Genomic DNA, 121,346 nt, shown 5'->3' with positions numbered 1-121,346 from the left:
TACGTTACTAAGATTATGTTATTATAATAATAGTAATGGTAATAATAATATATGGCCCTATTCATTAATGTGACATATTTTATATGTTTTACCACCTAATACGCTATGGAATACAATTTATACAACAAATTTGTGTATAAATATTTAACTAAATAAATAGGCATACAACGTTTTCAAAATGAGTCACTGTAACACATTGCATTGCTTCATATTCAAGTTAATTTGCTCTTGATTTTTTTTTTAAAAACTACTGTTCTTGTCATAGGATTAATAAGTATGAAATAAAATTCCCTGACACCTGCAGAAACCGTGTTGTTAAAATCTCACGTACTCTCTGAAGAGCATTCATGTACCCCCATTTGAGAACAACTGTTGTAACTGAACAGAATTCATAACTGATCAAAATTATTGCTTTTTTTAAAATATGGTCCAAACTGGTCATTGATAGAAGAGATAAAAAGTCGTCGATAGTTTGTATTTTTCTCGAAAACACTCGGAGACGGCTCATAGAACTCGAGCCGCGCAGTGCTGAGCGCGCCTTTGAAAGCGCTCTCTCTAAGCCTCGAGGTGCTGAAAACTGGTGAAGAGCCGCAATGAGACATGTGCAATCAGTTCCCCCTCTTCAAATCTCTTTTCGGGGCCTATCTACTTGAACAGGCTTCTCTTAATGACTTTCTCCATCACTTCTCGCCAGCATTTGCCGGGTACTCTCACAGAGACTTGGCTGCGTTTAAATACGTTCACTATTCTTTTCTGTCCCCGTTGTACCTTTTTTCCAGCAACCTCGCTTTCCAAATATCTCCAGGGTGTCAGTTGCGTCATGTGACTGGTGCGCTGGTGATTACAGTGCTCACTTGGCACTCAAATGAAGGCTAGAACCAAAAATATGTTACAAAAAAAATGCAGTGTAGGTCAAAATGTACCCAAATATCTGTTCCTCCCACCCCACGCTCACCCCACCACCATCCATCCCCTCCTCGCTACACTCTGTCCCTGTGTCCTTCTCCCCGTCGCTTTCTGTCCAGGCCTGGCGTCTGGTCCACGGGAGCTGCATTTAATTAGTTTCTGTTGGCTTAATTAGGGACTGAAGTGAGGGGGCAGGACCAGAACAAAAAGCGGGTCAGGCTGCATGGGTGGAAGGATGCAGGTGCACAACGTTGGTTGCCAGAAGAGACCCAAAACTGAGCGAACTGGCCTAGGCTACATTCGGGGAAGGGGGGCAATTTGATTGGGGCCCCTCCAAAGTCAACCTATGGCACTATGATGATACAAAAATGTTTGTATGTTATTTCACAAAATAGCTAGTTAATGAGCATACTGTGAATTATAATTCCTCACTGTTCAACACCTCTGTTCTGGGATGGCTCTGTTTTGTTTCAACAACAACAAAAACGAAAGAAAATGCTAAATACATGGTCTGTACATACTATTAAATGAATGAAATTTTAGATAAATTACTGCACCATGCTTACAGTGAATACACCCATTCAATTTATTGCACCTTTTGGCAAACTCGCCATTGCTAAAATAGTTTTACAACTTCTGCGACTCAGTAAGATTGTGGAACATTGCCATTTCTCTCAGAGGATAAAGAATACACGCCTCCAAATATTGTGCTATTGTCTTTCTACATGTGTTGCTCCACCTTTAGTCGTTAATTAAATGGCTGTAGCTATTGATGCAACTGCTGACAGCTCCTTGCTGTAAAAGCAATTAAAAAAATGTCCCTCTTCCCCTGCTTCCGACCCCTAGTGGGGCAATGAAAGACATTTCAAAAGCCATGCAGGCAGATGAAGCTTTCACATCTAGAGTGTGAGGATGACATCGTAAAGATCAGTGGTTGGGCGAGAGGAGGGATGACAAGACTGGATTTGACCTTTTCTGAAAGCAGAACGGGGGCCTCTCTGGCATGGCCGGAGGGCCCCTTGAGTGTGCGAGAGAGTCCCGGGGCCCTTTAGGCAGGCGCCAGCCCGACGACGGGAGCCCAGACAATCACACGCCTTCAGATCCAAACCGGAGGGGCGAAGGACAGAAGGGCTTAAGGTGGAGGACGAAGAAAACCGAGGGCTCGGGGGTCCAGGTGGGAACGGGAAGCCGGGGAGGAGAAGAGGAAGAAAGGGGGAACCGCGGAGAGATGGCATCCATTCTCCCTTGCATCCCCCCCACCCCACCTTTTTTACGGCGTTTATCGCCGTCGCGGATCGTGCCGTATGAACAGCGATCCAAGTCAACCATCTGCTGAGGCTCGATAAGCCTGGGAGAGGCAGCCATTGAGCTGTCACTCACAAAAAGAGAGAAACAGAGAAAAGGAGGGGGAAAACGGGAGGAATGGAAGGCAAAAAGATCGGCGAGGCATCTGTCTAGTGTGGGGAAAGACTTAACGTCAACGAGACGTCCGGCCACCCAATAATCCCACTTCTCTAATGAGAAGTCGTCTAGTGGCCGATTTATGCGTTTTGTCGTTTGCCTTTTTTTCGCTAATCATGCCATGCACACATTTTCTTTAAATGTCATCAGGAACACTCAGTGTGATTAAGCCGTTCCAAAACTACCAAGCATGAAGGAACAATTTGAAAAAGATTGGGGTGTCCCTGGGTGGGGAGTTGTCTACCCATTTCGAGACACCTCGGGATCCCCAATTTGAGAATTTCTTCTCGGTTAAGCTGGCACATAGTTGATTAAGTTAAATCCCACTTAAACATATGTGGCGCTAAAACCACTTAGCGCATAACTATGTTGTTTGCGTGTGCAGCAGAATTCAATTCAAGTGTAAAAGGAAGTAATGCGCCGCTTTGCAGAGCAGAAAATCAACTCGTAATATGCCAATACTTTCATGACGAGAAAATAACAATCATATAAAGCGTCGGGGAACAGATGAAATGGTCTTCAGACTCAAAATTGGTTGCACAAATCTAAAATTGATTCATGGCCTGAAATTTAATTGACGCCAGATTATTATAATTAATTTACTCACTGTAGCCGATGGCGAGAGATGTCCAAGATCCAGTGTTATTATGCTGGCAGTTAACTATTCAAAATACTTATCGATTAATCGTACATCATTGCACTTATACTTTAAAACATATACAGAAATAAACTAAACAAAGCATTTTCTAAACAATAAACTAAAACCATATTTTCCGGCCTATAAACCGCACCGTTATATAAGCTGCGACAGCAAAATTTGAGCGGAAAAATAAATTAAAAAATGTCACATATAAGCCGCACCAGACTATAAGCTGCAGGTCATAACATAAGATATTTCCGCAGAAAGATGGCATGTGGAAGTTTCATACATTTATACAAATTTGAGGATTTGTTATCGTTGCCTCTTAATTTGTTTTTGTTTATCTTCTCTCACTTTCTTATTCTCATACATTCATTTAAATCATAATGCCCCCATTTTTTTTGTCTTAAAAGCCACATTTGAGCATCATTCAGAGGGTAATATTGTGGCGGTAGTGCGTGGGCATGAATTGAGGCCGGGAGGGGGGTCAGGCCCAGGAGTGAGAGGGGGGGCGGGGGGGTTAGCGGGGGATTAGCCGGGGCCAGTTGGATCATTTTACAGCCGCAGGACCCCCTCTCACCCTCGGCAGTCTCCCGGACAATGAGGATTAAACTCCTCTTGTTCCTCAACTCGGAAAAAACGGCAGGGCGACAAAGGCGCTATTCCTCCTGGGTGCCTGGCTGGTAGCTGGGTAGCTGAGTCGGGGAGGGAAGCGAGGGGAGGGAGGCGAGGAGAAGGTAGGGGGTCCATCATAAAATTAATCCCGTCACAGTTTGCTCTGGTGCAAAGTGAGATATGAGGCAGACACGTCTAATGAAACGCTGCAGTCATCGAAGGGCACGGCGATAAAAGCACGTATCAAACTCGTCATTAGCGCCGCCGCTAAAAGCCCGTCGAGAGGTTGGCGCGCTCCCCGGGTGACTGGCACCAAAGATTAATTGCTCCGTGGAAAAAGACACTCCACCTACCACCCATATGTTTCCTCCTTTACGGAAACATCTTACACCAGCAATACTGCACAGACTGACTATTTTTTTCTCCAACTTGGATTAAATCACACCGAAATGCGCTTCTTTTTCTGGAAAGTATTTACTGGATTACTTTGCTGCTCAGAGGAGAAACTAGACAGTTGTTTTAGATTAGCCAAACCAAGATTGAGCAAACAAACTTCAACCCTTTCAACTGACTCCTGCTGCTTTAGTTCCCCAGACTACAAAATCTGTGAACATGGAAAGATGCAAAATGTTACCAATGGCAACGTTTGAGGATGTGGTCATGTAAATTTGAGTACAAGCTGTAGCTGGTTAACTCTTTCAGTGCCAAGCGTTATCGGAAAAGGCAAACTCAAGAGTGCCGGTATATTTAGCGTTATCACTCATCTTTCAAGGCCGACAGAATATTGCGTGCTATGTCAATGTAAACATGGGTGATATCATATGAAAGATTGATTTCCATTTCTTACTTAGAATTGCAAGTATGTAATATATGTCTTGTATGTATGACAATACTACCATCCAATGATCACAGTAATCACTAAAGTGCTGAATTGGCTTAATATTAGATAAGCACTAGTCAAGGGTGTCAGCTCCCCTCCATAAAATACTGCACACATTTGACAAGAATTTTACTATTTATTCTTTTATTATTATTTTAAACGATGAAAATTCTCATGCATTTCCTCAGCTTTTCGTGATTTGAATTCAAACAAAATTACAAGTGTTCACAAGGCTTTCAATGTGCTCCAAGCATCCATTTTGTACAGCCATGCATCCTCACTTGGGTCCCTTGCATGCCGGTGTCTATCCTAGCTTGTGTCAAAATTAAACAAAAATAGCCCTCTGCTTTTTTTTTTCTTTTATAAAACCCCAGTGAAACAAAAAGAACCTGGTAGCGCAACAGTAGAAGCAGGGGAGTGAATGGATTGGTGGGAAACTTCAGATAAAAAAAAAAAAAAAGCATTTTTTTTTTTAACTTTTTAGAAATTAAAAAAAAAAAAGTAAAAAGAGAAGCTTCTTTGCGCTGTCAAAGCAAATCAACGTCTGCCGCGGAAGCGCTGCCCATCTCCCGGGCAGCCTGTCACAAAGAAGGCCCGACACACCTCTCACTTCCAATCTGCGTCCTCCGCCGCGGGCCCCCGATTCAAACCCTCATTAAATCGTCACCGTTTTCATCATAGGGTAAAAAGCCGCAATAAGTTTTATTGACCAAATAGCATCCGATGCTCATTCATTCATTGGGCCGGGAGATTTCTCGCCTTTAAGCCAAATATAAACACGGCGATTACAACGGCAACAATCGCCTTGCGCTCTAATAAACGTGAGCGACAAGGCCTGATCCTCACAAACCTCAAATACAAAAAAAAAAAATCTTGAATGGAGAACCCCCCCACCCCATTCCAAATCGCATTGTCGCGCAAATCCCGTGATAAAAGGCCCAAGAGTAACTCTGCATTTAGACTCTTGAAGACTTTGGTTAAGCCAGTGCCTCCGCTACTTTCCAGCCCCGCCATAAATCTGCCCCTCAATGGCGATTGGCTCAAACCGAAGGGGCCATCTTTTTCACACGCCCCCCTCCCTCCCCATCCTGCCGTCGACGCCACTTGCATAGTGTGTAGCCGTCACCAGACAATGGCTGGTTACTGGCAATTAAACAGCATTTGCCGAGGAATCCGTGGCACCGGTCTAATGGCATTACCGTTGGATGATTCAATCCCTGAATAGTCAACAGGATTTTGCCTCTCTGCAGGAAAATACTGCTTCATCGAATTACCCGTATTACATAGATTTAGCCGAAGCTTATGATTCGGGGTTCACAGATTACGGCGTCCGTAAAATGCCGACAGGCCACAAGAGTAGATATGTACGAGTGAGGTTCATTTGACAAAGTATCAATAACTTTGAACGCTTTTATGCTAGTGAGGTACAAGAGATTATTGGTTTACAACCGTCCCGACATACAAGATTTCCATTCAACCGTTTTCTATAGGCGCTTCTTCTCACTTGGCTTGCGGTCTTTGGGCAGTTGGCGAGGGGCACCCTGAACTGGTTGCCAGCCAATAGCAGGGCACAGAGGGATGAACAACCGTTCACGCAGCCAATCACACCTAAGGACAATTTAGCTAATGTTGAACTTTGACATGTTGTTACCATTTGGGTGAAATTTCAGCTCCCTGGCGCCTTCTTTCAATGCTTCCTCTTTGATGTGAAATACCTTTGAGGTAAGTATGGATTGGACAAAATACTGCACAAGGGTTCAAGTGTCCAATAAATCTAACGTGCATGTTTTTGGAATTTGGGATGAAACCTGGGGAAAACCCACACCGGCATGGGGAGAACATGCAAACCCCACACAGAAAGACCGGAGCCGAAAGCGAATCTATAACCTCTGAACTGCGGATACACGTGAACCAATCTGCCACTATGTAACCTTAAAGGGTATTACTGTACATGTAAAGAATAATAAAGTTGCCAAATTATGAACTTTTTACAGCTGAAAATGGTTACGTTAAGTACCCATTTTCTGTAAGTGAGCAAAAGTAAATCTTCACTTCGTGTTGCGCATCGATACTGTACCGCTCGGGATAACGATCGCGATACGATAGCAAAATAGATATTTGACCCCAGCCCGTTTAATACCTATTGGTTTGAAAAGCGGGAAGGTCTCCTGTCAGATGCCAAGCGGCACATTTGCGGCCTTCAACCTCCTCGTGGGCCGAGTCGGGGGAAGCGGGAAGAGGGGCCAAGTCCATTATCTCACAATGACGAGGCTAATTACCAGGCCAGGCAAGCCGCAAATCACACGGCAGCAGACCGCCTCGTCTTGTGTCCTCCGCTCACCCGCCGTCTTAATTGCTCTTTTATTCTCGCTGCGTGTTTTGCGACTGCGCTGACGTTCCTCAGCCATTTTACCACATGAAAGCGAGATGCTAATTGCCTGCTATGGAAATATTGGTTGCTGTGATTAGCAAGCGTTTTGGTCTGAGGGAGCATTGAGCCAGCGCTCCTAATGTAAAAAAAACAAAACAAAAAGCGGTTCGTTATTGGTTTGTCTTCGTCCACGTTTTGGGCGGCAAGGTTGAAAGTGTCGGCGCGGCCATTGTGCGCGGCCATTGTCAGACAGCAATGCTTGCAAACTGTTGACAGATAATCAGCAAAATTACAGGAAAATTAGCTCAGGCGGACAATTGTTATCATTAGCATTCACGACCGCGAAACTCCATTTCGTCAGAATGTTGCACAAACATGAATGCGTTTATAAGGCGCGCAAACTGGACGACTGTCAAGATGTTGAAGAAAGAATCCTGGGTGGTGAAACGCACTAAACTTAATCTGGTGGCGATTTGCCATGGTTTGGATTAGTTGGTTCCACATGTAGCTAGAAAAATTGCTCTCAAATATGAGTATTGCTACTTTGAAACGGTTCTCAACCCATGGTGCTACGTGAAGACACCTGAGGGGGTAGGAAAAATTGTAAGAGTGTTTGCAGGTACCAGTAAATCTAATTGAATTCTTTTTAAAGCCATGATGGGAACAGTTAAGTTTTCTTTTCAAATTAAGAGCAAATTAAATGGAACAAAGCCACGTTTTGATCAATTGTGTTATAAGACTCCCTTTGCAAAACATGCTTTTATTTTGGTAAGGTTTCACGGATATGGACTCAGATGACCCCAGGGAAAAAGGCTTTGTTTTTGTTGCGTGTCATGTGAAGTTTAATTGCAATTAAATAATCATCTTCAATTCATCTTTTATTTATATATTTAGTTTCAAGCCCTTTGATGCACTTGGTTAATTTTTTTTCAGTTTTAGGCTAAGCTGTAATGCGTATAAACGCTGTAAAAAAGAATTAACAGTTGTTGAAAGTTGATTTGTATTGCTTTTTTTCTTTTATTAATGTTAAAAAGGATACGGGCTTTGGTATGTTTATAATTTTAATCGATAATAATCCTATTTCCAGTCAGCGTGTAGAGTGGGGGGGCGGGGCGCAAAAAGTTTCGATTACATCATTGAAAAAAGGTTGCGTACCACTGCTATAGTAAGTTAGTCCTTCAAAAATGACTTGAGCAAATACAGGGAGAACTTCAGGTGCTTCCTGTAAGCAAAATAGAAGTGAATATGGATTCACATGGAAAATTCCATTGCATGGAATGCACAAACTGATGATTGATCCCGAAATAAAATATAAAATGACTAAACTGCTGTTTTCATCACTGGTTAAAAAAAAAGAAAAGAAAAGGGCCGCAGATGCTTTATCCGGAAATTCGCTGGACACCTCATGCCTTCCCAATATTTGGCCGTAATATCTTGGGTGACTTCAGAGATGGGACCCGGAGCTTTAGCAGAACCCTGGTGCGCCCCTGAAATGCTCTTTCACGCACTTAATTGCATTGTGCGATACCTCAAAAGAGACGACGAAGGAAGGAGAAGCTACTTTTCCCGACGGTTGGTGCCGCGTTCCAGCAGCGCGGCGATTTGGTAAAGGGGGGTAAGCAGGTCGGCTGTTCAAAGGTTGGCTTTTTGCATTGTTGGTCAGTTGGGGATTAAAGTCCTTGGTTTGGTGGCCCAATAGGCCCCTCTAATTAAAAAGGATAAAAAGAAGGCAGACACGCACAAAAAAACAGCAAAGAGAGAGAGAGAGAGAGAGAGAGAGGGCAAATTTACTCAGAAAAGAAAGAAAACTGTTTTCAGTGTAACAACAGTGACCGTCAATTGAAAACGGATTAACTTCACACTCTAGTCCAGTGGTTCTCAAAACCGAGGCGGTGGGAGCCCCAGGGGTCTGTGAGCTATTGTTTCAGGGGCCGCCAAATCATTTACAACGTTCTCTGTCGTATCATGGAAAAAAATCAGAGTAAACAAACAATATTGGATTGGCTTTGAGCAAATTCAAAGCTCTGCAGGTAAATATGACATCTATTGATGGCCATTTTTTTTTTTTTAATAAAGAGACAAAGGAAAAGCCAAGAAAACACCGTCGTGTGAAAAATGTGCTCTTTGAAAAATAAAACACGACTTCTCATGACATTATGATTACTTCTCATCAGAATAGTTTACAAAAGGAAACTTTTTATATTGTATTGCGTTCAGTGAATATATTTTTTTTTCTCAATTAATGCTAGGATTACGAGGAAGTGAATGAAGAACAATATTTTCTATCAGTTTGAGGTAACTTAAGAGTTTTAAGTTTATATCATGGGCCGTATTGTGGTTATAGTTTCTGTCAGAGGGCTGTCAAACAAGTCAAACAAATTTGAAGTATGATCACAGCTTCCAATAAGCATTTCTCGGGCCACATAAAATGACGTGGCAGGCCAGATCTGGCCCCCGGGCCTTGAGTTTGACACCCGTGGTTTAAAGCGTTCCATAGGATTTTTCTCTTAAATTACACTAGGAGCGGGTTGTCGCAAAATGTTGTTGGGAGTATTCAAAGTAGTTTTAATTTCTACATCTTGAAGACATTCTAGTCTTTTTTTTTTTCATGCTCACCTATACAAACGCAATGTTTGGGCGCACTGTTTGCCGTCATCAGAATGTGAATGGACAAAACGGCGTGTGTGCTGCTGGCCCAGATGCCGGCCAGCAGTAGGTGGGCTGTTTACCGTGCGGATGGTTGCTTGCGTTTTTGTTTGGCCCGCCTCGCCTCCTCCCCGAGCCCAGAGGGGGTTCTCGGGCGCTCGCTGGGGGCCGGTCCCTGCTGACCGGCTCCCAGGTATGAGGCCCCCTGCAACCAGAGGGTGGGGGTTAACGAGCTACCAGCAGGGACAAGAAATGCAAACCCCCAATGGGTAAATTGCAAAGAAAAGCGGATGCGCAAAAATAAGCAACATATACTGCAGGTGCCACATTCTAAAGGCAGGGTCAAAAATAACCAAATTATGGGTTAAAAATGGACGTGCCTACGTGTATCAATTTGATACAATTTTTTGCATGGAAGAAAAAATTGGGTCAAATTGAACCAAATTGCAGTTTGTTTGTTAGTTTTTAGATTGCACGGAATGTTGTTTTACGAGGAAAAAAATAAACACAGAACGTAAACATATTTCACTTGGAGATACATTTCAAAATTGCATTAGTGAGTTTTATGATCTGAACTGGCACATCAGTTTGGTTTTTTGTTTGTTTTTTACAGTGTATTGCATCCACAAAAAAGCAATTCTGAATAGCTTATTTTTGGGCTTTGTTTTTGCTCAATTTTATTTGTTTGGTATTTCTATTTTTCAAAGTTTCGGTTTCTTTTTGTTGAATAATTATTTATTTACAAATATTCCGATTGTTTCTGTTGTTTTTAGTCATGAAAATATGTAAATGAATGAGCCCCCAAATTTTGTTTTATTCATTTTTATACAGAAGCATGTTTCAGTCAATTAAAAAAAAATGTTTTCAGGGTCTTTCTCTCTCTCTCTCTCTCTCTCTCTCTCTCTCTCTCTCTCTCTCTCTCTCTCTCTCTCTCTTTTTCTCTCTCTCTCTCTTTGTCTCTCTCTCTCTCCACAGAAAACTGTATTGTTTTGTACAAATACTCCAAAGTGAGCTGTTTTTCTGAAAATATCCTAAAAGACTGGGTTGTTCTTCTCAAAACATCTATTTAACCCAATTTTTTTGTATTAAATAACCCAAAAAGATATGTGTTTTTTTTTTTTTACCTATGTTGGGATATAGATGACCTATTTTAGAGTGTCCCAACAAATAAATCAGCACTTAGAAATAGTCAAATTAAGTTCACCTGAAACAATTTTAGTGGATTCAAGCTTATCCTGAAATTTCTCCCAAAAGCACAAATCTACATCCAATATTTTTTGTGTGAGTAGAGTAACTGGAAACTCACTTAAGTAGCGGTGTGTCCCATCTTAAGAGGTAGCAACAATTAGCATCCATCATCAAGCTCTCAGCATGAGATTATCCCCAACAGTTTGCTAGCATCTCTACCTGACCACCTCATTAGCGAGGTGTTAGCTTTCAGGGTACGTTTATACAAGTAATTCACTGTAAACAGTTAAACAATTGCGTGGTTTTGCATGAAAAGAAAAGTTTACCTGTTTTCTGAGTTTGGTCACGAGACTGGGCTGTGATTGGTCATTATGTGAGCACTGAACAACTGTGATGTCATATTTAAGATAAAAAAAAAAAAGGTCAAAATGTCTATATTTTCTAATATTTTCAGCCAAGTACCCTCTAATCAGTGCAATGCATTTCATGGTGAAAAAAAGACCTAAAATATGCCATCATTGTCTAATTTGGTGAATTTCAGAACGTTTCAAACATTTCTTGTGTTGGTCGACAAAACAATAATCAACAAAGTGTCCTCTTTTGGATTATAGATGAGCTCTCTATCTTATTGATCGACTGACGCATCCAGCCGCAAAGCCGTTTGCTCGTTACAATACTTCAATGGCAAAAACGATGTTTTTTTTCCAAACACCTGCTGCCTTCTCTGAGTTTTTCCAATAATTCATAATAAGTCAATATCCAAAAGGACGCTTCTTTTGCAGCATTATCAATACAAACATGACCCTGATGCCTATCAATAAATCCATCGGTGTCACATCTACTGTGCAGATGGCGCCGGAAAACTCATGTATCATACAGTTGTTTGTGTGAGTGGAACAGATGGAGATGACCGGATGGGCTGAGTCATTGATTTGACCTTGAGATGAAGACAACCTGGCCTCTTTATTAGGTACACTATCTGTCACTTGGAGTGACTGTGTCAATTGGGTGCAGACAAGAGAAGTGCATATAGCCTCACACATTAACAAGATCATTTGCTGTTTCTTTGACAAGCTGATAAATGCTCCCTCCAGGGCCTGAGAGATCTTGTCGCCTCCATGAATTATACAGTATATAATACAGCTGAAGATAAAAGCACTCAGTGGGGAGCTGACAAGATGGCTGATGGGAGCAGCTTTCGGAGCTGATTCTCAATAAATAATATTTCTACTCAGAAGATACCACTTATTCCCTGTCGGGAAAAAAATAAGGAGAACGTATATTGATTCATTTGACTGCCGAGCCCACGTTGTTAACCAAAACAGCAGCACTAGCCGACAATTGAAAACAGTCTCTCAGAATAGTTTGATCGGTGTGTGATATTTTGTCCAATTATCTTTCGTGAAAACAAATTCCAGATTATTTAAATTGTGTCGGTTTCTGGCATGGCAAACATATGCGGGGAAGATGGCAAAACACTCAAAAAACATTTCAAATATGCTACATAAAATAGTTTTGTATTATGCAATGATAAGGCATGTCCATTGTTTGTGTTGTTAAGGGAAATTTGCGCCCCCTTGTGGAGTAGAAAAGATAGGGTAAGGTGGATGTGTTTTGGAATGATAAGAAACATTATGTACACTCATCGCGAATATGAATTGGATGAGGTCTAAACCAGCAAAAGAAAACCATGCAGGATTTTTAGTCGTCTGTTGCAAGTCATCTGTTTCTTTTTTTTTTAGGCTGAAAACAGTTCAAAAAATAACATATATAAAATGTTTTGACGAAGCACAGCACAACGAGTCAGTGTCCTTTATCGAAATACAAATAATATCATACCTCTTAAACTTAAAGCTTATTGTTTTGAAGGTTTGTTGCACTTCAGGGTAAAATGCCAGGAAAAAGAACGAGGGAGCCTCTGGGCATCAAAATGCTGTTGAAAATAAAAATAAAAAGTTAGTTTAGTTTTAGTTTTTGATGTACGCTATATATATGGCTTTACATTATAAAAGTGCAGACATGTAAAGTGTCTTTATAGGAACTCAAAAGATCCATTTAAAATAAGTGTATTGTATTTTTGTTGCTATTATATTCAGATCACACATAAATGATGTGAATTTTGAGCAGAAAAATATATTGGCCTTGTTCTCTTATTTCTATTGGCTCTTAATTTCATTCTCTCTCTCTCTCTCTCTCTCTCTCTCGCTCTCTCTCTCTCTCTCTCTCTCTTCTCTCTGCCTGTCTCCCTGTCCCGTTTCTTTTTTTTTTTGTGAGCATAAATGCTCACCACCAAATGTCATATTCCCAAAACTGGAATTGAGCAGCCAGAGGGGAGACCCTTGAACGCATCACTATTGAGGTAAGTGCAAAAAGTTGATTTTGTCGTCAATGACTGTGGAGTTAACTCATCCGGATCGGATGAGCAGGGGAAGAGGAGGGAGGAGGGCGAGGAAGACGGGAGTCCGCGCAGGGAGTTAATTGGGGAGGCGTTCTTTTTTTTTTCTGAGGAAACTTTGCAGCGTTGACGCCCCTCCAGGCAAAAAGGCATTCAAGCATTTAATGGAGGACAAGTTGAGATAAAACCACTTGAATGCGTGCATTAGGATGTTGCCATGTATGTATACTGCTACTAATACTATAGTAACTCATAATTACATCGATAAAATCAGTAGGCCTACCGAGGGTGGAAAGGAATGCATGTAATACTTGCCTCAAAAAATATAAAGAACACAGGGGTAATTGAATTTTTCAAATGATTGTGAACAAAATATAAACGTTTAAATAATTCAAATTAAGTAATAAAATATAATAACTAACAAGGATAATACAAACAAGCATGGACATATTCTAACAATTAAAGCAATATGTAATTAAAAAGAGTCTCATTTGGAAACATAATGTTTGTAAAATATTTGAAATCACAATATATAACTCGGAACAAAAATTAAAATGAAGAAAAAAAAACATAAAAAAGAACGAGCTTCAAATTCATATTGATATTGTGTATCAAATTTAAAATAGACCATTGAGAATTGCCTCATCAAAGTGTGTTTCCTTTTTCATCAATGTGCTTGTATTATTTTTTTTATTTGACTTGGGTGCTGTTTTGAAATGTTCTATAATTCAAATCAAATATTGATCATTCATAGTAGGTAAAATATTATATGTTATAAAATGGAAAAAAAACACATTAAAAGAACCAGCTTCAAGTTCTATATTGCTATTTTTGTATCAAATGTAATATTGCCAATCAACAGTCTCTTTAAAGTGTGCTTTTTATTTATTCATCAATGTGCTTTTATGATTATTTTACTTGACTTGAATGTTAGTTTGAAATGTTCTCTGAAGCTGCTACTGCAAAATTCCCACATTTAGAACCCTTGACAAAAAAAAAAAAAGAATTAAAAAAAACACTAGTCGTATAAAATGGTGCATGTGTCAGTTGTGGTGCATATTGGGCTGTTTTAATTGGGGGGTGTTTGGGTGTGTGTGTGTTCATGTGTGTCTGGCAGTCAGCTGGTGTGACCTAAACAATGCCACTCTTTGTCTTGAGTGTGCTGATGCAAAAATGGGGGACTGTATTAATGAAGAAAAAAGTCTTTGGCAGCTTTCATTTATAAAAAAGACGAGACATTTCAAAACTTGATATTAGCCAAGCCTGCAGCTCAATCGAAAAAAGTGGAATATTTTAGATGAGGAAAATAAAATCAATGCTAAGATAATGTGGTTGCACAAGTGTACACACCCTCCCAAATATCAGCATGTTTCTTTCACAATTTAGTCATATTCAAACTCATTAAAAAGGAAGACTACACACACTTGTAATAACTTAAAATGCCTTTGAGTAACCCCAAATAAAATTGAGCTGTTCTACTTTTCCTAAACATTTTGTTGCATATATATATATATATATATATATATATATATATATATATATATATATATATATATATATATATATATATATATATATATATATATATATATATACATATATACTGTATATATTCGACAAAACACACAACCCAGCCCCCAAACTCTGCAGAGCGTCCCCCCTAATCAGGCCAACGCGTGCCATCCGGATTAACTCGTCAAAAATCATGTCTCCTAGCAAGCTACTAATAATTAAAGACTGGTATTTATGATTATTATTGAAGCAACCGGTGGTTTAAGGGGGACAGGAGAATGGGGGGGGGGGGGGGGGGGTTGCACTGTGGCTAGGGGCACACTCAAAAAGTGACAGATTGCAAGAGTCCGTTATTGGCTCTATTAAAAAAAAAGTGCTGACACAAAAAATATTTGTATTTTACTTGCAAAGCGCTGCATAAAACGTCAATGTTTTATTTGTATTCAAAAATGTTCTGTTCAGTACTGTATTAATAATAAGATAAATGTATACATACTGTTGTTGAACTTGTCTTCCTGCATATTTTGATTTGTGATATTTGATTGTTGCACTTACATTTGTTTTTTTGCATCCATGCAGTAAATCAAACTGCTTATTTATCTATTCATGGCTTTGTCCATGGCTCTGACCCTTTTAACAACTATAACTCGCAAGAGGGTGACAGTCTTCAATTAATGATTATTTAAGAGGAATGTGTCTTGTAAATAAGATGAAGAATAACCTTCACGTTGCATGTTGTGCCTTTAAAAAAAAAGTGTCACTCTCCCTGTTTGTTTAGATTAAGATTAAGCGCTGCCTCCTAATCAACACTTTGCGATAGTCTCACCTTCCAAATCTAATTACCGGGAGCAATTCATTAGCAAAGGACGAGGGTGTCTGGAGGGGGGTGGGGGGTGGGGGGTGCTTGCCTCAAGGAGTGTCGATATGATGTCAGAATTAGCCCAGCTTCTTTATTACTACCCCCCAAAGTTGTCCTTCGTATTGTAATCGGGCCACATTGACATGTACGGGGCTTTTAATGCAAACAAATAAAGAAATTGGAGGTAAAGTTGGGGCGCGCTGTGGAAGAGCACTTCGGGGGGGTCTTCATTGTGTCCGAATGGCGCAGCTCAGTTTGCAGCTTTTGTTTGCAACTTCTTATTGTTATCAGCGTTACTTATCGTCAACAGTGCGCTTTGTCCCTGCAAATGGCCCCCCAATCAGCTGCGGCCTAACCTGTGGGTATGTATGTTAATAAGATGAGGGGGGGCGGGAATGTGTGTGTGTGTGTGTTGGGGGGGGGGGGGGGCATTTTTCAACGACAATGTTTTGTTTTTAGGAGAGGAGTGTGTTTTTGGAGGGGGGGCAGACAGACTTGAGCGCAGGACAGCTGGGAGGGAGCGGAGGGGAGGAAAAAGCGGCAAGGGGAGGGGAACTACGATTTAAGAGCCCTTGCGCACGTTTAGGACCCTCACTTCGTTTGCTGCACTTCCCATCATCCGTTTTGGAACTAAGAGAGCAGGATTAAACTTTTTGTTGGGGGGTGGGGAATATTGATTGCATCTGTTGTGCGTTACCAGCCATCATCATGATGTCCTACTTGAAGCAGCCCCCTTATACGGTTAATGGGCTCAGTTTGTCAGCGCCTGGGGTGGATTTGCTGCATCCTTCCGTGGGATATCAAGGTGAGTTAAAAAAAAAAAAAACATTTCTCAAAAGAAAGAGAAAAGCTAAAGCGTATTTAATTACCTACCTTTGTGTCCATAGGTACACCTCGGAAGCAAAGACGGGAGAGGACCACTTTCACCAGGGCCCAACTGGACGTTCTGGAGAATTTGTTCACCAAGACCCGTTACCCAGATATCTTCATGAGGGAGGAGGTGGCCCTCAAAATCAACCTGCCCGAATCCAGAGTGCAGGTGAGGCCGCAAAAACGCATTCAGGAAAAAAAAAAACGGCGCAGTGTAAGTGTGCAGTACATTTAATTAAATTCAAACGTCACTTATAGGAAACAAGACAATGATTCTGAAGTCAATTCCCTCCCATCATTTTGTTTCTCGTGAAATGTGTTTAATCATGGAATGGTAAATTTGGGGGTCTTCAATGATTTAATAAATGTTACTCCAAGTTTGACTTTTTGATTCGAAGTACACTTAAATGATTAATTATTCCCGATGCACATTCTGCAATGCTTTAAATTGATTTAATCGTAGTCCAAATTGTTTAGATTTGCAGAAAAATGCATGCAACTTTTTTTTTAATTATCGTAATGTTATTATTTTAAGGTATCTATTGTTTAAATGATTTTCTCCTGCTGCTTGATTATTTGTCTTACATGGCGGTCCTTGGGCTCAAATGTTTGGAAAATATGCTACTAATATGAATACGCATGTGTATTATAATTTTCTTTGAGTTAAATTTTAATTTTTGCACGGCGATTAAGAAAAAATGCTGCATACTAAATCGGCAGTAGAATTTCTTGGTTTAATTTTAGTTTTCTGATTTGTATATGCCGTTTCTGCACATAAAGCAGATTAGTGTAATTGATGAAGAATTGATGAAAAATATTCCAACATATGTCACAATAATAATAAATATTCGGTGCGTTATTTTGTGAGATGGCTTCAGTTGCTTATCCGGATTTCATTTGAGATATAATTTGAGAGACAACAACAACGGGTAAAAAAAAAAAAAAAAAAAAAAAAAAAAAGAAATCCATGATTATGACTGACTTTGTTTTCCCAGGTATGGTTCAAAAACCGAAGGGCCAAGCACCGCCAACAGGCCCAGCAGAGCCAAAGCGGAGCACCGAGCAAAACGTCCAGCAGCAGGCCGGTGAAGAAGAAAGCTTCTCCGGTCCGGGAAGTCAGCTCTGACAGCGGGGCGAGCGGCCAGTTCACGCCGCCATCCAACGCCTCTCTCCCGGCCGCGAGCAGCGCAGCTGCGGCGCCGGTGTCCATCTGGAGCCCGGCTTCCATCTCGCCTCTGCCCGATCCCATGTCTGCTTCCTCGGCGTCCTCCTGCATGCAGCGCTCCTACCCGGTGACCTACACCCAGGCTACGTCCGCCTACAATCAGGGCTACACCGGCTCGTCGTCGTACTTCCCCGGCATGGACTGCGGCTCGTACCTCTCGCCGATGCACCACCACCAACTGAGCTCCATGAGCCCCATGAGCGGCGGAGGAGGCGGCGGGGTGTCCAACCATCTGAGCCCGGCGTCGTCGCTCTCCGCGTCGGCGTACGGCTACGGAGGCACCGCGGAATGCCTGGACTATAAGGAGCAGACGGCTTCGTCCACGTGGAAGCTCAACTTCAACGCGGATTGTTTGGATTATAAAGAGCAGCAGGCGGCGTGGAAGTTCCAGGTTTTGTGATCCGACTTCCAGGCCCGGAGGAGCGGGCCAGAGGCGGCCGGGGGACGCATCTTCTACCTCGGGCGCGGACAAAGCTCACCTGCAGCCTCTTCCCCCGCTCACCTCTTCTGCTCGTCTGAACATCCCCACTCGAACTTTGACATGGAACATTAAAAACAAAAATCAAAAGTGGAACTCTTATTTTTTGCAGGAGAAAGTTTGAAAGAGCTCCCCAAGAGTTTCCCGTCTGATCAAATGCGAGTGAGAGAACTCTGACATGGATGCACTACTTTTAATTTATGACAAATAGGTTTTAAAACACATAGACAATCAAACCTTCCCCCCTATTTTTGTCTTCATCCACATTTATGTATATGTTCGATTTTATTTTAGATGAATTTCATTTTCCTCTTTTTTATGTAAGCAGCTGTTTAATGCTAAATTATTCTATAGTTAAAAAGGGGACTATGCAGGTTAAGTTGTATTTAAAAAAAAAGACACACTCAGCAATGAACAAAATAAACATGAGCCAAGTTGCATGTGTACATATATCTGCTGTTTTGTACTGTTTTTGACCCTTTGCACGTTTATGAAAAACAAAATGGACAAACTAGTACTGGACAACACAATGTTGTGAGAAATGAGAATAATGGTAAGGTGAAATATAAGAAAAGTCTTAATATGAAAAGCAACAACTTTACAGGACTTTTACAAGACATATTGACTCCAGGGGACATATTTATACATTTTATACAGTCCTATAGTTACAAGTGTAACTTATAGCATTATATAAGTAATACATTTATGAGAGAAAAGCATGAGGAAAAGTCATCAAATTGAAAAGAAAGTTACAAAATAATGAGGTTCAAAAAACAAAACAAAGTTGTAAAATGGTGAAAAAGGCAAAAAAGCTATCAACTTGATCATATTGTCTAAATATTCATAATAGCTGGAATGTGAGGTACATCATATTCCAACTTTTTTTCCTCTAATTATTGTAGTTAAGGATGTTTGATACCACTTTTTTCCAGACCAATACCAACACTAGTACTCAACTTTTGAGTAGTCACTGATACTCAGAAATAAATCAAGATTCACTTTATAAAGTAATTGCTCACATAATAACACACTTAAAACACACAGGGATGCAAAGATGATAACTATTTATGATACTTCTATATCTCAGCCAAAATATCTTCCAAATCAATCCAAGGGCCAATTCATCGATAAAATCACTTCAATCTGCTGCAGGGATTTTTTTATTTTTTTTTGGGAGGGGGCCGTCTATGTGTGGATTACAGGCGAGGAGAGACATGGCGCTATCACTCTAATTAGGACAAGAGGACTGCTTTGTTGTCCGCTTGACCTCTAATTAGCAGCCAATGATACAGAAAAAACAGCCAGTCTTGAACGCAGCAACGTTTGGATCAAATCACTCTGCTGCAAATAGAGGAAGGAAAATATGATGCGTGTCAGATTCAGGGGCAGCCTAATAAGACAAAAAAGTCATAAGCATACGAAGATAAAACAAAATCACCGGACAAAGAGAAAGAGTCAAAATTGTTCTGAGAACAAAGTCATATCACTCGTAAAAGGGTTGTACATGTATGAGAAAATGACTGCAATGTTAAGTGAACAAAAGTTGGAAAACATCATTTTGAATTACACCTCCGACGATGAAGATGCGACGTGTGAAAAATGAGAATAAAGCGTCAAAGTGAACTAAATAAAGTCAAAATATGAGAAAAGTCAAAGCTATGAGAATGAAGTCGCAATGCTAACAACAAACTGTAAAAAAACAAACAAAAAAAGAGAACACTCCAAGAATTAAGTTATAAAGTGAAAAAAGTTATGACAAAATCCAGAGGTATGAAAATAGCCAAACCATTACAAGAACAACATTGAATTCTACAATAAAAGTGCTACAAATTTCATAACGTTCTGATCTTGCTGTTCAGTGGATTAAAAATAGAGACCAAGCATGACCAAGTATAGCTAAAATCTGCAAATAACTCAATCACTCATAGCTGCATGTCATGAAAAAAAAATCAGAAAGGAAATGTGTGTAAGCGGAGAGTGAGTATAAAACCAATATAAAAAATAAAGAAAATATAAAGTCAATTATGTGAATAATTTGGGAGATGATCCGTTAAAAGTGGCGTTAGCGGTTAAAATGGCTTGCAAGACATGAACAGCGCCGAAAGTAAGTAATCCCCCTTTCCGGTCCCTGAGCAAAGCCACGCCCCTCGCACCGCATTGTAACCTAGGCCTGAACCATGAATCGGCTAGCTGATTTAATCAGTCCATATTAGCGCTTCAAAATCAGAAAAAGGTTATAAACTTCTGCATCTGTTAAAAGCATTGCTAATTTCTCATCAATTTGTGCATTAATGTAAAATTGTTCAACATCTGCAGATTTTTGTGTGATTGTTTTGACGCTATAAATTAGGATAAAGGTAGTGACATTGAAAAAAAGAAATCACCACAAAAAAATTACCAAAATTTGGAAAGTCGGATGGTTTTGTTTCTAACTTCAAATTGTAGATTGCGCAACATGTTTTTTTATGTTTACGTCCGAGACATAGATTTGCTATAGTGAAAAGTCTCGTTGCGAAAAAATTCTGTCTGCAAATATGATTTCGTAGAGGAGGTCTACTGGAATCCAGCTCTGCAAGGAAAACCGTGTCGACAGGTACCACATTCAGAATCGAGTTCAACAGGTTGACAAAATGGCAACAAGAGAGCAGAAAGTCATGAGTGGTTCTAATGTAGTGGACCAAGGGATCCCCCCCCCCCCCCCCCCCCAATCCTATCCCACCCACAACCCTGGCCTTAGACCCTCGAGTAACCATTGGCTTTTAATTAAGCACAAGCGCCAGCAGAGGGGCCATATGGAGTCGCCAGACGCGCTTCATTAATCCCCCGCTCGCTTGTGGACAATAAAGTAGAAGAGCAAGCCTCGGAAGCTTCTTTTGGCGCCCGTGTTTTTTTTTTTGTTTTGTTTTGTTTTTGTTTTTTTTTCTTTGCTTTTGTCCTCTAGGCCAGGCTTTCCCACTTGACCGCCGGTCTGGGAATTGCACGCCGGAATCCGGACGGCCTTGATGGCCTCCCACAATCGACTGTCCGATTTATTGGCTCAAAATTTTGTTTGCCATTTTTATGAAGAAATGAGGTAGAATTCTTTTTTTTTTTTTTTTTTTTTAAACTTTGGTTGAAATGGAAAACAATATTTGTGCTTAAACTTTATAAACTACTTAAAAAAAACATTTATCTCATATATATATATATATATATATATATATATATATATATATATATATATATAAATAAAGAACAACAAGTAATGATTAAAAGTTAAATTTTATATACCTTTGGAATAACCTGACTTACTACGTATGGCCATATTTCCTAGTAGGGTAGCCTAGTCTTCTTTGTATTTGTTTATCATCCCTAGCTTCGTTTCCATAAGAATTATCTTCTTACCTCTCCCTTTAACATCACTAGCAATCTTGGGAGCCATGGCTAACCAATTCAACTTTGAATGAAATGCAAAATAAATACTATATTGTAAGCACTCACACTAGATCATGTCTTTAGCATGTTGGCATCTTAGCGACACCGTTACGCGGACCGATAGCAGACCTGCTTCTTAGTGGTGCGTTGCAGTGCAGGCAGTTTGATTATAAGAGCAATTCCCTAAAAAAACGCCTGAAGAGGGAGGCAAAACAACATAAATTATGCCAACCCCACAGGTCATGACACTTGTTGATGCTGTAAAGTGGGAAAAACACCATAAAGAGGGGACAAAAAAACTTCGTAGTTCACTTCGTAACGTGAAAAAACTTTAACCAGGGACTCTGTATCCCGGGGGTCCACTGTACATTCAAACCAGTTTTACTCCACATTGGTACCTCTATGCTTCCACAAGTTCACACACTCTTTCCACAGAATAAATTATGAATCCATAGGCCGCCCAGTTATTACGTCAGATCAATGAAAGGTCAATGGGTGTCTGGGAGCGAAAAAAGGCGCGACAACACACATCAAGAAACGTTTCAAACGGACAGTTCCTGATTAAAAATCCCATTGGGAGGGAGAAAATGAATGAGGGGGCGTGAAATAGACTGCTATTATTATGAGATCAGCTGTGCAGTGACAGACATATGAGTCATGACTTTGTTTTTGTGGCAGAAACAAAAGAAAGGAGTGAAAGTAGACCGGGGCAACCGAGCAACTGTCAAAGGGCAGAAGCAGCAGTTTTAAAAAGCGAAACGTGGGAGCTCGGTGGCCAGTTTTGCTGGTGAGAACACAACTGTAGACTATTGTTATGCATAAGCGTGTGTCCTACATTCTATCACATATCACCACGGCACCGCATACATAATTCATCTGCGACAACAACAACAACAACACTGCTGCTCTACTCATGGAATCTCATTTGAATGAGTGAGACAATGGCGTTTGTGTGACATAGTCTACGGGCCGTTGAGGAAGCACTCTCGTCCGAGACACAAAACGGTACCCAAGGAGATGTATTTGCATATATATATATATATATATATATATATATATATATATATATATATATATATATATATATATATGTATGTATGTATGTGTGTATGTATGTCCCCCACCTACTGCCCAAAGTCTGATGGGGATAGGAACCAGCAACCCCTTGAGGATAAGCAGCTTTAGAAAATGGATGTATATATACAGAGAGTGATAGAGACGGCAAGAAAGCACTCCTGTCCGTCCTACAAGTGACCATTAGTGGGTGCATATCGTAAATCTCTTTACTAAAAAGCAACAGGGAGATTGTGTAAAGAGAGATTACAATTTAATCCTCGAAGTCACATCCACGAGACGGGTGTGCCAAACAGATGTTAACTAAGTGACTTGCTATCGTAAGGCTCTGTGATTGGCTAGCTCCCAGTTCAGGAAGAATGATCAAACATCATGATTTTGATTTGCACAAAAATACTTCCTCTTAATGTTGAAATTTTAAAGGTTTTGTGTGTTTACTCGAAAAAATACAGTTAACCAAAGACGTTAAGTGAGTCAGAGTCACTCAAAGAGTTGGAAATGGGACCTACAAGGAGTCTTGCTAATTTGCTTCCTACTCGTTAAGCGAGTCTGGATGGGAGGCAGATGGAGACGTGGTACAGTAGACAGATGCTTCTCCGCCAACTCCCGGAGGCCAGCGTGTCTGTTTGAGATTGTGGCGTGCAGGGGGCGGGGCTTATGTCAAATGTGGAATCAAAGGCGAAGTGTAACTGCGATCATTTTGTAATATTTGCCCAACTTTTTGCTTTAAAATGCCCGTCGACCATTAATCGATGAATCTCTTGAATCTCTTATGTGGCCAATCCATAAACATCAGAATGTGGCAGCAGGTTGTAACAGAGAGACATGACACCTGTTATGAATTTTGCCGTTCAGCTTCTTGGTAGCGTACAACACAAGGAGCATTGTGGTGTCCTGGGTGTGATGCTGGAAGCGCGTGCCCTTGACGCAACCCCCGCAGCCGACACACGCAGGGCCACCTGCTCTGGGATTAGTGAGCATGTGGATTACACGCGTCACAATGGAGGTACACAAAACACAAATATGGACGCGCACATGCAGGCACACGCAGCCAAAGTGGACAGGCCTCGCCAGTCGCTAACAGCATCATCAATATTTGTCAATGTGCCCTGATAGGGGTTGCTAGCAGGGTTATTTTAAGTCAATGTGTTCACCTGATCTAGTGGTTCTCAAATAGTTCATAAAAGTAATTTTATGTTCAGTCGGTAATTCAATTTCAGAATTGTAAAAAGCTAGATTCGACCCAATTTGTCATGTGCCACCTCTCGTCACCTGTCGCGTTAATGATTTATTTTTGTCAATACATCTCTACTATGCTCCCAAAAGCTGAATATTTTTCTGTGGACAAATATTTATTTATAATTATTTCTTTTTGTGAACAGGTCTGACACTATATGTTGATTTCTTGTGGACAAATATTTATTAGTAATTAAGTTAATGGAACAGATCTCTAATGTAACCCTAAAACAGGAATCATTACAATATACAGTATATATATATATATATATATATATATATATATATATATATATATATATATATATATATATATATATATATATATATATATATATATATATATATATATATATATATATATATATATATATATATATATATTTTTTTTTTTTTTTTTTTTTGGGGGGGGGGGGGGGGGGCAGGTCTGACACTTTATACATGCACCTTGCAACCCAGCACAGTGCAGGAAAGCTGCTAATACTGTAATATTTGGACTACATGATCTTATTAGCACCATTTTCTGTTTTATTGCTATTTATTTATCTGCTCGGTTATGGAATGTAGTCGACTGGGGCAAGTGGACAGAAGAAGAATTTTCTTGTGTTGTATAATACTATACATTTGACAGTAAAACTTGAATCTTGAAAGGTCAAGATATGATTAAAAAATCATAAAATCAGAAAATCACTAAATTAATTAAATTTACAATAATAAAATCAAACATATTCAAAACCTGCTTGCATCTATGTGAACACAATTCGTTTTCATTTCAGTAATTTTACTGTTCAAATGCAGGCCAGTTTTAAAATACAGTTCAGTTATATTTAACTTTGCCCCAAGTGTGGATCTGCCAATGTGCAGATTTTTTTCAGTGTTTGTACCAGAATTTGTACTGTACCACCAGTACAGTACACACACCCCTCGATACCCCCGCCCGAATCCCTCCAAAACAACGGCCCGCCCCTTCCAAGGCCCCGCGGGGTTGCCGGGTTTGTTTTGCTAATGACCCCATCCCGTTATGACCTCATTCAAGTTGCGCTGGGTAATTGGTGGCACACTGACACACTGCGGTGGTTTGACAGGGGGTGGGACGGGGGTGGGCTACGTCCCATTGTAAACACTCCTCCCTGACAAATAAGGTATTGTTACTGATGATTAACGGCAATGCAGTGAGTGACGGCGTGTGAGGCAAAGAAAAGGGAAAATGAGGGCAATGATGGAGTGGATGGGATTAATAGTCCTGATTAATGTAGTTAAGATTAACCTCGATTGGTATTTTTTTAAATTATTATTAAAAAAAAATATATATTTTTCAGTTAAAATCTCACATACCCTCATGCATGTGACAGGCTCCTTCTCTAAATGAGCTCACAATTATATTTTTTTGTTTCATTGGTGGCAAGCGCAATAAAAGCCCCCCCCCCCAACCACACTTCTCCCAATCAAGCTCATCCCACTATCACAGCGGACAGGGTTTACTTCCAGAGACCAAGCGAGGGTATTACGGAAGGGGGGAGAGAAAAGGCAGGCAGACAGGGTATTATAAGCGAGCGGGATGAGAGCAGTGAAGGCATTTGGAGTCTTTATTCGCCTTCCTAAGCCACGGGCTGCGCTCCCAATCCGATTGGTCGATAGGGCCAGCCATGTAAATGAAATGCAAAGCAGAAGACAGACCCCTGACTTTGCCAATTTGCCGGGGCCCCGCCTTCTCTTTATCGCGCCGTCTCGCTCACCACGTGGCATCTTTTCTTCCTCGTCTGTATCACACTTTGCAGCCTCTGATTCTTACTCTCTGATAGATTTGCCTTTTTTTTTCCTCGCCCTTCTGTCTAGAAGATGAACTCTGCACTTCTCCAGTGTTCAGCTTCAAGGATTTAATCCACTCAAGCTTTTCCTGGGAAACTCCAGCGGTGATTAAGCAGATGCTCTTTCCGCCTCTGCAGGCACACTTGCTAAATGCTGCTGCGTTCAATGACCGCTCTGGCGGCTTTCTCAAGCAAGCGTCGTCATTTTCTTCAAAAGCTGCAGGAAAAACAGTCAAACTGCCATCCTGTATCAGTAGCAATAACTCTTTTATTTTTGTTTCTTTTCAAACAGATAACAGTATGTATAAATTTCAGGCACTTTGGTGCAATTTTTTCTGCTTTAGACCAAGCTGTAACCTGTATAAATGCTACAAAAAGGGGGGTTAATTAGTGAAAGTTGATGCATATAGCTTTTTCCCTTTCTTTTTCCTTGCAAAATGTTTTCTCTGTTCTAGGGGGCTTTGCAAAATATAATTGTGAAGCACTGTCGTCGACCAACATAAAATATTTGCCCAACTCTAGCAATTTTGTAAAATCTATAGTATTTAGATCCATAATTTAGTTTTCATAGATACATTTCTGAATAATTACTTGGACAAAGCTGATTTCTGCCAGCAAAAAATAACAATTACAATGAACTGTTCATTAATTTAAAAATGTGCAATGAATAAAACAGGATTCGTTTCATTCTAATGCATTTCAATACGTGTCACTTTCGTACTTTGGGTTGTGTGCTAAGTAATGATATCCAGGTCAATACTTGCACAACTTCCTTCCATTGCTCACCTAATTATTGCTTAGTTTTGAATGATGGCTCACCATTGTAGCAGAAGCCACGTTTACTGATGTTTTGCTTTTCTTTTTATCTAAGAGCAATTTTGTCCATGTATCACCGCAATCAACTCGATCATCATCACCTTGATCAACGTAAGATCTTAAACATAATGTTCAAACGCGTACAGATATGAATGAATAAAACATCGTTCCGAATATAAACAAAAATGTAAAATTAAATTGCATTAAAAACACACCTTTTGCCTCTTCGGGGGGAATTGCTTGTACTCGTGTGCAAACTCAAAACTCCGTGGCATAACCTTGAGTGAGATACTCTGCTGCATATGCGACTCACGAAACCGGAAGTGCAAGGCAAAAGATAAAAGCTTGTACCTCAAAACCGGAAATTACAATTTAGGATATCAAATCTAAAAAACTAAAAACGTCTGAAAATATGGTGATTAACAACCATAAAGACCCTACAAATTTCATTCAATAAATTTAAGGATAAAAGTTTGTGCTATAGCTTTACATGCAAAAAAATAATGACACCGGAGTTACTTACAAAAAAAAATGTAATTGTCTGATTTCATCGGACTTGCCCAAATAATCACTCAAAGTTCACTAACTCAACCCAAGGCGCGCGTGAGTGTCCTGATGGCTCACATCGCAGTACTGTAGGTTACACAACAGCTACATGACATCGAGGAAGGAGCCGGCATATATATATATATATTTATGCACACGCACTTTTAAGACACGTGCACACCTCTTCTTCATCTTCTCCTTGCGTGACCCCCCTCCTCTTTACGAAACACACACACACGCAAAACTGACAGCTCCAAGCTCCGTGGAGAATGAGTCTCGTTCGCATTACAATCGTGCTGTACAGATTCCATTAGCGCTATCTGAAATTGAGCACGGGGAGCAGAGAAGCGGCAGGCGGGCGAGAAGGCGAGAAGGCTTCGGTATTTGCGCTCTTATCACGTCGGCGAGGGTGAGCGTTGACGCCGACGTCACTAATCCGGCCGGCCCGGATTGAGCGCAAACGCGGGAGCATCACCGTCGCAGTGTTTTGCTTTCTTAGTCCTATAGTTGGGCTGCACTCGGAGTCCTGATGTCTTTTTGCAACATTTTCTATCACTTTCTGAACTACGACTGCTTTTAAGCAAAGTTTTAACCAAAATAAATGCACAGGTTATTGGCTGTATTAAGATGACATGTGCACAACACAATTGATGGTCCTAATACCATTTATAAATTAATTAACCCTGATAAAGTGAAATTGAAAAAAAAAAACGTTTTGGGTCATTGCCTCTTGAAGCTCATCGAGAGAATGCCAAGAACGTGCAAAGCAGCAATCGGATCAATGGAAAGGGTGTTTATTTTAACCAAACAAGAATACTGTATACAACATGTTTTCAGTCATTTCATCTTGTGAATTGCAGTGTTCATTGTGATGCCTCCAGCAACAATCTTAAATGTATAAAGTCAGGAAAATTAAGAAAACACTTTTGGCCGGTCCCCTGTAGGCTTAACTTTGTTATGTCTTCTTTGTCAGCATAGTTTAAAGTGATACAATATAGGCGAGAGCATGTTCTTCAATTAAACCAATAGCGCAAACTGGGCTGTTAGTTTAATGAAGCAACACTGCTCTCTTGTGGTTTTATAGGTCAAGTACACGTAAAAAAAACCGTGGAAAATGAAATCAGGAGAGTATATATTTTTAACCCTCATACCTTTGTCCCTTCTTTCATAAGAGGATGCATTTTATGTTTCCATACTGTTATCTAATCTATAAATTAAAATTTTGAATATCCTCTAACATTTATTTGAAATGTTTAACCATTATAGGTAAAATACGAATAGAAATACAATAGGTGTGAGCTTTTTGGTGTTATCCATTCACATTGTGTGGTTGGTTTTACTGGACAGCATAATGGCGTCCTGGTTTTTCATTATGGATTTTAAGGATATACCATAAATAATGTGCAAGTAAATATTCAAAATTAATGATTGCAACTTTTTGAGTCTCAAAGGGAGAGTTGACTTATTTCGCCCCTTTCAGCAGAAAAAAAGTTAATAGTACAATAGATAATAGTTAAATAGAGTACAATTTCATGTACTCAGCTGTCCTCAAGACTCGGTAACGACCAATCGCGGCTCGCTTGTTGGTCATGTGACACAAGCAATACAACGATGAAATTGAGTGATGCCTTTATTTCAAACATGACACAAAACAAGGTAAATATAACCCCAAAAGTCTACTTAAGTGCTGACAGGAAGTAACTGTAACTCACACAAACCCTAAAAACCACAACACACATGCATTAATGCTAGAAAAGAGCGAAAAGGTGCAAACAACTCACAGTCCGATCGTGAAACTTCTGAGTGTGCCTGTACGGCAAATACAGTAACAAAAACAGAAACAAAAACAGACATTATCAGTGTTTCTTGTAGGATCACCCATCCGATGCATTTTCAATGTTGCTTCTCCTCACCATGAGGAAAACAAACATACAAAAAGACTACGGATGAGCAACATTAGCGCCATAGATGGATATTTTCAAAAAGCATTTTCTCATCGTTGCCTCCATTTAAGGTGAATACAGCAACAATATAAGTGTGGACTTTTTGTGCAACAGTATAAAATAGAGTGAAACAGTATGTAGGCTGGAGATGCTCTCGCCTTTGATATATACGGTTACGTACTTTCAAACGTTATTATCAAAACTAGAAAATACAAAAATTCTATTTCTTAGCAAAGGTTTTCCAGCAAACAACAAAAAGGAGTCACAAGATGATCTGAGCGCGTGACAGTGAGGTACAAATTCAAGGTGTCATCTTTGTCCCTTGTTCACTCTTTTTTGGGCTGCTCGATGAGTTTTCCCCTATGGTACTTCTGCCCGATCCCGTAAGGGACGTGAGCGGAGATGGTGCCCAGTTCCTTGGCCCCCTCGATGTGGAACATCTGGTCGTCGAAGTAGATGTGCGGTTTTATCTTGAGCAGCAGGGGCCCTTTCGGGGCTCCGGCTAGGAAGAGAGCCTCGTCGATCTCCAGGCCCCAACTGCGAAGGGTCTTGAGCACCCGGGCCCCCGAGCTGGCGGCGCTCCGGGCCGTGACCAGGAAGGTTCTTATGGGGCATTCCAAACGCTCGTTTTTGGCGTAGAATTTTCTCTGGAGCTTTCCCAACGCCTCTAGGAAGCACTTCAAGGGTCCCTAAAATATCAAACGTGTTGACTTCATTGATATGACATCCATGTCACACCGGAGTTATAAATAGAATCATTTAAAATCATTTATGTTCTGCCCCTTTAACACAAACAAATATTAACTGCAGGCACAATATTTGGTTTTTGTCCAGTACTTTGTCCTTTGTAGAGTTTTATGGCCCTTTTTTGGAGGGGGTCGGGGGTCGGTCCTTATCTTTATCATATGTTGTAATGCATAGGTGTTGAACTCCAGTCCTCGAAGGCCGGTATCCTGCACGTTTTCCGCTTTTCCCTTCCCAATACACCTCTTTCAAATGATTAGCTTATTAGCAAGCTCTTGATCCTAATCCTTTGAATCAGGTGTGTTTGAGAGAGCGAGAGTTTGAAAAGATGCAGGATACCGGCCCTCAAGGACTGGAGTAAACTGGTCGGTAGTAAAAGTTATTATATATATCAAGCTTTTCCTTTAAAAGGCCATAAGCAGGTACCTGCGCAAGTGGTTTGTTCTCAAATTTCTTCTCGTGCTCAAAGAAGCTGTCCAGGCCACTTTGCTTAACGATGATCTCTGACTCATCCGAGAAGAGGACGGCGTCGCCATCAAAGGCCACTCTCAGCTGATTATCGCAGAGCTCATTCTCCTTGTCGGGCATGAACATAGTGGCTGCGGCAATGCCTGAAGAAAAAAAAAAAATCAAATGAGCATATACATAAAAGGCAGTGTATTCATTTCATTCAAAGTTAAACGTGGCATCACATGCCTTCATCGATGGCTTCTGTGACCTTTTCAGGATCCTTGGAGAGATACAGATTGGTCATGTAAGCTTTCAGGTAACCGATTGGACTTTTCCCTCCAGTCATACAAAATCTCTCAATGGTCAAATCTGAAAGAAAACACAATTTCAGAGTTGTTAGGGGATCAGGGCTGTTCTAGTGTACCTCATATGATTTTCATTTGTAGAGCTACCTATTGGCATATTTTATTCAGCGACTCCAGAAGATAGTGTGACAATGTGTACCCATAGCAAACCTTAGAAAATAAAGGCATGCAATGTTTTCCAAAAGTCACTAGAATTAAATTTCACAAATACATTGCTTAATGTTTCAATAAACATGCTCGTATTTGGAAAAATAAAAGTACTGTTCCTGAAACGCCATTAAATCAGTTTGCAGATACCTGCAGAATCCCTGTTAAAATTTAATGTTTAGAAATACCTTCAATTGTTTCGTATCTTAATTTGAGAACCGCTATTCTAGATCACGGCAAAAGACTGCTTACCGTAGTGATTGATGCTGTTGATAAGGCGCACTCCCACTTGGGCGTGGTTGTTAGTCATGAGGACAATATCGAACAACTCCTCGCTGTCGGGGTACAGCTCCCTCAGCCGGGAATTGACAGTCATCAGCGCCTGGTGAAAATTTGGATTTGGAGAAAAAGTTTACGTAAATGCTGTGTCACAATTGACATTTATTACAAAAAACAAACATACAAGAGAATTAAACACTGTCTATTCAGGATGTATGTGTAGCACTTTAAAACAAACATCGCTGCATACATAGTAAAACTGTACTGCGTTATGGGACTCAGTTTTGTCATTATGACTTATGAAATGAGCACAAAAGACACATTTGGTCTCTATCGCTTTATGAACAGCCACTTTGCATTAAAAACTGGTAAAGTGACAGGGACTAATCACCGTGGGTTAAGCTTGATTGCTATATTCGACACGCAACTTCCTGATATTATACAATCAACACGTTTCAAAAATGTGCTTTGGAAAGAGAACACCAAGCCACAGAAAAGTCACTAACCTATTGGGGATTTATCTTCTACGCTCGTACAGTGCTGACAGGATATAAACATTTTGTTTTGTGGTTGTTTTTCAAATGCATTACTACCTGAATTGTTGCATTTTGTAAATACCCATTCACATTTTTTACTAAAGCTTTTATGATGGTGACATCCGTCTCTGATCCTATTTATCCATTCACTACATTGCTTGTGCTCATTAGGGTCGCTTTTGATCTGAAGCTTAACCCAGGCGACTTTGGGACAGGATCCACCCCGGATTGGTCACCAATCAACAGCAGGGCGCATATGAACAAACAATCACTCCCAATCACGATTGAGTTTTCACTTAACTTGCCGTGCATGTTTTAAAATAGAGTCGTTTATCCCAGATGGAATTCTAAACTGAACCGGGTTCAAGTCTGGACATCCCAGTTGATTGCAGCCTTAAGTGTCACCAAGCTGCGAGATCAAGTCAAGCATTTCAAGCACCACACCTTGCAAGCAAGAACCCTGCAGAGGCTTGCTGTCAAATGCCTGCACGGTTACCTTAACGAATGGGAAGGCCGCTCCTGGCTTCAAAGGCTCATTCTCATGTTCCACCTGATATGCTACGTATTTCTCCACTCCTTCCTTTTCATAGATGTCCCTCTCAGCCACCATGTTGAAAAGAGTTCGGGAGGACACAGCGATGGTGACAGCATACCTGGGTTTGGGCTGGAGAAGGACGGACATCACTCAAAATATTACTGATGCTAGTACTAATATTACTAATAATACATTTAAAATAGTCAGTTACTTGTCTCACAGTATGATGCATGCACGATGTAAAGGAAACTCATATACTTACCGGTCTCGGTTTGTTAGTTTTAAGGTGTTCGAAAAACGCTTTGGCCGCCTCCCAGTCTTTCTCCTCCGCGTTGTCCTCCACTTGATTCGACTCGTTTATCTTTATATCGCTCATTTTCACAAAGTAAAGTAGATCAGCTTAGTTGGAGAGCGTTGGGGGAATAGTGCAACCGAGGAGGAGCAAGCAGGAGGAGAGCGAAAAAAAATGCAAAAGTTTGCGGAAGTGTGAGGAAAAAGTGTGGTGGGTGTGTCGCAGGGATGACGTAGGCAGCTGCGCATTCTTTTGTCAGTACCGGAAGTAAAGTGAACGCCCCTTTTTATGGACCAACGTACGAGAACTGTATATATACTTTATATATTTTTTTTATTTAAAAAAAAAAAAACTTAACAGAAGACCAACACGGTCTAACACTAACTCAAAATCTTTAAATTATTTCAATAAGTAATTGAATGGATGTGTCATTTTTTTCTTCATCACATTTCTACCGTACAGTATAGTTTTGACCGTACCGCCCCCTTCTACCTCTTGCTTTCTCTGGTAAATACTGCTTATTATATTGTTTGAATTGGTTTTAACGTGTATTTACTCCCATCTATGATCATTAGAGCAGTGAAGGCGAATTCCTTTGATGCTACTGAAACAACTTTTTTTCCAAACAAGTACGACTATCCAAACACTGAATATTTGTGATTTTGTCCTGTCGATCATTCGTTAAATCCACAAATCAGCAGTTTCAGCTTCCATTTTCTGCATTGACATTTCGACGTGAATTGCATTTTCTGCAGGAGTTTATGACTACAGTGGTCTACTGCAGTGCATTTGTCATATTGCACAATAACACCGTGTGTGTGCTTCTCCCGCATGAATGACCGTGTTTACGAGAAGACGAGCTCTCTCTCACACACTCTCCCTCCCCTCCCCTCCCCTCCCTCACATTTGGTAGAATCCGGGACGGAACATCATGGCGGTGGACGGTAAGCGATCGTTCTCAGGTGTTCTGCCGGGGGGTGGTGATGGGGGCGTGGTGCAAAGGACTCTCGCGAAACTTTGCCGCAGGGCACAGCCACGTACGTCCTCGTTTGGCGCAATATCAATGGCGTTTTGAAAACGGTATTAGGTGTTTGTGGGATAGATGGTGGTGTTCGTGGGGAGCTGCATGGTATCTGATGAACGTTACAATCCCATCACGGGATGCGCTCGTGCTGGTCAAGTCGAAGGGATGCTGCGTTCAAGTGGTCCCAGTCACGTTTTCCGCAAAGCCGGAGGAAGACGCACTTGAACGACGATTAATATTCATTCATTTTTATAGACTTGTGCCGCAGTTCACGCGGGTTCAGGCGTGCTCTACTGTAATGTCGCGTGCAGAACACTTTTGATTTGCTTGGGACTAGGATGAATGTTGCCATCATGTAAATTCTAGATGCTAAAGACGTGACCCACGTGTTAAATTCACGGACTCCTTCAAAAAAGAGGGAAATGACAACAAGGATGAGAGTGGCACGTGTCATTGTCCCGCTGTGGACATTGTGTCACGTGACGTGTGCAGCATGGATGTTTACAATTTGTATTTATATATATATATATATATATATATATATATATATATATATATATATATATATATATATATATATATATATATATATATATATATATATATATATATATATATATATATATACTACTGCTGTTTTGGTTAGCAACAAAGTTCAATTGGACTCTACCCTTAAATAAATAATAATGTTGTATGAACAATGATGCTATCCGAAGCAGTGACTCTTAGAACTTCAGTTTTTTATTTTTTGAGGCATATCCTTGGAGTGATAAATGCAATCGTTGACTTTTGAAGTATAGTCTACGTAATATGCTTTACATCCATACGTAATGTAAACATATTACATTACATTTAATAAGGAGCAAGGAAATCATTTACAACATGCAGCACGTCTCAGAGCTTTAATTCATCTGTTGACGTGCTTCAGTACTGCTGTTTTGGGTAGCAACAAATGGGGTCAGCAGTTAATTTCCGAGTGAGGGATAGTGCCAGTAACTACCCATAATCTTTTGATGGGAAAAGAGGCTTGTTTTGATGTTAAGTGTATCGATAAACATCAATGCCACCTGAACTACTAATCTTTATTAACTATAAAATACTTGCTTTGCTTGACTCCATATCCCAAATGCAAAATGCTGCTATATACTGTATATTAAATTAAGCAATATTCTACTCCCAGCTTTCATTGCAATAGCACATTGAAAATAGACATAAATTTAATAATTCTATCAAATTATAGTTGATTGAAGCAGAGTGGGTCCGCAGCGGTGTCAGTTTTCATCAGTGGCTAATCATCTTCACAAAATTTAATTTCAAATCCACTTTGTAATACTCACAAGCCTGCATAAAAATGCTTTCCCTCCTCTGTTAGTCCCTCGCATAAAACGTGCGACTTAAAAGCCGAGCTCTGCGTTTTGCTGATTGCGACACTTTTTTTGGCGGTGGCAAGATTTGGGCTCGGGGATGAATTGCCTGCAGAGAGTTTTAACTGATTGGGCTTGAGTGCATCTGTCAAGTGCGAAACAGAAAATAAATCAGCTTCTATTTGGGCCTCATTTGTTCTCATTCATCTTTTCACAACACTTCCACTGCATGTGAGGTTGTGAGCTGATGGTTCTGGTAGGGGTTTGGGGATGCTTTATCTCGTGTGAACACAAAGCGACCTTTTAAGCCCTCACAGCACTTTCCATGACCTAAACATTTTTAAAAGTGTTTAGAGTCTGATCACGACTCTTAAAAGCAGCAACCTTACCACTGTCAAGTGGGAATGCAGATAAAAATGTACCTCTTCTTGCGGCTAGAGGGGGCTATTGTGCCTGTGTGCTCATAGAGGTTCTTTACGCAGATTTTTGCATTCACATTTAGGGATGTTGTTAATAATGATTAGCAAGTAATTAAACGCAAGAGTGATATTCCTGCGACTGTAATTCTATTTTTCATCTTCTCTCACCAGGAAGTGGGAGGAACTGCGGTGTTCACGAGCTCATCTGCGCACGTCGAGGTAATGCCAAGTAAGCGTTGCTGTGTGTCTATGTTTCATTAGTGTTAGCACACTTTTGATTTTAGACTGTTCCCCTGACGTGTTGCTGAATTATGGATTAGTTCGTATCAAGTTTAAGTTCACTTCAGCAAAAGAAGGCGGCAACGTGTTCATGATTTATTTAGAGTGGAGGTTTTGTATCTGAGGGCCATGTGTAAGCAACCATGACCTTTCTTTTAAACATGCATGTCTTACTTTCCTGTGCACTTGAAGATGATAATGAAACGTTAGAAAATGCATGTTATCACATAAACACATTTTGCATAAAATGAGAAAAAGTCTACAAGGTTTACGAGAGTAAATTTCCGAGCACATGAATTCAAAACGCCTCCTTTATTGGCCTTAAGCCTTTTTCCATTCGTTACATATTTAACTCATTAATTTGCCTACAATTTCCAGACCCTACTTTATCCTTACATTTGAAATAAATAAATTAATAAATATCTCTGTAAAGACGTAGAAATACGTCTTTGGAATTGAATGAGTTAATTTCAAGGAAATGCTGTACTGGAACAGATTGATCTTTCTTAAAAATTATCTGATAATGTTTTATTGTAAAAGCTTGTGAATCAAAAATAAATGCCATTACCTGAAAATGGCAAATGTTTTGCAGATCTCACATGTGGGGAATTTTTACATTCAGTCATTAAAAATTATATCACTAATGACAATATGCACCTGTGTTAAACTTAACAAAATAAAAGCATTGCAAAGGAGTCACTACAAAACAACTGAGTAATAAATTGCTTCTTGTTTCAATTAATTTGCTCTTAATTTGAAAAGAAAATGTACTACTTAGGATAAGGCAATAAAAAGCATATATATATATCATGTGTTACTCCAGGGGTACTTCTGCCATTGTTTTTGAAAAATATTGTTGTTTATTTCAAAGGAAACGCTTAGTAGTTTCTAAGGTTAGCTTCCCGCATCTCCACTTTTCAGCAGTCGAGAGGTCAGCTTACTTCAGGGATTTAAATTATTCAGCCATTGTTGACATTTGCAGAGCGTTGCCATACACGATACGGCTACAAGCTCGCGACATGGTTACTTTATGTTTTCTTTTATAGATAGCAGCGAGTTCGAGCATTTCCAAATAGAACTTTTTTGTTTCTTTTACTATCTAGTGTAGCAGACTGAAGGCGTTTTTTTTTGTAAATTGTGACTTGAAAGAGGATATTCCGATGGTAAGACGACTGCATTAGAGGCTTCTTTTATCTTTTTAACCTTGCATCACGTGCGCTGTTCACACCTCTTGCCAGCCTCCTTTGTTCTCTACTTTTTGACTTGCAGATAAACAAATGTTCCATGCAGGGTTGAAAGAAGTTTTGTCAGTGTTGATATGGAACGACTTGCTTGTTGTGACTGGCTCCGAAATTGCATTGCTGAATAAACAGTTGGGCAAAATATTTCAAGAGAAATGACACTATGAAATGTGGATTCAATGATTGGTGATGCAGTTTGGCGAGCTAGTGCTATGGAAAATGGACGGACGTTAAAAAATACATTTTCTCCTCCTTGAATTGTATTCACCTCTGTCTGACTTTGGACTAAAAGTATAAGAGAAGCAGGCTGATTAACCAAGGCGTACTGTGGCGCTAGTGAGTGCAGTATTGCTCATAAAAATAGCACAGGCATGATTGCATGCACCATGACTGGCCTACATACAGAGCCGCTTGCGCCTTGAAAGTGCTGCGGCAGTCCCGACTAGCACGTTTCACTTTATTATTAACATCTTACTCATAAAGCCCTCAAATAAACTGTACCTTTTTTTCCTTCACATTTCTCCTTGTGCTTATCTCTCCCTCAGTGTCTCCTGAGCTCCTGGGTGTCCTGTCATCCATCGCTGCCTTCATGGCATTGATGGCTCTGTTTTTTCTTTACCTCAGCAACAAACTGTCAGTGGACACTCCGGACACAGTGCAGCATCTCAGTGCTTATCAGAACAACACAGGTAACACACAGCAATGTTTGTGCCACAAAGGCTGCGTTCGGAAATTCTAAGCACGGTTGTTTGATGGATTTTTACTGCGGTAGGACGGATGATGAATCGATATCCAGTTGCTGCTTTCCTCACTATCTCGTGTAGTTCATCCTAAAGGTCTTTTGAGGGAAAACCTCACGGCGAACAGAAAATTGGCATATTGTGAAGAATCCCTCGAAAAAAGAAGCAAAATGCCTGCTTCGTGCTTCGTGCTTTTCATTTTCACTTCACATTTTCACTAAAAAGACATGTTTTTTTTCTTCGTATTTAATCAGGCCTAATCACATCTTTTTCAAGGGATCAGATTCACAAATATCTTATTCAATACAAATTTTTTAGAAGCATCTTTATATAAAATCTGCCAGGATCCAACTACGTGTCTTGTAGGAGTGCCCGTCTCCCTCATGAAACTCAGACACGCAGGTCAGGTTGACATGAGGAGGAAATATATATATATATATATATATATATATATATATATATATATATATATATATGAATATATTACTACGTTTAGGGCTGCATCGAATTTTTTTCATTTGAATTACCTTTACTTAAGTGTACATGAGAGGTGGCTGTGGTGTGTTCCGTGTTACCGCCCCCACCACCTGCTAACAACCACTTGTCCATGTCAGTGCCCGTGATGAACTAACCTGGCAATCTCCTGGACCCTTGTGGCGAGATGGCCTTCTTCAAGAGTTTTCAGCAGAACCTCCCATCCGTCAACATTTCTTCCATCTTGGACTCGGTCAGCAGCAAAGTGGACAACTTGGCCAACGCCGTCAGCGACGTTACCTACGCCGTCAGCGACCAGCTGACCGAGCAGGTTAACACTATCATCAACAAGGTCCAGGAAGAGGAGGACGGAGACCAGGACTCGTCGCAGATGTCCACCAACGGGAATAGGAGCGTCTGGCTGGAGACGACAAGTTCAAGCTCAAAAAATAACCAAAGTAGCGACGGGCCCGAGGCGGATTATGGACAAGGCAAGCTGGAGTGGGAATGGAGAGACGGATGCTGGCGGGTGAAGAAGACAGAAGCGGAGTTAGCAGAGGAAGAGAGGAGGAGGAAGGAGGAGAAAGAATTGCTGGAGGAGAGGGAGCAGAGGAGGAAGGAAAGGAGGGAGAAGCGCTTGGAGAAGGCCGCCGCCGTTGCTGCGAGCAATCAGGAGCCTTCCCAAGAGGGACAAGAAGAGGACACAGAAGCTGATGAAATCCAAAACACAGGCAATGAAGCCCGTCAAGACAAAGACACAACTCAACCTTGTGGACACGAAGAATGCGATGAATCTCCTCCATCATCCGTTCCTGAAAGCGAGAGAAGGTTATCTGAACAGACGGAGGAAAACAACAAGCAAGATGAGGAGGACAGACGAAGCCATGACAGAGAAGGTGACGATGAGGCCATGCCGGATGTCTCCAGAACTAAAAGGAAAAAGAAAAAGTTGGATAAAAACAAGGAGAAAGCAGCTAAGAGCGCAGAGAAAGAGGCAAAAAAGAAAGAGAAAGACAAGAAGCGCAGGAAGAAAGAAAAAAGCAAACAAGGTTAGATGGTGTGCTGCTTGGATGATTTCACCCTTTGAATTCACTTTCTTCAACCGGACTTGGTCACACCACTTATTTTCTTGTTGCTGTTCTTTCTTTTTGAGGGACAACAAGGCTTTCTCTGCCGGCGTTAACTATTTTCATTGTGTTTCTCCTGGCTGTAATATTTTAAATGTGTTAGATTTTTTTTTTTTGTCCAAGCAGATTTCAGCTCTATAATGGGTTGCTGTGAATCTAGTCTGCTCAAGGCCTTCAGAATCAATAGTGCTGCTTGGTTTAACGCAGTCCTTCTCAAAGGGGGAATAGGCTTTGCGTTTGCTTTGTAAAGTGTAATTGCACATTTACGACACCAGGTGGTACAATGGCACGCTCATTTTCAAAGTCTAGAAAATGATGTGACCGGTCACATGATTGGTACCTGGATATCCCTAACGTGATCTAATGAATTTTATAACAGAATTATTTTTCATGGACGGTTAATACGTTTTAAAGCAAATTTTTCTTGCCTGTGTGTTCTATTAGAAGTGGTTTTGACAGACAGCGAGGAGGACAAAGACCCAGAGCCTATGATCCAGGCCAGTGTGACCACAATATGCAGCAGCGCATACAAGGAGCCAACAGAACAGGAAGGCTACAGCAGTGAGGCTTCCAGTGACCATGGTGAGTGCGCCTTTACATTTTTGCTGACTTTTGAGTGTTTTTGACAGCAAAACTTGAAAGGAAACCATTATATACTGTCGCTAGGCAAACTACAGTTGCACCCTCTTATTCTGTGGTTTTGCATTATTTAAAAATGTCCTGATTTGAAAACGAATTAAAAAAAAACATAAGAATAAGAAAAACCAATCTCACCTCACTTTGCCATCTGTCTGCGTTGGTCATGAAAGCAGCCAGCAGCATCCAAAAGATAAAAGAAGCGCCTTCGCTCACCGAGGGCCAGCCACCTCCCTATCAGGACCGGGTCTCGGCGGCCCGCATGTCGTCTTCCCGCCCCCAAGTCCGTCGGGGGTCGTCCCCTCAACGGTGCTCCAGTGAGGCTAGCGCGGACCAGGACACGGAGAGCTACCTCAACAAAGGCTGCGAGGAGGACATACCCAGCGACAGCACCGCCGTGGTGGGGCCCGAGGTGAAAAGGTCACTCATTCCCCTTTTAACTTTCACACTCGCTAATCGCTCGACTCCATCCTGAACGTACATTTTTAGGACAGCTCCGGTCCGTTGCTCCCTTCAGTCTACGAGCCGGAGCCCCTGGCAAAATACGGCACGCTGGATGTGGCCTTTGAGTACGACTCCAACGAGCAGTGGCTGGCCGTCACGGTCACGGCGGCCACGGACATCCCCGCCCTCAAACAGACGGGCAACATCTCGTGGCAGGTCCACCTCGTCCTGCTGCCCACCAAGAAGCAGCGTGCCAAGACGGGCGTCCAGAAGGGCCCGTGTCCCGTCTTCACCGAGACCTTTAAGTTCTCCAGAGTGGAACAGGAGGCGTTGAGTGACTGTGCCGTTCGATTTCGCCTGTACAGCATCAGAAGGATGAAAAAAGAAAAAGTCCTGGGTGAGAAGGTGTTCCACCTCACCAAGCTCAACCTGCAGGGGAAAATCGCTCTGCCGGTCACCCTGGAACCTGGCTCCGAACTTACAGTGAGAACTTTTCATCAGTTTTTAGATAGTATTCACGGACGGCGTGCGATCTCCCGTGTCGACGCCATGGCTTGAGGCTGGCGTAAGGGTTTTTCCAGCACTAATAGAGCCAGCCGATATTTTACAGTACATTTTACAGTACAGGTGTCAAACTCAAGGCCCAGGGGCAAAATCCGGCCCGCCAAATCATTTTATGTGGTACGCGATATGCTCATTATGACTAAAATATCAATCTTGCAAGTTGTCTTCAAATTTAAAACAGTTTTGGGGACAAAACGACAATCATTTTTTGTTACCAATCCCTCTTTGGAAGAGTTTTTACTGGCCTCTGATCTCATAACTACGTAAATCTGTGACGATGTTGAAAATTGATTTGACCTCACAGTGGCCCTCCGTCAGAAACTAGAGGTACAATTTGGCCCCTGATTAAATTGGGGTTGACACTTCTGAATTAAACTCTTCAGTTCTTAATCATGCCATTATATTGTTGAAGTTCTAAACTTAGCCTAAATAAAAAACAAAACAAAGTCATTAAGATCAAAGCACGACACTGAAACGGGATTTGAAAATACGTAATAAACTTTGTTCAAATAGTATTGAACGATACCGAAAATTGACATCATTGAAGCTATAGCATGGCATGCAATCAAATGTTTCCTGTGCACGTACACTAAAAAGGGATCGTGTGAGGGATCCACAAGAAACCCAAATGAATCCCATAAATATGTATAAATCTTTGAAACTAACTCACATTGACTTTAAAGAATCATCCTGTGGATACTTGGATCGATCTGCATAGCACTAAATCATAAAAATCATTTGTGCAGTGACATTAGAGACGAAGGGCTCTCAGGTTGTTTTCCACGACATCTGACGAGCTTCCATATTTTCCTCAGGGTTGCGGCTCGATGGTGAGCATGTCTCGCAGCGCGGGGGCTGTGTCCTATCGCTCCACCGAGGACTCTTCCTCGCCGGAGATTCTCCTGGGTCTCGTGTACAACTCAGCCACGGGACATCTGTCCGCCGAGGTGATCCAGGGAAGCCACTTTAAAAGTTCGGCCTCCGATAAACCCGTCAGTGAGTAAAGCGGCTTGCCCGTGCTTGGATCCTTGGCGTGATGTTCTTTGAAGCTACTTGCTTGCCTCTGTGATGTTTTTCCCCTCTGACTTTCCTCCTTTCCAATCTTGTGTGCTGTAGATGGTCTGTTTTGTTGTATAAAGCATTTCGTTGGGGGACAACTTTATATCATGAGAGGTAAGAACCTATGTGGAAAATTACATAAGTTTGATGTCAACTGAAAAGAAACACTTTACAAAAATATGTAATACAGCATAAAAAATAAGTAGCAGTCATTTTGGAAATGGTTTACTATTGAAATCATTCAGCTGATCTACTAGAACTGAACAATTAATATTAATAACGCTAATAATAAAAAAATAATAATATTCATTCAAATCCATGATGTGGTAAAAAGTAAGTTTGAAGTCGCAAAGGCAGCAATTAAAAACAATATTTCAGTCGGCCTTCATACTTGATATTTTTTAGACCGCTGGCATTAGGGCAAAACCTCATCAGTTTCACTCAAAATTTGGTGAATCTTTGTTCTTAATGTATGCTATTTGCCAGTTCACATTTGTGGGTGTTATTAATTTGTTTTACAAATTATTAATCAATCAGATTTTGAAAATTGCTTGCTAAGGTTCACAATGCTAATGCTTGTGCAAAGTTGCCATTTTTGGGGTCTCCCAAAAAGTGATTTGTTTTTATTGTCAAATAACTTCAATGCTGAAGCTGTAATTTCATTTTAGATATTCCATATAACATGAAAAGGAGTGATAAAGGCATAGATTTGTCCTCATTATGCGCCATTGAATAAACTGTTTCAGTGAAAGCACTTTGCTGCAGTGCGAAGCTCGCCGCCATACTCACTTTCCACCACATGGTGGCCCTCTCCCAACATCCTCCTTGCAGACACTTACGTGACGGTGACCATGCTGGACTCCAAGGGGAAGGAGATGTCCAAGTTCAAGACGGCGGTGTGCCGCGGGCAGCCTAGCCCCTCCTACAAGGAAACCTTCGTCTTCCAGGTGGCGCTCTTCCAGCTGTCCGACGTGTCGCTGGTGCTGTCCGTGTTCTGTCGCCGCAGCAGCATGAAGCCCCGGGAGCGCCTGGGCTGGGTCTCCTTGGGTCACAGCAGCACCGGCGAGGAGCAGCTGGCCCACTGGACCGAGATGAGGGAAGCTGAGGGTCAGCAGGTGTGTCACTGGCACACGCTCACCGACACGAAGGACCTGATTTACTGAAAGATTATACGAGTGGAAAGGCCGGGGCGCAAACCAGGTTGCTCACGCAAACAGATGTGGAAGCCCGGCTACTAATCCGAGGTGCCCGAGAATGGCATGCCAAATATGCAAAATGGCGGCACGTTCCATTTGGCGTCTTCTGGAATGAGTAGTCCTTTTTTTTTTTTCATTTACTCAATATGCGCAATGTCATTTACAGTATCAGACCTGAGACAGATTGCGTGTCTGAAAGTCTGGTCTAAATCTGCACAGCTGTGCGTGAGTGAAAAGCCAATCCAAATCCCACCCCCATACACAAATGAATGCCAAATAAGAAACAAGTCTTCATTTTGGGGTCAGTTTTTACATGGTTTCAACTTTTCATCCATGGCAACATTGAATTGCCAATGACAAACGTTATCATAACGTTTTGCCTTGGCAGCAATGGCACCAGTCACAAGAAGGAGTCATGCCATCCATTAACCATTGACCAAAATCATGTCAACTTTGCATTTCTCCTTTTCTATATTAAAAATCTCGAGTACCCCCTGAAGTTCCTTCAAGTAGCCGATTTTGAGGTGTAAATCATTCATTAAAATATCCACAAAAATCTGTTAGCGTGAGCATCCGAATTAGCGCCTGCTATTTGGGTAAATCAGGCTCGTATTGTCGAAATAGTTGTAGCACCCCATGGAAGAAACGATGTTGTCGGGTGACGCTTCCAGTTGAGACTTTTTAGGTGAAAGTCTTGAAATCCTGAAGCCGCCATGAGGAAGTGACTATTTTTTACAGCGAGTATAAAAATGGAACACACCCCTTGTTAAAAGACAGGATTCGAGAGAAGAACGCACTAATAGGTGTTACCGGGATTTTATGATTATTAATTTCCATTCACCCGCTTGAAAAGGGATTTGAACGATTCAGTGTAGAAACAAACTTGTATTTTAACAGGGCCGTATGTTCCTTTTCAATAATCCACCATCATGCCTGCAGTAATTTGCATGCAACCTGCAGCAACAGTTTACAATGTGAAGAGCCTCTCCACGCGGCATAAGACATTTTTTTTTCCCTGCCGGAACCTTTCGGACCAAAGTGCTCGGGGCGGGTGGGCTCCTCCTCTGTCAGCCACCAGCATAGCAGACACTTCACGGGTCAGCCATTGACAAGCAAAAACACATTAACTGTTTAAAAAAAAACGCCTATACGACATGCTGCAAAACTATGCTAACAAGCTGTGCTTTTTTGTACAGTTTTTTGACTGTACGTTATGCAAGATCACCCTTTTTTAACGTCAAGAAGTTTACTATGATAAAAAAAGGAGCATACCATGTTCCTGCAGTCTTCCTAAAGAATAGGGCGCAGCAGCGCGTCTTCTCGTGTCAAAAACACACTGAGCCTCTTTCATCAGTCAGCCTTCTGACAAGTGGGCTGAGTCCATTCATGCACAAAAGCTGCACTTTCTGCGGAAACGCATGCAAACTGCAACGTGGGCGGCTTCGTCTTCCTATTCCAAGATAACTGCGTTTCCATGGTGAGGAAGGACGCGGGAATAAAGTGGAACTTGCAAAGTCGGACTAAAATTCAGTTTCCGCTATAGCAGAAAAATCTTTTCTTAATTCCATTTATCAATTAGACCGAACGGAAACCAGATGACTCTTGTTTAAATGAAGACATTAGTCAAGATGTTGTTAGTTTTTTTTTTTTTTTTTTTTTAATATCCATTCACCTGTCTCCTGCTGGTTGATAACAATGAGCCTCTTTCAACGCACTCGAGGACGGAACTCACTCGGTGCACCTTGCAGAATCATTGCAACATTCCACAAAAAAATGTGCTCCCCCGAGCCATGGAAAACCAGCTGTGCCACAAACCCCCACCCAGCGTGGGCGTGTTAAAAAATACCAGCTGAACCGTTTAGTGCCTCAAATGGGGTTATAGAGTTTGTAAGGTCTTCAGTTAAACGGGCAGAGAGGCGGAGCAAGCATTCAGAACGGAATATTATGCTTGGAACAGTTAAGGAAAAACTGCCTCCTTAATTTATTATTACATTTACGATTAAATCGTTTGGATACAAGAACGCAAGAGGAAAATGGCACAAGCTAGTTTTCCTTGGCCCTCCATTTTTGCAATCAAACTCCAATATCTGTCAATTTATTGCATGTCATTAAAAAAAAAAAGTCCATGATGTATTCAATAAATATACAGGAACCATAGACTCGAGCATGTGTTTTTTTTTTCTTTTTTTTTTAAAAGCGCCCCGAAATAATGACGTGAGCTAGTCTGTTTTCTTACTTTGGAAACATAAACATGATGCTCAGAAGGATCACGTCGCTTGCGGGCGTACCGGACTGCATCGTTCGTACCTGTTTGGCAAAGAAAACATTCATGGAGCAATTACTTGTTTAAAAAATAAAAGTGAAACCAATATGGCGACACTGTAAAGTGACATTTACACATTTGTGTCTGGGAGAGTTCTGTACAAGTGGGACATATCGAAAAGCGGTAAAGCCAGGACACTACAGCATACGGTACTGTAGTGCACCTACGTTACTTAACCTTAATCCTAATAATTTTACGTCACCAAGATAATTAAAAAAAAAGGGGGGTTGCATTTGGCAGCTGATCTTGTGCTTGTCACAAAAAAAGACAATGCAACTAGACATAGTTCCAAATTACAAAAGAGCATTAGGGCTACACTGAGGACAAACTATTAAAGATAGTTTTTTTGCGTACGGAAAATGTATCACAAAGTTGGAGTTGGTCTAAAGGGTTCAATACTAGTTTATACTGATTGCAACTTGGTGATCGAAAACTAGGTCGTAAACTCGCGTCCGGTGGACTGGTGGATATATGATTGGGATGGAGACTAAAGTCTCCAATTAGGACACAAAAAGTCATCACGTTTTTCATTTAAATAATATTGTCTTTTCATGTTACAAATTTACATGTAATAGTTTGACAATTCTCTTTTCTTTCCAGTGTGGCACCCATTAAGACTCAATCAAAAGGAAATATTCCGGTAAACTGGACAAAAATGGCGCTAGTTTACCTTTCACCCCTGCGCCACGAGAAAAAGTTTGTAGATTGGTTTATCATTTATTTTTACTGTAAAAAATTATAACTTTTGAAAATATCTTCCGTGAAGCAGTTTTGAGTTCCCAATAACAAAAAGTTGCTGTTTTTTTTTTTTTTTTAAAGAGACTTCCAATTTTAAATGACTAAAACTGTTCACAACTTTTTTTTTAATATTTCGACTTTTTAAAATTCTTGTACCTTTTGTCTTTTCAGTGTGGCCCTAATACTCATTTATGTGGGAAAAAAAGTACTTTAAAAAGCAGGCCACGACTGCGGTACCTGGACACACACACACACACACGAACACACATATACACGTATACACACCCACACACGACAAAACGGTTGTCAGCTGGTTTCCATGACAAAATTGAGGCATTATGGTGACTTGCTGAACTCAATGTGATGGAGCCCAAACTTTCTGTCAAGGTCCTAAGTCCGATCTCTATGTGACGGAAACAATGTCCATTTGCGCATTATTGAAAGACATTTAAAAAAACAAGCTCAATAAAATACTTTTGACAATCAGTGCTTCTGTCATGTACATGTACTAGAAGTACAGTTCATTACTGTGAAACGAAACCAACCAGAGGCAACGAAGCTGCCTGTAGGTCAACTCCAGTGACCAAGTCGTTTCCATAGCGATGGAGGGTTTCTCCTCATTTCTGTACAACCGCTTTCAGGAGTAAAAAAAAAAAAAATCTGTAGTGGTTCACGATGAAGTATGATGAGAAGGATACGAAAAGAGCTAAATTGAGCCACTCAAAGGGCTTTTTCTCGAGCTTGGCAGTAGGGCCCCTTTTTTCGGCATCCCCTCAACTTGGTCATCGTTTCCTTTCGGCTCCTGGGGCCTCCGCTAAATGAATTTGAAGCATTTGGTCTTGTCGTGCGGCAGCCGCGTTTTAAAAAGTACCGAATCCACGCGGAACTGCGTGTACAGCAGCGGCATGTAGCCGTACACTTTGACAAAGAAGTTGATGCATTTGTGACGCTCGTGGAAATGCGAGTCATCGTGCGACAGCGCCTGAGGGCAACCGGGGCAGCGGAAGGTCCAGCGAGATGTTACCTGCATGGGGTGAAACAGAAGAGCTTAAGATTTAAGATGGCTGCAAGTCGCTGTCAAATGTTGAGAGGAACCTTGACCTCATTACCAGTCCCATCACCAAACCCGGAGCTAAATGGACTTTTATTATTTATATATCAATTGTCCCCAAGCAAATGAATTTAAATAACAAGAATCCTCCTAAATCCCCTTTTTAATTTCAACAATTGTTCAGGATTATTTTGAGCATGTAAATTGACTTAAATTTAACTTGGGATCATGCGAAGTGCTTCTTGTGTGATATCATTGTTTAAGTGCTAACAACGCTAACGTCAGATGTGACAGCCCCAAGTGCTGTATTACATATGTGTTTTTTTGTGAATGTCAATACGAGTTTTATAATACTGGAAACACTTAAGATGCCAACCAGAATGGATTGTGTTTGACGTTGGAACTATATCTAAAGACGCAGGGCCTTTGGGATTCTTGCGCACTACCACTGACCTTGATCGGCGGTTTGCGGGTGATATGCGAGACCAGGAAGTTCATGGCGATGTCCTCACAGTTGATGTACTCATCCACCATGTCCCTGATGGCCTGGGGCATCACGTAAGAGTACAAGTAGGCATAGTACTATAAAGAAATACGGTAAGAGATACTGTGAGATAAATCCTGTGAAATGGGGTGACATTTTTCCTCCGGGTGTGGTCAAACCTTGTGGAAGAACGCCGCTCCGGTCAGGACCATGGAGAGCTCACAGGAGTAGTTGGAGTTGTAGAGCCAGGACTGATGGTTGATATCCCAGGCGTGATATCTCCCAGGGAAACCCACGATACGATCTCTGGCCTCTCGCCACACTCTGAGATAAGGAAAACAAAGTGAACTGAAAAAAAAAAACGCCGCAGGAAGACGGTGAAAGTCGGGTTGTTGAGACTTTGGCTAATGGTCGCTTTAAATCCAACCAACTTCACAGCAAGGAAGCAGAGCCCCGTATAGACATTTAAGGATCGCGGTACACAATGTTCACTGTGCTCAATTTTTAACACCTTCAGCGATCCTCTGCAAGATCCCTTGGCAGGCAGACGCTACAAATCGTTTCTTCTCCCAAGCTCGCGTATTGCTGGGGGCACATTCCAGAGTAATTCTGGAGCTCTCATTTTCCCCACAAATGACACCGTATACGCACACACCTACACATGTGTGTACGCGCAAGTCTGAACAAGCAATTACTGCAGTCAGTTGGAGATATCTTCAAGTCATAACATTCTTTCTGTATTTATCAGCATCGTCATGTTGAGCTTGAATTACAGAACTTGCAAACGCTATTAAGGAAAAAAAAACAAAACAGGAATTTGACAGTTTGAACTGAATGAAGATAACAGACCTGAACCCAAACATGATCTCATCGTGGCGCAGGTGGGCGTCGTCATCAATAGAAAGGATGGCCTCGGTCTCCACAACATCCCAGGGAAGGAAACGATTGTTGAGGCTGTTCTTCTCTGTGCGCACGACCTGCAGGGGAAAATAGCTTTCATGTTGAAAAGTCATCAACAAAGGGGGTCCTATTCACAATATTTATTTAGGCTAAAATTCTGAGGATTTGATTTTAGTGTCCAAATGCTAAATTAATTGACAACAAAAAAATTCTCAATTTATTATCATGACGTGCGGAGCTGCTAAAATGGACTAAACATTTTTGACCGGCAAACTAAGTCATATATAGTTATGTATTGTCTTTGCGAGTGGATTTAAACATATTTACAAATAAACTCTAATGTACTAGTGGGCTGAATGCTAAAAAAGAAAAGGGACTGTTTCTGATAATCCCACAGGGTAAAGCTTTACTCCAGTTTACTCCACTTGGGCAGCTCCACGCTTCCGTAATCATCGAGTAGTTGTCAATTAATTGTTGCATCTCTAATGAATTGTTGAGAGTGGCTCGACAAATTACGACGACTGGTTCGGTTGCTGGACGGCAACTCACCACAATGGGTAGCCCAATGTCAGGCCACAGCAGGTCATCGGAAGGAGGCTTGGGTGAATTCCACACAACCACAACCTTGTTGAGATACGGCAGTCCATTTAGCCTCTCCAAGGAGTTCATCAGCACTTCCTCCCTCTCGTATGTCAGCATGACCACAGTAAACTGTTCCCTGGGAACATTTCCGCCTAGAGACGCCTGGAACTCCTTCCCGGATCCTCCGGTGCCTCCGCCGATGGGCCTGAAACCTGTCCCTGAACCCAGGAATTTGGCTTCGGAGGGCAGAACCGGGTCCAGCGGAGTATGGGGAAATAGATGAAAAGGGCCGGGAGCACGGTTCCATGTTTGGTATATGTCCACAGCCGTGTACGTGAAATTACGGAGGAAGCGCGGGGAGGCATACGGCGGCTCCGTCTCTACAGGACCCAAATCGAGATCACCGTTGTCTGCCAAGTTAGCATCAGTCCCTGCTAGTTTACCAGCTTTATGGGGGATTTCTTGCGCAGGTTCTTCATTAATGGGAGCGGCGGGAACTTGAATCCTGGTGCGAATGTTGGCAAGTATAGTATTAAGAATGCTCTCTGACGTTGAAAAGTAGGTCTCCCATAGAAAGCGACCCTGCCGTCTCATAGCTAACATGTCATTATCTGATAGGCTGCGCAGCAGGAAATGGAGTTCCGTCACACGAGGCTTGGGGACCATAATGGCAGCTTCGCTCCATCGAATGAACTGGTGGTAGGGTAGCTTGAGGTGGTCCCCGAGCACCACGGGGATGGCCCCGACCTCAAGAGCCTCAAAAAGTCGCATTCCGCAGCCCGCTGAAGCAACCAACTGCCCGTCTCCCGGCGCGATCACCAGGGCGAAGGTGGACGCCTTAAGTACCTCCAGCCGGTCCTCTCGCTCTCCGCAAAGGGACCACTCGGTGGGCAAACTCGATTTGGGGTTTTTACAGGTGAACTCTATGAGCACGTGATCCAACTGACTATCCTGCACCGCTTTTAACGTGCCAATGATGCGATCGTCGTAGTCGGCCGGCGGATCGCCGTCCATCTCTTCCTCAAACGACTGAGGCGGAATCTCTCGCAGGCTGCTCCTCAGCGACTCAACCCTCTCCCCCTGGAAGGTGAAGAGGTATTTTCTTTTCACGGGTACCTGATGAGGCACTTGCAAAAAGTTGGGTTCCGAAAGGGCGTGAACCAGCGGCGATGCGACCACGTCAAATCCGTCTCGATACTGTTGCTCCGTGTAAGTGGACTGAACGATCGCCGCTCGCCCTGTGCTTACGTTATACAGGAAATTCTGCGTCATGGACTTTCTCGAAAGATGTACCAGCACGTGATTGTGTCCGTCCGATCTCCAGTAAGGAAGGGCCTTGAGTTGCTTCTCCAAATCCGAGGGATTCGGCGGGGGAGCGGCGGGAGACTCCACCAGCTCCCCGACCAATACCAGATACACGCAAGCAATGCTGGGGTTATTAGTGATATAAATATTATTTTTAACGGACATAGCGAAAGCCTGCTTAACCAGTGGATCAATATAATCCGCCCACGGATAGGAGCCCGTGTCATAAACGTAAACTGGAAATCCCGAAGTGAGGGGGCAACGGGCGTAGTCAAAGCAGGTGTGTAGGCGGCAAGATCGAGAAGATTTAGGCGGGGGTAGGCCCGGGTCTTCCTTGTCGGGAAGCAATCTGACAGGTAAGGACAGCTTGGGCTGATTTTGGGCCATGAGTTCTTTATAGGAATGCTCCGTCTGACTGATGACATTCTTGAGTTGCAGAAGGTCCTGCTTGGCACTGTCGATGCTCCGCTTACAGGCCTCGATGCGCAGGTTGAGCCTGGCGATCTCCCCGTTGAGCTCCTGCCTCTTGGCCTCCAGCTGCAGCAGCTCTTCGCTGACCGACTCGCGGATGCGGCACAGGTCTTGCACGTGTTTGGCCTCGCACATTTCGCCGCCGGGCCGGGGCCCGAAGATCCGCTTGTCGGGGCTCCCGGCTTCGTCGATGGTGGTGAGGTAGTAGTGGGCAATGAGCGGGAAGAAAACCAAAATGAAGAAAAGCATGAAGCTGAGCCACGTGAGACGCACGCGTCTCAACACCCATGTCTGACCGCCGCCCCCGAGTCCGCCACCGATGCGCTGCATTTTCAACTCAGTCTGCCCCTTTTCTCACCAAGAAATCACTGGAACGGGGTTCTGGAGCAGCCATTATTCGACCTTGTCGGGCAGAGTGGGCGGGAATTAGATCATCTCGGCTCAAGTCTTGTGATTGAAAAAAAAAAACAATAAAGTAACGTGCAGTCGCTCGTCGCCCGGGTCCCGGAGATATCGACTAAGAACCCAGCTTCCCCTGTAAAGTAATATGTGTGATAGCCTAAACAGGCTTAGGCCATTTTTACTTCCACTTCTTCCGAATCAAGTCAGGAAACAGTACCACTTCTGAGGAGGGGCACCCCTCAATGGGTGATGAGGGGTGAGCATGGTGGCTCAAAGAGAGGTAAAACCTGATGGCCAGGTTGCTTCCACAATGGGTCGAACCATTTTGACCCCTGGAACGTTTTCTTCTCACTCGGGGAATCTGAGGAACAACAGAAAAAAACAAATGAGTAGCAGCTTGGGTTATCTTTCTTGGGTACAAAGTTTATTTCTGGAGGGCTATAATTCTAATGTTCAAAATTCTGATGACTTTAGCGGGTTTGTTTTGATGAACCAAACATTGGTTTAAGGGCGCAACTAAAGATTTTGATAATTGAATAGTCTGTTGATTAGATAGTTGATAATCAATGAATTAGGTTTTCTTTCTTCTGTACCCCATCAGAAAATTTCATTGAGGTCTAAATAAATCTGAGAATAATTCCTGTCAAGGAGCTAAAATACTGAATGAACATTTAGACAATTATAGATTTCGCTTCTCAAATGAGGGTATGAGGGGGAAATTAGTGTTTGATTAAGTGTTGAACTGCTACACTGTTTTCTATTAAGGTTAGTTTTCAAATGCAGCATCTCAAGATAATTGGCACTGCTGTATTTACACTTTCAGCTCCAACACTAACTCGATGACTACAAAAATACCATTCATTGGACTGTATCAACAAACATTCAATCTGAAAAAAAAGTGAATATAGATCTTTTCCACCAGATCAAAATGGCATAAGGAAGGTAAAAGAAGCTAGCTGCTCATGCTAGCACTGCCCTCCAGCTCGCGGTTTCATATCATGTTGTTGACTCTGTTAGCTGGAAAATCTTCATGTTGCAATACTCTATTAGCAACAGCAGAGGAGTGACCTAGCTGTTACGACTGCTGGTTTTTTTTTATGGTTGGCTCACCAGAGGAACCGGTTGCTTTTGTTTGGAACTAGCAAGTGTGGCCATCTCAGCCCCAATTGATGAGCCATGCAGTCTCTTATCTTGCCATCATGTTCAGTGCATGCAGCATGTCTCTGTGGGTGTATTGTTTTTGCAACTTTCTTATCGGAACATATCCTCAAAAGAAGGAACTTTTTAAAAGAAACATCAAAAATCGATCATACGTTTCTTCTAATTGCCAAAAAGAAACGACTTCCGAGATGTTCAGCACCAAATATGTATGAGAATACAACAATAACATCTGTTTTACTTGCTCAGCGAATTGGTTTTGTTGCAGCTCGGTTCTGTTCTTCTCACGCATAGTTAACAAAAAATAAATAAATCACCAAAATAGTACCAACATTTAGTTCAGTATTGTAAGTGGAACTACTTATGCACAAGATATATAGTAGTCAATAATAAAGAATTCAAATAAAGTTCCATTCAATCAAAATGAACTAAATCACTGCTGTTGACGGCGATAGACGTCAAAGATCTATTTAAACTGAGCTGGCTGTGAAGGCGTTAAGAGTGCTAGTGAGAAACCAATCCCTTAAGTGAGATTTTAACAACTGATTGCAAATCTTAGGTTTCTGGTGTAGTTATTCCAAAAAGATGCTGACACGTGACGGTAAAAATGTTGCTTGCAATCCTGCTGCTCAGTCATGAGTGTGTGTCAAACAGAGACATGGTGATTACTTGTCGCATGAGTACAGTGACCCAAGGGTAATGGCAGGCAGATGCGGGCAAATGTTTCTGCTGCTCAGCCTAATCTGTGGCCTAAAACCATCTGCGAAACAGAAGAAAAATTCAAATCCCAATCCCTCTGGTTGTCGCATGCCCTACAGCAAAAATATCTTCTTACCTATTGGTTGGCTTGGACTTGTGCGGATCAATATTAATGCAACATTACCTACTGTACCAATGAGCTGTGAGGCAAATAATGATTTAACAAACTTGTGTTGTAGCAAATGACATTCACTTTCACCTTAAAGAGGAAGTCAACCCATACATGTTCTTTACATAATATGCTCTATTCGCCCCAATAAGACTAAACCATAAAACTATAAATACGGTTTTGTAACCACGCACGATGGGACAAAGCTTTACCATCCCGCCATTTTGAAACGAGTGAGGCCGACCTAGCACATCCTCGTGAGGAGACGCCGACCAATAGCAGACGAGCATTGTAGTGACGCGTTGCATGGAGGCAAGTTTGAGGGCAACAGAAAATAAGTGTAATTACCTAAAACGCCTGCAGAAGGAGACAAAACAACACAAAAACAGCCAACCCCCTAGGGTCATGACAGTTGTTTTTGTCGCAAAGCAACCCACAGCGACACACCCTGATGAAACAAGCTGAGGGATTCATAACTATATAAAACAAATATCATTGGCGGTTCAAGGAGAAGCTTAAGAAAAATCTGATTCTGATTAGTATAGTAATATGTTATGAATATAAAACAGAAATCCACCCTGAAAAAAATGCCTGACTGCATTTCATGCACAAAGCTGCAGCTCACGTTAGGCAAAAGTGGTGGAAGCATTTGAGTTACGCAAAGTATGAGTCAGTCAGCAATCTCAAAAGACAAACACTGCTTCCACTTTATCTGATAAACAAATGACAGAACTTTCAGTCACTACTCAAAAAATTCCTCTCATGACAGAAACGCAAGAGCAGGAATGTCACGTTTGAACTTTTTTTCCATGGTGTTTCATTACAATCATGAGCAAACTAACCCCATGTAAGGACAGCAGAGGAAGTAGCAGGTGAAAATGAGTGTGTGGCCTCTTGAGATGACAAGTTGAGAATATATATTTTTTTCCTTTCCTTGGAGCACTGTGTGAAAGAAATTGAGAGCAGAGTACGATTTGAGTTCTGAACGGAAAAATCTCAAAACTTGTATTTTTAACGAAACCTAGGAGATCGAGTTTGTGACTACAGCTTCAATGATTAATCGCCAACGCATTCGTTACCAAATTAACTGATAAGTATTTTTTGATAATTGTATTTTTAAGGAGACCTAGGAGATCGAGTTTGTGACTACATTGACATTGTTTTCCATCTCAGGTAGCGGCCATTTTGCCAATGAGTGGCGACTGAAAATAACATCATAGTTGCTTGAGTAAGAACCAATCATGGCTCACTGTTTTTTATTTTTATAGTTTAGGTGTGATATTCGCAAGCTGAGCCTTGATTAGTCATTACCCGAGCCCTGACCAACTGTGATTACTCTCAGTTGACTTCACTTGGCAAAATGGCTGCCCGTTAGGTGGATAAAAACAGTTGGATTTTTCTCCTTAATTCATATTCCAATCACATTATTTCAACATTATTTAGATTAGTGAGATTCCTGTTTCGCAAATGATGAGGCAACCATCCGGAAGCATACAGAGGTGACGTGGAGATGATTTTGTCTCTTTTTCGCGCTTCTTCAGTGAGGTAAAAATATTTTATGGCTCAGGAGTGATCCACAGACTGATTTAATGCCTCACCAAAAAAATAATACAACATGATAGATGGGCTATGGAGGTGACCTGCCTAAACAAGAAAATGTCATCTGCTGGTACTCCAAACGACCCTCGTGAATTTCTGTCCTTGCTGGCTCATTGCTCTTGCAGAATACCCTTGTCGTCATTAACTGTGATAGAGGATATGGAGACGGCCCGCTCACTCAGGAGAAAATATGGTGGCAGCTGCTGGAGAAGGGCGGAGTTACGAAGGACACCAGCGAAGGGGAGCAGCTGTCGAAGCCATGACTCAACACTTCAGATTTTGTCCCAACAGCCTTTAACAAATTATTCACAATCTTTGGGGGGTGCGAAGATTAGGAATAATAATTGTTTTTACGTCATATCTCAAGTGAAACAACTTGCTTTAAAAAAAAAAAAAATCACAGTGGTTGCCATGGAGATATTACAGTAATGGCCATTCAGCAGATTCTAGATTTGTTTTGACGGAAAACATTTGTCTTTTATCATTGTACAGTATTTCTTTTCTTTGTTAATAAGACTTCTCAGGCCATATGTTCGCAAGTAATGATTTTAAGACTTGATTAATCAGTCGATTATTTTGCTGATAAATCAATGAATCCAATTTTTGAATAACTAATTGGTTAATTTAGTGCTTAATTTGTGTAGTATCAGCCATTTTTAGACACCCCTTTATCTCAACACCTGAAAAAGAAGTAATATTAAGAATAAGTACCGAGGATTGATTGATTGTATACACACAAAAAAAATATAATACATATGTCTGTGGGAATCTATGAGTTAAATATGAGTGAGAGTGCTTGAACACTTAAGGGTGAATTTTCCTTCTGTAAATCCTTAAAAACTCGTTTGGAAACTATGCACTGTTACATATCGTCATAGCAATATCATACTGTTTCAATAAACAGTTTTGGTGATATTGTTTGTGCTTATAGTACCTATTTCTTTACCAAGCATTCTTTGGCCTTCTTTATATTATAACTTGAGTTTGAATCAATGGCTTAGTCCCAATCATATTTTCAGACAACACGCGTCAAGGGTAATAAGCATCACATGGTGGTTATTAAAACGGCTTGCTAATCGCGAGTAGGAGCAAATGCCACTGTTGTATTTCGGCTCTCACTAAATCATTCTACTCTTCATTGGTCTCGGTTAGCTTTTGCCCAAGGCTATTTCTGAAAAAATAAATGGTGTTATCTTGTCTCGGCAGTGGCGGTTTGTTGGGGAATCCTCTAGAGAGGCCGTGCCCGCCAATGAAACCAGACTAGAACGGATTGACTAAAGGACCGAAAACAGCTGCCAGAACCCCCGGAAGCCTCATCTTCCACGACACTGATGGATAGCGGGAGGGGAGCCAAGGTGATTAGTTCTTGACATGACAAGAGTGATGAACTGAATAGTTGTCGACTGGCTCTAACTTCACTTTGTTTCTCTGCCCGTTCTTTGGGTGCATGCGATTAGAGGGGAAAAAAAAAAAAGACGGCGATTGTTCTGAGCTGGTTCATCTGCTTCGAACTTTTTTGATCAGTGACTGATGGACTCACAGATCCTAAAGCACAGCTGGTTTTATGAATGCCATATTGACTCACTTATTATTTTTTTTAGTACTCCTTATGCGCAATTTCCTGAATCAATTACAGTGGACCCCCAGGGTTATTTTCCTTTTGCCATTTGCTGTGGACTGAAAACGACATCACACGCGCTAAAGAATTGCGATCATCAATGACCAAAGGCAGAAAACAGATGAGCCGTGATCATGTCGCCGAAGCCCTGAGCACGTGATCTCATTTTCAGTTCACAGCACCTGGGAAAAGGGGTTTTAAAGGTATAAATTGCAAGTGAAACAGAATTTGTTTTATCAAATTAATTATAGACAAAATATGACCTTTTTACTGCTGAAAACAACTTTGTTTGGCTTTTGATCTAGTTTACATGTGACTATGCTGTTAAAAGCATCCCTAAAGAAAAAAAATGACCTCACATTAAAAGGTATCAGCTGTCATGTTGTGCTTCTTGACCAACCGGCACAATGTCAAAGGTCAAACAAGCCACGCCGTTTTTCCTTTGGTTGTTTCAGCTCACGCACTATATGAAGTTACAACGGTTGACAACAGAAATAATCATAACAAAACAAACGGTTGCTGTTCTGACACAGAACAAGCTACCCAGAGAATCTCTGAAAACAGATGTTTGCTTAAACAGGAAGTGAGTTTCGCTACAATTGTGTGGTTTCTAGGGACAAGGCCATGCACAAAAGCGGCGGCTGCATTTGATGAATCAGTCAGAGTCGATGGCAGATGGCATCTCAAAAATCATTTCCCACCTTCCTGGGTGCAGCTCTTCTTTCTGCTAGAGCAGCTCACATTCTGGTTCTAAAATGCAGTGCCTGATGATGGAAAACCTGTGCAATATGACTTTTCGTTTTCCCCCCGACAATAACTGTGACTGCCGTGTTCTCATTCAGCTGTCGGTATTTTTCAACAGGCACAGACTTTTTTTTTTTTGCATGTTGAGGAAAGGATGGATCAAACTATATGCATAGAAATAACATTACAAATGTAGTTTTCAATGTTTTATAAATCACATGTGGATGGCACAGACAAGTCAAGTTTTTTTTGTCTTCATTCTAAATGCTTTGTGCTTGCTATTGGCTAATTCACCACAGGTACATGAATGAGAAAGGTTGAAAACCCTTGTTCTATGGAATTTGTAATATTCTTTTGAAACCAAATCTAATCATCGCTTGTAACTATAATGGAAGATAAAGACTGGATCGCTGAGGCCGGATGTTGCCATTGTTTTTCACTGTGAAGAGAGGGAGATCGATTTTGAACAAGCAATGTCAATCGTGACTTTGTGAAAAATCCATAGCACGTTTTACAGAGTCCGGTCTGAAATATTGAGTTTATAGCACTGAGTGAATTGAGCAGTTCAGGGAGTTCTTCACGAGAAAACTATTGCAGACATTTGATTGTTTACTTTCTTTCTTTTTTTTTTAAACTTGAGTGTTTACTTTGTTCGTGAATGTGACATTACATCAGAGTTCAGCAAAGTTTGAATAGAGACAAGAGGTCTGTTGTCGTTTCAGGTTCACCTTTACTCTTGAAAACTTCTTCATTTCAATTTCAACAGAAAAACAGTCAATCGACGTGCCGGGTGTCGCTACCTGGCTGACTGAGAATTGGCGCAGACACATTGCATCAGTATGAAAACACTCTCTGAGTCAAACAGGATCAGCAATTAGCAGAAGAGACACAAAAGCATGCAAATTCACAAGAACAGCAATTATCCTCAATAAATGATTTTAAAGTAATATGCAATCACTTAAACATTACACAAGCGGTGAGTTTTTCCAACTGAATGTGCAAGCACATGGTTTTTTAGCAAGCCAAGTTTTGGGGAACGTACCATATGGCTGAAGTTCCTGAACATGGCTTCTGTTGGTTTTACGTAAGTGTTCAGCTCCTGCGGAGGCTTGCTTTTTTTTTTTATTTTTTTTTTACAGACAGTAAAAACCCTTTCAAAAAGGCTACACCTCTCGACTTTTTTCATTCTGCCAAGGTCACGTTCACTCAATAGAGCCCAGTCACAATAGTGCCAAATGTGATCTCTGGAGATGCAGCAAAGCATACAAATGGAACATTATCATTGAGAAATGTAGTTCTATGACCATTCTCTTATTAATTGTGAGCATAAATCACTCCTCCAGAATCTTTGCCTCTAAGACGCGTCTTCTGGTGTCACAAAGCAAACTGAACATTTTTCAGCTCTACGGCACACAATGTCATACACCATGACATTCCATTCTTGAGCCCTTGTAGCACATATGAATGGGTTGATCAATGGTGCGCTGTGCGTTGCTAAGAGCAATGTGAAAAGGCCTTGAGACGCCTTGAGAAAGGGTGAACAAACTCGTGTTGCGAAAACATCTGAGACAGTTTGTGAGCACTTTCACTGGTTCACACAAGTGGTTGTGATACCACATTCTTTTAATAGTATTTAGTTGGGTATTTGTTTTTAAATCCCTTTTCACTGATTTCTACGTATAATGTATGTTAATATAAACATTGGTTAGCATATATATATATATATATATATATATATATATATATATATATATATATATATATATATATATATATATATATATGTGTGTGTGTGTGTGTGTGTATGGATGGACGGATGGATGGAGATAGATAGATAGATAGATAGATAGATAGATAGATAGATAGATAGATAGATAGATAGATAGATAGATAGATAGATAGATAGATAAATGGACTAGTATAACGTAATCGCAATACAGCAATCTTTCAAATATCTTAAATTGGTTCTTATGTTCGCCAGCGAAGAAATGCAAGTACTGCATTTTTTTCTTTAATGGAAATTTGTTGTGACTTAGTGGACTAAAGTAAGCATGCAAAAAGACGTAAAAATACTTAGTGTGCATCAGCACACCGATTCGGTTCTGTTGACGTATTCCTTTGGTCGAAACACTCACACGACTTTGCTGCATAATTCGAGCAGCCTTCCGTTGACCGAAATGTAACAGTACGCACAGGGGAATCTATAGACATTCAATATGCAGGGATAGGCATATAGTGGGATGCAAAGCATCAAGTCTTATCTAGCCACTGCAGCCCGCATGTTATAGCCAGCAACGGTCACAGACAGAATGTATGTTCTATCATTTTTGCTGGCCCAACAATGTTAGCTTCAATTGCTACTCACCCCTGTAAAATCCTCCGGGTTCAACGTAATTTCCAACAGAATGAACGACAGCCTTATGAATGTTTCCCAAAACGTAAATCCTCCCGTTGTGGTAATAAATTACGAACGAACGCAGATGACGGGGGTATGTGACGAGATCACGGCACCATAATTAAAATCTGCATCATTGGTGCTACCACCGCACAAACAGCGGCGATACTGTGCCGCTAAGCATTGTGGGAAATCAGTAATGTAGCACCACGTACAATACAAAAACAGTGAAAAGCTGGCATCTACTGGTTATCTACAGTACTGCATAACGTCAAACACGTCTTAAATCCTAATTTGAAAAACGGAGATGTTGGTTTTCGATTTTGATTAAAATCTAAAACCTACACAAAATATGATCCTAGATTCATATTTACATAGTTAAAAAAAAGTTATACTATGCGTGAAAACTATCGCCCGGCTAGCTCAGTCGGTAGAGCATGAGACTCTTAATCTCAGGGTCGTGGGTTCGAGCCCCACGTTGGGCACTGCCTTTTCTTCCCTCAACCTTCCATTCCGTTGCTCTTCCGGCGTGTCCGTTACTTTTGCTACAATAACTCGGTATGCTAAAACAAATTGTCGTCGCATCGAGGAATAGCCAACTACGAATGCTCGCTCATTAATGGTCTTTACTGAGATGCGCAAAATGATAAGTTGTAAGTTACAACAGTCAACTTCGCTCGTCATTCGCATTAATATTTCATGATTGGCGTTAAAACCATGACGATGGCGATGTGCCTGAAAAAAAACACTCAAGCTGGACCTTCCTTAAATTGAAACATGCTGCTGTCATGGTAACTGTGTGTCATTCAGACATGTTCAATATGCACTGAACAATGACAATAAATATCCGTACTTTAAGAAATTATGTTCTTTATTAACGTGAGTCGCTGTTTAGTATTTATAATGCCGATAGAGGCACTAGTGAGTCTGTCAAAGTGCAAATTTACATAATATCAGGCGAAGAAGACACAAAGCGAGTCGCTGTTTGATGACGTATGTATTCATTGTGCGAAAATGGAGAGAAAACACATGTCAGCTTTTGCCATGTATCAAACACTGCCTCCTGAATCAAAATCTGCTGCTAAGAAGCGTTCATTGCAGGTAAAAATCATTAAAAACACCTTTAGGCTGTTAAAGTTTTTATGTGTGAATCTCACATTGCACACATCGCCTGCATGCACAGTACAACATATTTCTGAACGTCTAAAGACATTCAATGTTGCCAATGGCATCTTTTTTTGTGGAAAATGTGTGCAGCCCATTGTTGTTTACTCTTGCATCCGAAAGAAAACCACATTACTGACATGCGCCTTAGCATCTACATGACTTATTATGTTGCATTACTCTTTTTAAACCTATTGTATTTTCTAGGTGGCTTCCAAGAAAAAGAAAAGAGAAAATGACATTACCAAAGTTAATTCTGTTAATACTCCAACACAAAGGAAAAGGAAAAAAATGAAAACCAAGAATCATCTAGCAGAGGATGCAATACAAGAAATGGCTGAAGTAAGTTTGTATTGTTAAATGATTCCGACTTAAATTGATCCAAACTTTTACGATGGTCTCTGTAATATATTTTGAAGTTTTGAAGACTTGTTATGTTTCAAACACAGTCGGAGTGTGTCAGCGCAGGAGAGCAGGCACTAAAAGCGTTACTGGCTGAATTGGCGCAAATGAACAACAGCAAGGAGCGTGCAAGTACGCTTTTCCAGTGGCTGATCAACCCCATTCCCTCAAAGGCATTTTACAGGTATACAGATAAAATAATTTTTGATAAAATGTAACCAATTGTTCTGTGGCTAGTTGATATTGCATAAAACACACACACACACACACACAATTGTACCTAAATGCACTTACAGAAAAATCTAATGACAGCAACATATTTCTGACCCTTATTTATGACTTCAGTGGATTTTAGGATTTCAGTGTAAACTTCCTTACAAATAAACCTGATCAAATAATTAGTGATTCTACTCATTTTAATCTCCAAGAGAAACATGGGAGAAGAAACCTGTCCTTGTTCAGCGAAAAAATCCAGATTACTACAAAGGATTATTCTCCACAGAAGAGTTTGATCGCATTCTTCGACAGGTAAGAAACAAAAACATTCACATATGCTTCAGTGTTAAATTTTGATTCTCAAACCTAACCTTGAACCACGTGCGTTCTATTTCAACAAAGGAGGATGTTCAGTATGGCGTTAATTTAGATGTCACAAGCTACACACATGGCAAGAGGGAAACACACAACCCGCCTGGTAGAGCTCTGCCATACACAGTTTGGGATTTCTATGAGGTATGGTAATAAATGCCTTTAACATTGAATTATGTACAACATGTTTCATTCAGATTTCTAATGCGAAATAATTTTCCCAGAATGGCTGCTCTCTCCGTATGCTGAATCCTCAGGCGTTCTCCTCCACTGTGTGGAATGTTCTGTCCATCCTGCAGGAGCATTTTGGGAGCATGGCGGGCGCCAATGTGTGAGTAGGACATCTACTCGGGGACGCCACAAGGTTTTAATTCTTGTCATGTTTTATCAACTCAGCTACCTGACGCCGCCCGGGACGCAAGGATTCGCCCCACATTATGATGACATTGAGGCATTTGTGGTTCAGTTGGAGGGGAAGAAACACTGGAGGGTCTACAATCCAAGGTGAAATGACAAGAACATTCACAGACACTATATTGTGCAATATTCGTCCAGAAGTTGATGGATTTTAAATAATATAAAATGATAATATTGCCCTCTAAAAATATTCAGCATAAAATGTGATTGCATGTACATGAGCACCTCTGGTTCACAATTCTTAAATCCTGGCTTTCAATCTCAGCTTTCTCTCCAAGGCAGAGATGAGTTGAGACTTTTTTTCAAGGTTGTGTTGTGATGTTTCTTCAGGTCAGATGATGAAGTCCTGCCTGTTGTTTCAAGCCGTAAGTACAATAGTAAAAAACAAAACAAAAAAGCATGACAGTAGAAGCAACTGGTCTTAGTGGTTTTACTTCTAAAACTCACGTTTTGCATTTTCAGCCAACTTTAACCAGGCAGACATCGGAAAACCCATTTTGGAAGTGGTGCTCGAGGCTGGAGATCTGCTTTATTTTCCCCGAGGTTTCATCCACCAGGGCGACTGTCTGCCAGATGCACACTCTCTACATATCACCATCTCCTCCTACCAGAAGAACAGCTGGGGAGATTTGCTGCAAAAGGTGATGCCGTCGCATCTCTATGGAGAGTTACAAAACTATAGTTGAAGGGGAAATCAATTAAAAAAAAACTATATATATATCTTTTACATTTTACCGTATTCTTTCCAGATGGTTCCCACTGCTCTGGAAATCGCAATGGAGGAGGACGTGGAGTTTAGACAGGGCTTACCTCTGGACTACCTCTGCTACATGGGCGTTCAAAACTCTGACAAGGTGTGCCTCTTCTTCTGACAAATCTTATTTTCCCCGCTAACCTTTGTTTGCTGACATGTAGGATGATCCAAGGAGGACAAAATTCTTCTCCAAAATCGATTACTTAATGAACAAGCTTCGGAACTTTGTCGCTGTTGATGCAGCTGTGGATGTTAAAGCCAGAGACTTCCTTCACGACTGCTTGCCTCCGAAGCTCACGGCAGGTGAGAACTTTTTATGCAGTTCTCAGGTAAAATGTACATTTATTCCGGCATTGACAAATGTATGTTTTAATTAGTGCAGTTTCTGAGCAGGAACTGATGTACGTTTTTACTCACGTCTTGGTAGAGGAAGCCGCTGGCAGTATACACGGAGCACCTGCGCGGTGGGAGGATGGAAACGTAAAGGATACAGGTGCATCCATCACAAGCCAGACTCGAGTCAGACTCCTCCGAGAAGGATGCGCCAGGTCATTTGACTTAGGGAATATCGCAAGTTCAAATGAGTGGATTTGACCTCACTATTTAAATGTCTTATTTTCTCAGGCTATGCAGCGACGGAGAGGCAGTCCGTCTTTACTACACCACCGACAACTCCAGAGTTTATCACAAAGAGGAGCCGAAAAGCTTTGAAATAAAACCTGAGGTAGACATGGGAAGGTTTTTTAGTGTTGACTTGAGTCTAAAACCATTTCCTCCAGTCCACAGATGCAGTTGAGTTTCTGATCCACTCATATCCGAAATTTGTGACAGTAGGAAGCTTCCCGTGTAATTCTGTTCAAGAGAAGGTTTGTGTTTTCCTCTCATTTTTTGTGTAGACTTCTTGTATCACAGTACAGAAAATAGATGGATGTATGTTGCTCATGTACAAATGCTTCTTTTCCTCACCAGATTACTTTGGCCAAGCTACTTTTTACGCAGGGGGTCATCCAGAAGGAGTTACTTCAGTAGTGGCAGCGACTGCTTCGGAATACTTAATTTGCATACATTAAATACATAAACGGATGTGACCAGCAGCTGTACACCTCTACAAACCTCACATATATTCATCATGTAAAATCAACTTTTTGTGCATAGGTTAGTACAGATGGGTGCCCAAAAAATGGATTATTGATCGAATGCTCATTAGTTTCAACTACTATAAACAAAGTGAAATATGTAAGCCTTAGTTTTGGTTTTAATGATCATGGCAAGAAGATAAACAAATCTGAATGACAAGTGGTGAACTAGTTGTTTTTTTTTTAAACGAAGTTTCATCCGTGTGATACAAATATCACAAATGTACTGAAAATGAGAGAATGATTTCAGATCATATATAAATCTTAAATGTGATTCTCCCCATTCTGTGACTCGACATCTGAAGTTCTACTTAAATGTTGAAAATGAACAACTGTCTTCTACAGTATTTTTTCAAGAAATAAAGAACTAAGTTTGATGGTAAAGTACATTTATTGTTGGTTGATACAACTCAAAAATAAAGACATGGCAGTCTTTTTAAATATTCTTATTTGAGTGCCACCCATCAGCCTTTCACACAAACAGACACAGCTTGGAAGTTTACTTCCAAGTCACCTCCTCGCCCGGTTTCAGCTCTCTGCAGACAAGGGACCACATATTTACCTTGAGTGTAGACGTCAAAATATTTGGCAAAAGATTTCTAACCTTCGATATAAAAGACTTTTGTTCCTGAAAGCTGTCAGCTTCTGGTCCTGTTGCTTGTCGAGGTACCATCCGATCACAAAACCCATGGGCACCAGCAAGTTCATCCAGTGCTCACGGGCCAAAGTTGCAAAGTTGACCATGCTTGCTGTAAGTAAATAGAAGTAGTCAGGCTTTAAAAGAGATTTTTTTTTTGTCTTACAATTTAAAATGTGAACGTTTTTCTGTTAAATTACATCAGTTATACAGCAAATAAGTTCAATCGCACCATTTGGGCCATGTCCAATTAAATAAAGATATACAATCTTTTACACTTACAAGAAAAAAGGCATTTTTCAAAGGCAACAATATCAAAGCATTTCAAAATGTTTGTTAAGCTATCTACCACTTTACCGAAAACACCACACGAGCTAATCACCTAGCCTAGCTATCGTACGTTAGCAATAAAATGAATACGTAAAAAAAAACGTTTATTCTAAGAGTAAATAAAGCAAGGTTATGACAAAAACAATTTCAGGAAATTAATGGTCGCAGAGCAAACATATATTTTTAGAAAGGTTACCTTTTGTTTACAAAAAGCTTCGTATGGTCTTCGGCTAGCCACTCACCCGACAGAGGACATTGGAATATACCATTTGTGCTGAAAAGTGGGTGGTGATTAAAATATATGGGCATTCAAATATGACATTGTATATATTATTTAGCAAATGTGGTGTTTTAAATTATGATTTTGATTCTTAAAGTTACTTGAACTCTTTAATTTGTTAAAAACAGTTAGTTATTGGTTACGATATTAGTCTTTACTTCATACAGAATTGGTATGCGCTCGTGCACTTTGACACATGATGCAGCGGCAAACATGGCTGCTCGTGTTGACGCTACGGTGCTAGCAAAAATGTCTTAAAGCGAAATCAACCGAGACTAACTTTGATATCTGTGTGTTGAATCGCCACCATTAAATTTTTATAGGTTACCCGAATGAATGATACGTGTAGAATGCTAAGGTTACACTTGTTAGCGAACGCGAATGCGTAAATGTAGCTAGCTAGTGGATTCACCGGTTAGCTGTCGAAACGTGACCCGCCATTGATTGTGTGAGTATGTATGTATCACAATTTGCTTACAATTTTGTGGTTAAAGTTGCACGACTTGCAATTATAGCACGGACTGGTACATTTCAAATATCTACAGCTGCTTTTTGCATCTCTTCAGACACACGCTAGGTCAGTGTAACTCAATTTTGAGGTTGTATGTAATTGAAATTTTCTTCCAGCGAAAAGACAAGTAAATGAGCCAGGATGACGTCCATTATCAAACTGACAGCTTTGTCAGGAGTGCAGGAGGAGTCTGCGCTCTGCTACCTTCTCCAGGTGGACGAGTTCCGCTTCCTTTTGGACTGTGGCTGGGATGAGAATTTCTCAATGGACATCATCGATGCCATAAAGCGGTAATTGTGGATTAGAGGGACAGCACAGTATGGGAAGATGTAGAGGAATGATTGAGATGGTTTGGACATGCAAGCGAGTGACACTGTATATTTCTAGCAAGGTCTTTCCATAAGATGTTAAGAGTCTAATGTGTTATTTTGTGCAATTATTCTTACAGGCATGTTCATCAGGTTGATGCTGTGCTTCTCTCCCATCCTGATCCTATACACCTTGGAGCTTTGCCCTATGCTGTGGGGAAATTGGGTCTGAATTGTACCATATATGCAACAATACCCGTCTACAAGATGGGTCAAATGTTCATGTATGATCTTTATCAGGTGAGAAAAATTCACTGGATACACACAAAGTTTTGAATCAAGTATTAATTCACTTCTCGTCTATTTCCCCTTTAGTCCCGAAACAACAGTGAAGATTTCACTCTATTCACTCTTGATGATGTGGACAGCGCATTTGATAAAATTCAGCAATTAAAGTATTCACAAATAGTCGATCTGAAAGGTGAGTTATATTGTTTATTAGTATGTTGAACTTGCTAGAGTGAATCTAGCTGTTCAAATGCCATGGTTTTATAATAATCTCGAAACGTTTTCCACCATTAATATGTGTTTTTCTTAATTTAAATATCCACTGCTTATAACGCAATCCTCATTTAATCCTTTGTGACAGGAAAAGGACATGGTCTTTCAATCACACCACTTCCTGCTGGACATATGATTGGTGGGACCATTTGGAAGATTGTGAAAGATGGGGAGGAGGAGATTGTTTATGCTGTGGACTTCAACCACAAAAGAGAAATGTAAGAATGGATGAACACTGTACATTTTTTATTGTCATGGAAGCATATGCGTTTTCCCCCCAGTTTCCTTCCATAGTTATTCTTTTTCTGTACTAATTTTGGTTGTTTTTCTGTTTTAGCCACTTGAACGGCTGCACCATGGAGAGTATCAGCAGACCTTCCTTGCTTATTACTGACTCTTTCAATGCAGCATATGTACAACCACGCCGCAAACAAAGAGATGAACAGCTACTTAGTAAGTAATCGTTACGGGTAACTTCATCTGCCTATGACATTGTCATACTATATAGAGATGGGCAAGTACACAACATAATTGGGTTAACTTTGATCCAATTGTTTTTTAAATGTATCAATATTGGCCTGAAACAGGCCTGATTTTAAAGGAGAACTAAACTTATTTTATCATCTTCATGTTTTGTATATACTAATTTGATAAGTAGATTTTATGTACAATTAACACCTTTAATTCTTAGTATTTTGACCATTTCTGTGTCTTTTTCTTCCACATCATTCTTGCTGTGTTTTAGTCAAGGAATGACTCACTACACTCATTTGGTGCTTTACTGCAGCAGTCTTCACATAAGGAAATAATCATCCGCATCTGAAAGAATTGTCTTTAGGTCACATTTTTTCCTATTAAATGAGTTCATATACAGTGTTCCCTCGTTTTTCACAGTTAATGGGAAGCAGAATAACCTTGCAAAAAATGATTTCCGCATAATATAGCTCCTCATATCGCGATTCGAAGAGTGACAATTTAAAAATTAGTAATTTCTTGCAACCAGGCAAATTGAATGAAATTTTGCGTCGCGTTCCATTTCACCTTGGTCCATATGCGTCCTTTGCGTCGCCCGATGTGTTTTTGCGCCATGTTGCACAAACTACATTGACACTAATTCAAAAGGTTTTTTCGACTTTTAAATAACCTACCACATTTCAAACCGGAGTACATAAATAAATACATACATTTTACACTGTTAACCAAAAATACTCAATTACACGACACGAACTAGAGTAAATTTGCATTTGTATCGATAGAATTGGCAGACTAAGTGAAAAAAATACTTCCAAGCTGCTAAATATGGTTTTCTCATCCCTGTCCTTTTTCTTACCTCCGTGCGAAGCCAATGTAATGGAGACCCTCCGCGGGGATGGTAATGTGCTTATCGCTGTGGATACAGCCGGGCGGGTCTTGGAGCTGGCTCAGCTCCTGGACCAGATTTGGAGGACAAAAGATGCCGGGCTTGGAGCTTACCCGCTCGCCCTACTTAACAATGTTAGCTACAACGTTGTGGAGTTCTCAAAGTCCCAGGTATCAGGCTCGCCTCCGCTTTCCCGCATGCCAGTTTAAATGCGGCGAATCCATTTTATGCACAATTTTCTCCCAGGTGGAATGGATGAGCGATAAGCTCATGAGGTGTTTCGAAGACAGGAGGAATAACCCCTTCCAGTTCCGCCATTTGACCCTCTGCCACAGTTTGGCCGACTTGGCTCGGGTTCCCAACCCGAAAGTGGTGCTGTGCAGCCAGCCCGACCTAGAGTCCGGCTTTTCTCGGGAACTCTTTATCAAGTGGTGTCAAGACAGCAAACACTCTGTCATTCTGACTTATCGCACCACACCTGGAACACTGGCACGCTACCTCATTGATCACCCGGAAGAGAAGATGCTCGATCTAGAGGTGATAAAGAACATGGCAAATGTTTTTTTTAGTTGAGATTTCCATTTGACCCTTGGGGTTTTACTGCTACATTCAAATACAGGATATTGCAGTGGCTCGGTTCAGCTCTAAATCGGTCTCCGTTGTTTGTTCTGACAGGTGAGGAAAAGAGTCAAGCTCGAAGGTAAGGAGCTTGACGAATACCTCGAAAATGACAAAATAAAGAAAGAAGCGGCGAAGAAACTGGAACAAGCAAAAGAGTAAGTCTGAGTGACAGTAAAGTGAGTTTATAATTGGAAAAACTTGACACTTTTCAAAAAAGATCATTTTCAAACTTTTTATTTCAAAAAATCACTTAATCTATGTCAAATTTACAAGGTGGAAAATCATGATTTAAGATTTAATTACCGGTTTGTCAAATAAGATTAGAAATAAAGCAAACATTTTTATTATTGTAAAGCAAATACCTAGCCAATCGATTAGTCATTGATTAATCATCGCATCTCAACAGTCTTCACACACACAATTTGACTTTTATAGTATTGGTAAATGGGGAAACAAAAAATGTGAACTTGCAAAGTTAACATTTTTCGGCGGCACTCATGCAGAGTGGACGTGGACTCCAGCGACGAGAGTGACTTGGACGATGACTTGGATCAGCCTGCCGTGGTAAAAACCAAACACCACGACTTGATGATGAAGGGTGAGGGAAACCGGAAAGGCAGTTTCTTCAAGCAAGCCAAGAAGTCCTACCCAATGTTCCCAGCACACGAGGAAAGGATCAAATGGGACGAGTATGGAGAGATCATCAGGTATACGTTGAGGAGATTTCTGTGCTGTAACAACTGGAGAGTAAAGGAGAGCTGGTATGTGTCTACATGTACTTTAAAAATTCTTTCTGATTGCAGGATTGAAGATTTTCTGGTTCCTGAGCTTCAAACTGCGGAGGAGGAGAAAGGCAAACTGGAATCCGGCCTGACCAATGGTGATGAGCCTATGGACCAGGACCTCTCTGTTGTTCCCACCAAATGTGTTTTTAGCATTGAGAATCTTGAAATTAGGTGAGCATTCACTATCTCGACACATCATAACGACACAAATTGAATCAAAATAAAACCTGCAACACGTTTCGCCGCCTCCCACTTGTAGAGCCAGGATAACATACATCGACTATGAAGGTCGCTCCGACGGGGACTCCATTAAGAAGATCATCAACCAGATGAAGCCCAGACAGCTGGTGATTGTCCACGGGCCTCCGGAAGCTAGTCTGGACTTGGCTGAGTCTTGCAAAGCTTTCAGCAAGGATGTGAAAGTTTACACACCCAAACTGCAGGAGACGGTGGACGCCACCAGCGAGACACACATCTACCAGGTCAGCTGGTTGGCACAGACACCGTTTTTTCTATTTATTTTTCATCAATACAAATTATGGCAGTCACCTCTTCCCCCCCACCCACTTTCGGGCCGCTCTGGTTATGTTGCATAATGACATTTATCTGCGACGTAATGGATTCACTCTTAGGAACCAGCAGAGGGCACTATTATTTAAACTGATAGTTACACTGCACTGGGGATCCTCCTGGAGGTGCTGGATGAAGTTGCCGGGTAGAAGGAAGTCTGGGCTTCCCTGTTCAAGCTGATGCCCCTGCGATAACGCGCTAGCTAATTGTTAGATGGATGGATGGATCATGTTCAAATAGGGCAAAGTGTTTGAATTTCTGAGCATGATATTTTATATAATGTAGAAACCACAAAATTAGATGGCGTTTCCAGGACTACAGACATCAGAATATTTTATGTTTGAGAGGCTAAAATGAGATGATTTAGACTATGCAATGACTAAGCAATTAATCCATCTTTATTATCATCAAAGTAGGCGTGAAACTATTTGACGATTTTGCTTTATCCTCTAATTGTGGGTATGAGGGTCGTTGGGGATACATGACAGGGTTTTGGGGATATCAGCAAATTTAATTGAACACTTTTTAATCCTATGACAAAGGCAGTACGGTTTACTTTTCAAAGTAATTCCAAATTGGAACCTGAAGCAACTGAATTGTACTAGTAACCCCTGTGCAAAATATTTTATAGCTTTATTTTCTTAGATTTGATTAGGTATGCACATTGATATTAACGACACAATTTCATGGCAGTTTATTTTATTTTAGGTAATGATTTGAGTGTTTATTATTTTAATCTACATTGAAGGTGTGGTTGAAAGACTTCCTGGTGAGCTCCCTGCAGTTCTGCAAGGCCAAAGACACCGAGTTGGCGTGGATCGACGGCGTGCTGGACATGCGCGTGGTCAAGGTAGACACAGGCGTAATGCCCGAAGAGGGCGCCAAGGAGGAGATCGAGGACGGCGAGATACCCATGGACACCGCCCCAACCCCCGACCTCGGTATCGATCACAGTGCCGCGATGGCAGCGGCTCAGCGGGCCATGAAGAACCTATTTGGAGAGGATGAGAAGGAGCTTTCTGAGGAGAGTGATGTCATCCCCACATTGGAGCCGCTGCCTGCACATGAGGTAAGAGCCGTGACCCCCCCAAGCAGGTTTCTTAGTTTTATTTTTTTGCAGATCCTCTATTTAATTTTTATTTTAGTATTAGATCTTTTGAATATATGTAATATACATGATTCTGTTGTACAATTCTAAAGTAAAGTCTGATTTTTAAGGTTAATCCCTCTTGTCAATGTATGTCAGTCTTTATTCATTTTCAAGGTATTTCAATAATCATTGTGGTTTTTCTTTCACTAGCAGAGCAGTATCTCTTACATTTTTTCCGCGGGTGTACATTTTTTCTCATTTACTGTGCATCCCTCTGACGGTCTGACCTCATTTTAATGCATGTTGCTTTTCATGCAAATTAACCTCGACCCGAGGAGAAACTCCAAGCAGCAGATGACTTTTTGCTCCGGCCTGCAAAAAGGTCTTCTATTAATGACTTCAAATTCCTCTTTAACAATGCTCTCCTGTGTGCTTAACTGCAGTGGGAGATTTTGTCCTAGTCACACACTCATTTTCGTTATGAAAGCTTCAGTATTATACATACAAAGTTACATAGTTCGGTTATGTCAATTGGTTACATGACAGTCAAAAAAAATTCACAACAGCTATCGCTATGATGCATAACAGCTAACGAAAACCAAATACAGATTGTTTTGAGTGAATTTTATGAAACAGAACAATATCATTTCTACAAAGGGAGGCTATTTGCGCCTATATAAGTTCTAGGTACCATCCATTTTTCTAAATGACTTGAGATGGGTTTTATTAGTAATAAGGTAATGAATTCACAAGGTCATAAAACCAATCCAGCCCGTCCTTGGAGTTAGCGTCCAACCCTTATACGTGTCTGTTTGCTCCATCCAGGCACCCGGACATCAATCGGTGTTTATCAACGAGCCCCGCCTGTCCGACTTTAAACAGGTCCTCCTCAGGGAGGGCATCCAGGCTGAATTTGTCGGAGGAGTGCTGGTGTGCAACAACCTGGTGGCTGTTCGCAGAGTGAGTCTTTTTTTTTTTTTTTTTTTTTACCTTACCATTTTATTGCATTGAATTGATTTGAGACATAATGTTTAGCGGTCAACAAAAAAGCAGTAAATAATGTTATCGGTATTTGATTATAAAAAATAATCAGTCCAGAAACTCTGTAAAGAAAAAAAAAATATTGGAACACAACCTAACACAGTACCTAAACAAAAAGCTTTCCAAAGTAGGGCAGAAAACCCAGAGGCTTATGAAGTCTTGCCTCAGCAAATTGGGGGGGGGACTACAAGTGAAGCTTAACAAGTCAAATAAAAAGAAAAGCAGGAGCAAACCAGGACATCAACATGAAAATGTATAATTGACAAGAACTTAAAATAGACGACACTCAGAACATGAACTCAAAGAGACACTCGGCGCAGTCTGCGTCAGTGCAATGAAAGTGTGGAAAACTTGAAGCGTCTCGTGCTTTGATGTCAAACCGGTGAACATTTCTCCAGTTTCTCCGCCGCGTCAGATTGCGTGTGCGTAAAAGGTGAAACGGAGGGCTCACGTCTTTGTGTTCTCGGTCCAGACGGAGGCGGGACGCATCGGCCTGGAAGGCTGCCTGTGCGACGACTACTATAAAATCCGGGAGCTGCTGTATCAGCAGTACGCTATAGTATAACAGCAGACACCAAACAGGACTTCACCCAGAGGAGATGACCGTCCCCACACCCTTGGGTACCTCCAGCTGTGTCCCCATTACATCCATTGTACAGTACAGTTTCACTTTTTTTTTTTTTTTTTTTTAATAGAATTGTCTACTGTTAGGTGACCTTGGGAGGATGCTGTTTTTCTTCTTTTTTTTACAAAAAGACTGATCTCTGTATGTAACAAGAGGTACCTCTCCAATTCATTTTGACATTAAATATACAAACATTTTCCTAATCTGTATTAGCGTAGTGGTGTTAAACGCACAAACAATAATTTGTAAACTCTACATTACAAGTACAGCTCTTTACATTTACCACATGAAGGTGAACTTAGGAACGCGAGGGTCACAATTTACAATGCGCAGAAGGCAAGCGGTCTTGTGTAGATGTGCTAAAAAACTGTTTTAAAGTAGCTGGGGGAATATGTCTTGATATTTTTAATTAAAATAAACGAATACTTATTATTTGGTTTACCGCACACAATGACAACACAAGACAATCTTCTGTAGTACTACCACCGCCAACATCACATGACCAAACTCAGGAAACACTGAGCAGCGATTACATGAGTTCTGAGCATCTGTGATATTTTCATCAGACAGCAAGTGGCAAAATGGCCGATGGTTCATTTTGCTATTCATAGTATATCAATGCAATATTAATACGAAAGCTGCGTTTGGACCAGTGGGGGTGCACAGAACATAATGTACATAGAAAGAATTACAGTAAAAGGCTGCTACAGAACAATAGCATCAGTTTTAGAGTAACATTCAAGACTTTAACAAAGCACATTCCAGTAACAGCAGATGGAGACATTTCTGTCTTTTTTTTTTTTTTTTTTTTTTTTGCAATCCCAGTCCAAGTGTCAAGCCTGCTCATGCAGCAGGTCCATATAAAACACAGTGGCGATATGACATTGTCCCCTGCAGTGATGTGGGCTGGAAAAAGACCCCGCGGCCGCCGTGGCGCCATGAGCTCGGATTAGCCCTCTCGGTTATCATTTTGGGATTGCTGCAACCAAACAGATTTCGGCTCGCTTTTCCTTATCTATTTTTGGACGCAGCGGTGTATTAAAAAGATGGGCGATAAGAGGGATTGTCGGCGGTGTGAAGATGGGAACGCTGACGCGTCGGCTGGCAGTGGTAGTTGCGCGTTGACTCTCTTGATTAGATCCGTGGCGCCGTGCGCATCCTCGGCGTAGGTCTGTAACGCGAGGCAGCTGTGATTGGAGTTTTTAGACATTCGGTGATTGAATTCAGAGTTGGAGTTACAATAAACTATCAGTATTGTGGATTCTTGGTGGCTCGCACTTCTACTGAGAACAACCTAGTACACATTATCAGGGCTGTGCGGGATACCGAAAAATGCATTAGATCAACCACGGTAAACTACGAGCGTTGATTTGCGTTTGTCACAACATTGTGTGAGGATTAGGGACAGTGTGACGATCTAGCCCGAATTGCTACATTCACAGCTTGTCCTGCACAAATCACCACTCAGCGGTGGCCCTGATTTTCTTTACTGGGAAGATTGGAAGGCTCACTCGTGATGTGTGGAATGGAACAATCAAAGCCGCCGTCAGAAGGACGTCAAAAACGAGAGTAATGCTGTCCTCTGCTTGCCTATAATAGTGGTGGGAATGTTCTTCTCACGATTCGATTAGATGTGGATTTTGATGTGCTAGGAATTATGCTACTTCTGGCTGTTTTTGTGTGTGTGTGTTTTTTTTTTTTCCCCAGCAAGTTTAACCACTTTAAGTCTATTGTAAGGAACATTTCTTTTTCAACAGAAACAATGTGGAGCACACAAGCTAGCGATTAATTTCATAGCCTTTTTAGTATAAAATGAGATAAAAAAAATTTTTGCAGCATATATATTAATATATATATATTAATATATATATATATATATATATATATATATATATATATATATATATCTATATATATATCTCGCTCCCTCTCTCTCAGTGATTCTTAACCTTTCTTCAATTTGTTGTGAAATATTTCTTCAGCCACTCTTGGAAGAAGAAAAACAAAACAAAACAAAGAGGGCTGTCCCATCCGTGTCTTGATTTATTCACTTTTGGAACTGCATTTTTAATGGTCTTTCTAAGCGTATTTCATTGAACAACTTCACAAGATAAAAAAAGGTTGCTTCGTGTTCCAATCAATTTTCTCTTAATTTGACAAGAAAACTGCTGTTCTTGCCATGGCATAAAAAGCAACATTATATTCAGCTGATACATGCCAAAACCTTGTTAAAATGTCTTATATGTACCCCTGAAATGCCTACACATTCTTTCCCATTAGAGAATCTATGCTGTGGAGAAACCCAACTAAGTAACACACCAACACCTTGCTATCTTGATGTTTTGCCAAGCATGGCGCCAATTTTATTGGCGCCATCAGCTCCCCTACTACCCCACACCCCCAAAACGAGGGAGCGATCTTGCTTGTCGCATTCCAAATGACAGATGTTCAACGTCTTTCCATTCGTGATTGTCTGGTTACACAAACATCACATGGTTGTTCTGTTTTATCACGTTTTATTTTACAGATGTGAAACTAACGAAGCGCCGTTTAAAAGGTGTTCAGTCTTTTCCAAACCGTCCCTGCTCCGCTCCTTTTAATCACCGCCAATTCTCACTAGCTTGCATGCGCCTAGAACGTGACGGCAAGGGAGACACTCAAACAGGACAAACGAAAGCGAGTCGGGTCAGGGAGCCGGGGAAGGAGAGAAAGTGTGTATGTGAGATCATGCACATGGTTGGAGGAGTTAGACTCCAGCACGGATGACTGGCTGCCGTGCAAGCGTGTTTTTACACAGTTGCATAACATACAGTTTTGCACTTTAGACACATTAAAATTTAAATGCTCTGTTTTAATCCGTGGCTCACTCAAACACACATACAAAAAAAAAACCTCACGCAGAAATGCACCAATTATTCCTTTTAGTTATTTATTTAAGAAGAGGCCAATGCGGGACTGGAGGGGGGAAAAAAAAATAAAAGAGCATCTCTTCATTGTCACAGAGCATGCCAACCCCTTGCCAATGCCGTCACTGCTTTTCATTTCGATAATTGACCATCCACGCCAGAAATGTCCATCAGCTAATCCTCTTAGCTTTCATAATGCTGACTCTGTCACAGAAGTTCCCTGTTTTAATGTAACGAGCGGCTAAACCCAGCGTGCAGGCCTCAGAGGCCCCGGGGCTCACTCTGCCCCCTAGAGTCCATTTTTAAACTACACAACCTGTCAGACCAATCGCAAATCCATACCGGTGCTCCGTACTGACTCATCCTTGGCTGAAATCGCAGTCTTGAATAAAAATAAAAGTAGCCATCTCGTTGGAGTATCTCCATAAGTGAATAGTGATTCCTTTTGTGTGGAGGATAAATGGAATATAATCCCTTTTCTCTTCACTAAGCAGACCACTTTCTGCCGCTGACATAATCATGTCAAAGTGAATGCGTTTCGATGAAGTCACAAAACATTCAAACGTAACATAAGGCACAAAAATCCTGCTCTAATAATAGGAGAGAAGCTTGTAAATCTGCCCAAATGTTAATCGTGTGGAAGGTTCTCATGTTTGCTTATTCCTTTTCTACGCTTCAGCACCCTAATCAAAACAAAAGCAAAAAATGATATACAGTAGTTTACGCATACATTGTAATATAATTGTAATGAAATTGTCATACCAAAATACAAGTTTGAAGAATTTCTACTTTATTGTCACCATTTTCCTCAGTCCCTTGGCTCGATAGTACGTTTTTTTTTTTTAATGTTAATGCTAGGTAAACAAATAACGTGTTTTTTTCTGCAAAACAAAAGCTGATCATCTTGAGTGTGAGAGAGTGGTAGTTAGTTTATTTTTCCAAGGCCAGATCATGTGAAACCGTTTTACTCGGCTTCGGAACATTCTTGTCGTTCTCGAAACAAAACAAACCTGAGCTGCTCCTTGTTCCAAAAACTCAATGTGACTTTAAACGTAAATTTGAACCATCCATAATTAGTAGTCTTGCTTGTTTATATTCTCAAAATTGTGTATCAAGATCCAATACACAATTCCCAAGACAGTTAATGTCACAGGTTAGCTCACGCCGCAGTTTATTTAGTCAAAAATGATCCAAATGGATAAAGGCCACAAATGTAGTTTTCAAATTCTGAAGAGTTCTGTGAATGTACCTTAGAAATTTGAGTGGTTTGATACCTCCAACAAGGTTAAGAACCACAAGATACGGCGAACGATCTCAAATCCAGAGTATGAAGTGGCTTGAAGATGGACATTCATGTCAAATACACACTCACACACATACACTTGGGACCAATCGTCAGAACGCAACCTGTCCCGGGCCCCCCGCTTTTTTGCACTCAGCGCATCAGAAGGACCCTACCGTATGCGATGTGACACGACTGACACAACCTTGAGAGATGCGAGGAGACCCTGCCGATGATTAATTCAGAGCCGGAGAGCGCAACGAGGATTAGCTGTGTGTGTGTGTGTGTGTTTACGCCCGCAGACCACTGTTGCATGACACAAGGCCGTGTTGGAGGGCTGAATCACTGCCGCTGAATGATGTCCGTGTGAGAATGACAGGAGCCCAAACTGAGAAGCTTTAATCCATACCGGCTAGTCAGCAGTTGTCTGCATGTGTGCGCTGGTCTGCAGGCCTGAATCACATTTGCACGATACATACTGTGTGTGTGTATGTATATATATATATATATATATATATATATATATATATATATATATATATATATATATATATATATATATATATATATATATATATATATATGACACAGATATACACCTACTTCCCCTCCCATCCGTATCTAGCGCTAATAAAAATATTACTGCAGGCTTGATGCCTTGAAAAACATTATTTCACCACGTTAGAGAGTGGACATCTGAGAAATCTCGTTTTACATAAAGACGTGAGCTCCCTCATAAATAGATTGGGATCAATACATAGAAGGGTTAATGCACTCTTAGCACTTATAGCAGCTGAGCCGGTTCATTGTTAGGTTTTGTAGCTGCCGTGGTATATGGCATGCAATGCAATGCTTTTTTTCTTGCTTGTTTTCTGGCATTGCTGTGTATTTATGGTATATTAAATGTACAGTCACATGCACACAGATATTGAGATGTAATAGAAATGAGCATCTTTTTTTCCATTCTGGTTTTGATATAGTCCTTGGAGTATTAGGTCATTAGCCTCAGATCATATTTATTTTTTTCTCCTAATGTTTTTACTATATTGCTGGGTGCACTTTTCCCCCAGGACGTGATAAAATCTTGTCTTATGGTAATTTTGTTGCTCATAATACTGTATTAAGGCTTTATTTACCTGTATATTGGAGTGTCCATGAAAAATGCGGGTTTTAGTTTTCTGTATGATATTGCAATTTTAGATGATATATTTTTAGGCACTAATTAGTATTAAAAGTAAAAAAAAATTGGTACGTAATGTGTGGGTTAACAACTTAAAGTAGCAAAGTAACAACAAAAGGGAATCAAAGTACTACATAAAGAGACTAATTTACTAGTAGCTTATTATGACTGCCTTATTGCTCTATTACTGTTCTTTTTTTATTTTTTGTTTTGTTTTATTGCCTACTCTCATATTTACTCCATTGTGGAATGTAATCTGCTCGGGGAAGTGAACAGAGTAAGAATTTCGTTGCGTAATACTACTACGCGGATGACAGGAAAACTCTTGAATCTTGAAACATGGCTAGCGATGATCCAAAATTCTTCCGTGGAATCCTCATCTACAAACTTGGTGCAGAGGCTGCTTTTTGGACAGCTGGTTCTAAAAACAAAGACACCAGTCCAGAAGACAAGTCCAAAATAGCTAAATGGCTTGTTTCTGTGCCCGCTTTACCTGTCATACCTGAACAGGCATACAAATAAAGCCGCAGTACAGCCACAGAAGGCTCAACACTCACAATTAATATTTCATTTTTTTCGCCCTGCCTTTAACTGAGAAATCTTTCCACGGAGCAAAATCCTCAGTTCTCCGGAGAATGCCAAGCTTGCACTGTTCTTTCACCACCAGCCGTTGGCCAGAGAGGGGCTTGATAAAAAGTAGACAGGTTGTGTGGGGAGAAAAAAAAAAAAGAGATCGTCCTGCCTCCATCTGTCTACTCGATTCATTATTAAAGCATTGAATGCAATGCCAGCACTGCATAACTGAAGGTGTTATACTTTTCTTTTTTTTTTTTTTTTGGCCATGTGTCATTTGGTCAGCTATCCATATCCGGCACACGCCCAAGCAGAATCAGCTTATATATGGGATAGCCCGGCATAATATGGCTATCATGCAACACGGTTCGAGGACATATTATATTTCAGCTGACCTTTTTGTCGCTTTGCATAATCTAAACATGGAGCAAAGACACTCTGAAGTCACGTCAAGGATAGAATGTATTGACGTTATCAAGTGGCTACTTTCATTGCTTTTAAAGGGTTGATGACCCGATAGATTTGTATTTTTTTACGATGAGTAGTTTACTCAAGTGGCTACTTTCATTGCTTTTAAAGGGTTGATGACCCGATAGATTTGTATTTTTTTACGATGAGTAGTTTACAGACATCCGAAAGGACAGTCTATTCACAAAAGTGAAAAAAGTGGACTTGTATTTTGTGTCTGTTTGTCCACGTGTTCCCTTTGAGAGAGAATGACTGCCATTTTGATTTGGCGTTGTGGACGAATGAATCCGTTGATGCCAGCGCGATGGAAATGGTATATGAATTGGAGCGAGGCTGGGCTGACCATCTGGCATATAGAGCAGGTTCGGTGACATTATATTTACATTGGCGTGAAAAATTATTTGGACCGTTTGGATTTCTCACATTTCTGCAATAAAATCACAATTAACCCCTGTGGGAAATTTTGACCCAACTCGGGCTTTTAGATGTTTTTCAAAAAAAACACACCAGAAGGCTAAAATATTGCATAGATTCTCAAAACATGTCAGCTTTCAATATGTCGTCCTGCTGGCCCTTCTAAATGCTTCCAAATGGGAGCTCGAGAGGGACACCCTATAGGTGTCAAATGTAGCCAATGTTGGACTCATTTACTGCCATTAAAAGTTGGAAAAACTTGAAGGCTTCAAAACTAGGAATAAGAAAAGGTGAAATAGCTGAAAAAATGTTTTATATTCTAGTTTCTTCAACATAACCCATTTTGTCATAGGCCTTATAAGGATTATTGATTTATCCTTAAGTTGTGTTGTGCAGAAAACGTTAATAGCCAGCTGACAGCCCGATTGGGCCCCTTTTAAAATTGATATAATGTCAAGAATATTAGCTAACCAAATAAAAACGAGTGGCCTTCATGACTTTAAACCAAAGTGTGCATCTCTCAACAAAGATGATGCGAAACTCTTTTTGATTATTGTTGTGCGTGAAACCTTCAAGTGGAACGATTCAAGGCGGTTTGATGTGAAAGGGCTCTATTTGAAAGGGCAATTCCTTTTTTGTTGTCTGCTTGCATACGTTTCAATGAACTGGTCAATCCGTGTATCTACTTGTATCTTACGTATCTTGATAAATAATCAAAGTTTAATGATTTGCTCTGGTTCGATTTGCACTTTTTATCTCATCAGCAACCATTTTCTCCAATCTGTCCGTTAAATCGAGCTTCCGCTGATCGATCGCAGCATCTAAGTGGCGAATTATCAAAGTTGAAATCTGAAATGCGCAACTTGGAGCCCGGTGGCATTTGTTGTGCCCGACTCACGGCTTCCCGTTAACACCCTTGACATCAAGCCCATTATTTGACGCGCGGTGCGAAGATGTGACTCATACTTGGCATTTAAACCAAACAACACATTTACACCAACTTACTACTCCTTTCCTAAACCATCCCACGTCGAAAACACCTCCAGCAAAGCAAAGCGGCAAACGGCGTTGTTTGACCAAAAGTCGTGGCTAAATCTCTGTAAGCAGGCCCTGGCATTGGTCCCCAATTGCCTGCCTGCTGTGTGGGCAAGGGCCCGGAAGGGACTTAATCCCCTGGCATGGATGGAGTCACACATGTTGATGGGCATACAGTACGTGCATGCAGAAGCTAAAGGATCAAGGCAAAACCTGCTGACGCGTCCAAAAAAAGCCCAGATGCCAAGTCCTGCCTAATAGAAAGCTTCACAGAATGTCTTGCGTGCATCTTGGAGATCTGTGCTGTGTGTGCGTGTTTTTTTTTTTTTTTTTTGGTGAGGTCTGCCTGATAGCATCCTGACAGGGCTGGTCTCGAGCTTATGTAACCTTTTTGTCTGCAGGAGATTGCGCTGCACAGCCTTTTTACCTTTCCCGCTGCTCCGTTTTGAAGTGGGCAGCAGCGGAGGTGGCAGTGTTGACATGTTAGTTCAGCCTTGACAAGCTCTCAGTGGCAGATCTCCCGCTTCTCATCTTGGCAGTTAAGGTGACCTTCGTTTCCGCTGCCAAGACCTCCAAAATGTCTTTTTTTTTTATTGCAAGAGGGTATACATAGCTGAAACCTAAAACAGGCCCTGTTCGTTCGTTCATTCATTGCCTCCACTTTCGGTGCTTGTAAATTACAGTTAATGCCTTCCTGCATGGGTTTATGGGAAAGATGATACTCTTTAATGTGTGCGCTCTTCAGTGAGCAAGCTATTAGCTTAGGGAGCTATGAGAATATTTCATCTATCTATTACATTAAATCAAACTAGGTGCCCTGTAGCTGCTCCGTTGAAGATTAAAATTCACACAGGGGACTTATAAGACACACATGTTGTACCTAACATGAAATCTTTGAAGTTACAAACGTTCACTTACAAAATACTTTTATCATTAGTTTGCAATGGTGATGAAATGTTTAGCGTCAAACTGCAACACATAAACTCAAATTAATTCAGGGAAGCTAAATATCAGAAAGAGATCTTTGGCTGGTAGTACATGACCGCACTTTAGTAAAATACCACAATCAATCAAAACCAAACAGTATATCTGTAAAGTCAAGATTTTTGTTCAGCTCCTCTCTGTACTGGCGTTCCACAGGGCTCAATACTCTAGAACCCTCTAGTCATAAGTAATTTCATTTGCTTTGGTTATCCAAATACTATCCAAACGAAATACTTTTATCATTAGTTTGCAATGGTAATGAATTATTTAGCGTCAATCTGCAACACATATCGAATTAGGGAAGCTAAATCAGAAAGAGATCTTTGGCTGGTAGTACACGACCGCACTGTAGTAAAATACCACAATCAATCAAAACCAAACAGTCTAGCTTTGCAAAGTCAAGATTTTTTTCAGCTCTTCTCGAGTTTAGCTCGCTACGATAACATCATTACCTGTGGCTGCAGTCACAGATGGGCGCTTTGTATTTATGCGGTAGGCTGAACTTGATCTGCTTCTGTGGTAAAAGCAAACTCCTTACAAAGAATGCATATCTCTCTTCTGATATTTTCATAGTCCATGCCCTTGTACACTTTGCAGTCTGTCCATCTTGCGAATCCCCACCTTTTAGAATTCTGTGCCTGTTACCATCTTCAATGCAATAAATATATTTTTACTCTGTAGACCATAAAATAAATAAAACACCGGCTGTTTACTAAAACAGTCTCATTTACTTCTTTTCTTTACTGTTTCTTCCGAACGATTGTAAAGTGTCTTTAGGCGTCGGTCAGAAGCGATTTATGGAGGGATCGTTCATAGATTGAGGAGGGGGGTGTAATATTTTCCCTGCCCGGGGCACTGGCAACTCGTGCTATGCCACTGGAGGAAGAAATTACCGTCTGGTGGTTGGCTGAGGATCTCTGACCTCACTTATTGAGCCTGATATCAAAAATGCGGATGGCAGGTGACTTGAAGGACATTTATTAGTTATAGGTAGATGAACTTAGGACCTTTGAATTATTGGCTTCGGTTTCATAACACAGTATTGAACACTTTTATAGTCGCGTGCAGTGGCGACTGCGTATTAGGGGCAGGCGGGTGACAGTAGATTCAGAAGTTTATGCTGTGTATTTACTAAACGAATATTGCAAATTGCTCGCTTCCTCATCACAAAAACAGACTGCTGCCAAATATTTAGTGACTAAATAATCCAGCTCTTTGATGACGACGAGGATTACGTTAGTCTATTTGACAACTTTCAAAATTATTATATTTTTAAAAAGATATTAAACTGGTTGAATTGATTGCTTTATTGAAGAGTCATGAATGCAGTCACAGTTTAATAAGAAATAAAATTAAATGAACACAAATATATATATTTTTATTAATAACCCACCTTTTTTACAGTCCCCCTGCAACCAGGTCGCGGACTCAAAACCCAGTTTAACAGGAATTTTCTGGACCAAATGTTGTCCAAATTGAATGGGCTAAACGCAAGCCAGGGGGTGCACGTGACTCTCGATATGTCACAAAAATCCATGAACTGTTGAGTGTTGCTCCGCCGATTGGCTTTGCACCGATTTGCAGCTTGCACGGATGCCTCAAAATCTTTGCTTCGACCACTGGGTGCAAAATAACGTGACAGCTGATTGACGAGCCGCTGTCAATAGTGAACGCTGGAGGAGACCACTTTCTCATTGAGAGGGAGGGGGGGGGGGGGGTGAAGGTCGGCGGGGAGAAGGAGGAGGGCAGTGCAATGGGGAGGAGGAGTTTTACTCTGCTGCACGAGCACGACTGCTGCCTGAATGTGACAATTAACCTCCACGCACGCACGCTCACGAGCAGGTGCGTGGACACGCTCCCCACGCAGCTGAGCGAGCTTCCGTTGATGACGGGACGTTGGCACCTTTGGAGGCAAAACTACAGCAGGGGAAAGAAAACAGCGGTTTTTTTTTGGTCTTTAATCTTACCCCTCGCCTCTCCACGGGACAACATGCACGCCGGAGTGGGAGCCTGCTCTCTTCTCTCATCCCTTCTCCGAATTGCATCGAGGACCTCATCTCAGCTGGGTTCGTTGTGAGGAGAAAACCGAGGCGCTTTCGGCTAATTTCAAGGACGGCGACCACAAGGGTAAAAAAAAATCCGAATAAATTTGGGAAATAAAAGTGGCCGAAGGGAGGAAGAAGCAACCATGGAGCGGGACGACACCGTGAAGGCGCCTAAGAAGAAGAAGAGCATCATGGCGAAGATGTTTAAAGTTCGCAAAAGGAGGGAGATGCTGTTTGTACAGGTGTGCTTCATCTGCAGTGCCCTCTTAGTGGCGTGGACCATGTCGGCGCTGTTGACCAAAACAGGTGAGTGCGTGGACGGTTGCACACACGTCGACACGCACCATTTCTGCATTATAATCACGCACCTCAACAATGTGATCTAACGGCGCTACCAAGGGCACGTGAATGCAACATCGGCGCATTCCCCTTCGCAGCCTTGACGCTCTTCCTTCCCAAATCACCCAACTAGAATTATTTACCACTCCAATGATGTAGCCTTTCACAATGTTGTTGCGATATTGCCGCAGTGTGCGCGCCGTGGCAGCTGCACATTTTAATTTGGAGAGGAGGCACAAGCGCGTAATCACGGCGCACGCACGCCCGCTTTACATGCACACACACAACGGGGACCGGGGATCTGTTTGATTTGTCGCTTTTTGAAGCATGATACGCTATAGCTGTGCACCATGGTCACCCCCCCCCCCCCCCCTCTCTGTCACATACATATGCAGCATGCATGGTGATGGAGTCTTTTTTTTTTTGTGAGTGTGTTTTATGCAGTGATTCTACACAGTGTAATTGAGATGAGCAGTCATGTGTGGTGCGTGTGATGTCCCACGCATCCCTCACTCTCCAAACATGACCCACCCCCTCCTCATGTCAAAAGTCTTCCCTTTAGGCCTGTGCAAACACTGACATGCAGAGCCTCCCGAAACGCAGCATCACTGCCGTTATGTAATCCAACCACCAACCTTGGAATTTTGCTTGACTATCCCACAAAAATGACAGCGACTCGAGGTCAACTAATGCAGCGGTTCCCAAATAGGGGTACGTGGAGGTACGTGTGGGTGCACATATTTGAACAGGGTCCCTGCATGTGCAAGCAAATTTAATGCCGTCACAGGAGCAATACATTTTTTCTTTTCGCATTAAGAGCTAATGAATTGGAACCTGAAGCAACTCATTGTTGAAATTTGGCTATAATGACTCATTGGCAAGCTGTGTGCCTTTTATTCTGTTAACTTTGTCATTAGTGATGCAAATTTTCAACATATGAGCCAGAAATCAAACGAATCACGTCATTATTGAATTAAATAAACCTAGAGAGATACACCACTACAAAAGTTCAATGTTTTTGTTTGAAATAGTAATGCCACATGAATCCCATTTTCTTTTTGGGGGTCACACTTGGCACGGGGACAAGATAAGCAAAAGATATTCTCTCATTGCAGGATTTCACTCTAAAGTGGATCCCTGCCATACGAAATTAATACGTTCCCGAGTTTGGACCGCGAGGTGACATCGTCTTAAGGGAGGCGATAAAAACTGATGCTAACTAGCTAATGCGTGCAAAAACCCAGGTAAAAACATCAAACCTTTAGCATACATATTAAAAATTTGTTACAAAATAGTATAAGCACTACTGTACTTAATATACTGTATACAGTATGATCTATGTGAATATAATCAAATAACATCATGAACACAAAATATATAATGAAAAAATTAAATTTTATTTACCTTTGGAGTGACGTGACTTGAGCTAGCCATGGCCATATTCCCTAGCGAGGCTAACGATGCGCGTGACTTAGTATTCCACTTTGTAACGTGAATAAAACATAATCATGGGATTCCAGAGGTCCACTGGAATTAACCCCCCCCCCCAAAAAAAAAAAAACAAAAAAAAACAAAAATCACAAATCATGAGAGAGTATTGGTGATTATTTTGTGAGAGCACAATTGTTTCTTGAGCATAGGTCAAGGGTCTCCAAACCTGATCCTGGAGGACCGGTATACTGCGTGTTTTCCAGGTTTCTTTACCCTCCATAGCTGATTCAAACTATCAGAATTGTTATCAGGCTTCTGCGATATTGTTAAAAAAAAAAAAAAAAAAAAGGGAATATCCATAATTTTTAATATAATGCCACAAGGGTTTATGTATACATATAAATTCTTTGGTTTTCTGAGCATGAGCTTTGTTGCAAGAGGAACATATGGCAACAGTCAAGTTAATGGACATCTTGTAACAACGGCAATGCATCTGCTTCTGAACCTGTCAAATAACAGTTGGTGAAATAAATGTATTGCTACGCATTTTATTTTTAATAGCTTAAGACGCCCCAGCCCAAAAATGACACATGGGTGTCATTTGACACCATCTCAAACGTATCGAATTGTTGTCAGTGTTTCCCTCATGTAGTCCACAGAGTGCTTCTCGCATTAAGCTCCTTTTTGACCCTGTCGTGGAATCTGTCCATCTGCACCCACTTAGCTTCCGATGGAGGCTGCTGATACCATCAGCGAATTTGCCTCCTGTACAGTAGATATCAGAGATACACTGGGAGTCTCATTAATTACATTAAAACAACAAGAGGCTTAAATGATTATTCTGGAATGATATCATACACGCAAAGCCCTCCTCTCCAAAGACAGGGCCCCTTTTTATTTTTGGGGGTTCATCCTAATTTATATTATATGTACTATATATGAACATGTATGTGTGGTTATATATATACACACTGTATATAGTTTGTGTGTGTGTGTGTGTGTGTGTGTGTGTGTATGTATATATATATATATATATATATATATATATATACATGTGTGTATGGTGAAGCCTTGTAAATTGTGTATCCGCTGCAGTTACCTGGCAGCTATGTATACAAGAACTGCAGATATCTCCTCTGAACCCATGAGACCTGCCATAATCAAATTCGGTGGTTCTTAACACAGATTCGATCAAACCCCTTGGGTTGGGTGAGCCAGTGTGAGCAGTTAGACAAGGCAGGCCAAAGGAATTGTGCGTTTGTGTCCATCGAAGCCTTGAGCCATAGAAGCCCGTTAAGAATTGTGAAAAAAAAAAAAGTTTTCCAATTACAAAGGGTTCATTAAATGTGCAAAGAAATTTACTGGGTTGAATGCCTCCAATGATGTTAAAAACCACCGATCTAATCGAATCGATCTTTCACAGGAGGGAGCAGGAACCATAGGGGGGTATACAAGAATGTGCCAGGAAAAAACCTTTTTGCACCCGTCTGATTTACAGCGACGTGTTGGTTTTTCAAAATGATCCAGATGGATGGGATTTGATGCACCTCTCTTGGGTCATCTCTCACCATAAAGTGGGCAGAGGCGTGACATGCTGCCATGCATGCTGATCCTGAAGTGAATGTGTGTGTAATAGTGAGCAACAGGGTTTTTGAAAAGAGCTCCTTCACATTGAGCGTTTGTATTCAACTTCAACTTTTTTTTTTTTTTTTTTTTTTTTTGCCGTGTCAGGCTACCGAAGCCGAACGCGTTCACGGCCCCGTAAAATTGATGGACGAATGTTTGTCCTTGGTCCATCCCCTTCCTTGCTTGATTTGAGCAGAGCCGGATAATGTCCTCGCCGCTCGGCCTCCCTCTTGACAGAGTTGCGCTTCGTGTGTAGGCGATGGCCGCCGCGGTTCCTTTCGTCCTCAAAGCGTTGCTCCTTTTACCAGCAGCTAAAGACGACTGGAACCGAATGCACTCTTGTATCACATCTCTGACTGTGCTATCAGGAAATTATTTTTCTTAGTAGGCTTTAATAAAAGGGAGAAAATAAAACCAAAACCACCATATAAAATTGGATCAACACAAAATTTCAGAGCAATTTAATCCAATTTTAAGTCAGCCTGATTCACCCGGTTTAGGTTGAAAGTGATAAATGACTATTTCAAGTAGTGGTATGTCTTTTAAAAGTTTTCTTAGGCTCTACTCCCCTTCCCAAAGAAAAGTTCCAAAGATATCTTTTTTTTTTTTTTTTTTTTTTTTTTATAGTTTTTTGCTACTCTGGATGGAATTTTCGCTTTCAAGGGACCAAAATGAGTCAGAGAATCCTGGTGCAGCCTGGTACCAATTGATCCACGGATCGGTATCGGACCGTACTCAGCGTAAGGGGGGGAGTTGAAGGGTGGAAGTTAATGTAATCGGTTGAGTGTTAGCATCCAGAGGCGTTGCTTACAGCAGCTTTTGTTAACCAAGGCTGTACCAGATTATTTTCATTAAAAGAAGCAAGCAGACCGAACCAACGTCTGAATCCATCCGCTTCAATTTGTATCATTTACTTACCTGTGTTGTTTTGGTTTCAAGAAAAAACTAGCAGACTGACCCAACGTTTGCATCCATCTTTTGCATTGCCATAAAGATGTCATTTATTTTGTGTTAAGAATTCTTCAAGCGCTTTATTTTCGAATGTTCAGAGTTGCTAAAAGATACGCATACGTTGTTTTTTACAGTTTAGTAGAATGGAATCAATCTGCATGATCTGTTTACCCATGTTGAACAATTCAGAAAAAGTTGTTTGAACTAACCCCTGCACACATTAAAAGCAGTTATGCGATTGAGCTCTTTGAAGAAACAACATTCTCTTTATAGAGGAAGACTGTTATGCATACCCTGCATAACCGGCAGGAAAAATGACATTTCCAAGAAGTGTCATGCATCATTTTCTCAAACAGATACCCTCTAAATTCAGAGCATTTTTTTTTCTTCTTTGTTCTGTCCTGCATCGTGAGACAGATGGAGGGAACAAAGCGGACCGAAAAACCTAGCAGTACAAATCCATAAAGTATAAGACTACTATGACATTGTAGTCCATATACGGTTGTATTTATAAGATGCCGCTTGCTTCAAGTTCAGCTAACGTCTTTTTAGTAATAGCTCGAGGATAGGTTGAGAATGTTTGCTTGGGCTGTCAATTGCCTTGAAATCAGAGCAGACGCAGATTTGGAGATAGGGGAAACCTGCAGTTTATCAAAGAGGCGCTTGTGCGTAACTAACGACCAAAAGTGCAGAACGGGACTAGCCAAAAGGCATCAATAGGTGTCTCATGTTGAAGCCAATATACAGCGTGTCAAATTGCGGAAAGCCCATTTTGCAGTTATTTGCGCTCCATGTCAGTCATCCTCACCCTTTTTTCAACTGCGAATTATAATCATTATTATTTTTTAGCAAACTAATCCCCGCGTAAAGCATTTTTTAGACGGAAAAAATTATGTCCACTCGTTTAAGCTGTGTTGTCGCTGTCCAAGGAAAAAGAATTAAGATCCAAATGATGATAGTTTTGCTGTTTCGGTGGATGATGGTCTCAAGAAACTTGGTAGTGCCGATGACATTCGTCAAGGACATTTCAGCTAGGAAGTACACTAATGATAAAGTTATGTAATTCATTAATCAAAGATGTCTGACACATTGTGAGCGCGGTGTGGTTTATGGCCACATCGTCATATTTGGTAGCTGACATTGAGCCACTTTGCATGCTAATCCAGTTCAGGTATGAAAAAGATAATTCACAACACGGTGGTATGCTGAAAGTTACAGACGCATGTAGCTGCCATTTTTGACTGGCAAACTTGTTTGAACACATTTAGTATGTTTGAATGAATTTGTATCCTAAACAATAACTATGTTAAAAAAAAAAAAAAATTCACATATGCTACTGGGCTATATTCAACACCCTGTGGCATTATGGCAGTGCTTTTCAATTATATATTGCAAAGCCCCAACTAGAAAAGAGAAAACATTTTGCGTCCCGTTAATTTGCTACACATACCATAAATAAGATTATTATTTATAAAAACTGTATAAATATACCTAAAACTCTATCCTTTTTAATATTGACCAAAGGTAAAAGTAATATAAACCGATTTTAAACTTTTTTTTTTTGTAGTTGTTGCAATTTTTACCCACGTTACAGCCTAGTATAAAGCAAAAAAACAAAACAAAACAAAAAACAAATGCCTGGGGTGCCATGGCAAGAACAGCAGTTTTCTTGTCAAATTAAGAGAAAATTGATTGGAACACGAAGCAACCTTTTTTTTATCTTGTGAAGTTGTTGAATGAAATACGCTTAGAAAGACCATTAAAAATGCAGTTCCAAAAGTGAATAAATCAAAACACGGATGGCACAGCCCTCTTTGTTTTGTTTTGTTTTTGTTCTTCCAAGAGTGGCTGAAGAAATATTTTGCAGTTTTCACAACACATTGAAGAAAGGTTAAGAATCACTGAGAGAGAGGGAGCAATACATATATATATATATGTATGTATGTATGTATATATATATATATATATATATATATATATATATGTGTGTGTATCCATATATATGTATCGCTCCCTCTCTCTCAGTGATACATATATATATATATATATATATATATATATATATATATATGTATATGTGTATATGTGTGTGTGTGTGTGTACAAATACACTTCACATGGCAAAACAAACCCTTTTCCCTGGGGTCATCCGCGCCCCCCCGGCATAGGGGCCCGCTCCACTATTTGAGAAGCACTGCATTATGGGAAAAAATGCTATGTTTTTATCACATATCCAAATGCACGTGTTATCAAGTGTCAATCAAAAATGTTTACTTCGCATTGCTCCACATTCTGTAGAAAATCATTTGAAATTCAAATGTTACCGTCTGAAGATTTTGTAACAGCATGTACTTGTTCCCAGTATTGGACTCTTCAATTTTGATTTCTTCCAAAAAAATGCCCTTTCAAGACCAGATGTCAACCATACCGTTGTTTGTTTGTGCGTGACTTGTGGCTAGAAGGGGAAGTTGCCTGCGCAGGCGTCACGGCGTCCTTCACATGGTTCAAACCACGATTATAACCGTGTCATGTGAGTGGACTTTCACGACCATAATCTGCGTGACCTTACGAGCAGACGTCGGGCCAAGCGCTTGGCCGTTTCGCATGCTCTTGCGCAGCAATAATTAGGCCCTTGTGTCAGCCTGATCGACTCATCGTTTTGCTCACAAACAGTTTGCTCATCTTGCCCGAGGTGCTGTGTCATTTGTGCTGCGGCAAATGATTTAAAAAAAAAAAAAAAAAGTTCGAAACACATCTGGGCTGGCTGGTATGATTTTACATAAGATATTTAGGACTGCAGCGCTTGTCCTCATTACAGAGGCTTAAGAGCGGAGAAAAAGTGTGCAGCAGCTTTATTTTTGATGCACTATTGTAGAGGGGGAAAAACGTTAAGATGTCCGCGCAGGACATCTTTGGGGGATTAAGAACAAACATCCATGTCAATTAGTGAGACTTCCCAAAACACAAGCCATTCGCATGTTCTCTCTTACCTCTTAGGGAAGCGCTTCAGGGTTTGTAATCAGTGTTTGCTCTACAGGCCACGGCATGATAATGGAGGACGGTCCCGACCAGGAGCGCTGGGGGAGGCGGCTAATGGCCTCGGCGGCCGATAATGAAACGGAGCCCAAGAACTGCTCGGCACCAGGTACGCCCACCAACGCGCCGCTTTCAGCCTGAGCGGGCTCACCGTTCTTCAAAAGAAAACTAATGGCGCCGCATGATCACCGGCTGCCTCACGAGAGCCAAATAGGGCCCTAATGCATGTTTACAGCTCATTATGTCACCTGGAAATTGCTAGAAAGCATCATTCCTGAGCAAGCTGAGCCGAGATGTGAACGGGAATAAAACGCCGTCGGTAATTGCGCTCTCAAAGTTCAAGAAAATTGGATGAATGTAGAAATGATGGCAGTAATCCAGAGAGTATACAGCAGCTGGGCAATGTTACGGCAAGAAAACAATTTAGGATCGTTCACATTTTGCTTATGTAACCTGTGGAGCTCTTTCGTCACTTTGCGAGCATATATGCAGCTGACGATGTATGAAAGAACGTTTGATTGTTCTTCCTCTAAGTAGCCGACGACATGAACCAAGATGTATTTGTGATTTTGAAATGGTCATTTTAAGAAAAAGTGAGTAAAATTGGGATCATTTCCCGCTGCATTCCTGATCTCGTGCTCTCGCTGGAATAAAATTGACACAGAAAAAGTTGCTGTTAGACTTCAATAAGAGCAAAAAATTGTATTTTGTCTATTTATTTTTATTTGGTATTATTGCTTCTCATGGTAGCTTTAAAATACTCTGAAGAATACAATGACTAAATACATTTAGTCATGCAAAACCTCAATGTTTGAATTACTTTGATTGTGTGTTATTATAGTATACAATATTCTATGTATACACACACTATACTATATATGGTCATATAGTATATGTCATATACTATAGATACATATACTGTATAGTGTATGACGTCATAGTACCTGAATACCATAGATTCTGAGTTTGGTAAACATCAATGGATTATCTGTTGGGCTAATTTCATTGATATGTTTGTCTGTTCGTTCATTCATTGTGTTTTTTGCGGCTGGTTTCATTTGTCGCAACACTGATTTCAAAAGCTCAATGAGCTTTTCAGTAATTAATTTCAGAGTTATTTGACGTCGGGAGAGTGACCAAAAATTGGAGTCGTTCTCTTTTGGAGGCAGACGTTGCACATGGCATGCTGTAGTCATTTCTTTTCTAGTTCCGCCATCCATCCCTTTGTGACCCGGATCCAATCTGTAATTTCTATTTCTGAAGATAATGCCATATTTCAAAAATTGATTTTTATCGAACTATCCGCTCAGTTTTGCCTTTTCCACACAAATCACAAACTACAGTATGTTCTATTTTGGAAGCCATGGCAGTGAATCATCGGGGCCGGTGGCGTTTCTTCCAGACTTAATCATCTAAAGAGTCTTTTCAAGCAACGGCAAGTAATTATCTAACCAAATGGCGTTCTTGTCAATTTCGGGATTCGTTTTGTTTGCGCATCATACAGTACGGAGGACAGCGGGGCGCAGACAATTTGGATGTCATTTAAAGTGTCACAAGCTGCCCAGCGGGGCCCAACGGGCTATTACTTCATTTCTGCTGCCACTCTAGAATTATTCAAATCAGCGGTGTTCTAACCGACTATTAAATACAACAGAGCCTGTTTTTACAACTCCAATTAAACTATTCACCATAGTGAATAGACTATCGCTCTTGCGAAGTAAAAGCAGGGGCTACCTAAATGAAGGAGCGGATTAAAATCCTGGAAATTTTCTTCAAGAGAAGCGTAATCCTTATGGGTGACCGTTTCTTGCTTCTCCGTCTTTGACAAAAAGGTCCCCTGGTGCACCAGACTGAACTCCACATTCCGCATCCCCTCATTAACTTGAAAACCTTTTGAACTCGGCCCCCCAGCCCTCGCGCCGCTCTGCTTTGTCAGCGTGAGTCAGTCATATGACTCGTATCGTCTCGGAAATAATCCCGTCACGGACGCACGCGTTGCTTTGTTGCAAAAGCGATTTGGTTTGTTGGGACCGGTTGAGGAGAGCGCATGATTCGCTCTGATTGTTCCTGCAATTTCTCATTCCGCCTAACACAATTTGAGCAAGTCATGCTGCCTCATATTCCTTGTGGCCCATGTATCCTCCTTATTTCTGTTGTTGTTGTTTGTTTTTTTGTCTCCCTTGCAGGTGACTCTGCCATTTTAACCATTCACTACTGTTTAAAAAAAAAAAAAAAAAAAGTTTATGGCTTATATTACTTGTTTATAAGTTTAAAATACTTGAAAAAATTAGTTGAATCTCCACTTCCATCGATTAGGTTACAGGCCGTGGGATTTTTTTGGTCCCATTGGGATTTTATAATAATAATCCATAGTGAACAGTGTGATCTATAGTAACACACGTATATAGCACGATCAAGATATTTCCGCAGTCCTAGATTGTTAATTCATTTAGAAATTATACAACGCAAGCTACCTTGTTGACAGCGGCTTTTTGTGTATGAAAAACTTGCTAAATGCCGCTAAAATCTAAAGGTAGATGTATAATGAACCGCTGGGATGCCATTTGATCTTATTACTACAATTCCTGTATCGACCGCCATTTTGTTTTGAAAAGCTGCAGAATGCATTGTCCCAACGGGAGTGAAAGGATTAGAAAAAAATGAAAAAGATAAAAGGTTTCACAATTTCTGTTTTTGGCATATACATGGGTTCACGAATTGATATGTATAGTATGCTATTTGCTAGCAGTAAAGGTATATGTAGATTTAGCTTTAGTTAAGGGCTAATTCATGCTAGGCGTAGCTATAATGGAACTCAAGCCACCCCTGGAAAGTCAATGTCAGTGCAATTAGGTAATTTGTCAGCGTCCTGAATTAGTGATTGAACATGATTTTGGAAAAAAAAAGACGTGTTTGTATGGGGGGTCGAGAGCAACGGTTGCGGTAAAAAGACAAGTAAAATTGTCACGTTGCGGCACCCTGCTGGGACGATCTTCAAAATAAAAGCATAGCAAGGCAGTTGTGTCCAGAAAGGATTTCGTCAATTATGGTGTGTATTTTTAAGTGGGCCTTCTCACTGTGTTTTACTATCATGCAACATTTTAATAATCGTTGCTGCGATTGGCATCTTAAATTATTGGTACTTAAATTACTCTGACCGCTCATTTGTTCATTTTTATATTGCTTGCCTGCAGTCATATTAGCATATACGTGATGGCAGTGTTGAGTTTATACCATAAAAGCTACGACATTCCTTTAGTGTTGGTAGCTCATGATCTACTTAATGGGCACCCGTTCTATCGTGGCATGAGAGCATCCACTTTGCTGGATACTTATATAATATCACGAGAAACTGCAGCAGCAGCGCGATCCACCATTTTCTGAAGGATTCAAACATCTACAATTTGTGAAAACTAAAACATGAACGATAGCTGAATGGAAAGGAAACTCAAGTATCTTTCTAAAAGTTTAGAACCTTGCTTTGCTTCATGATGGAGAGCCATTTTGTCCTGTACTTTGGTTCACCGTTTATAATCTCTTAGGTTTTGTGTGTTTTACCGAGGGGGAAATCCACAGCAGCCTAACACTAAATCCAATTTATCCCGACGGAATACAAATAAACACGTAATCACCTGTGTTGACTCCACAATGGAGCCGGTCTGACAAAGTGGGCTTCCCCTTGGGAGGGAAACGCTAGGTGTAAATGGACGGAGGTGAGATAGGATGAGAAGGATCACCGTGGCCGTGTGTTTATATGCTGAGCGGGCGCAACTGCCAGGGCTCCGTTTAACTGCAGCGCATAGATAACACTCGGCTTCCTTTTCTTTATCGTTATTGGTGGAGGCCCGGCGAGGTGCTGCCTGCTGCTGATTTGACATTCATCTTAAGTGCCTTTTTATTGATGCTCTCGCCAAAGTGCAATACCTGCTTGTAGTGTGAGACGGGAGAGTAAAGTCCAGTCAATTCTTAGGAGGGCGTAATTGCTGAGTTGTCCTGCATTTTCTTTGTGGTTCTCCAAGGCTGGACGGCGCCAGCACGGTTCAATTTCACCACCGAATCGCGTCGTGTTTTCAAGTTCAAATTCTCTCGCGCCAAACTTTAAACATTGTTAAAAAGGATGGGTTCATTTTAAACTGGGGTTTAACTCTCGCTGGGACAATGCGTCCCAAAACTTTAAAAAAAAAAAATGCCAGTGGGCTCATGAATGGTAGCAATTCTAGTAGCGTTTAGCAACTTTTCCATACACGTCAATCCAGTGCTGGGCAAGGTAGGTTGCAACGTACAATTTCTTGTGAATTAACCATCTAGTACTGCAGAAATATGTTATGTGCTATATATGTGTGTTACTATAGATTACGCTGATTACTATGAATTGTAGGCGTTTGGTGATCATTTTCACTTCTCTTTATATTATTGTAAAATACCAACGAGACAAAAAAATCCCAGGGTCTGTCTGTAACCTAATCTATGGAAATGGGAATTTTATAATAAATTTTCCAACTATTCTAGACGTATAATCAAGTAATACGCCATAAGTTTTATTTTGGGGGGGAGGGGCGGGGGTCGTTAGTGAAAGGGGGCCACACCCTCAACCAAAACTTTCTTTTAAGGTCAGAAAGTGAAGATGGAAGTCTTTCTGGAGCTCGACAATGACGAAGCATAACCGTCATTACAAAGTGATTGTTTGTTTATTTACGATTCCGAACAATTGAAACATTTCTACATTTCTCCTAAAACAATTGAGATGGCTTAAATGACCTGCTGGTGTCGTCAGGGGTTGACAACTTTCAGGGACATTTCTCCATCTCTGCCAGGCACTCAACAAAGAACGCCTTTGTGGAGTAAAACGAGTTATGCGAAACTATTTTGAGAAATACCAACATGAAGCATCATATTATGCATTAGCTACATAATGTGCGTGCGTGTTTTTTTTTTTTTTTTCTTCCCCGTGATCAATGTTAGTGCAGCGCGTCTTTCCCTTGTTTATCCAACACCCCATTTGAACATGTCATTTCACAACAGTGAGCCTTCCGGTCCAACAATTCACTTATCCTCCACGAAGGCCACCTAACGGGACTTCATGCTTAACTGTGTGCATGTGTGTGTGTGTTCTTGCGGAATAGCGTGCCTTTTAGTGCTTAGATGGACATGTGAGCGCCGCTCCACATGTGACACGAGCATGTGGACGTATTGACCCGCCAAGAGAAGAGGATAATGGTGTGCATGTTTTGCAGACCACGTAGATGGCATTTTGCTACACACTAGCTAATTATCTAATTGGCCGATAATGACCCAGAAGAATCAACGTTATTCAGCTCTTATATCCTCTTGGGTTTAACGCCATACCGAGCGGCGTTTGATGTGTTCTGGCGTGCTTATCCATGTTATGGATGCGCTGCAGATTTAAGGCTTGATTGCAGTTTTCAAGTCTCGTAGAAAAGACATCACGAGAGGGCAAGCTCTCGATGATGTAACGCCGCCTTTGTCTGCTGCGTGAAAAGATTTTGAAGAAACGAGTGGCAGTTGCCGGTGTGCTTTGTCTTTAATACAGGATCATCACACTGGGAGCTGTTTTTAGTCGTGTTGTGCAATCGTTTGGAAGGAATATGGAAGGATGAAAAATGGACATTTTGATGAGGATTTGGACATTGTGGCGATGTTTTACCACATGAATCCCAGATTAACTTCAAGAGACTAAATATGAACCAAATCTTAACCTTTTTAAGGGACTTAAATACGTGAGGAGTGGGTTAATGTTCTTGTATGCTACGGTGCTATTTCATAAAATCCTCAATTCTTCCGAACACTGTGTGGTCTTCTAATGAGCTGATAAAATGAGAAAATGGAAGTTGTGTGTGTGTGTGTGTTTGGGGTGAAGGGTAGATTGCGCTGAGTTTTTTCTTGCATAAGCAGCCCAGAAAGATGTCCAAACAGAGAATGCGAGAGTTATTTTTAGATTTGTAGCTTAGCTGCTCACGAGGAGTATTTTTTTATTTATTTTTTGTAATAGTTTTGGGCCTTCTGGCCTCATGTTGGTCTTTTATTTCTTCGCCCTCCTTTCTTTGACCAAGTCATTCATTTCCCACCACGTTAAAATGGAGCTTTGGCTTCTAGCTCAGTAAAAATGGATCGTTGATGTCAGTTGCACCCAATGTACATTTTGGGTGTTGGTTCTCATTTACACTTACATGTTCATATTGTCATTCTTACGTTCCTTTTTGATCATGTGCAGTAACTTGAATTATTTGGTAATATTAAATTACATATAATATTAAATAACACTTGATTTTAATGAACATACTTTAAATGGCCATGAATATTTTTTGCAACATTTTATAGATGTTAATCTGTACCTAAGTATTACGTAAAAAGGTAAAGGTGTACTTTAATTCCAACGTGGAACTCACAATAATTTGTACCTAACTACATAACCTGGATTTAAAGGCATTTTAATGACATATTATGAATCTCTATGAATTCCGACTATTCCCTTCTTATATGTGAAACAATACTGTACATCTGTCCTAAATTCAGTCCTATCAACAGATGTCTGCCCGCTGTTCAGTTCTAAACTTTGCAGGTTGACTTTGAAAATTCACATTCTGTCAATGAATTTATTTTTCTCCGCAAAGTGCCTTTCGCTGTCCAAACGCTAATGTCGGGCCGGGCCTATTTAAAGGCGTCATTTGAGACACATCGCCGAGGTTGTCCCCGTCCTCTCGTGTTCGTCCGTCCTTGAGCGAGAATGAGCGGTGGCGTGTTTGTGTCCGAGCGAGACGCGCACGCTTGTCTGGTCGGGTGTCATTGAGGACCGGGAGATGACCGCCGCTGACCTTAAAACACCTTTGTGGTCGCACACTGTAGACAGCAGCTCACCTCGTGCTATTTGTATACGGATGAAGGGGACGGACATTTAAGAAAATAACATACTGCGTGCATAATGCCTGTACTGTTGCATTATTGATTGCTCCGCTTTCTTTTCGTGAAAGTACTTGTTTGCAGGAAAAAAAAGGTGAAATGCTAACAGCCTGATGATAAAGTCTCAGTGCAAATTTGTTTTGCCTTTGTTTTCAGCATCGAGGTCACTGCGTCAGATTGTGTAATTGATAGTGTTGGGATTTCCCCTTCATTTAGCGGCTAAACCTGCCTGGAATGAATTGAGCTAAGACCTGAATATATGTCAACTGCATTGTCAAGGCCGCAAGGCTTCAAAACGCCATTCATTCTTGTGTCCAACTCCTTAGAGCCCTGAATTGCAGTTATTTTTCGCAGAAATAGTTTGAGGAAGTTCCAGCAGGGGCATAAAATACCTTCAGCCGTTTTATGAAATTAAAAACATTTACATGCACAGATACAGTATATTCTCCCGAGACACAGCCTATTCATTTGTGTCCACTCTAGTGGACATTGGGTTTTGTTCTACAGTATATCTTTTGGCACAGTCGAGCTATTCTAAGTCCTATGGTGCCCAGAAGAGGCCATCCTGGTCTTTTCAGTGTCTTGTGTACTTAGATAGGCTGCAAATAACTTCGTTGGACACAACAGTCAACACAACTGGAGGGAATATATACGGTACACACGCTCATAAATTCTTATAAAAACAAAAACAAGATTCAAGACAGAAGCGCCGCTACAGTACATCAAAGTAAGAAACTAGTAACAGTCATAAGGGATGTCAGTTTTCTGAAATTCTGATGTTAGATAATGATTGGAATGTGAAGTAACAGTTTATCTAACAAGATGTTTTACAATGCTTGAAATGTATTTTGGTCTTTGCAGTGGACATGTGAGCTTGCGTAAATCTTCCATCTGATGTTTTACACAACTTTAAAATCTATGTACTAGTCTTAGATAATATTGGGTGTAAATATTTGCTCGGTAATTTACACAACTTTAAGGCAATTTTTAAGTGCTGCATTCAAGTCTTACATTAGAATGGAAGAGATGCTTGTTAATAGCATATCTTTATTTCACAAATGTTAATGTAATACTCTCAAAAATGTATCTGAAAAAAATGGGGGTATTGTTGTAGCTGTGTGTGTGCTAAATAGCTTTCATGATAGCAGCTAGCAAGTGGGAAAAAAAAAAAAAAACGCATCCAAGAAGCGTACAGAAGAGATGATGAAGTGTGATCAATGCTACGACTTGCGACATTTGCTGCAGCGTTTCAAATGCTGAGCCGGTTCATTCATGTGTGCTCACATCACTGATTAGTTAAAAAAAAAAAAAAAAAACAAGTAGTGAGGTAGGACAGATGCAGAGTGAAGTCTCAGGTGAGCCTCGTTCCACTTCATGAATCCATATGTGACCACGGCCCAAAACGTGCTTTTATTTATTTTTATGGCGTAATCACAACACATCCGATATGATCCTACGGTAAAGCTAGAATGCATCAAACAAGCTTGCTTTTGCTTAACGACGCTTCAAGTGAAGTTGCTGCATGAGCTGTAATGTACGCAAGTATTTGCAAGCATGCGCAAACCGGAGTGAGTCCAGCCAGACCTGCAGCAAACGTCCCACAGAGAGCAGCCCATTTCTGTCAGCCGCTAGGTGATGTGTTGACCTTCCGTGATGGATGAGCTTTCGCCTGGGAAGCTTTCTTCACTTTCACCTGTTATATACTTACAAACATGCTCCAACATTTGAATATCCCCGAAAATGCGCAATTTGGAATGCTATCAAAAAAGCATCAAATAATCGTTGATTATTGATTATTATCATTGATTGAGGCAAATAATTTGGGTGGTTTTGGGTGGCCGACAGCCCTCTACCCACCTAGATGATAGGTATCGAACTCTAGTCCTTGAGGGCCGGTATCCTGCAAGTTTTCTAACCCTCTCCCTCAAACACACCTGATTAGCTATGAGCTAAACATTTGAATCCGGTTCGTTGGGGAAACATGCGGGATACCAACCCTCGAGGACTAGACCTAAATCTTCTCCTGCGCTGAATACCAACCCAATGCCATCTCCGCAGGAAGGAACAAGGGAACTCTAGTCAGCTGACCGTTTTTGAAATACATTACATAGGACAACAAAGCTAAAAAATGTTTTTAGGAGTATAATCTTCATTTCAAAAACCGAGTCAAAATGACTCTATGAATGTTCAGGGTTGCCGACCCCTGCATTAGGGGAACAAAGGTGTCTCCACCAGTCACAGCAGTAAATGCTGGACGTTTTGAACTCTTCAGACCCATCCGTTTCATTTTTGTCCTCTTCTGTGTCCATTTTGTCCCAGCAAAAGGAATCTGGACCTCAGCAGGATGTGACAGGTGATAAATACTTGCAAATGACAAAGGTGACATGATGACAGCAACTGCCATCACGTCATTGAGGTCCTATTTGGAAAATGAGACTGTCCTACTCCTATCGTCCTTTCTTTTTGGCTTTATGGTTTATCAGTCAAACAGCGAAAACCGGTTACCTTAATTCAAGTCCTGGGCCGTCAGCGTGGTCCACGGCGGTGAGGTCACGGTCTGCTGACCCAACGCGATGTCACGCTAGCGGTTTGGCGTGGAAGAGGAGCGGGCCGACGGACACGTGCCTCGCCGTCACGCCGCCGATGTGGTGTGTTGACCGTGACATTTCCTCTCTCCCCAGCAATACACGAGTTCCCCGATGACCTTTTCACCAACAACGAGCGAAAGAGCGGCGCCATCCTGCTGCACATCGCGGCGGTAAGACACCATCTTTAGTTTTTATTTTTGCACCTGCATCTGTCCCGGCGATAACATGAACCCGTTTTTCAGGTTTTACTGATTGTGTCTGCACAACTTAATGTTTTAATTATTTTTTTGTGCGTATGTTTCAATCACTTGTGTGTTTTGTTATAATTTTGGCAAAGCATTACTTGCAGCGGCACTAAAGTCAAATTCAGTGATGCAGGCCATAAATCACACACGCTGCTAATGTACAGCGTGCAAGCGAGAGCTATCAAATATTCATTTTATATTCCGCTGTGTTGGAAATGAAGTTCTCCTAAATATTCATTAAGTATTTAAAGTCGTTCTCAAACCACTCGTGGTGATGTCATTGTTGGCTTGACTCGTGACGATCACGCTGAGATGAAAGTAAAGATGAGTCATTTTTGTGAGTGACTTCATTTGATTTATTATTTCTTCTGTTTATTGCGCCTTTGTATTGTCTGGGGGTTAGGGCGATTTTGGGGATCCGTGAGATTTTAACACGGTTAAATCTAATTAAATGCCTTTTAATGCCGTGACAGCAACCTCACCATATATTTTTTTTATTGCAAAAGCAAATTAATTGGAACAAACAGCTTGTTGCTTGTTTGCTTTTATTTTAAGTTTTATATGGATGCTCATGGATATGGAGCCAGAAGTAAAATGGAGATTAAATGATCTATCTTTTTGGGATGCGATCTAAAATGCGCATAGAGATCCCCCACAAATGTTACTCCAAATACATAAATAGAGATGGCACAAATTTATTTATATAAATCCAAAATGCTCTCTGCTGGTCGTGGGGCACTGAGTAAAGTTTTTTGGCTAGATCATTTATGTGGATGACGAAATAATAGAGTGATCGTGATCATGTAGTTCTCTCCCACATATTTTACATATGGAAAAGTCCTACCGCTTTTCATCAAACAAAAATCTCCCAAAAAGCCTACTGAAATCATTTGTCACCAATTTACTTGACATGTCATATTCAATGGCATGAAGTGCAACAGGTGAAAACAATAGTTGATTGTATCTCTTGGCATCTCTTGGCAACTAATTTTCCTACCAAGTGTGCACTCTCACAGCACTGTAATTGGGAATTAGTGGCTTCTAGGAAATGAAATGCCTCTGTTGACCTCCTGTCATGTGACCTTTTATCTTCAGCCTTGACCACAGTAAAAGCGTGTTTTCAGCTGCAGTCGAGGTGTTAGTGCTGTTGAGTACTTGAGCACAGAAGCGGAGGTGTAAACGTCACCGTAACGCAACGAAAATACACATAGCCTCTAAGTTCAAATAAAGCCAACGTGCATGTGCAGGTTACTCTTAAAATGGCAAATTTGAAGGGCTTATTTAATATTTATATTCTATGTGTTATCCTCTCCGTCCGCGTGTATGAATGTTCATTATTAAAAGATGAATTTCAAGACAAGGAGACTTTTTCATATCTTGCCAGGTGCTTTCAGTGAAATAAGTTGAATTTAGCGTCAGCTCAGCTGTGCCTGCACTGCCCCCTGTGGATAGCATAGAGCACAGCAGCAGAAGCCGGCCTCTCCTCTCGCACCTGATCTATAATTTATAAATTAGACCTCAGCTACCAAAATAGGACGCCTGCTTCCCCACCGGAGCCCCATGGGAGCGCGAGCACGAAACCCTCCCTTCGGGCTCATACTTTGCATAGTGGGCACATGTTGAATTGGATGCAAATCTTGATTTTCACCTTTTTAGATTCGCCTCCATCTTAGATAAAGATGGCGCCTGTCATGCTTTTTCGATACAATTTTTCTGCAGGTGCTCCTGGTTAAATTTATCAGTAACTCACGAAATAGTTTCAGGGATTGCCTGATGTAAAATCAATTATTTAAACTGACAGTGTGCAAAACTATTTGAGAAATGGTTATGTTGGAGCTGGCTTTTTTTTTTTTTTGTAAAAGTAATGTTCAGTTTCAAAGTCTTAACGAGCTCATTAATAATCAATATGATTAACGGCAGTAACATTCCTTGAACTGGCCTTTTGTCATGGTTACGCTATGGTTTTAGTGGTTTATAATTGCGTTGCAATATGTGCAGTGTAAGGACACATGGCACGCAATTCAGCCAATACCACCGACACGTCACAATTATAGAATCCGTCATTAATGTATGAAAATACAAATGCAAAAGATTTTACCAGTGTTTCTGAATGCTCTGACTAAAACACTTCTTTTCTAACTAAGAGCAAATTAAATGGAACATGAAAACTTACTGCAAATGCCTGGCACTGGTTAAAGGAAGCTTGGATTAGGACAATTTTGCGATGGACCAATTGGAGTGAAATAGAAAAGAAAAGGCTGGTTTGGAATTAATCGTTACAATTTGAACAAATGTAGGTCGGTGCTTCTGTTTTACCTTTACATAATGTTCCAAAAACTTCATTTGAATCCCTCCGCCTGTGACCGCAGGCCCTGTACATGTTCCTGGCCCTTGCCATCACGTGTGACGAGTATTTTGTGACGTCACTGGAAAAGATATGCGAGGTACGTTGAGGCTTTTTTAAAATGGCGCCTGCTTGTTTTCGTCACGTGACCACGTGTGCTCTATTCACGCAGAAACTACATCTTAGCGAAGACGTCGCCGGCGCCACCTTCATGGCGGCCGGCAGCTCTGCGCCTGAGCTTTTCGCCTCCGTCATCGGTAGGCGCAAACGCACGCCCGGATGGTGTGTGTGTCACAAGCGATCGTGATTGGCCGCCTCCTTGTGCGCAGGTGTCTTCATCACCCATGGAGACGTGGGGGTGGGGACCATTGTCGGCTCGGCCGTCTTTAACATCCTTTGCATCATCGGAGTCTGCGGAATCTTCGCTGGACAGGTGTGCGCATAGTAGACTTTCGTTTTCTTATCGAGGCGTCTTTCAAAATAATCATAAAAAATCTCTTACTTCCTTGTGCTTGTTTGGCACATAAGTAGGCAGAAACAATCTTTCTGGCATTCATTGAATACTTTTTTGTCTATTTAATATTTTATACTATTGTTTTATTTTTATTACAACATAGTAAATATCTATCATTTTTATATGATTTAAAATTAAATATATTTGTAACATAAAATATATATAAATATAAAAATGCATGTAAAATATGTATAAAATATAATAAATACAATTTTTATGCAGTATTTAAAATAAAATATATTAATATAAAAAATATACATGTAAAAACATGTATAAAAAATATAATAAATACAATATATTTTATACTATATTGAAAACTTCCATGAAGAATATGCAGATTTCTGGTATTAATATACTAAGCTTAAAATATAAACGCACCAACCCTTTTCTGTTGCTGCCATGACCTGGATGACCCCCAGCAAACGCTGAACGCTGTCTATATCCTATAGGTGGTGATGCTGACTTGGTGGGCAGTTTTTCGAGATTCCTTCTATTACATCCTGTCTGTCATAGCTCTTATTGCAGTAAGTTGGACTCATGACGGGAATATCACAGTCTTGACCATCTTTAACGTCCTTTTTTCCACTTGCATATTCCAGTTCATCTATGACGAGAAGATTGTGTGGTGAGTCAAATATTTGAAGTCGCTTCTTCACTGAGAAATATCAAAGTTCCCACTCTGGCAAAATCCCAATTCATGCATATTTATTATGAATTTTCCTGATATTTTTTTCATCTATTAATTGCTCATTTCAGCCTAGCTCATATCTCAAAGAATATTTATTTGATATGGGGATGCATTATTTGAAATATGAATAATTGCTTAAAGGTTAGCACAGTGTCCCCAGTTTGATTATCTATTAATTGCTTATTTCAGCATGACCCATCAAAAGAAATGGCCTTAGCAGTTTTTACAGAATGTGCTACCTCAAATAGTTTGGCAAGAGACTTTTAAATCTTATTTGAGCTATTTTTTTTTTTCATATTGCTTGTCTTTTCATCTCCATCTAATCGCCAAAACTGGGCGCTATTTGATCAGGCAGCATTTCTGCACTCCCCCTTTGAAACTAATTAATTAGTTTGCATTTTATTCAATAATTGCTTTTTATAGCGTTAGAATCTCAGTACAAAATATTAAGTGGCATTAGATCGATCCATGCATATGTAAGTGCAAAAAAGGCAACTTTGAAAAAAAAAAATGAAAGGGGCTGTATCAAAAAAGAAAAAAAAAAGGTTGAATATTTGACAGTGTATTATAGCTTTGAATATGTCATCAACTCATAACAAAAACAAATTCTATGCATTGCAATATTTTGGGCAGCGGCAAAAAAATCCCCCATGAACATTTTTTGACCACAATGGTCGATAGCTTTTGATGTGTGATAAACTGTCGATTATGATTTGTTTTTTTTCTTTCAACCACTCAATGTTCAGTGGCTTCAGCTCTACCTATAAATCTGTATATTTTTATTTGTCTTTATCCTCCATAATAATTTGCTCTCATTTACCACTCATGCAGTAGCTTTTACTGATGCTGTTTTTTCTTCTTTTTCAGGTGGGAGAGTTTAGTGCTGGTGGTCATGTATGCAGGATACATTCTGGTCATGAAGTAAGTACTTTAATTAAATGCCATGTCAAAATTCAGGCTCTATCCATGAACCCTGAGCCGTGGGTGTGTGTGGTCCTAGCACATGGCCAGAAAACAGCATGTCACGGTCATGGCATGCGCGTCTGTCTGGGTGCAGCTGGTAATCTGCGCTGCACTCTCAGCGGCAGAGGCAGAAGCCCGCTCTGTCGCTGCCACCGCAGGCTTAATCTTGCTCCTCGTGCAGCCCTAAAGAGCACCGGCTTAACCGGATCACTCCTCTCTCTCCTCCTTCATTCTGCGGGCAAGACACAACTTACTGAGGGGATGCTGCTGCTAAAATATCCACTGGACACTTGAGGTTGTTTTGTCAAAACGGAGATTACTGCGAGCGCTTTTTACTTGGAGAAAAAATGTGGAGCAAAAGTCAAATTCGAGATAAAATAAAAAGCGACGCTGCAGTATAACACAGCAATTAAAAAAATGACGCTTCTGCAATGTTGCTGATTACATGAATCATTCCCAACATTTGCACTTTAATTTTTCACTGTTGAATTTTGGCCAACCTGCATTCCTCAGTGAGACCACACCCCCAAAAGTGTGTAAGAACTGGGTATGGAAGAGGTGAAACTTTGTTACTTGTGCTGTAAAAGTGATCCGGGATCCCGTCTACTTATTTTCACTTCTCTGTCTGGATTAAATCAATTGTTTCCTCTATGTTGCGGTACGTGCCACCTTTCAACAAAAACGAACACGCCAGGAACTAGTTTGACGCAGGAAATGCATCTAGGTTAATCTACCAATCACGGCCCTCCTGTTGGTCATGTGATATTCACAAGGTGAGCTGCGATTGGCCATTAGCTGAGCCTTAAGCACAGGTGACGGCATTTTCGGTGGAAATCAAGATGAAAAATGTTTTTACATTTAAAATCAAATGTACGTGACAATTTGGTCATCAAAGAATGACGCAATATATTGAATGTCTAAATGTGGACAATAGCTTTAAATTAAACACATCTGAAAATGTTTTCCATTGGTTAAGGGGTATTTGGCAGGGGGTAGAGAGGAAAAAAAAGGCTAAATAATCGGTATAAGGAATGTCTTATTCCCGACATCAAATTCAAACAGTTTTGCAAAACGATATAGTGCCCAACTTAGTGAATAGGGAATCATTTGAAAAAGAGCCAGTCTTTTAATAGCAATTCCAGGAAGCTGAGAGGGGCAGTCGCCCTCGACACAACTGATGAACATGAATCAGAATGACCCTTGAAAGGGGCGAAACGGAAAGAAAATCATGTTCTGAAACGAAAGCCAAATGGATTCCCGTTGCATTCTGAACCATATGGAGGAGGACATTGTGTTCTGCTCGGTCAGACGACGACTAACAACAAAGCAGCTTTTGTCCTGCCTCCTTCTTGACACTTCTCATCTACGGGTACTCACAATGCTTTGTAATTGTCGCACCGGGGGCTGGGATTTGACCGAAAGCCGCGAAGCCGATCCTCGGCTTTTGTGTGCATCGTAATGCATGTTTCGCGGAAAGTAGGCCACCTCCGCGAGAAAACAAGACGTTTGGAGCTCATTAATATATTTCAAACAAGTCTTTCATCTCCGTTGAATTCCTCCATGCAAACGAGCGCTCCCTACTGACCTATCCCTTGCGTGTCTCGTCCCCTCACCAGATTTAACTCCAGCATGCAGGCGTTCTTCATGGGGAGCTCCAAGAAGAACGTGGCCAACGGTAACGCCGCCACCAGCAGTGAGATGGAGGACGGTAATGCGCCTTATTATTGGGATGACGACCCGTCAGTGCCCTTGCTGGTAGCAGGTAAGGCTAATCAGACAGGCTGGGCAAACAGGCCTATGACATCATAGCTCATTGAGGAAACGGGACTTTCCTTGGAAAAACTCCTTGGAGGTCATGTGGCTTTTAATCCCTCCATATGTTCTGCTCAGCTTGCTTTGTCTGATTCATTTTCTCTGCTAGGGAACACTTGATTCTCTCCGAAGATTGGCGAACGTCCAATCCGGCGATCCCGATGAACTGTATTCCATTAACCGTTATTAATATACTCTGTGTGAATGACCCATTTTTTTACAGTGCTGTTTTTTTTCAAAGCTTTAATTTGATTTATGAACGCTTGCCTGAAATGATACGCGAAAAACGACTTTATCGAATGAATAACTGACAAGATAAGAACTTTTTATGCCAAAAACATTTAAGTATACGTTTAATGGCAAGTCAGCTCTATTGCTACCTGCAGAATAACTTTTTTATTACTTTCCTGAGCATGAGGAATATCAAAAGCAACACATGAAGTTGACACGGGCCACTTGATTTGCTGTCGGGTTAATTTTAGAGTAGTTCTTAACTTGTTTTTCCACTTGTTGCGATTATGGGTGGTAAACAAGTGCTCATCTCATTTCTACACGACAGCATGGAGCTTCTAATGAGAAGAAAAGATTTATGACTGATGAGCTCATTTGAATGGATTTAAATACGCTCAAACACATTACATTCAAATGCATACATGGTAACGTTCAAACATAATTGCAAGTCCTCTACGGAAAAAGATTCCCCTGCACACGGATTTTACTTACCTATAAATGTTTGAACATACTTAAATATGCTCAAATCTACTCGTTCATGCATTTGATACAAACAATAATTTGGACAATCTTGGAATTTCGCTTCGTGCAAATGTATTTAAAAAGTATGCTTGAATGTATTTAGTATAGTGTGTTCGAATGTGTGTGTATATGAGAACATATTGACAGGTACGTACTTGCTAATACGTTTGAGCGTAGCCGCTGATATGTTCGCTAAATTCTGAGAATGTATTTCGAAGACGTTCACAAGTATGTTTTGTATTATTCGTATCATGTATTTACATGTAAACTGAAGGGATTTATATATTTTTATACATGACAATGAAGCTTTATTAATCATGTATAAAAATATATAAATCCCTTCAAAACTTTTCTGGAAATCGAACTTACAAGTATATTGAAACATTTTCTAATGGCTAATATGTGCAAACGCACTTGCAAAAATGTTTGAATGTACTCACAAATATGTTTGAACGTTTTTGTATGCTAAATGCTGAAAATATATTTTCCCCGTACAGAATTGCCTGTGGAATTGTGGGAACAAATGCTATGTTTTTAGCATATAGCTTACTTGTTTGTTGGTACATATTTGCTAGTACGTTTGGAGAGATTTGTAAGTATGTTTGGGTGTATTTGCAAGTATGTTTGCACGTACTTGCAAACGCCTTCAAATGAGTTCACCAATCCAAAATGTCTACGCCACATTGGCAGCCCCACTCTTCTATATATTACCTTGGAGTGTGTTATTTTCTTTTTTGTTCATCCTATTGATAATCTTGCTTCTAAATTATGCTGTGAATTGGTTGGCGTTTGACTTGTATGTACATTTTTGTGTGATAGTGTCATGCATTCTTTTTCCTGCAGAGTTCTAACAAAAAAAAACAACAAACTTAACATCCTTTTCAGCCACTTGTCTATTCTTCGCTCTTGAGTCTTATTACTGACTGACTGGTCTAACCCACTGCCTGTCTGTTTAGCCTTACTAAACTTGCTCCTGCTTGTTGTCAACAGTGTTGCGCTGCTGTACCAATGTCTTTGTGTTGCATACTACTTTTCCGCTGCTGCTCTCTTGGCGCGCTCCCTACTGAAGTGGTAATGAATTTATGAAATGTTTGTTTACACACTTAATATATGCGCCTTCTTGCATGCATGCATAAAACCAAATTACACTAACGAGGATGAAGTTAAAAAAAAGACATTCGATGTCAAAGGAGTCAATGTATTGTACAGGGAGTTATTTTAAACCAAAGTAAAAAATTAGCTTTTGAATCAAGTTGCTAAATGCAACTAGAATCTGTAGATAGGTGTGTAATGAATCGCTGGGATGCCATTTTGTCTTATTGCTACCATTCCTATACCCACTGCCATTTTTTTTTTTAATCTGTGATACATTGTCCTAACAGGAGGGAAAGGGTTAAAATTTCCGCAGTTTAAATATATGCATATAAAAGATAGAATCTTACCTTTGGCGCATTGGAAATTCAATTTCATAAGAGTTTTTTCGCAGGCTGGGTTTCTAACCAGGAAGTGAATTGGCTTGTTCAGTGAAACCCCGCCTCTCATCGTGCGATTGCCGCGCCCCCTTCATGACGTCGTTCTAAAGCTGACGATTAGTATTGGGGGTCAGAGGCGGCGTGAATGAAGAAGCCAAAAAAGTTGTTTTACTGAGTGACGAAAAAACGATTCAAGACACTAGCAACACCTTTCCTCCGATCAAATCGGTACCCGTGGGAAACCAATCAGAAATCATTACAACAGTCCCGCCACTTTGTAGCCAATAAATGCAACGTTGCTCTTTACTTGGCTGACCCGGTGCAAAATCTCTCCCCCCTAACCTCGGAATGAAACTGAAAATAAAAAAGACAAAAGTGGTACGGGTATATGGTGACCAATCCAGTATACACGATGACGTCCTCCAATTGACGTGTTCTGTGCCGTCTTCACCGTGGAACTCCAGTGAAGCCCAGCAAGGCTTACAGCCGCGGCTCAGTGGTGATGGTGGACGAGATCATAAACGCCAGCCCGTCCAAGTTCCGCTTCCCCGAAGCGGGCCTGCGGGTCATGGTCACCAGTCACTTTGGACCCAAGACCCGCCTGCGCATGGCCAGCCGCCTCATCATCACGGAGGTACACAAGGAAGTTGGAGTGGTCAACGTCCGACTCGGTGCGTGTATATGCTGTGTGCTGGGAATTTAGTGTGTCTTTTCTGAAAGCGCCAGAAGTTGGTCCAGGCGGCCAACGGCGTGGAGACGCAAGTGATCGACGGCAAGACAGACATGGAGAACGGGAACGTGCCCGAGGACAAACCCGCCGAGGAGGAGGAGGAAGGCGGCCTCTCCCCGTTTTGTATTCCTAGTACGTGGATGGGCGTGACCGTAACGATCGACGCCTTGTCTCGTTTGCTCCGCAGTCGGCTCAAAATAAAGAAACACAAATTGACTGTTTGGGCAAAATGAATAACTTAAAAATGGCGGGTTGTCATTGTTTGACGCAATTTGGGTTGTTTTTGACCCAATGGTTTTTAGGGTCGGAAAATGTTGGTTGAAAAACTTGCACTTCAAAATAATTCAAATTGGGTCAAAAATCAACTGACCCAACTTTTTGGATATAATGAAAAACTCAAAGTTTGGGGTAAAATGACTAACTTGAAAAGTTGAGTTGGTCCCCTTTTGACCAAATTTGTTTTTTTTTTGACCCAACTGTTTTTAGAGTAGAAATGTTTGTTTAAAAAAAAAAAAAAAAGACTCTAAATATTGGGTCAAAGAAAACCTAAATTGGGTTAAAAATTGACAACCTTTTTGGTCAAATGAAAAACTCAGTTTGGCTAGTCACCCAATTTGTGTTGTGTATTTATTTTACCCAAGACTTCTAAAGTGTAAAGAATGCTTGTTACAAGAAAAAATACAAATATTTGGGCCAAAAAGAATTTTTTTGGACCCATTTTGGGTTAGTTTTCACACATCTTTTATAGAATGTTAAATACAATGACTCCAGCAATGATTTGTTTGTTTTGTTCCAGAGGGATGTGGCAACAAAATCAAGTGGCTGATTTCATGGCCTCTGCTCCTGTTGTTGTTCTTCACCATCCCCAACTGTGGCAAGCCACGCTGGGAACGATGCTTCATGCTCTCCTTCATCCTCTCAACCGTCTGGATCGCAATCTTCTCCTACCTGATGGTCTGGATGGTCAGTACCAGCACTGGGCGCCGGCCTGACCCACCTCAACTACTCTCACTAGATCCGATTCAAGAAGTGTATTTTGTACTTCTGAAACTGATGTGTACTTCTGGTTTCCGGATTTGAGTGTGGAATTCTTTCTGCGTGTTGCGCCCCCGTTGCAGGTGACTATAATCGGCTACACTCTGGGAATCCCTGACGTCATTATGGGTATCACCTTCCTGGCGGCAGGCACCAGCGTGCCCGACTGCATCGCCAGCCTCATCGTGGCTCGCCAAGGTCATTCCGCCCCTCTGCGTCTTGAATAATACTTGTTTACCATTTTGGACTGCCAGCCCAACATTGCAATCAGGGGATTGTCATTTGCATGAAAATGCTTGTTCGTTTGATAGCCAGTTATACTCTTAGATACTTCGATTTTGCAAGAATAGCTCACGATTATGGCCAAAATAATAATCCCGATTATGGTGGTCAATGTTGAAATCATGATTATTCATCATGTTCGGTCAAACATGTCTGTTTTATTGCCCTTTTTTAAAAACAAGCAGTATACAAACAAGGCTTCAAGGCTTGATACTTAAAAACAATAAGACTAAATAATTATGGCACACAGCAAATTTATTTGCCAAGTGCAAACCACTGAATAAAATGAAGCTTACTTAAAACCAAGCACATTATTTACTTTTAAGTAAATTTTCTTCAATTAGAAGTCAAAACATCATTTTTTGTCATTTTAAACAGAATTGATTCCAATTTTTTCCAATGGTATTTTTCAAAATGGGTCTCAATTGACAGCTAGCACTGTATACATTATTAATCAGGTGAGAAACTCAACACCATTTCACACTGGTAAATATATATTAGGGTGAGAAAAGCAGAGGCTTTTATCATGCGTGAAACATTGCCACCTGGTGGTAGGATGACAAAATAGGCTTTTTAAATGTAGGCTATTCAACGTTAATAGTGACGAGGATGATCTTACTTCATCGTGGCGGCCAATATCATGATCGCGATTAAAATTCGATTGTAGCCCTACTCACGTCTGTTCTTGTGTGCGACTGCGTTGTGGACTTCAGGCTTGGGAGACATGGCCGTGTCCAACACTATCGGAAGCAACGTGTTTGACATCCTAGTGGGCCTGGGCGTCCCCTGGGCACTCCAAACTATGTGCGTTGACTACGGATCAGAGGTGATGCTTCTTTCCTTTTTATTTCTTTCGATCTAACACGCGTCGACTAAAATGAAAGGACTCTTCCGTCTTTTGCAGGTGATGATCAACAGTAGAGGACTTGTGTATTCAGTAGTGCTTCTGCTGGGATCCGTGGCCCTCACAGTGAGTTCTATACATTGATTTGTTTGAAGCTATAATACGGTAATGCACGCGTCACTTCTAGTGCTATCACCGTATACCGTATATGAAGTGTTGTGGTTGCCATGGTAACAGCAGAAACAATTATCTCCTTGTGAAAAGCCACCGTGCACTCTCTGATCTTGTCATTGGAACAAACTTGACACTTCAAACCCCCACCCCCCAAAACCTTTAGGTTGATAAAGGGCTTCAATTCACTCAGTCTTTTATTTTTATTTTTTTGCACCCCAAACAGGTACTGGGTATTCATCTGAACAAGTGGCGTTTGGATCTGAAGTTGGGCATCTATGTTCTGGTCCTATATGCCGTCTTCCTCTGCTTTTCGGTCCTGATCGAATACAACGTCTTCACTTTTGTCAACCTGCCCATGTGCTTTGAGGAGTAACACCCCCCCCCAAAAAAAAAAAAAAATCCCCACAGCCCCAACGTACCACCTTTCCCTTCAATCATACTGGACCTATCGCTTCAGTCCCAAGTCTCTCCACGAGGTGGCACACTTGAGTCAATCTGCATGGAGTCCTTGCTCACGCAGTGCAAGGCCATGGCTACTTATTTGGAGAAATCCACCTTGTCTGCAGTGCCCGTCCATTTAGCATGCCTTCAAGCATCTGAGGTGGGGGACTCCAAAATCTGCCCCCCCTTTATGTCGCCACCATTTCATGTTGACAGAATCCTCACAAGGTTTACTGAGAACTCCAGGACCCAAAGAGAAAAGCACACTATTTTTTTGTCCCCTTGGATGAGGGTCTTGTCCTTGGCAGCTCCCCTCCTCCAGACACCAACTTAACACCAGGAACTACAAACTCTGTCCCGCCCAAAACCACCTGAAAACTTTTCTCACCCAACTTTTTCAGGACCGTTTGAAAGCATCGATCCAAATGGAACTCTTGAGGTGTTACGTGCCACCGCACAACACCGGACTGTCTTTTTGCGTTTCTTCGGTTGTCTTCAAAATCCCTCCATCTTTTGTGAAAGACGGCATGTCAAACAACTTTGTACGCGGACTGCTTCTTGTGCTGGATGGAAATTTCAGCACCCGCCACTGGGCGCCACCTACGCAACTCGTCCATTTTTTTTTTTCCTGTCAACTTTTAAGACAAAGAAACTAGACTGCTCTCTACATACGGACAGTCTGCAGGACCACTCCCTGGCCAGCAGGGGGCGGCCGACCACAGCCACCAGTGATCAGGGACAGCTCTTTGGTGGGGGGGCTATCGTGTTGATGTGATTCGTATGTAGATACTGCACTTTAACAGCCATCCTCTCATTCTGAATCAACTAGTGCTTCCTTTGGTTGAGCGCGTGTGTGTGATACGAATGTGTGTGTGAATACGATGAGCACACCCGCGCCTCTTGTCCGCAGTGCATGCTGGGATGTTAAATGCAGTGTCCCCTCCTCCCTCAAACACAGCGTCAAGGCTGCTTGTTCCCGTCAGGCATCTCCATGGCAACTGCCTGGTCCAGTTTTACAAAAAAAAAAAAAAAAAAAAAATCGGCAGCTACACTGCGATTTGTTGCAAAATTGCAAGCGACGAGCCGAGCTGGAGAGAATTATGACAAAACCCGAGAGGGGGGTCGAGTGTGTGTGTGCGTGGGGGGGGTGGGGGTTAATCCTGTGCCACACATGGCGGCAGGTACTTGTATATGCAATCTCAATGTCATGACTTGTGTGTGCGTGCGCGACACGAGGCCTCTGCCGGGCCGCCATGATGATGTTGTCCGTCTAGTACTCAATGTGTGAGCTCACAGGTGTGCATTTTTATTTATATATACATATATATATTTTGTGATTGCTGTTGAACTGAGCCAAAGGATGGACACTCTGGTTTCTTTTCCCACAAAGGGCCAAAAAAAGAAGAAACGCGTTGATGATGTTTTTGGACTTTGTTACTATAAGAGGACCTGGATGAGAGCTCTTGGGGATAAACAAAATTGGACCTGTCCTTAAGATGCTCGTCCATTTCAATGCTGGATGAAGGTGACCACAAAGGGCCCATCTGTAGATACACCTCGTCTGGAAACGGCACTGTACTCGTCTAAGTTTTTTTTTTTTTTTTTTTTTGTCGTTTGGTTTCTCAAGGCCGCTCTGCGCGGTCCTATCTTGGTTGCTAGGTTGAAGTTTTTTTTGTTTTTTTTTTTCCTCCTGCTTGTTGTTGAGCTTGCATTTGTCAGCAAGTGTTTTTCTTTTTCCCGGAGGAAGAAGAGGGAACAAAACATTTATGACGCACACGCCGTGGAAAGGTGGCGAGAACACGAGAGGACTCGTGTGTATTTCTTTGATCGGATGCGACCCGATGCACTGTGAGCTCAATGTGATGTGGGAGTTGTCAACAATTACTGAGTAAAAAAAAAAAAAAGTCTATTTAATGTAAAGTTAGTTATTATTAAAAAAAATATACCTGTATAACTTATATGAATGTATTGTCTTGCTATACTGGACATATCCAACCAATGCATTTTACTGTAAAGCAATAATGTGAAGAAAAAAAATAAAATGGCAAAATCGTTCCTGTACATTTGTCTTGCAACTTTTTGCATCACTGGCGAAATTCAAAGTCATTTATCAGCTGCCTCTATATTAGGAATTTCTCACTGCTTCTACTGAAAGCATCCTAGACTTTCATTTTCCCACTGCCCTCATTTTGGACGACCCGGTTACTCTTTGGGGTTTTTTGTTGCCTCTTTCACTTTGCCGAGTTCATGTTATGACAACACTCAGACGGTCTAACAAAAACCACGTTAACAGCTCAGTCCATTGACACAAACATTGACACAAAATGTTAAGTTGTGTTGCTTCCGTTTTGACACCATTTGGGTTATTATTTCAAGGTATCGCTTCCCTTTAAAACCAATTTAGCTCATTTTTTACCCAACTGTTTGGAGTGTAAAAATTGATTGAAGAAAAAAAAACATCTTTCATCATCATGCCAACATATGAGTGAAAAATAACTGTCAAAAATGGATCGACCCAACATTTTGGGGTTAAATTAGCAACGTTGGGCTGGTCCCCCTTTTTAACCCAACAGTCAGGTAAAAAAAAAAAAAGTATACATACACACAAACACACACAAGAGAACCACAATCTATAACTAGGAAAAAAAAAGTTCAATAAAAATAAATGGCGCTCCCGCCTTCTTTAAATGAAATGTCAGATGGATTTAATATTGCTTAAACAAGTGTAATTAAATATATATGAAATGAACACCACCAACATAAAAAGATACTTTTTTTATTACAGCGAGGATTTTTTTTTATTAATGTGCATATTTAACCTCGTGAGGATACGCGCTACATAAAAAATGAACTTATTCCTATAAAACTCTTTAGTCTTGCTTTGAATGTCAACCCGTTACGTAAAGCTCAGCATGTAGTTTTCGCCATCACCACTAGAGGACAATGTTGACACACAAGTCAAGCTTTCTTTCCGCCCTTTGACTAAAACTGACACTGCATGATATTGACTCTTGAATATAAAACAGTGACAAAGCCAAGTTATGACTGAAGCTCTCAAAACAAACAAACTACGAAAAAAAAACACGATGGAAGTGTGTAGGCTTTAAGTGAGAGGCAACCGTGTATTGCATGGGCCAGCATGTTTGCCATGCAGGGTGCAGCTTTAATGAGCAAGTTTTGGTGTGTTGAAGAGCTCCCTAACGAGCAGTCAGCACCTCTCCAGCGAACACGTCCACACACACGCTGACCTTCATGTACACAACTCTGTCATCCCACTTGGAAAACTTGTTAATCCCCCCTCCCTTGACATTTTCCTTTCTTTTGCAAGACTGTGCCTGTTGGTATTTTTCTTGCTGCTTGGTTGCGTGGCTGAGCTGAACAGTGATGGATGTTGAACCAACTAGGTTGGTGGTTCCGCTTTGTTGCGGTTCCTGTTACATCTAGGAAAAATGCCCGAGTCAGTACTTTTTTTTTTTTTTTTTTTTTTGCTTGACCAATTGCCCCCCTCACTCACATAGCATACCAGAATAAAAAAAACAAACAAACCTAGCTTCCTGTTCAGCAAAAACAACAGCGCTTCTTGGGGCCAAACACATTTTAATTCGGTCCATTACAAAGCTGTATACGCGTCGTACAATGCTGACGAATGAAAATGTGCTGCCGGGCACTTAAAGATGTCTCGGTGAAAGCGCTACTATAAAAAAAAGAATTTCTGTAGAGTTTGCCCTATTTAACAGAAGCTAATACTCGAAGCACATAGGGCTTTGTCGTCTTTATGGATTATTCGCTTGTTTGGTCAATGGTTTTCGTGTTATCGAAAGTCAAATGAATAATCCACAAAACTATCAAAAAAATGCCTATTTGTTCCCAGTGAAACAAAAAGAATGGCGCACAAGCTTTAAGTTTGTTTGTTTACGCTGTTTCAAACTGGTGGGTCAAAAATAACCCGAATTCATTGAAGTGGAACCGAACAATTTATTAATTTATTTATTCATCCCCAAAAAGGGGATTACCTACACGAAAGAATGGTTGGTCAAAAGTAAGCCAAATTGAGACAAAAACACACTGACAACTTATTGGGTTGTTTCTCTCCCAACGTTGGGTCAAAATGAATAACTCAACACAAGACCACCATTTTGGGTTTCTTTGGGTTATTTAAGTTATCTATGTACTTCCATTCGTAAACATATTGGGTCAAAAATATCCCAAATTGAGTTAAAAAAGATGGGGTATTATCCCCAAAATGTGGGTCAAGATGAATAACCCGCAAAACAACCCAAATTTTGGCTTGGGTTATTGAATGTATTTATGTGCCTACACTCTTAAAAACTGTTGCAGATCTCCCAGTTTAGCCACCAAGTGACCATGAAACTTTGCGTGGGGGCCATTATACCAATTCAAGTAGGCACGTTTCCCTTCCCAACTAATTCTGTAATTCATTAACGATTCTTTTTGTTTTTTCAATCGTTCCCTCTCTAGGGATGCTTACATGTAATGAAATGATGCACACTAAGATTCAATCAAGGCTTCATCAGTTTTTGACTGAGAGAACAGTGTGTTCTATTGCATTGCCTCCCAATGGTTGCTTTAGGTGTGCGGCCGCGTGTACACAGGCAGCATCGAAAGCAATAACGCTGACACACATTGTACAAGGCCGCAATGAGCCGGGACAAGACTAATGGCGTGTCCCTATTCATTTACTATTAGATTGGAAAGTAGGCAGGCTCACAATTAGGAGCCAGAGTGAAACTTTAGGGAGCAGTCCGCCACTAAAGTCACACACACACGCACACACACACTGGGATTCTTCACAAGACTTTCTCAATATTGCTTCTTAAACAGTACAAAAAAAATCAATGTCTGATGTATTACACGTTAGAACCTTTCAAACGTCATTCGTAACGGTCCGCACAACAATAATCAATATAAAGTGTCTTCTTTTGGATCATAGAAGAAATCTGTTACTTATGAATAAATAATTTATCACAAAAATATAATCGAAATAAAGTGTCAGGCCTCTTCTCAAAAAGAAATAATTATAAATAAATATTTAGCCAAAGAAATATATGAAACATAAAGCGTCCTGTTTTGGTGTTGCAGTAGAAATATGTTCATCAAAATAATTAATTAAATATTAATAAACATTTGTCCTAAAAAAAAAATCAGTGTCAGACCTGTTCTCAAAAAGAAATAATTATAAATAAATATTTAGCCAAAGAAAAATATGAAATATAAAGCTTCCTGTTTTGGTGTGGCAGTAGGAATATGTTTACCAAAATAATTAAATATTAATAAACATTTGTCCACAAAAAAACTCAACATAAAGTGTCAGACCTGTTCTCAAAAAGAAACAATTATATATAAATATTTAGCCACAGAAAAATATTAAACATAAAACGTCCCCTTTTAGGATAACAATAGAGATGTGTTCACAAAAAGAATTATACAATAATAAATATTTGTCCACAAAAAAAATCAACAAAGTATCAGACCTGTTCTCAAAAATTAAAAAAATATAAATAAATATTTGTCCACAGAAAATTCAACTCTAACACTAACATCTAGTATAGGGGAACAATCAGGGTTTTTTAAATGATTAAATATTTAACCTACTGAAGATATTTCTTTTTTAAACTTACATTTAATGATTTAATTCAATAATTCTCTCAAAATAATTTTTCCTTCAAGTACCCCCAGGGGTACCCGTACCCCGTTTGAGAACCACCGCTCCACATATCCAAAGCCAGTGAACTCAAGCGCAATAAAATTTCATTTGAACTTTGGGTGACCTCTGAGCGCCATCACACTTGCGGTGTGGTCGTAGCCATCTTTCCACTCTCACATTCACACTTACACAATTTCAAGTCTTCAGCGTACCTACCATACACCTTTTCGGAACCGCTAGGAAGCTGACGATAACCCGAGCTTCATCTCTCCTTTGCTTAATTATTTGCACTTACTTAGCATGACTGGAGTTGTTCCGTTTGCAAAACCATTGAGCAAATTGTTCAATTAGCTAAATAGCTGTGATTTGCGTTTATTTAGTGCAAAGAAGTGTAAGTAATCGTCCATGGTGCACCAAAGGGATTGTCACTTTAGGGTTTGTTTGCGGCAATTCTGCCTTTTTATGGCCGGGCAAAATGAATGTCGTCCATCACACTATGATTTTGTCTTAGTGTATAATTTGTGGCAATCATTCCGAACCGCTGTGCTGAGAAATCATCCAAGTCACCATAATTGGGCATGGAATTATAGTTTGCTACCATTTTATTTTTTCTCTCATTGATATCAATGGCATATAGTTATTATTATTATTATTATTTTTGCCATCTTTTCTACTTTGTACAGACCAAGGGACTGCCAGTATGGAGTAAACATAATTAAATCTGTTGGTCAACAAAAGGGGCACTTATATTTGGCTAGCATCTAAAACATTTGCGCTGGGGGTCCTCAGAAAATTTAAAAGGGCTCCCTGACTCCAAATAGTTTGAAAACACCTGCTATAAGGAATAACCTACACAGCACTATGACAAACTCACTATTTAAGGTGCAACATAGTAGATAATGATTGATTGGGAATATAACTTATGCTTCGCCTCCGCAGGAGGAATTGTACTAGTTCAAACACGCAAGCGTCACATTTCGATTCCAATCAAGCTCCTGGTCACAGTCCACTTTGCTGCTGGCTTACCTTTAGCTCCACAATCACATTCAAGTCACAAAGTTTCTGGTATTGAAAGCGGCCCCTTTGAACTCAATCACGTCGGCTCGCGCTGCCGTCGCAGAGGGACGTTACCTTGCATCGCTATAGCGCGGCGTGACATCTTAATGGGCACCTTATACACTGGCAGCTTTTTTTTTCTCATCTTGTTTTGCTCCTGCCGCTGGATTGTGTTTTGTATTGTAGCCTTGTGGCTTGTCTGCAATATTTTTCCATCAAATTGTCTCCATATGTGAAGGACTTACAATTTCGATTCTTAATTGAGTTGTGGTTAGCTGTGTGTTTTTTTTGTTTTTTTTTTCATGTGCTAGTCCAGTTGTTCTCAACTGTTTTTCAGTGATGCAGCTCCTGTGAAATATCTTTCAACCAGGGCAAAGCATTTTTTTGGTTGAAAGACAAAACATAACAAAAAAACATAAAACACTTTAGGACTGACTTTGGAAGTGTCGTAGCATCAAAAATATATTTAGTTTCAACCCCTCAAAATGTTCATTGGCTTCAGCCCTTTCCATACATGTGTAATTTTTTTTTTTTGGGGGGGGGGGGGGGGGGGTACAAAAATTGTAGAATGTACAAAAATTATAAACATGCGAATATAGCAAAAGTAACTATTTAGATATTTATGGAATTGAAATAGGAATATTTATTATGTCATAGAGTATCATGACTTTTGAAGACTTTTGCATTGTGAGAGCGCAAGCTAAGCCAATCATTGAAGTCAATGAAAGGCTTGCAAATGTCAAAAGTTGGCCTCTAGCGTCACCAGGTGGTTTTGGTCTATTTCGCCACATTTGCGAGTTGCAGGATTCATACAAAAATCGGGGAAATGCGTGGTAAAAGATGGCAGTAAATGAGCCTGACATGGGCTAAAATCGACACTTATAAGCTATACCTTTCGACCTCCCATTTGCAAGCATTTAAATGGGAGGGCAGCATGGCATTTCAAGAGTGTCATGTTTTGACAATCTGTGCAATATTTCAGCCTCCTAGTGTTTTTCAAATTTCATTTTTTGCTTTATCCTTTATCATTCAAAATTTCCCTAGGGGTTAATAAAAACATAATTTTGTGATCCGTCCCACATAAACAGTGACGCCTGTGAAATCCGTGGCTGAAAATCGGAAGTGTCCCGGTTCAAACAGGGCTTCTGGTCACTGCGGGTATGTCATCAGAAGTCCCTCAAACAAACAGGCCAGTTCCTCAGGGCGCAATTAGTTGAGTACTTTGTGCCGGCTCCAAGTCTGTTAAACCTCTCACAAGGCTTGCATGTTCACCAACGTTATCCAAGAAGACAACACACGCACACATTTGAAGCTATGTTTGCGTTTAGTACAATAAGTCTCTTTTCCTTCACTTTCTGTCTACGCCAAGCCCCCGGAGCGCCGCTTGGATCTCTTACAGTCACGTGGTCACTTTGTCTATGCACCACCTGCTACTCAGCAAAGGCACGTTTGCCAAACAAAATGTAGAGTTTAGTTCTGATCTGCAATGTTGATGACGCTACGACCGTTTTAGCTAGCTAACATGGGGCCTGCGTAGCGATATTGGTACAATTTGCGCATGTCGTCCTTTTCCAAAATTCATCAAAGGCCCATTTGTCACTTGTCTCGAAAAGGTTACCCAGAGCCGATTGTCCTGGCGTGGATGCATTCAGAGTGATATTTTATCTTTGGCGAACAGCTCGGAAAATATTCACGGCCGACATTTGTAAATGTGAAACCTGTTCAATATTTACGGTCGCAAATGCCGACGCGTGCGGTCAAAACACAATCTCCGACCCGTCTCAGAGACTGTGACGGGAAATTTAAGGCGTGGGATGACTCATTTAAAAAAAAATCAATTCCGGATTCCACAATATGATGAAAATAGCCGAGGTGCGGTGGATGAGCTCAAAATGGTTCCCGCTGAAAATGATTTCCTGATGGTTAGCTATCGATTT

General features: G+C 40.9%; 8 protein-coding genes, 1 long non-coding RNA gene and 1 other non-coding gene across 14 annotated transcripts; 6 read left to right on the top strand and 4 right to left on the bottom strand.

Moving 5' to 3' along the window:
* The first annotated feature begins 12,968 nt into the window (after positions 1–12,968).
* LOC148407232 (homeobox protein OTX2-A-like) lies at positions 12,969–18,496 on the top strand. Its single transcript, XM_088403170.1, has 4 exons — positions 12,969–13,066; positions 16,174–16,278; positions 16,361–16,512; positions 17,339–18,496. The coding sequence occupies exons 2-4, from the start codon at positions 16,182–16,184 to the stop codon at positions 17,966–17,968; spliced, it is 879 nt and encodes a 292-aa protein (XP_088259296.1). The 5' UTR covers positions 12,969–13,066; positions 16,174–16,181; the 3' UTR covers positions 17,969–18,496.
* Positions 18,497–28,557: 10,061 nt separating this feature from the next.
* LOC148407231 (cytosolic 5'-nucleotidase 1A-like) lies at positions 28,558–32,517 on the bottom strand. The gene is made up of 6 exons (XM_088403107.1): positions 32,202–32,517; positions 31,901–32,068; positions 30,842–30,971; positions 30,324–30,446; positions 30,054–30,238; positions 28,558–29,572 (listed from the first exon to the last, which is right to left on the bottom strand). The coding sequence occupies exons 1-6, from the start codon at positions 32,313–32,315 to the stop codon at positions 29,210–29,212; spliced, it is 1,083 nt and encodes a 360-aa protein (XP_088259233.1). The 5' UTR covers positions 32,316–32,517; the 3' UTR covers positions 28,558–29,209.
* A 5,442-nt stretch (positions 32,518–37,959) lies between these two features.
* Positions 37,960–44,955, top strand: LOC148407229 (synaptotagmin-14-like). Of its 2 annotated transcripts, none has more exons than XM_088403106.1 (7): positions 37,960–38,821; positions 39,344–39,481; positions 39,712–39,947; positions 40,025–40,462; positions 41,359–41,539; positions 41,660–41,716; positions 42,434–44,955. In XM_088403106.1, the coding sequence occupies exons 1-7, from the start codon at positions 37,960–37,962 to the stop codon at positions 42,763–42,765; spliced, it is 2,244 nt and encodes a 747-aa protein (XP_088259232.1). In that variant the 3' UTR covers positions 42,766–44,955. The 2 variants fall into 2 exon arrangements, with proteins under 2 accessions (XP_088259232.1, XP_088259231.1); XM_088403105.1 differs by having other exon boundaries at positions 39,709–39,947.
* Positions 41,135–44,361, bottom strand: LOC148407230 (uncharacterized). The gene is made up of 3 exons (XR_015863782.1): positions 44,071–44,361; positions 42,442–42,683; positions 41,135–41,724 (listed from the first exon to the last, which is right to left on the bottom strand). It is a non-coding gene; the product is annotated as an uncharacterized LOC148407230 (long non-coding RNA).
* On the bottom strand, positions 44,430–59,591 carry extl3 (exostosin-like glycosyltransferase 3). Of its 2 annotated transcripts, XM_088403104.1 has the most exons (7): positions 59,407–59,591; positions 51,011–51,415; positions 48,844–50,834; positions 48,244–48,371; positions 47,574–47,718; positions 47,364–47,492; positions 44,430–46,883 (listed from the first exon to the last, which is right to left on the bottom strand). In XM_088403104.1, the coding sequence occupies exons 3-7, from the start codon at positions 50,785–50,787 to the stop codon at positions 46,674–46,676; spliced, it is 2,556 nt and encodes an 851-aa protein (XP_088259230.1). In that variant the 5' UTR covers positions 50,788–50,834; positions 51,011–51,415; positions 59,407–59,591; the 3' UTR covers positions 44,430–46,673. The 2 variants fall into 2 exon arrangements, with proteins under 2 accessions (XP_088259230.1, XP_088259229.1); XM_088403103.1 differs by having other exon boundaries at positions 48,844–51,415.
* A 257-nt stretch (positions 59,592–59,848) lies between these two features.
* Positions 59,849–59,921, top strand: trnak-cuu (transfer RNA lysine (anticodon CUU)). Its single transcript has one exon. It is a non-coding gene; the product is annotated as a tRNA-Lys (tRNA).
* A 456-nt stretch (positions 59,922–60,377) lies between these two features.
* On the top strand, positions 60,378–64,180 carry riox1 (ribosomal oxygenase 1). Its single transcript, XM_088403345.1, is given in 15 exon segments — positions 60,378–60,537; positions 60,808–60,942; positions 61,050–61,186; positions 61,431–61,530; positions 61,621–61,734; positions 61,815–61,921; positions 61,987–62,094; positions 62,338–62,372; positions 62,470–62,648; positions 62,757–62,861; positions 62,923–63,064; positions 63,189–63,309; positions 63,386–63,533; positions 63,535–63,627; positions 63,731–64,180. Coding segments are annotated over 15 exon segments (1,671 nt in total). The 5' UTR covers positions 60,378–60,450; the 3' UTR covers positions 63,791–64,180.
* An 89-nt stretch (positions 64,181–64,269) lies between these two features.
* Positions 64,270–65,131, bottom strand: ndufb1 (NADH:ubiquinone oxidoreductase subunit B1). Its single transcript, XM_088403346.1, has 3 exons — positions 65,061–65,131; positions 64,502–64,646; positions 64,270–64,433 (listed from the first exon to the last, which is right to left on the bottom strand). Exons 2-3 carry the CDS (start codon positions 64,639–64,641, stop codon positions 64,397–64,399), a joined length of 177 nt encoding a protein of 58 aa, XP_088259472.1. The 5' UTR covers positions 64,642–64,646; positions 65,061–65,131; the 3' UTR covers positions 64,270–64,396.
* A 219-nt stretch (positions 65,132–65,350) lies between these two features.
* On the top strand, positions 65,351–72,819 carry cpsf2 (cleavage and polyadenylation specific factor 2). 2 transcript variants are annotated; one of them, XM_088402647.1, is made up of 15 exons: positions 65,351–65,592; positions 65,772–65,945; positions 66,104–66,263; positions 66,339–66,444; positions 66,613–66,742; positions 66,862–66,977; positions 67,867–68,054; positions 68,131–68,421; positions 68,560–68,660; positions 69,009–69,212; positions 69,309–69,461; positions 69,550–69,772; positions 70,609–70,929; positions 71,776–71,910; positions 72,464–72,819. In XM_088402647.1, exons 2-15 carry the CDS (start codon positions 65,797–65,799, stop codon positions 72,554–72,556), a joined length of 2,370 nt encoding a protein of 789 aa, XP_088258773.1. In that variant the 5' UTR covers positions 65,351–65,592; positions 65,772–65,796; the 3' UTR covers positions 72,557–72,819. The 2 variants fall into 2 exon arrangements, with proteins under 2 accessions (XP_088258773.1, XP_088258774.1); XM_088402648.1 differs by having other exon boundaries at positions 65,351–65,600.
* A 10,391-nt stretch (positions 72,820–83,210) lies between these two features.
* slc24a4b (solute carrier family 24 member 4b) lies at positions 83,211–114,749 on the top strand. 2 transcript variants are annotated; one of them, XM_088403413.1, is made up of 17 exons: positions 83,211–83,809; positions 90,887–90,994; positions 100,485–100,561; positions 103,006–103,080; positions 103,153–103,237; positions 103,310–103,413; positions 103,944–104,018; positions 104,094–104,119; positions 105,050–105,103; positions 106,762–106,853; positions 109,647–109,816; positions 109,909–110,044; positions 110,709–110,875; positions 111,031–111,145; positions 111,943–112,055; positions 112,134–112,199; positions 112,471–114,749. In XM_088403413.1, the coding sequence occupies exons 1-17, from the start codon at positions 83,647–83,649 to the stop codon at positions 112,618–112,620; spliced, it is 1,776 nt and encodes a 591-aa protein (XP_088259539.1). In that variant the 5' UTR covers positions 83,211–83,646; the 3' UTR covers positions 112,621–114,749. The 2 variants fall into 2 exon arrangements, with proteins under 2 accessions (XP_088259539.1, XP_088259538.1); XM_088403412.1 differs by having other exon boundaries at positions 109,903–110,044.
* Positions 114,750–121,346: the final 6,597 nt, after the last annotated feature.

Source organism: Hippichthys cyanospilos, chromosome 20, assembly GCF_059441005.1.
Source record: "Hippichthys cyanospilos isolate Australia breed blue-spotted pipefish chromosome 20, RoL_Hcya_1.0, whole genome shotgun sequence".
NCBI lineage: Eukaryota > Metazoa > Chordata > Actinopteri > Syngnathiformes > Syngnathidae > Hippichthys > Hippichthys cyanospilos.
This window is presented reverse-complemented; position numbering and strand designations above follow the sequence as displayed.

Bases quoted from the DNA above. Each gene is read 5' to 3' on its own strand.
- LOC148407232 (XM_088403170.1), top strand. From the start codon at position 16,182: ATGATGTCCTACTTGAAGCAGCCCCCTTATACGGTTAATGGGCTCAGT. The intron at 16,279-16,360 runs GTGAGTTAAAAA...TTGTGTCCATAG, and splicing joins TCCTTCCGTGGGATATCAAG to GTACACCTCGGAAGCAAAGA. The intron at 16,513-17,338 runs GTGAGGCCGCAA...TTGTTTTCCCAG, and splicing joins TGCCCGAATCCAGAGTGCAG to GTATGGTTCAAAAACCGAAG.
- ndufb1 (XM_088403346.1), bottom strand. From the start codon at position 64,641: ATGGTCAACTTTGCAACTTTGGCCCGTGAGCACTGGATGAACTTGCTG. The intron at 64,434-64,501 runs GTTAGAAATCTT...CCTTGTCTGCAG, and splicing joins AAAAGTCTTTTATATCGAAG to AGAGCTGAAACCGGGCGAGG.
- LOC148407229 (XM_088403105.1), top strand. From the start codon at position 37,960: ATGGCCTTCTTCAAGAGTTTTCAGCAGAACCTCCCATCCGTCAACATT. The intron at 39,948-40,024 runs GTGAAAAGGTCA...GTACATTTTTAG, and splicing joins CCGCCGTGGTGGGGCCCGAG to GACAGCTCCGGTCCGTTGCT. The intron at 41,717-42,433 runs GTAAGAACCTAT...TCCTCCTTGCAG, and splicing joins ACAACTTTATATCATGAGAG to ACACTTACGTGACGGTGACC.
- slc24a4b (XM_088403412.1), top strand. From the start codon at position 83,647: ATGGAGCGGGACGACACCGTGAAGGCGCCTAAGAAGAAGAAGAGCATC. The intron at 103,238-103,309 runs GTAGGCGCAAAC...CCTTGTGCGCAG, and splicing joins GCTTTTCGCCTCCGTCATCG to GTGTCTTCATCACCCATGGA. The intron at 104,019-104,093 runs GTAAGTTGGACT...TGCATATTCCAG, and splicing joins CTGTCATAGCTCTTATTGCA to TTCATCTATGACGAGAAGAT.
- LOC148407231 (XM_088403107.1), bottom strand. From the start codon at position 32,315: ATGAGCGATATAAAGATAAACGAGTCGAATCAAGTGGAGGACAACGCG. The intron at 32,069-32,201 runs GTAAGTATATGA...GTCCTTCTCCAG, and splicing joins AAACTAACAAACCGAGACCG to CCCAAACCCAGGTATGCTGT. The intron at 30,447-30,841 runs GTAAGCAGTCTT...GTTTTCTTTCAG, and splicing joins CAACAGCATCAATCACTACG to ATTTGACCATTGAGAGATTT.
- cpsf2 (XM_088402647.1), top strand. From the start codon at position 65,797: ATGACGTCCATTATCAAACTGACAGCTTTGTCAGGAGTGCAGGAGGAG. The intron at 66,743-66,861 runs GTAAGAATGGAT...TTTCTGTTTTAG, and splicing joins TTCAACCACAAAAGAGAAAT to CCACTTGAACGGCTGCACCA. The intron at 68,661-69,008 runs GTAAGTCTGAGT...GCACTCATGCAG, and splicing joins AAACTGGAACAAGCAAAAGA to AGTGGACGTGGACTCCAGCG.
- extl3 (XM_088403103.1), bottom strand. From the start codon at position 50,982: ATGCAGCGCATCGGTGGCGGACTCGGGGGCGGCGGTCAGACATGGGTG. The intron at 47,493-47,573 runs GTTTGACCACAC...ATTTCTTTATAG, and splicing joins GAGCGGCGTTCTTCCACAAG to TACTATGCCTACTTGTACTC. The intron at 46,884-47,363 runs GTCAGTGGTAGT...CACCCCATGCAG, and splicing joins CCCGCAAACCGCCGATCAAG to GTAACATCTCGCTGGACCTT.